This window comes from Neopsephotus bourkii, unplaced genomic scaffold (assembly GCF_033783945.1).
Source record: "Neopsephotus bourkii isolate Nb327-2 ecotype Australia unplaced genomic scaffold, CSIRO-AGI_Nbou_v1 NB_1306, whole genome shotgun sequence".
Classification (NCBI taxonomy): domain Eukaryota; kingdom Metazoa; phylum Chordata; class Aves; order Psittaciformes; family Psittacidae; genus Neopsephotus; species Neopsephotus bourkii.
In genome coordinates, this window is record NW_026901788.1 from 1 (window position 1) to 120,367 (window position 120,367).

The following is a 120,367-nucleotide window of genomic DNA, read 5'->3' on the forward strand; positions in this document are numbered from 1 at the left end:
TTAATAAATATACAGAAGAACTAACTATTGCAATACCCTGCCTTTATGGAGCAAATAAACAAGTCAATGACAGATGTTCAACTAATTCATACAAACAAAAATATTTTCCTTATTGAATGCAAATAAGGAAGTATTGGTAGCTAGACAAGTGATTATTAAGATTTACCAAAGATGTATATTTTTTTGTTATTCTAATTTATTAACACATTATTTTCAAGTTTGGGAAGTCCAAGACTAATTCTTTTGCATAATTTTCATAGATTTAATCCCGCACTGAGGAAAAAACAACAAATACATTCATTTCTAAGGGTACAAGTACCTTCTCTCCTAAGACAGTCAAAAATAAGTGGTGCTTTGCAAGACCAAGCCCAATTTAAAATGTGTTTTAAACTCATTTAAAATAGAAAATATGAAAGTTATATAATTTCTCTATTTTATGAAAAGCTACACGACTCTGTGTTTCTTCCCAATAGCTTCTTTTCATTGCTGCTGTCATAACAGAGTCCATCTGAACTGAGTGATCTGAGACCTTAGGGTTCTTTCCCCCCCCTTTCACTGCCACAGCAACTTCCTGCACACCACAGTATTTTGGCATGCAACTGTAATTTTACAAGAAAAAAATCCCAAAGTAGGTACAATTCACAGAGCCACATTAGAGTTGGAGAGAGAAGCACATCACACGTTACATTTCCGCTCAGCACTACAGATGATTTAGAAACATTCTGCTCCCCTCAGTGGAGCTCCCTGCAAGTGTGCACAGCCTCAGACTTGCCCAAGAGCTGAGAGCATGCAGCAAACTGAAAACTTAAATTCCTAAAATGCTATGCAACCTTGTGTCAGCAAGGTTATAAAATGCATTCTGATTAATTAACGACTTCTTAATTAGTCAGCTGTATTCAGTGTGAGCTTTATTCTTTCCACAGATAATGTACTATCTAGAGAATTATCAAGTTGTATGTAAAATACATGGGTATTCATACCGACAGTGGAATCTATCAGAGGAAAATTGCAAATAGTACAAACAGCTAGATCATAATATTTGCAGTGTTACCATGAATGAACTGAATAGTTGCAATGTTACAGGATACAACTACTAAGAGGGAAGTACTATACAATCAATCAACTAATTATACAGACAAGCTTTAATCCTATTTTCTATGATTCTTGGTTTGGCAATTTCAGTAATCACAACAGTTTGCAATACTTAATATTGACACTGATATGCGGATTGACTCCACAACTTGTTAAAGTTGTAAAGTAGGTATGCTTTTATTCAGCTCTGAGGCTCCCGGGGATAATTCCTCCAAAGGCATGCACGTCTCAGTGCTGTTTCCCTCTACATTTATTCTCTGAAGTTATACATATTCATAAGGTTACATGATACGCCTATACATATTCATGTCCTATCCCCGCTTCGTATTATAATGAGCTAGAAGGTCTTTCACACCTGCGCAGTGCCCCCCCTAGTCATACGCAAGGGCCTCAAGATGAAGTAAATGAGTTTTCCTCTTGTGAGTGCGGGTCTTAAAGATGAAGTAAATGAGTCTTCCTTGAGCGTGAACTTTTTATCTCTAGCTGTCACGCATGCTCTCTAGGAGTCTGGTCAAACTGAAAAGCTGGTTTTAATCATTCATAAGTCTGGTCAAAGTTCAAACCGCGCAGCTGGTTTTAATCCGTAAGAATGACAGGTGTTTGTTGAGCAAGCAAAACTTCTCTTAAGCAAGCAGAATTCTTTTAACCCCCCTGTACAAGCCCCCTGTATATTAACTAAACCTCTGTATCATTACTATGATTCTCCTTGGTAGATTTCAGAACAGCTGTAATCTGAGTACCCTCTGAATCCTTTCATAAGAAATCAAAGTTGTGACCAACAAGTCCTTTGAGATCCCATTACTCTGAACGTGGGCAAGAACAACACTGAAGTGGTACAAATGCTGGCTTTGTTCTCCAAGCACAGATAAATATTAAGCATTTCCCAATTACAAAACATTTGGTTCATCAAAATGCGGCTACACGTTAACCTCTTTTGGTTTCAGGAAGGCCACATTCTGGCTGTAATTATAGGGCTTAAACCTTGCAACTATTCATGACAAAGTCTGACAAAATGGAAATATGTAACAGCAGCTGTTACACTCTTTATCAATTTTTTTTCTCCAACTCTATCTACCTTTCTATGCATTTATGCACTTGCTGTTATTCTGTATCTCCAACTCCTCGCTATTAACATGAAATCCATTACTTTAGCTTCCTATGACTTCAAGAAAACCATCCTAGGTCTTTATGACCTTTAGGTGGAACGCAACACAGGGATCAAGGAACTGCCTGCCCTTGGTAAGCAGGACTTGCTACCTTTGTCTTCTTTGTCTGAAGCTTGTGTTCATATGATTTGTACAGGATACGTAAACTACCTGTTGATCAGGCCAATAGATTGTGGCATATCAAAGAGGGACTCCAGTTCTGGTGAAATCTGAAGACCTTTATTTCGCCTCTCCCATCCTTTTTATAATCTACTAAGTGCTAAGCAGTAACTTTCCAATCTTTTGCTTCCTTATCATCCCAATTTAGCAAAACTACTAAGGGTTACAAATATCTCTGGAGACATTCAAAACCCGCCTGGACATGTTCCTGTGTAACCTCATCTAGGTGTTCCTGCTCCGGCAGGGGGATTGGACTAGATGATCTTTTGAGGTCCCTTCCAATCTCTAACATACTGTGATACTGTGATACTGTGATATTCACATTGTTTGGTCTGTCTCTGAGATGCACATCCTGTTTTATCTTGCAAACTGCCTTCTTTGTTTTGCTAACTGATCTTTACCCTTCGTTGTTCTCTTTGGGGTTCCCAAGTTAAGCCCGAACAGGGAAATAGCACCTGGTGTCTTCTTTACCATTCCCAGGGTTTAAGCTGAACCAGGGCAATAAAGCCTGAATCTATTTTGTTAACTATTTCTATCCCATCACCCACAATAGATCACCACAGGCCAACATGCATAACCAAACATCTCATGAGCCTGCAATCATGTGTGCTTCCTGCAGCTCAAATCCGAGGACTGGGAAGGAGGGATAAAGGAAGATTTCTGTCAGTACGTACAAAAAGATACTTCATCCTTGTCCTGGGTTCAGCAGTAGCAGTCATTTTTTCTCCTTCTTAGTAGCTGGTGCAGCGCTGTGTTTTTGAAGTTTGGCCAGGGAACAGCGCTGATCATCATCATCATGGCTTGACTTCGCAAACGAAGATTTGGGAAGGGCTTTACCCACGCTTACTACAAGCGCGCTGATGACTAAGAAGGCCAATGTGGGATAGGCAATTCCGGCTACAAAAAGCACAGCAGAAGGTCTTCTTGGGTGGAACAGGTGGGGCGCGATTCTTCCTGCGTTGTCTTTTCTCCTTGAGACTAGTTCTTCGTGAGCTCTCAAAGGAGTCAGCGGCATTATGTATGGTGTGCCTCCAAGTCTCCCGATTGGAGGACAAGGTGGACCACTGATGGTAGTCAATATGGCCAAGGCTAAGGTATTGTTTCAGGGAGTCCTTATATCTCTTCTTTGGGGCACCTCTCTTGCGGCTACCGGTGGCAAGTTCACCGTAAAACACGATCTTGGGGAGGCGGTGATCCTTCATCCTAGAGACGTGCCCTGCCCAGCGCAGCTGCAATTTCAGCAATATGGCCTCGATGCTGGTGACCCCTGCCTGTTCGAGGACAGTGACATTAGACACATAGTCAGTCCAATGGATGTTTAGAATTGTACGGAGGCAGCGCTGATGAAAGCGTTCCAGGAGTCACAGGTGATGACGGTAGATGACCCATGATTCAGACCCATATAAAAGAGTAGACAATACAATGGCTCTATAGACACTGATCTTTGTACTTTTCTTCAGGTGTTTATTACACCAGACTCTTTTATGGAGTTTTCCAAAGGCTCTATATGCCTTTGCTATTCTGTTGTCTATCTCTTTGTCGATCGTGGCATCCGAGGAAATGATGCTTCCCAGATAGCTGAACTGCTGAACTGTCTTAAGCTCTGACTCGCCGATGGTAATATGGGGATGGCGATAATCTTCTTGCGGTGCAGGTTGGTAGAGGACTACTGTCTTCTTCAAGCTGACTTCCAGCCCAAAAACCTCAGCCGCCTCCACAAAGCAAGATGTTAAACGCTGCAGAGCTGCTTCTGTGTGGGCAACAAGGGCGGCATCATCAGCAAAGAGCAGTTCACGGACAAGATGGTTTAGGGTCTTAGTGTGGGCCTTCAGTCGCCTTAGATTGAATAGGCTACCATCGGTACGATATCGAATATAAACGCCGTCTTGTTCGTCGAGGTCTGCTGTAGCCCTTTGGAGCATCATGCTGAAGAAGATTGTGAATAAGGTCGGTGCGAGAACGCAACCTTGTTTCACACCACTGGTTATTGGGAAAGGCTTGGAAAGTGCATCGCCATACCTGACTTGGACTTGCTGATTCTCATGTAACAGAATAATCATTTTGAGGAACTGGGGGGACAACCTAATCGTTCTAAGATCAGCCACAGGCCTTTTATGCTCACAGTGTCAAAAGCTTTGGTGAGGTCAACGAAAGTTGTCCATGGTCAGGATGGGCTCACTAGCCTTCGGGCAACCATCCTAGGAGAAGGACATCTCCAACTTCAAACCCGGGCAGATGGAGCTCGTATAGCCCTGTAAGGCCATCCATCTAAGAGAAGGATACTCTAATCAAACCTACGACCTGAGGACTTTGCTGTCACCGTCCAAGCTCACTAGGCCCTGGCAGATAAACCTCAGGTGTAAAGGGTGAGGCCAGTTCTGTGCACGTTGTGCCTCACCTGAAATAAATCCACTGCGCAGGCCCGAAGGGTTTACCCACACTTGCAAAGCCCTGTAGCGACAGGCGAGGGACGAAACGGCAGGTGATAAGGTGAACTGGAAGTCGCAGTCCCAACCCTGCATGCAGGCGGTTCAGGACATTGGTCGCTCAAGTCTGACCCATGAGATGACAGTCTTGTTCGGCAGCATCCTGAATGACCAAGCAGCCTTTTTCAAGGACAGCACTGCTTGCTCCATATGGAGAGAGGCCTAGAAAAGGTGGCCTAACCAAAGCTCATCGCCCCCTTCACCTGGTTGGCTAGCCACGGCCAACGGGCATCTTCTATTGCGGCCAATTAAAGACAAAGAGACAAAGGCATACACCTGCCTCCAAAGGTGTGTCCAGATTGACACTCGCATGTTGGAACATCAGAACCATGCTTGATACAGTGAACAGTGGATGTCCTGAGCGCCATTCTGCGCTAATTGCCCATGAATTGTCACGACTTAACATCGATATCGCTGCTCTCAGTGAAGTTCGCCTTCATGAGGAAGGTAGCCTCAAAGAACATGGTGCTGGCTATACACTCTACTGGTCAGGCAAACCCAAAACTGAAAGTCATCTTTCTGGAGTCGTCTTCATGATTAAAAACTCCATCATCTCTAAACTTGAAAATTTGCCGATAGGTCATTCCGACCGTATTATCTCCTTACAGTGCTGATAACACTGATGGTTTTAGTTACTGCTCAAATGTTTAGTCTGACCAAGGACTTTCTGAGCCTCATGCTCTGCCAGGGAGGAGGGGAAGCCAGGAGGAAGCAGAGACAGGACACCTGTCCCAAACTGACCAAAGAAGTATTCCATACCACAGCACGCCATGCCCAGGATGTAACTGAGAGTTACCCAGAAGGGCTAGTTCACTGTGGGATTGGACTAGGTATCGGTTGGTGCTCGGTCGGGCTGGATATCATCGGTCGGCGGGTGGTACTGTATTGCCTTCCCTTGTTATTTCCTTTATCATTATTAGTATTGGTGGTTGCAGTAGTGATTTGTGTTATACCTTAGTTACTGGACTGTTCTTATCTCAACCCATGGGAGTTACATTCTTTCGATTCTCCTCCCCTTCCCTCCGGGAGCAGGGGGAGGAAGGAAGAAAGGTGGGGGGGAGTGAGCGTGAGGGCTGCGTGGTTCTAATTTACAGCCTGGCCTTAAACCAGGACAATCCTTAACATGTAATTGCACAAGATTGTTACAAACATCCATTAACTAATTTTACAGCTCATGAGGTAAGTTCTCTCCTCCTATGATAGGTAGATATGCCAAGTCACAGTAAGTCCAAGTGGCATGCTCAAAACCTCAGTCACTCTGACGTTAAAGTACTGACTCCTGAAATCATCAGGATCTTAGGTGCTAACTTCAAAAAGCAGGAAGATAGGCACAACTTTGCCTCAGCATTGCAAGCTCATCATACACCATTTGCTTTCCTGAAGGTATCTGCATTACAGTAATATTTGGGGATGCATTTATCATAATTAAAGCAACAGATACACCCTCTATGACACAAACACTACTTCATATTACATTGAACATGGAAGGGCTTTCTTTCACCCTATATATTTCCTCTGTGTGTTTCTAAACTTAGGAAATTAATCAGACTGTTGATTTTCAAGTTCACATATATTCATCAGATTTTTTACTAAAAACACGTGCTTTAGCTTGTGCAATGCACATTTTATGATCGTTAATTTGTTAGCCTTGTTCCACTGCTGCTGTGCTACATTATTTGCTAACAAGCAACATTGCAGCATTGGCAAACAAGGTCTGAGGTCTTGCTTGGGTTGTCAGCTGGAGGCAGTCTATACCTCTGATTCCTGGGGATCAGAGATACTGTGGCAGTGCTGGCTGGAAACTTTCTGCTATGCCAGGTGTTCCTGGGGGACAGATTGGGGGGTGGAACAGCAGTGCTTGGACCAAGAGCAAAGGTTCATTTGTGTTCTCACCCCAGCAAAATTTGTGGTTCCAAAGTCATTAGACTTTGATTTTTAATTGGCTAGGTAGCATTTCAACCTTGCTTCTAGTGAACCTTGACCACGCTCAAATCAAGATGTCTGGGAGGTGTACTTGTATACACTGAATGTAAACACTAGAATTTAAAATAAATTGCACATTTCAGGTGACCTGATTAAAGCTTACTGCAAAACCAGTTCTGTTTTTGTGGTGAATATGACCTTGAAGCACGGAATCAGACTCTACAACTCAAAGAGTTATAAAGCAGGTATGTTTATTATGGGCCCGGGTGCCTTATATCAACCTTGGCAAGTCTTACCAAATCTTTGCTTCTGAACTGCATTATATCAAACTTGGAAAAACAGCACCATGACACTGCTTGTTAATTATCAGTCAGAAAGCCAGATTCAGGTAACACCCAGTTTTCCAGATACATGACTGGTGGTAACTTTAAGGGAAAAGTGTCAAAATATGCAGGCTCTGGAAGCTGACATTTACAAAGTTAAAAAGGTTTAAAATATGGGGGGGAAAAATCAGTCTGAAGGAGATGCAGACTGCAGTGTCCTGTCTCCGAATTGGAGATGCATGGATTTGACAGATGGACCACTCAGTGGATAAGGAATTAGCTAATGGTTGCACTAAAAAGTGTTGTGGTCAACAGCTCAGTGTCCAAGTGGAGATCGATGACAAGTGGTATCCCTCAGGGGTTGGTATTAGGACTGGCGCTGTTTGCTCAACATCTTTGTGGGTGGCATGGACAGGGGGATTGAGTGCACCCTCAGCATGTTTGCCAACAACACCAAAATGCGTGGTGCAGTCAACATGCTGGACGGAAGGGATGGAATTCAAAGGGACCCTGACAAGCTTGAGAACCTCATGAAGTTCAACAGACCAAGTGAAAGGTCCTGAACCTTAAGTCAGGGAAATCCCAAGCAGAAATACAGGCTGGGGAAGACTTGATGCAACCCTGAGGAGAAGGACTTGGGGGTGATGGTTAACAAAAAGCTCAATATAACCTGTCAGTGTGCACTTGCAGCCCAGAAACTAAATGTCCTGGGCTGCATCAAAAGGGGCATGGCCAGCAGGTTGAGGGAGGGGATTCTCCCCCTCTACTCTGCTCTGGTGAGTTCCCCCCTGCAGTCCTGCGTCAAGCTCTGGGGCAACAATACAAGAGGGACGTGGAGCTGTTGAATCAAGTCCAGAGGAGGTGCAAGACAGGCTGAGAGAGCTGGGCTTGTTCAGCCTGGAGAAAAGATGGCTCCAGGGAGACGTTAGAGCAGCTTCCAGTGCCTAAAAGGATTACAAGGAACGTGGAAAGGGGCTTTGGACAAGATCATGTAGAGACAGGAACACCCCGAACTCACTCCCTCCGCGGCTCCTCCAGCGCCGGAAGAACGCAGGCACGCAAACGGGAGTGCTGCGACGGCGGCCGTTCTCCGCCCATCACCTGACGCTGTGGGCAGGCGCAGCGCAGGACCGCCGGAACTACAAAGCCCGCCGGGCAATACAGGGCTAAGTAGCCTGTGCTTAAGTGTGTTCATGGAGTAGAGTGTAATGTGGAACTTTGCTGTAGTTTGGGAGCCAGGGTCTGCAGCATTGGGCTGATGCAATAGCGGCATCCGTGGTTACCGTGGCAGCACCGCAGCGCTGCGAGATTAGCTGTCTCTACTGTGACCAAGTTTGCGGGGTCTGGACATGGGGGGATCGAGCGTGTTGGCGTGACTGTGCCGGTTCCTTGCATTACATCTGACCGCGTCCCTCGCTCGCCCTTGTTACAGGCCGCACCGATCCGCGGTACCGGAGTTCTCAACAGTGTGTGAGGAGCTATCCGAAGGACTATGCACCGGTTCGTGTTGGCTGCCAAGCAAGCCGCAGCAAGCCTAGGCTGCCGAGGCCCGGGGGACGGCGGGAAGAATGTGCTTCTGCGATGCGCCGGTTCTCTGGCGGCGGGTTGGCCCTCACGGGGTCCTCGGCTCCCGCGGCCAGCACGGGACTGGTCGGTGCGCTGGAGCACCGCTGCTAAGGCCTCCGTGGTGAAGATCAGCGAGAAGGCGAGCAGGGAGAAGATCCTGACGCTGGAGTCCATGAACCCGCTGGTGAAGGCGTTGGAGTATGCGGTGAGAGGGCCTATCGTCCTTAAAGCCGGCGAGATCGAGAAGGAGCTGAGGAAGGTGAGGTAGAACTGGGCAGGGCTCCCCCACCCGTTCTCGCGGCGATTGCGCCGCCGCCCGCGCTGGCACCGCCCCCGGCATTCCGCTGCTGATCCTCATTGGGGCGCTGGGTGGCTCAGCGGGGCCATCGATACCCCGCGGGGGCAGTAGAGCCCTCGGGAAAGGGGGTGGGGTGGTGCAGGGGGGCGGTTGTGTTGCCGGTGAGATGCTTCGTACTGAGTTAACAACTCGCAGACCACCCACATCACCCGTCCTATTCCCGCAGCTGCCCGGAGCCGTATCTGGGGCACACCGGCCGTTCCTTTACTTTCCTCGTGCCGGCACCGCTCCCTCCCCTGCGAGGCACTTGGTGTAGGGGTGGAGGGGAGAGAAACCCAAAGGAAAGAAACCCGCCCTCCGGCTGCTGTTGATCCGGTGTCGTGGATTGCGTCAGGGAAGCACACCCACAACACAATGCTTAAATTTCTACAGCCACTCTGACCATTTGCTGCAATTCCATGTCCACCGGTTATACAAGAAGGTGACTGGCTAGCTTCTGTCCATGGAGGTGTTCAAAACCGTGTAGATGAGGCCCTCAGTGACGTTGTTTAATGGTGGCCTTGGCAGTCCCGGGGAATCAGTTGGATTTGATCTTAAAGATCTTTTCCAACCTGGTTAATTCTGTGATTCTATGACAGATCATTTAAAACGTTCATGAGCATGTTGGAGATGCTGCCTTTGCTGGGGTAGTACTGGTGGGCTTGGAAGGTGTGAGGTGGGCCCAACTCTTCCCAGGCTCCTCTGGCACATCCAGCACTCCTCTGGGTTTTCTAGACAGGGGGAGGCTAATGCTTCCTGTGAGCCCATCAATACCGTGTTGGTGTTTTCTTCACTGCAGGAGTTGAGGTGTTTTGGGGACAAGCCCTTAGAGCACAAATGCTGCCCAAAGTTGTAGGTGGTTAGTGTGTTAGGGGGTCAGGCAACAAAGCCTGATACAAGATACTCCTGAGGGTCTGGGCCAAAAAGCACTAAATAAAGCAAGTCAGTGCTCACATTTTGTTCTTCAGATTTGTTTTCTTATTCCTTACATTAGCATTGGAAAACCCCAATCCTTAGCAATGCAGACATGGCTTTGGGCTTGTGCTGTCCACACTACAGCCTCCCCATGCATCATGAGAACTTGCTGGGTTTTGGTTTGAACAAAGCTTCTGGCAAGCTATTTTTCTATGATTGCAAATATTATTCCCTGCCTTTGCTGGTTCAGAAAGCCTTGCTAATATGTTATTACAGGTACTGCAAGACCATTTTTATTAGCGTATATAAAGCACTTTGAGCAAAAGCAGTGCCATAGCAATGCTAATGAGATTATTTTAAATCTTTGGTCTTTGTGCTACTTGGTTCCTCTTGGTCTAGAAGGTGAAGAGTGTGTTTTTCAGCTCACTGTGTATTAAATACATCAATTACTTATGTCTTAGTAATTATTGAAAACAGCTCCTTTTTTAGAACTCTACTTAAAAACTTCAGATTGGTGGAGACTTCAATTCAGAACATCTGATTTTTTGCTGTAAAACTTGTTTATAAAGGTGTCATTGGCTTTATGCAACTAGATTCCCTAGTGAGTACATTTTCCAGAGTATAAAATCTTAATGTGTTTTCACTGAGTATATTTGGTTTCAAGTTAACCTCACAGGGCAAGAAGTATTACTTGACAAAACAAATATAATACAATCTCCAATAACTCCTCTCAACTCCTGTTTACTTCAGTTACCATCTGAGTCACTGCAAAGACAATAGATAGGCACTTTTACCAATTGCAAGAGCAACTCATTGCCAGTTGCTTTACTAAAAGACTGTTATGGCAGTTTTGTGCTTGCAGCCTGGCGTTTTTCATTTTAAAATTGTTTAGATTTTTTTCTGTAAGCCATTCTCATGGGATAATGGTACCCATTATCAATCAGACACATGACTATGCTCTGCTGTGACTAACCTGACCAAAACACTCCTGGTTGTCAGGGAAGGAGTACAGTATTGCTGTAAAAGTTGAGATGATGGATCTGCAGAGACCACTAATCACCTTAATGAAGCAGCTGGAAGACTATTTCTTCCACACTGCTCAAGTTAGTCATTCCCCTTTGCCTTTCTGATAATACTGTTACTCCTACTGTTTAATCAAACTGCCTGGTAAAGTATACAGCCTTGAGGAGTACCTGGGGTCTTTATAACTGAAATGCTGTAGGTTATCTAAATGTCCATTTTTTATTTTTTTATTTTTTGGTCTAAAATTGACTTCTGTGTGATCACAGGTTAGTGGCACTTCTTTGATTACTTTTAACTGAAACTGGACAACTACTTTTTTATTATTATTTTTATTTTTTCCTTTCATCCTTCTCAACCTTAAGCTCACAGTTAGGTCAACCACTGCCAGCAGAACTAACACCGCCTGATAAAGAGGCTGAAGCGGTTATCAGAGGAAGGTGATGCCCCACAGCATCTCTAGATCCATGATTACTCTTCACTGACAGCAAAAGGGATTCCACATAGCATCTACATATGATGGGGAAGGAGATATGCACAGGCATGAGAGCATGAACTCCACAGCCATGGAAGTGCTGCACTGGCTGCTGATAGCAAAGGCTGTCAAAGATGAAACAAGGATAGTAAACCTGCATTTGTCCTGTTCTGCCAAGGTGCCTTTGGGTCATTTATTCCCAAACTAAAGGCATTTGAAATGCAGACACTGTCTAATCAGATACAGTAGAGGCTCTCCCTGTTTAAACTTGGTTCACTTCAGTTGTCTAACTTGTGTAACTTAGCTTTTCATGCAGACTATAACATAGTTAATCAAAGCTGTTTGCACAGTGTAAGCTTTCATCTTTGAGTTGTGTTCTGCTGTTTCAGATTCTAAATATTCCTCTGTTATTCTATCTGGTACTTGCTTCTTTTCTATATTACCTGCAAATGATTACAAAAGGAGCTGTAACTCCACAGTGCACAGAGAATAAGGACTAAAATGTTACTTGAGAAGTTGCTGTCAAGGTAATTGAAGGAATAGTTCTTTAAAAAAAGAACAAAAAATAAATAAAACTGAAGCATTGATTTTTACTAATGAGCTCAGGATTAAGCTAATGTAGGTGACAAGTTAGAATAATCTATATTAAAGCAGAATAAGATTAATTGCTCAGGAGTACAGATGAGGCATGCTGTACTTGGACCTCATGAGTTTTCTTGGCCTGTGACCTGTATTCATCTAGGTGGAAAATGAAGGTTCTGATCTACATTGTCTTCAGCTGAAAATATTCATGCAAAATCACTTGCTTGAATCACTTCTCTGAATATATTTTTTACAATTTCGAAATTGCATTAGTCTTTCAAATGTGAAAACTTGATTTCTCTTCCCCTTTGCTAATGGCAATAATCAGCTGATTCTGGCATACTAATGTGATGGAGGAGAAAGTACTGACTTCAGCCATTTTCCTTGGTGTTTCTGGGAACTTCTTAAAGGAAGCTAGAGCATACACATATTTTAATAAATATATTTTCAAACGATTTTTTTTTAACCCTTTGTTTTAGACTTGCTAACAGATGGCCACCGTATCAAGTATTGACTTTACTTATATTTCAGACTAGAAGTCTTAGCCTAAACATGAATTCAATGTGAGAATGTAGTCACTGGACAGATCACTTTTTACTTAATCAGTGATAACAAGCTTGCTTTGTCTTTACATGGGCAGCACACATACCTGATTTGTTACTTTGCATTCATGCAAATTTTAACTGACTTTGCTATGTGAAGTGACTTCATATCTGTTACTCTGATATCTCTGTTCACTTAAACTCTCCTTTTGTCCCCATTTCCTGCTTAGCTTTTACATAATGTCAAGTTCTATGTCAGGTTGTGTTGGCTTACAAATACGTGCAAGGCATGTGCATATGAAACAGCATTTTAGGATCCACAAGTCAACTTACAGAATCATAGAAATGTTAGGGTTGGAAAGGACCTTAAGATCATCTAGTTCCAACCCCCCTGCCATGGGCAGGGACACCTCACACTAAACCTTACAACCCAATGCTCTGTCCAACCTGGCCTTGAACACTGCCAGGGATGGAGCATTCACAGCCTCCTTGGGCAACCCATTCCAGTGCCTCCCCACACTCGCAGTAAAGAGCTTCTTCCTTATATCCAATCTAAACTTCCCCTGTTTAAGTTTGAACCCATTACCCCTTGTCCTATCACTACAGTCCCTAATGAACAGTCCCTCCCCAGTATCCTTATAGGCCCCCTTCAGATACTGGAAGGCTGCTATGAGGTCTTCACTCAGCCTTCTCTTCTCCAGGCTGAACAGCCCCAACTTTCTCAGCTTATCTTCATACGGGAGGTGCTCCAGTCCCCTGATCATCCTTGTAGCCTTCCTCAGGACTTGTTCCAACAGTTCCATGTTCTTCTTATGTTGAGGACACAAGAAGTGTGAACAATACTCCAAGTGAGGTCTCATGAGAGCACAGTAGAGGGGCAGGATCACCTTCGACCTGCCGGTCATGGTACTTTTGATGCAGCCCAGGATACAGTTGGCTTTCTGGGCTGTGAGCACACACAGCTGGCTCATGTTCAGCTTCTCATCGAACAACATCCCCAAGTCCTTCTCCACAGGGCTGCTCTGAATTTCTTCTCTGCCCAACCTGTAGCTGTGCCTGGGATTGCCCTGACCCCGGTTGTCGTGGTTTAAACCCAGCCAGACAGCTCGTGCACTCACTCCCAGTGAGTGGTGCCGGGCTGGAAGCAGTCAAGGCCTGTGTTCCCCCCCAGGGGCTCTCCCCTTCCCCACTCCCGGAGGGATGTGGAGGAGAATCGAAAGAATGCAACTCCCATGGGTTGAGATAAGAACAGTCCAGCAACCAATGTACAACACAAATCAACACTGCTACCACCACTGACAACAATGATAAGAGAAAATAACAAGGAAGAGAATACAATACCACCCGCCGAAAAACACGTCCGACCCAGAAGACCCCGTGTCCTTCCGGGACACTCCCAGTTACATCCTGGGCATGACGTGCTGTGGTATGGAATACTTCTTTGGTCAGTTTGGGTCAGGTGTCCTGTCTCTACTTTCTCCCGGCTTCCCCTCCTCCCTGGCAGAGCATGAGGCTCACAAAGTCCTTGGCCAAACCAAAACATCATTGTTATCAGCTCTGTTCCCAGACCTAAAGTCAAAAACACAGCACTGCACCCGCTACCAAGAAGGAGAAAAATGACTGCTACTGCTAAACCCAGGGCACCGGTGTTGGACTTGGTGGCACTTGGCTTGGTTGAACTTCATACAGCTGACACTGGCCCACCTCACAAGTGTGTCAAGGTCCCTGTGGATGGCATTCTTTCCCTCCAGCATATCAACCAAACCACACAGCTTGGTGTCATCAGCAAACTTGCTGAGGGTGCACTCAATCCCACTGTCCATGTCACCAACAAAGATCAATGAGGGACATCACTCGTTGCTGGTCTCCAGCTGGACATTGAGCCATTGACCACAACTCTTCGCATGTGGCCATCTACCCAGTTCTTTACCCACTGAGTGGTCTATCTATCAAATTGATGTCTCTCCAATTTAGAGACAAGGATGTCATGCAGGACAGTGTTGAATGCTATGAACAAGTCCAGGTAGATGACATCAACTGCTTTACCCTGTCCATCAGTTCCGTAGCCACATCACAGAAGGCCACCAAATTGGTCAGACATGATTTCCTCTTAGTGAAGCCATGCTGGCTGTCACCAAGCACCTTGTTGTTTTTCATGTGTCTTAGCATGTTTTCCAGGAGAATCTGCTCCAAGATTTTGCCAGGCATGGAGGTGAGACTGACTGGTCTGTAGTTCCCTGGGTCTTCCATTTTCCCCTTCCTGAAAATGAGGATTATATTTCCCTTTTCCAGTCATTGGGTACTTAACCTGACTGCCATGATTTTTCAAGTATGATGGACAGTGGCTTAGAAACTTCATTCGCCAGCTCCTTCAGGACCTGAGGATGGATTTCATCAGGTCCCATGGACTTGTGCATGGTCAGGTTCTCAAGCCAGATCCTCTCCTACAGTGGGCCTAAGGTCTTCATTCTCACAGTCCCTGCATCTGGGTGACTTGGGTGGTGGTGTCAGAGCCTTTGCCATTGAAGACCGAGGCAAAGAAGTCATTAAGAACCTCAGCCTTCTCCAAATCCAGGGTAGCCAGTTCTCTTGACAGCTTCTGGAGAGGGCCCACCTTTTCCCTAATCTGTCTTTTTCTTTGCAATGTACCTATAGAATCTTTTCTTGTTATCTTTCACATCCCTAGCCAAGTTTCATTCTAACTGGGCCTTAGCTTTCCTAACCTGGTCTCTAGCTTCCCAGACAATAACCCTGTACTCTTCCCAGGCTGCCTGTCCTTGCTTCCACCTTTTATAAGCCTCTTTTTTCCTTTGAAGTTTCCTCAGCAGCTTCTTATCCATCCAAGGAGGTCTCCTGGCCCTCCTGCTGCACTTCTAGTTGGGATGCAACACTCCTGAGCTTTTAGCAGGTGACCCTTGAATATCAACCAAGAGTCTTGAGCCCCCTTGCCCTCTAGGGCTGTATCCCATGGAGCCTTACTAAGCAGGTTCCTGAAGAGGCCGAAGTCTGCCCTCTTGAAGTCCAGGGCAGTGAGCTTGCCACACGCTCTTCTCACTGTCCTGAGGATCTCGAACTTGACCACCTCATGATCGTGTCAACAAAGGCTGCCCTGGAGCATCGCATTTCCAACCAGCCCTTCCCTGTTGGTGAGCATGAGGTCAAGCATGGCACCTCTCCTTGTTGGCTCCTCTATTACTTGCAGAAGGAAGTTGTCTTCCACACAATCGAGGAACCTCCTGGACTGCTTGTGTTGGACCGTACTGTCCCTCCAACAGGTATCAGTATGGTTGAAGTCCCCCATGAGGAAAAGGGCCTGCAAGAGTGAGGCTGTTCCTATCTGTCTATAGAGCACTTCATCCACAGAGTCCTCTTGATCAGGCTGTCTGTAACAGATCCCCAAAGTAATGTTTCCCATTGCTGTTCTCCCTTTAACCCTTACCCAGAAACTCTCTGTTGACTGCTTACCTGTCCCCAGACAGAGTTCCATACTCTCCGGCCTATCCCTAACATAAATGGCAACTCCCCCTCCCCATCTACCAGGCCTTTTTTTTCTCAAGAACCTGTAACCTTCCATTCCAACACTCCAGTCATAGGAGCCATCCCACCATGTTTCTGCGATGCCTGTTATACCCCTGTAGACATGCACACATCTCTAATTCCTCGTTTTTTCCCCATGCTATGGGCGTTTGTATAGCAGAATATGAGCCAAGCTCCAAATGAAGCCAGCTCATTGGCTAGAGCGGCTGGAACATCTCTACATTGCTCCTAGCATTTATTATAGGTGCTGGCACCTGACTGGGAGTGCTGAGAGGGAATGATTTCCCTCTCCCTCAGCACATCTAGTTTAAAACTTTCTTGACTACCCTGGCAAGCCTCCTACCAAAACTGCTCTTCCCCTTTAGTGTCAGACCAGCTCCACCACCCCCAGTAGACCTGGCCTTCAAAATCAAGTCCCATGTTCTCAATACCACTGTTCTAACCATTTATTAACCTGGCAAATCTGCTTAAGCCTTTTTAAGGTCCTCCCCTTTATCCTGGAGAATTGATGAAAAGGCTATCTGAGCTCCAGAGCCCCTAACCACTTCTCCCAAGGCTCTGTAGTCCTTCTTAATGTTCTCTGGGCTACTGCTGTCTATATCACTAGCACCCACATGGATGACTAGAAGGATAAGTCAGTGGGACTCTGCAACATCCCTGATCCGAGCCCCTGGTAGGCAACACACTTCCCTTGAGACTGGGTCAGGCTGACAGATGGGTGCCTCTGTGCCTTTCAAAATAGAGTCCCCTACTACTATGACCTGCTGCTTTTTCCTGGCAGCACCACTAGTGATCTTTACCAGTGCATCAGCCAGTTGTTCATATTGCGAGTGTGTTTCCTCGTTAGTCCCCTCCAGATCTGGGAAGCAGTTCTGAGTGGGGACACCAGATTTAGGAGGAAGCCCCTTGGTTTTAATTGTCCTCTTCCTCCTTTTTTTTTTTGTTACCAGTTCCCAGCTTCCTGGGTTAACAGCCTCCTTCTTTCCTCCATGAGCTACAATGGAGGCTTGAGGCCCCTGCACAGTTTGGGCCTGGAGCAAGCAGTCCTGTGAAGAATGGAGTTGACTGAAGAATAGGGTTGATTGAAGAATAGGGTTGTAAATAAGTAACTTAAAGTACCTTAGGCTTCATTAGCAACTATAGAGAAAAGGAAATTACTAAGATAAGCTTTGTCAGAATGGCCTGGGCATTACTGATATGATAAGGATACTAAAACAAAGTGATGAAGAAATAACCACCAGGGGCCCCAAAGCCCAGTACCACACTTTAGTGTGCATGCAGGAAGCATTCTCTAAAAGTATGATGTAATGTATGTAATCTAATGACTACGTTGTGAGACAGGTTAGTTTTACCCTACTGATGATGTGTTGTTGCAATAGTAATCCTGCTCAGTACGAGAGGAACCGCAGGTTCAGACCCCTGGTGCGTGTGCTTGGCTGAGGAGCCACTGGTGCGAGGCTACCATCTGCGGGCTTATGACTGAATGCCTCTAAGTCAGAATCCCGCCTAGACTCTTGATGTTGTGCTATTGCATCATCGGTCGCTTGTGATTGACCCAGGAAATGACAGTCTTGTTCAGAATGCGTGGGTGAAGGTCTTCCTGAATCTTCGGTAGTGAAGACAGGCCTTCCTCATAGGAGAAGGAAAACTCCTATTTTCAAACCCGGGCTGATGGAGCTCGTCTAGCCTTGTATGGTCTTCCGTCAAAGAGGACACTCTTACAAAACCTACGACCTGTGGACTTTGCTGTCACCGTCCTAGCTAGCTAGGCTGTGGCAGATAAACCTCAGGTGTAAAGGGTGGGGCCAGTTCTGCGCAAGCTGCCCCTCCCCTAAAAAAAATCCACTGTGCAGGCTGGAAGGGCTTACTCTCACTTGTCTGTATGGACAGGCAAGGGTCGAAACAGTAGGTGACAAGGTGCATGGGAAGCTGCAGATACAGCCTTGCATGGGGGCGGACCAGCACATGGGTAGCTCGAGATTGCTCAGGAGATGACAGTCCTGGTCAGACACTTCCTGATTGCCTAAGCACCCTTTTTTTTTTCCAACCAGATTTGCATATCCCACATGCCCTTGGTCATCGTGCTTGTAGTAAGCATGGTTAAAGCCCTTCCCAAATCTTCGCTCACTAGGCCAAGCCATCAATCAGTCAATGAATATGTGTGTTTAAGGACAATATAATCACAGCCTGAATGATGCTTGGATGAGACACGCTAGGAGGAGTAATCCCCCATGTCTCCCGGCGCCGTAATAAAGAATACCTGCTTGTCAACTTAAACTTTGTTGGTGAGTTCCTGGAGATTTCTCCAAATCACCTGCTTCCTCTCAGCTTCTCTGACATCTTTCAGCCTATTGACAACATCCCCGCAGCTCAGCCTCCTGTTGCAAGAGAACCTCCACCAGGGCACACCGAGTGCAGCCCTGCCCATTGTGCACCCTCGCCTTAAGAGGCTAGTGCAGGCACCCTCTACACAATGAGCCCTGCACTGCAGCCTCCCCTCTCATAGGTTTTGTCTGGGTGCCTATGCTGATCACCGCCAGGGCAGTCAAGCAGAACTCCCGGACCCGGCCCTGGTCATAAGTGCTCACCATCCCGCTCACCTGCCCACACAAACTGCCACACCGCACTCCTAATCAGTCGCGCTCCCTGGGGCGAGTTTTTAACCAGTCAGGGCTGGTGCTGTCCCTCCTGGCACTGCCCCCTGTGAGTCAGCTGCTCGCATCAGCTGAGCTGCCAGCTCCTGGGCAAGTCCAAGTCCTGTTGAGGACTTGAGGCTCCTTTGGTGGATCTTGCCATTCTGAATTGAGGCTCCTGGACGCTGAGCTTCCCCCCGCTCAGATGTTGAAGGCATCCTCTCTTGAGTTACTCACCTCAGCAACTGACTGGAACTCATGTAATTTTGGAAACCATGCCTGGCTTAGTGTAAGCCACACAGCATTAGGTCCCTGTTCAAAACTTTAAAGTTACTGAAGCAAAGATGTAGGGTAGAAAGGAGTAGAAGGGTGGTATGTGTGCAGAGATATATTGGTAGCATCTAGAAAGTTCCTTTCAGATCAGCACAGATGGTTACCATATTCTACCACAGAGTGTGAACTAGGTGCCTTTAATACCCAGTTAACGTGCCTCTACACATTGAAGGTTGGATATTACTTCCTGAACAGCCACTGTAGTATGAGTTATTTTTACAGTAAAAGGGCTGTACCCTCACCTCCTGTGCTCATGTTTTTCATTTGTGTAACTATTGCAAATAGTTTCCTATTACATGTTTATTCTTCAGGTCACTTATGTAGCTCTGGCAGCTTCTGCTAGAGTATTTTGGTTAAACAACTGTAGAGCATTTTTTATTGTTATTGTTTATTTTTTAAAATTTTACTAATTCTTTAGGTTTTAAAATTGAATAGAAAAAAATCTGACTTAGAATACAGACTTCATTGTAAATATGAGTTGACAGTGTCCCTGAGGGTTGTGGAAAGATAAAACACAGTTTAGAGCTTGACATGCAGAAATATAATTTGACATGCCAAGAAAAAGATACAAGGTTGACTGGTACACCCAGTAATGAAAGATGTTAAGTTTAAATTACCATCCTATAATTTCTTGCCTTGAATGCATGCCTGTGTGCACACTTAGAAAGTATCTTCTAAGCAAGAGCATTTGACTTCATTAAGACCTGTTGTTCCTCAGTTGCCTGTACATGTTGCATGTGGAAGAGAATCTGTAGTAAACCCCACATTTTTTAGCAGGGTGAAACTACTGCAGATGAATATGAACGAAAATAAGTTTTAAGAGTACAATTGCCAAAATCATACATTCAAAAATGCACAGTCCACAAGATCCAGATATTTAATCTTTTCTTGTTCAATACAGTAATAGAATCTATTACAAAATAGCCCTTTGCCAATAGGTCTTCAAGTTAAGAGGGTCCTAATGTCTAATCTCCTTCTAATGAGGATTATTTTAATGCTGTCATTTACAGTCATGTTAAAATTGAGGGCTCTATTCATAGCGGCAAAATTTTAAATGCAAATGCACTGTGATCACTGTAGAAGGCAAAAGGAACTTGAGGACAAGCCCTGTTCCAAAATCCCTGAATCAGATGTGCCAATTAATGGTTAGCCCTACCAATTTTTCTTATTTGATATTAGGGGGCATGCAAGTCATCACTGCCATTTCAAGTCAAAATCCAGAACCCCACTTGTTCCCCATTCCTGAATTACACATGTGTAGCACAAACTCAAAGCCTTACTTTGTGAGAAGCAGGTCAGGTTTATTTTTCTGTTGTGAGCTGTTTTAATAAAAAGATTGGAATGCTAATTTAGGCCTTCAAGTCCCTATTAGTTAAGATCCTCTGGGTAGCGCTTTCTTGGCCCTTTGAGAAGGTGGGGGAGGCAAGCAAGTTGCCTACTGCAGTGTAGATCTCAACTATGTTTGGTTTTGCCAGCTCTCTTATACAGCTTGTTTGTGCAAGTCACAGCATAATAGACTCAGCTTGTGCTAAGGAAATAGCACAGTGTTTCATAGTGTGATGTTACTGCCTGATAATCATCACAGGGAGGCAGAAAACAATGGCAATGAAAATGAAGCAGCCAAGAGTAGACAAATTCAGAAATTTAGAAATAGCTGAAATGCCATGTTGCTTTTCTGGGATTGAAAGAGCCTCACACTTTTATGGCCTCTTCAGGGGAACCCTTTTCAATTCTTTCCTGTTACCAAATCACACAAGCCTTTCTACTGACTGAGGATTTTCCTTTGAAATTCACTGAAAACTTCAGCAAAGACAGCTTTAGGTTAGTTTGCACCCTTTACACTTTCTGGGCACAGTGTTAGTTTGCAATTTGTCAGCATTCTTAAATGGTACCATCATAAAGGGAACCTCCAGATATACTAAAACTCCAAAGAGACAAACCAGCTCTTGGCAATGCACTGCCTTCATGGTAGTTATTTGGGAAAGTGTATGTTCTGGCATCATATAGTTGTGGTTTTTTAGTTTGGGTTTTTTGGTTTTTTTTTTGGATAATTCTCCCAACAGTTCTTGCTTGGTGACATCATTTCATACTGTACTCCAGACCTGCTGGGTTTCTTGAGGCTGTGGGGGTGTCTAGGGGAAGTTTCCCCAAACCCGGTTATTTACATAAAGATTTGTGTGGACTTTGCACCAATGAATTCTGGTTCACATGTGAAATTCCCTTCTCCCAGCTTTCTGTGATAGTCAGAACACTGACACAGTCACAATAATCCTGTCTGACCTGTTTCAGGTTTCAGAGGCTTTTCATCTGGTCTCTTAAAAGGCTGCATTTCCTCTGAAGAGAGTGACAGAACTCACTGCTGAAGGAACTGATCTCCAAAGAACTTATTCCAAATCTGGGAAGAGTCCTTTATTCAGTTAATATAAACCTTTTCTTACTTTCATTATCAAGAAGATGGCAATTGGAAAAAAAAAAAAGGCATTTTTGTATTTTCTACTTTACAATTGAATTTAGAAGTGCAAGAAGGCTTCTTCAGCTGTTAAAATGGCTACTACAATTAGTTCCTTTGCTAACAATTTCAAAAGAATGGCAGCAGATTGGTTTTGTTCCCAAGATGAGGCTGAATCAGGTTGTTAGGACAGTGTGAGGTGTCACAAAAGGCAGAAAGTTGTAGCAGTGGTTGTTTTGAAGGGCTGGGGATTGTTTTTCTTCCTTCATGTGATTCATACCCTCTTCAGTAGACATGAGTATCAATCTGGTACTTAATGCTCCCAGGTTTGTTATTAGAGCTCTTGTTCTGAAAGCTTCACTTTTCCAAATCTCTGCCTGCTGGCAGAGAGTAGTTACAATCCAGTCAGACTGCCTCAACAACACACCTTGAAAGCCTGATTGTACTCAGAGAGAGAGAGCGGATGTAAGAGACAGAAAATATGAGAGCGCATGAACGGGGAAGAATATGGGGGCAGCTCTCTATCACTTGAAGAAAGCAAAACAATTTAATGGCCTAGTTTCTGCACACACACCCCCCCCCAACCCCCCCCCCCCCCCCATATGTTCCTTGGCTTGTCAGGGGCATAAATTGTCTTAGCACAAGCATGTTGCTGACATAGTCAAAGACTGCTTAGACTTCTGCAGTGAAATAAATCTTGCCCTAACAAACTATGTCCTGTTGCAGCATGTTTCTGACTGTTCTACAACCTGATGTTGAAGTTATCAACATCACATTCACACTTCCTTCTTTCATACAGATCTTTTCACAGACTTTCCAAAATGTATTTGATGTTAATCTTCCCTTGGATACTCATGCACACTAGTGCCTGTGACACAAGTAACCAGTGACTAATGCTACTCTGTCTTAAGGATTTGAGTGAATCCCACCTTGAACTCATCTGCAGAGTCATAGGCACTGTCTAAACTTCCCTTGATGTAGCTTCTGATTTGCTTTGAAACTTTGACTTATTAACATTTGACACTTGTTCCTGCCTTTTATTTTTTCCTGTTCTTTCTTTCTGAAATGCTAAGATGGGATTTTTTTGTTATGGAGGAATCAAACATAAATCTATACAACTTATGATATTCTTTTCCATAGAAACACTGGGAATCAATAGAAGAAGATGAGAAAAAAACCAAGTAGTCAGAACCATTTTTTCCTAGGTTTCACTAAGAGGGGATATAGTGAATCTTGTGAAGACAGTTCTAAACAATTGCTGATATTAATAATGCATGTTAGGGAAGGTGAAGGCCCCAGTTATTTAAAAACATATCTCTCTTTTGAAAGACAAAAAAGGCAACATCTCTTGTAGCTGAGACCAAGAAATACAAGTTAGTTAAGAGGACCACATCCCTTTAAGCAGGTATGTAGGAGCAGTGTTTACAGCACAGAAAACCTCATTGTTCTTTCTCTACTAAGACTTTACAGTAAGATAACTGTTATGTATGTTTTTCTGTTTTCTTCAGATCAATCATTTTAGTAGCAAAGGTAGTATGGGGTTTATGGAATAAGTGCTGCAGTTGGCGCCCAAAGGCAGTGATGGCATAAACACCAAGTTGGGCACTAGCAGAGATCTGGTATCCATGCTAATAAGCTATGAAATAATTCGCAATAAACTTGACATGGACACCAAAAAGGTCTGTTACCTTGTTGTAAAGGCTGTACCACTATAAAAATTCCACAGGTGCATTATGAAATGCAGAGTGCCTTTCAGCATTTCAATAACCAATGAAGCAGCTATTTTTTATTGCAGATCACAATAGTATATCTGTGCAAAACCCATCTAATTTGTCTAACATAATGTATTTATGTTATTAGAGGTTTGTTCTGGTTTTAATCTGGTAAAACAAGGTATTTTCATTTCATTTATTACTGAGAACTGCTGTGTTTTTTTAGACTCCCTAATGTAAGGCAAAGAATGTATCCCTTATTCTTTACCAAATTTGATTTGCTGTGCGAATCTAGTGAGACTGATTCTATTTGCTGTAAGAAGGACCAAATGTAAACACAATCTGTGGGACCTTTTCTTACTTTCAGGCACACTGAATTCGTTCTTCTACATGTAGCTTCTTTGCTTCTTTTCCCGCTTATTTTCAAATTAGAATGAAATAATGTTGAGCTATCAGTGGACCCCAGATAGTTTGAAAAGAACCTATTTCTAGATGCTTGCTTTACTCGCAAATTGCTAAACTTCAGCCTCAGATACCTGTAATTTTTATCTGGCATCCCTATTCTTATTTCCTTATTTAAGGTTGAAATGCAACTCTTACTTAAGCACTCACTTAGATCAGAAAACATAAAAGCAAATTATATGATAGAGTTTGTGTGTCACTTTCAGTTATTTTAAGTGAAGGTTTGGTTGTTTTTTGGGCTCTTTTTTAAATCCTGCTAAATTTAAGTCCCTATAAAAATAACACATTTGAGTCAGGATCATGAAAGTCCAACTCTCTTGTCTTAATGCCGTTTCTAACTACCTATTTCTATTGCAAAAGAAAAACCTAAATGCTATCAGTTAAATGATGGACTGGATCTGTATTGAGGATTTGAATCACATTATCACATAACCTCTCAGCCACATTACACAGCTGTACATGTCCAAATCTTGGTATATCTGGGAATTTGCATCTTGGTGACTACTAATATTTTGGTGATTGTCACCTTTGCACATCTGGTTTCTGGTCTGTCTTTGAAGTCTTAACACAAAGCAAAAATTAGTTAAGGCTTGTCAGCCACATGTTCTATATCCAAATCCAATAACTTGCTGTAAATATACGGGACAGGAAGAGGCTTTGTGAATTCAGTCCGCAGCCAGAGCAGTATGTTATAGGTAATTGTGTATAGAAAATGAATCGGTCTAATTTTGCATTTCATTAGTCCACATTAAATTTCTGTTGCTGTTAGAAAGTCTCTCTACTGTCTCTCATACTTAAATATACATTAGAAAATTTTAAAAGCTATAAATTTGGGTTTGCCTACCTTATTTATTCTTGTAATGTTGGCCTTTCCTTTAAGTTAATCTTTTTTATTTAAATCAATGGCGTTTTTTTTTTTTTCTACCAATCAGTTCCTTGTCTTTTTTCCCCTTTATTTCACTTTTTAAAGAGCTGTGATTGCTAATCAGCATTCATCAACTGTTTTCTCTCTGTTCTCATGATGTATCCAGTCCCTCATAGGAAAAACAGCTCTCTGTTCAGATTTCCAAGATTAGGAAGCTTTTAAGTATTCATGGCTATTATTTAGCACTTCTGCTGTTTTTCATATAGGGCCTTACTATGATATATTTTGTAAAACATATGTATGGAAAAATGGGGTAATCACACAATGAATATTTAATCTAAAGAGAAAATAAATAAGCAAGCAGTATCTTTACTGTTTTTACTCTAGAAAGTACTAAAGGTCAGCATCTTTTATGTAAAGCATTTAAGATTTACTGGCAGTATTATATAAGAAATGTTTTAAGCTTTACATTAAATACTCTTTGTTCTGAGATTAGGCATTCTTTAGGTACAGCCATATGACAGATACCAAAAAAGAGGAATTCCTTATCATCTACTTCATCCCTAACAATGCATTGTGAATAATCTCTTTTTAGGGAATCAAAAAACCTTTTACTGAAGTAATTAAAGCCAACATTGGAGATGCGCATGCAATGGGACAGAGGCCAATCACCTTCCTCCGTCAGGTAAGAATATTATAAAATATTATTCTTAATTTTTTATTAGATTATCAAGAATGCCTTAAAATCTGTCTGGTGTGTGTAGTAGCATAAATGCTTCCCTAGATGCACTTAGACTTAACATAGTTCTTTTGTAAAGAATTACAGATTTTGATTTCTGAGCTGAAGTCCTATACCTTGCTTGCTGAGTGTCCTCTTTCAACACGGTAGCTTTCCTTATGTTTCATATATTCCCCACCCATACATTCTCCTGACAATTCTCCTATATTATCAGTCGGCACATTCATTATCAATAATGCACTTCAAAAAAGGAAGTGGTTGTCTTCAAAGAAAAAAGCAAATGCCTTTCTTCATCTGACGGTTTAAGATCTTCATACAGTTGGGTGCAACTAGTTGTAATGTTGCTGATCTTGCACATTTTGCATCTGTTTGGTTAACTTTTAGGAAAGACTACAACGGAATTCACTTTTGTGTATTATTCCTAAAACACAAGCAAATTTTAAAACTAGTATTACACTATTTACTGAGCATCCCTTACACACACATGTAATATCCACAGTCTATAATAATGTAAATTCAGAGTTCCAAGACAAACTGAAGCCCTATCAAACTGGGGGTCCAGGTGATGAGATTATAAAATTGAGCTATACAGCAAACTGTTAGCAAACTAGGAAGACCAGAGCTTCTTACAAATTATTCAGAACCAATGTTATTAAATAATATACTGGGTAAATGGGAAATTCTTCCTCCCCATGACTATGTGCACACATGGATTAATTCTTCAGTCACTGTCCCAGAAGATGACAACAGCCTATCCATATTACACCATGTAAGCATAAAAATGAGACACTGGAACAAATTAATCTGATCTCATATTAATCATAGAATAGTTAGGGTTGGAAAGGACCTTAAGATCATCTAGTTCCAACCCCCCTGCCATCTAGATTATTTGTGTCTTACATTCCTTCATAAACTTAATTCTGCTAGGTCATGTTTCTACTTTTGCTATGTTCTATATCACCACTTTTTTTTTAATTAATTATTTCATACAAATTCAAATTAGTAATAGCTATAAGTTATTTCTGGGAAGGATTATTAGAACATATAACTGGGGCTTCAAAATTTGATCATATTTCTCAGTTCTGCTCCATTTTAACCTCTTGGTTTCTTGTCAATAAAGTGCGATAGTAATACACAAAGAGTGAGGATAGAGCTGTTTAAAGATAGCATGAATAATTAACTGTGTTTTAGTGTGTTTGTACTATGCATAGATCACCTGGACTCCAGTCTTCACTGTTTGTAATACTCATAGTTAATAATTCTGTAACTGTTTTTATGAGCAGAACTTGGAACCCAATAAGATTTCTTTACTTCTGTAAGCACTACCCTTAACAAAACAACTGCAAACTCTTCATAACAGTATCACAGTATTGCAGTATGTTAGAGATTGGAAGGGACCTCAAAAGATCATCTAGTCCAATCCCCCTGCCGGAGCAGGAACACCTAGATAAGGTTACACAGGAACGTGTCCAGGCGGGTTTTGAATGTCTCCAAAGAAGGAGATTCCACAACCTCCCTGGGCAGCCTGTTCCAGTGTTCCGTCACCCTCACTGAGAAGTTTCTTCTCAAGTTTAAGTGGAACCTCTTGTGTTCCAGTTTGTACCCATTTCCCCTTGTCCTATCATTGTTTGCCACTGAGAAGAGCCTGGCTCCATCCTCGTGACACTCCCCCTTTATATATTTATATACACTAATAAGGTCACCCCTCAGTCTCCTCTTCTCCAAACTATAGAGACCCAGCTCCCTCAGTCTTTCCTCATAAGGGAGATGCTCCACTCCCTTAATCATCTTAGTTGCCCTGCGCTGGACTCTCTCCAGCAGGTCCCTGTCCTTCTTAAACTGAGGGGCCCAGAACTGGACACAATATTCCAGATGAGGTCTCACCAGGGCAGAGTAGAGGGGAAGGAGGACCTCTCTCGACCTACTAACCACCCCCCTTCTAATACACCCCAGGATGCCATTGGCCTTCTTGGCCACAAGGGCACAGTGTCGGCTCATGGTCACCCTGTCGTCCACCAGGACCCCCAGGTCCCTCTCCCCTACACTGCTCTCTAACAGGTCGTTCCCCAGCCTATACTGGAACCTGGGGTTTTTCCTGCCCAGATGCAGGACTCTACACTTTCCCTTGTTATATTTCATCAAGTTATTCCCCACCCAACTCTCCAGCCTTTCCAGGTCTCGCTGAATGGCAGCACAGCCTTCTGGCGTGTCGGCCACTCCTCCCAGCTTAGTGTCATCAGCAAACCTGCTGATAGTACACTAAATTCCCTCATCTAAATCATTGATGAATATATTAAATAATACGGATCCCAGTACCGACCCTTGAGGCACTCCACTAGATACAGGCCTCCAACTAGACTCCACCCCATAGACTACAACCCTCTGGCTTCTCTCCTTCAGCCAGTTCACAGTCCACCTCACTACCCGATCATCCAGACCACACTTCCTCAATTTAGCTGCGAGGATGCTGTGGGAGACTGTGTCAAATGCTTTGCTGAAGTCAAGGTAGACCACATCCACCGCTCTGCCATCATCCATCCACCGTGTTATTTCCTCATAAAAGGCTACGAGATTGGTCAAGCATGACTTCCCCTTGGTGAAGCCATGTTGACTGCCCCTCATAACCCTCTTATCCTTGATATGCCTTAAGATGGCACCAAGGATAAGGTGTTCCATCACTTTCCCAGGAATGGAGGTGAGGCTGACCGGTCTATAGTTACCCGGGTCCTCCTTCTTGCCCTTTTTGAAGACAGGAGTGACATTTGCTTTCCTCCAGTCCTCAGGCACCTCTCCCGTTTCCCAAGACTTGGTAAAGATGATGGAGAGCGGTCTAGCAATGACCTCTGCCAGTTCCCTCAGCACCCACGGGTGCATCCCATCTGGACCCATGGATTTATGGATGTCCAGATTGCTCAAATGGTCTCTAACCCATTCCTCATCGACTAAGGCAAACCGCTCCATTGACCTATCTTCATCTGAGCACTCAGCGGTACAGGGCTCTTCAGGACTGCCTCCAGCAGAGTAGACAGAGACAAAGAAGGCATTCAGTAACTCTGCCATCTCTGTATCTTGTGTCACCAGGGCACCCGTCCCGTTCATCAGCGGGCCTACATTGCCTCTGGTGTTAGTTTTATCTGCCATGTATTTGAAAAAGCTCTTTCTGCTGTCCTTGACCCCTCTCGCCAGCTTTAATTTCAAGGAGGCCTTAGTCATCCTAGCTGCTTTCCTACATCCTCTAGCAGCAGCCTTATATTCCTCCCAAGTGGCCAGCCCTTCCTTCCATGACCTGTAAACTCTCCTCTTCCACTTTAGCATACCCAGCAATTCCCTATTTAGCCACGCAGGTCTCCTGACCCTCTTCCTTGACTTCCTACGTGTCGGGATGCTCTGATCTTGAGCTCGGAAAAAGCAGTCCTTGAACGTCAACCAACTATCTTGGGCCCCTTTACCTTCAAGCAGCCTAGTCCATGGAATTTCCCCTAGCAATTGCTTGAAGAGGCCAAAGTTTGCCCTGCTAAAGTCCAGGGTTGCAATTCTACTTGCTATTCTACTGACCCTACCACACAAGATCCTGAATTCCACCATCTCGTGGTCGCTGCAACCAAGGCAGCCCTCAACCTTCACTCCTTCGACCAGACCCTCCTTGTTAGTGAGGATGAGATCCAGCAGCGCTCCTCTCCTGGTTGGCTCATCCACCATTTGCATGAGGAAGTTATCACCCATACACTGGAGGAACCTCCTGGACTGCGGCTGGGTTGCCGAGTAGTCCTTCCAGCAAACATCAGGGAAGTTAAAATCCCCCACGACGACCACGGCCTGTGACTGTGAGGCCGCTCTCAGCTGCCTGTAGAAGGCCTCGTCAACTTCCTCACCCTGATCCGGTGGCCTGTAACAGACCCCCACAACAGTATCGCCCCTGCCAGCCTGCCCCTTAATTCAATAGCCTTTGTTTTAAATTACCTAGTATTTGTTATTTTAATTTCCAAAGAATGTTAAGAGTAATATTTTCAACTTAAAATAACCATTGAGAAGTGGCCAATTTACATTTTCTTGGCACTTTAGGTAGTGGCACTGTGTACATACCCAAACCTGTTGGACAGCCCAAATTTTCCAGAAGATGCCAAAAAGCGAGCCAGACGGATCTTGCAGGGTTGCGGAGGAAACAGCTTAGGTAAGCGTCTAAGTTTTAGTTGTTCCTGTTTGTACTAGAATCAGCAAAGGTAGTTTCAATATCTGCTGTGCTGAAATTTCCTAATCATGTTTTATATGATTACAAGTCAAATGGGAGTAGCCTAGGGCAAAATGATAGGGGGAGAGTTCATGGTGTGGCCTACTGATAAGTAGTGACTAGCCATGCAAATTTTTGAAAACTAAAACCACTGTAGACCTTACTGATCTGCTGTACTGGTTTATGCCTTCTCTCCACCCTCCCTGTCTCTAGCATCACGTATCAGCCCCTTCTCTTGGTCTCAGTTGCTCATCAGCCTCTGTACAGCATTCCATAAGCACGTCATCTGAGGCAAGTGGATGTGCAGCTGAATGGAGGTGACTCCTATCACTTAATTGTTAGCCTGACATCTTACTGCTGTTCTCTTCATGGCTGGGAAGGAGAAATTTGCTTTCATGGGAAAAAGCAAAGGTTAAAACCTGATCCCTTCATGTAGCTTGAAGTGATGTGTTCTAATAAAAGCTTATTTTCAAAAGCTGTCCATCCAACAGAAAAGTGGCTTCACTAGATATGGTAAAGCCATTTGAAGTGTTGTTCCCACATCTATACTGGCCTCTTTAAATGTATTAACTGCAAAGTTAATATGAATGTCTTGACCTCTGGATATTAACTAAATAACCTCACTTACAGTGAACTTTCATTTGTCAAAACCCTACTCATAATATTGAGTCTTGCTACTCCCAGACTATATATGAAGGCTTAGGTATGTCCTCAACTTCTGTTGTGTTCAAATCAAATACTCTGGGATTCCTTTGACAATAGTTACTTTGTATGTGGGGTAACTGTCATGTCTTTCCAGGCAGTTGACAAATTTACCCCGTCCTACATATAAAAACGTCTAATATGTGTACATGCAGTTTTCTGGGTTGGGTTTATTTGTTTGCATCCTACATTGCAAACAGATGGGTTCTGATCTAAGCTATCAGTTGAGTACAATTAAGAGTAGAAGACCTGAAAACTGAGTTCAGGTCTTCTGAATATCCTCACTGAATCATGGGAGTCAATGCTTAATGGAGCACAAGACAGAATGACAGCTTAGGTTTGTTCTACTTTAACAAAGTCATGGGTCAGAGACCCATGTACAGACCCAGTATAACTTTTAGTCCTGTAAAAATAAATGTTTAGGACATCAGGGAACTTTGTGCTCTGAATTACCATTTTGTCCCATGGTTCTTTGTCTTGATAAATTATGCTTTAACAGACGTATTATCAGGCAGACTACTAGCATATAACTGAGTGATAGGAGTTAATTCACTCCATCCAACAAGCACAGAAGATTCTACAGTTTCATGAGTGTTCTAAAGAATCATAGAATCAAAGAATAGTTAGGGTTGGAAAGGACCTTAAGATCATCAAGTTCCAACCCCCCTGCCATGGGCAGGGACACCTCACACTAAAACATACAACCCAAGGTATGTCCAACCTTTGTTCGACCTGGCCTTGAACACTGCCAGGGATGGAGCATTCACAACCTCCTTGGGCAACCCATTCCAGTGCCTCCCCACACTCACAGTAAAGAGCTTCTTCCTTATATCCAGTCTAAACTTCCCCTGTTTAAGTTTGAACCCCTTACCCCTTGTACTACCACTACAGTCCCTAATGAAGAGTCCCTCCCCAGCATCCCTATAGGCCCCCTTCAGATACTGGAAGGCTGCTATGAGGTCTTCACTCAGCCTTCTCTTCTCCAGGCTGAACAGCCCCAACTTTCTCAGCCTATCTTCATATGGGAGGTGCTTCAGTCCCCTGATCCTCCTCTGGACTTGTTCCAACAGTTCCATGTTCTTCTTATGTTGAGGACACCGGAACTGTACACAGTACTCCAAGTGAGGTCTCACAAGAGCAGAGTAGAGGGGCAAGATCACCTCCTTCAACCTGCTGGTCATGCTCCTTTTCATGCAACCCAGGATACGGTTGGCTTTCTGGCCTGCGAGTGCACACTGTTGGCTCATGTTCATTTTCTCATCAACCAACGTCCCCAAGTCCTTCTCCACAGGGCTGCTCTGAATTTCTTCTCTGCCCAGCCTGTAGCTGTGCCTGCGATTGCCCTGACCCCGGTGTAGGACTTTGCTCTTAGCTTGGTTGAACTTCATACAGCTGGCATCAGCCCACCTCACAAGCGTATCAAGGTCCCTGTGGATGGCATTCCTTCCCTCCAGCATATCAACCAAACCACACAGCTTGGTATCATCAGCAAACTTGCTGAGGGTGCACTCAATCCCACTGTCCATGTGGCCGTCAAAGATGTTGTACAAGACAGGTCCCAACACCGATCCCTAAGGGACACCACTTGTTACTGTTTTCCAGCTGGGCATTGAGCCACCTTCCACAACTCTTTGCATGTGGCCATCCACCCAGTTCTTTATCCACTGAGTGGTCCATCTATCAAATTGATGTCTCTCCAATTTAGAGATGAGGATGTCGTGTGGGACAGTGTCGAACGCTTTGCACAAGTCCAGGTAGATGACATCAACTGCTCTACCCCTGTCTATCAGTTCCGTAGCCCCATCGTAAAAGGCCACCAAATTGGTCAGATATGATTTCCCCTTAGTGAAACCATATTGTCTGTCAGCAACTACCTTGTTGTTTTTCATGTCCTTTAGCATTCTTTCCAGGAGAATCTGCTCCAAGATTTTGCCAGGCACAGAGATGAGACTGACTGGTCTGTAGTTCCCTGGATCTTCCATTTTCCCCTTCTTGAAAGTGGGGGTTATATTTTCCTTTTCCAGTCCTCGGTATCTTTACTTGACTGCCATGGTTTTTCATATATGATGGACAACTTGTCACTTTGTTGTCCATCAGTCTTAGCTTCATAATTTGAATCCTTTCTTCACCTTGACTTAGTCTTATTTTTACTCTTTATTTGTTGCACATGCTCAGCAATGATGTACACAAGCATCTGACATTTTACTTTATTTAAGATTATTAGTTGTGCTCTGTAAACTGCACGAGGCCATAGATTAGGCTGATCTTAAATGCTTCTGCTACAAGTAACTGAAAAGCAGTTGTGGGAGAGGCTGTGGGGGGAGAGAGAAGCAGTTTAAGATTTTTAGGGTTTCAGACTGTGGGAGAAAATGGTATTGTATTATCTTCATATTGCAAATAGAAATCTTATTTTTGTCATGGATTTAAAGAAGTTATTTCCCTTTCTCTTGCACATGCTACCTCTTTGCCTTGTTCCCATTAGTTAAATAGGTGTTGGTTGACATTCTGCAGTGGTTTTCAATATAAAGCAAACAACTTGGAGTTAGTAAAAATGGGATTGCTGTCCCAGTTTGCAGAGTAGCCTTTAAATACTACTTTTTACCAGTCTAGTTTATTATGTTTATATTTTAGTGATACTTATATCTGTCTAATTTCAAATGAACTCTTGTTTTGTGAACAAACCAACACCTTTTCCTACTCTTAAAAAACAACCCCAAACTAAAAAAACAACCCCAAACTCCCAGAAACCATCCTGGGGGTCCAAAGCCTTCATACATACGAACAACTTCATAAAATATTAGCTCAGGAGTTTTGCTAGCAAACAGAAAATCTGATTATTCATTGTAATCAATTCTCTTCTCATTTTTCACAGGATCTTACACTGCCAGTCCAGGTATAAATTGTATCCGTGAAGATGTAGCTTCATATATTGAAAGAAGAGATGGAGGGGTTCCTGCAGATCCAGATAACATATATCTTACCACTGGTGCAAGTGATGGTATTACTGTAAGTGTTAAAATTAAATCTTGGTGTAGTTTTTTGGAAATACAGATCTCTGTTTGGAAATACAAATCTCTGTTGAACATTTGGTCTCACAACTCCTGTGAGTTTGATCTAACAGGTACTGCAGTCACGTTAAGTGGATTTGCGATACATCCAATTATGTGGATTTAAGATGCCAGCTAAGAAGCAGGCACATGGAAACAAAGTCTGTTAATATACATTAACTTGTACCTTTTGAAAAGGTAGTATAAACTACATAGGGGCCTAAATATAAATTTAGGAGATTCAGACCATTCAGACTAAATAACGGTGTCCTCACTGGTTAAGATACATAAGCACTGAAGATTAGAAGGTATGAGTCTGTAGCAGAGAGAAGAGGGAATGAAGAGAGGAGTGGAGAGAATGAAGTGAGAAGTCCAGCAGCTCTTCTTCCTAGTAAACTCTCTGCTAGTGCAGATTAATGCCAGTGAAATTCCCCAAAATCTCTTCAGTAGCCAGCTTGTTTGGGGAAAAAAACCCATAAGGTTTTGGCTTCAAGCAAGGTTCAGAGTTGGTCCTCAGTTAAGACAGGGATAACTGTCTCTTTTACATTTTTCCTTTACACAGACACATTCACTGGTATTACAACAACCAGAAGTTATTTGCTTTTATTAAGGCAGCTCCCTTATAGCTTGCTTGTAAAAGTTTGGGTTTTGTTGTTTTATTGAAAATGACATCTAGTGGCAGAGTTCAGAATGACAGTGTTCTAATACAAGCAGTTCTCCAAAGGTCTTTAGTGAATTGGCTTTCCAGAGTTTATGATGCCAAGTCTTAACCTGGCAGCTTGTCAGGAATGGCAGCATAGCATATCAAGTCTGTACCATGCTTGTTTGATTTTACTAGTGATGAAAAGTCAGCAGTACAATGAGTCTCATTATTTGGCACTTCCAAGGATAAAACAATTTGGGGGACAGAGAGTGTTAAAGGGTTTTTAAATTTGCACTTTGTCCTGATTATATATTTTGGATACTTGGTATTTTTAAACTAGTGGTGGGTGCAAAATTCTGTTGATTATAAATCATTAGGTTAGCAGCTGAGTTAGTATATGACAAAAGGCACAGAAAGGCAGATTTTGTCCTAGAACCAGCAAGAAACTTCAAGTATACTGCTGTTATATCTGAAGAGATATTTTTGGTTTTACACTATCAGTTACATAATGATAAGGATGTCTGTTTTGATTGAATCTGTACTTCAGAGTTCTCCCTTGATTATAAAGGCAAGAAATCTCTCCATTCCTGCACCAAATGAACTCTATTTAATTCACATGTAAAGAACCTACACAGACACACACAGACATACAGTTGCTGGTCACAGGCAAATACTCTGTAGTGACCTTAGCACAAGCATTTCTAGCTGTATCTTCTGAATGTAAAGTACATATGATACATTAGGTTTCCATCCCAAGACATGCAGACTTTTGGTCTCTTCAGTTACTTGAAAATGAAACCATAATGTGAGTCTCTAGCTTTATTCTCATCTGGACACAATTGCTCCTTATCTCTGTGTCTCTGTTCCAAAGGAGAACCTCCACAGGCCCTAGTTCTAATTTCTGGGGTTATTTACTGGCCTCATGTGGTTAGTAGATGAGTGGAAGGCAGCAAGCAAGAGCTAGCTGATTTTGTTGTTGGTTGCTTACAACTGGGGACAGTAGAAAAATCATGATCTTGATATTCCTGTTTCCAATTTTCCCTCTGGCTTATGCTCAGAATGTTTTTCCTAAATTTTGTAGTTGATCAGACATGGTCTTTAGAAGCCACAACATTCAGAAGAATTCCATTAAGCTGAGTTAGACCATCCTCCCTCAGTCAGTAGCTTAACTTTAAATAAATAAATGCCCTTTGGTATGAGAAGATGACTGTATGCTTCTAGATACCTTAACTCTAGATTTTTGAAGAAGTAAGATCAGTAACTTATTCTAGAGTATACTATTAATTCTGGTGTGTGACTTTTTTTCTTCTTTATTCCTACCTTTTCCCCAGACCATTTTAAAGATCCTGGTCTCAGGAGGTGGAAAATCCCGAACAGGAGTGATGATCCCTATACCACAGTATCCCTTATATTCAGCAGCCATATCTGACCTAGATGCTATCCAGGTGAACTACTATTTGGATGAAGAAAATTGCTGGGCTCTAGATGTGAATGAACTTCGCCGTTCCTTGAAGGAAGCTAAGGCATACTGCAATCCAAAAGTCCTCTGCATCATCAACCCTGGAAATCCCACAGGTCTGTAGCAATTCTGGTTAATGGATGGGTTTTATCACCATTTTGTTTTTTATTTCCTTCTTCCTCCTTTGACATCACAGGCAAATTCTAAATACCTATGAAATACGTAAAGCTGAATTGTAGAGATCAGTGCTTTAAGTAGGACACCATGTCTTACTTTTAGAAACGTATTTTCAGTGTTATGGAACTCCAGGGATTTGGGAAGACAGGAGGGAGCAAGTTCACTTCACTGGATCCCATTTGAAGCCACTGCTTCCAGTGAACTTCTGCAGACTTGTGGAATCACTTGGTCACTTCTGGTCTTTATAAAAGATTTTGTCTCTGACATGGCCTGTAGCCTCTTGCCACCGAAAGTCAACGACTAAACACTCTGAACTCAGTGGCAGCCACTGCTTCCCTCAGAATAATTTAGGTTTTTGAATAGATGAGGTTGATTAGTGAGAAACTAGCTCCCACTTAACCATCGTATGTGTGTTTCAAATGATCAGTTATACACAGAGTACTCTTAATAAGTTAAATTACTGTATCTCACACTTCCTTTGCCAGATGGACTGTTACCTTGAACCGTAATTCCTCTAAAAATGTTCTTTAATTTCACACTTAGTAAATTGAATTATAAAATTCAGTAGCAATTTTCTGAGAAAGAAGGATATCTTACTGAAAAGCTAATAGTCTAACTAGGTCTGGGTGAAAAGATTTGTATATATATAAATGCTCCACTGACTTTCTTCTTGCTTTAAAAATCAAACCATAGGACAGGTGCAAAGCAGAAAGTGCACTGAAAATGTGATACACTTTGCTTGGGAGGAGAAACTTTTTCTTCTGGCTGATGAGGTAATGGAATATTCTTTTCTCCCTAAAGCACAGATAAGAGTACACATACAAGGTGTAAATTTTTTCCATGTGTGGTACTGGTGGTTTTTAAGTGCAGGAAACAGATTATCTGTTAGCATTTTAAGCCATGAACAAACATGCAATATTCTTAATATCAGAGGATTAATATGAGAGGTGTCTTAATCTGGATTTGAACTAGAAAGATGAGCAAGGAGACACGAGAAGTAACTTTGCTGGAACTGACCTAGAAACATATGTGATACTCAGACTACTTCAAATGAAAGAAACAGAAGAAAAATCAATTAAAAAATACAAGTAAAGGTTAAGTTATACAAAGACACTCACTGTTATTCAAAAGGTTAAATTATTAAGTATGGCCGTATTAGATAAAATGCATCATTACAGTAACTATTATTTAACAAAGAACCTTGTGTCTTTTAATGGCTTTAAGTTTTGAGTGTTACCACTGTTTCTTCAGACCTGGCTCTCTAAAAAGTCATCTTTTATCTTTAGTTGGGGGAACAGAGCATATTAATGTCTTCTGACTGTTCAGGTTTACCAGGACAATGTGTACTCTGAAGGATGCCAGTTTCATTCTTTCAAAAAGATTCTGTATGAGATGGGACCCAAGTACTATAACAATGTTGAGCTGGCCTCTTTTCACTCCACCTCTAAGGGATACATGGGCGAGTAAGTCTGTTTTTTTTTGGTTTTTTTTATATATTTCATCTTCCTCATTAATCTGGTTGGATGGCTGTTCATGTTAGTGACTTGAAGGTAATCCACCGTCTTTTATAATTTTAACTGAAAACAATTAAGAAAAGGTAAACAAGCATTTAAAGCACAGAGTAATGGATTACCTCAGTGGTTTTCAAAGTACCAAATAAAAAAATATATTTATCTCAGACACCTAATGCCTCAGTTCCACAAAGGTGAAATCCTACAGTCCTAAACTGGACCTGTGATAAAGGAAAATATGGTCTCCAGCAGTCAAGGGAACAGCTCAAGAATCACTGGGATGTTTAATATTACAGATGTTTGGGTTTGGTTGTTCTGGGGAGGAAGAGATGAAAGAAAAATAATTTTCTGATTAAATGAATACTGCTACAGCCATGTGCTCTTGTTCTTAAGAGTGAATAGTCCACGTTAGTCGTTAACTTGCCTAATGGGGAAGCTGCATGTATACCTTCTTCTGTGGATGGGATACCAGGGCTTAATGACATATAATTTAATTCCATCTTAAAACATCAGTATAGCAGCTGTTTCAACAATCTGTGTGTTACATATTGTAAGATCCTCATGTCTTTCCACTTCTGCAGTCACTTTCATTGCTTTTCCAGTACTTTAACACTTGAGGTTAACTGATCTGTTCACTTTAATCACAGATGTGGCTACAGAGGAGGTTATATGGAGGTCCTTAACTTGCACCCAGAAATTAAAGGACAGCTTGTTAAGTTGCTTTCTGTTCGCCTTTGTCCTCCAGTCTCAGGACAAGCAGCAATGGATGTTGTAGTGAATCCTCCAATACCTGGAGAAGAATCATATTCACAGTTCATAAAGGTCAGCAATAACATTCTTGTTCTTTTGTGCGTTTCCTAAACCTAAGTACTGTGAACTCAAAATATGCACAGAGACCAGACTCCTTTCTTCTCCAACAATCATGTAATAACATCAGTTTACAGAACTCTGCAGGGTATTTTAAATTAACTCAATATGACTACCTTTCAGAGTACTTTTTATTGCTTTTGCAGTTCCTTTGTTTAGAAGCCAAAAAAAAACCCCAAAACTAAGAAGGCATTATCATATAAGCTTTCTTGCTGAACTTCTCTCCTGTGTTTAGCAAGACATAGGAATTACTAAGATTTGCTTTTACTAAAATCTAAACAGGAATGTAAGTTCAAATAAACTTGTAAAATCAGCCTTGTTCTTAGGTATCCACTGCCTCTATAAACTGAACAACATGGCATTCTGTATTAAATTATACATAGAATTTCTCACTTGTAAAAATGAAACTGAATCTGCCTTAAGAAATTACAGTATTGAGTCAGATCAAAGGTTAAACTAATGTGATTTCAAAAAATAGCCAAGAGTGGATGCTCAGAAGGAAGAATGTAAGAAGAGGGCTTGCAAATAGAGACTTCTGCAGGTTATTGGCTATCTACAATGCTTTGTAGTTGTATCCTGCTAATGCATTTTTGCACTGATGTCTTGAAGAGTATGACTGGAATTAGGAACATCATTTGCTCTAATAGCTCTGCAAAGCCCTGAAAGTGCTTAATTTGAGGGGGCTTCTTGAAGCATCATAGGTTTTTCTGGTGTTTTTATTGCCACTTCAAATACATCCAACTGAACACCTTCCTTTTAAACAGGAGAAGGAGTCTGTTTTGAACAGTCTTGCCAAAAAAGCCAAACTAACAGAAGACATGTTTAACAAGATACCAGGAATGCACTGCAATCCACTTCAAGGAGCTATGTATGCTTTCCCACAGATCTTTATTCCTTCCAAAGCCATTGAGGAAGCAAAGGTCAGTCAGTCATTTTTACCCCAGTCCATTTTAACCTTCACACACTTGTGCCTGCCTTTCTAATGATGAATTTTTATTCCAGAGATAGAGTAAGCTCATATAGTTACAAAAGCAGTACTTCATTGACTATGTATGATCTTAAATATAACATGACCTTTATTTTAAGAGAGGAAAACAAACCTGATCATTTCATCACAATGGTAAGGCTTCCAGGTTGAGAATGTTGCCCAAGGATGTTAGTGTTAAATAAAGTCATACAGTGGGCAGGTAGCTGGACCTGTGCAAATTCCAAGCTGCTGCCTGTGCCTGGATTAGGTAGTCCAGGACATGTGATGGGCATTGTGAATGGCAGTGTACTACTGACCCTGCAAAAGAAGCCCCATTCTGGAAGTGTAGGAAAGAGGGAGGGAAACTTTCTTACAAATTTTACCTTTATGTATTTGGGCCAGTAAGCTATGTTACTGAATTACAAGTCTTTTTGATCCTAACTAGAGCTGTATTCCCTAACATCTAATATTTTTTAAAGGGAAATTTATCAGCTTAGCTGAGGATAAATAGGGCTAGTTTTCAGCTGATTATTTGATTAGGCATATAACCTGCATCTATTTAAGAACTTACATAGTTATTAATCAGGGGACTTTTAGTCAGTAGATAATTCGTGGGAAAAAATAGTAAGTGGAATACAGCTCTCAAATTAATTTCATCTTGTCAAATGTCAGTTGCTTAGATTTATATAAGTTCAATTTTGAGACATTTGACAAAAAGCTACAAGCAAGTTAAGGGGAAAACCAAGAACATCTAAAACCTTTCTTTTGAAGAGAGTGTTTTGTTTAGGTTCTTCAGTCTTGTTCCTCCATGAGATATTCTTATTTAATTCACAGTGTGAGCTGTCCTACTAGCAACTGCTCTTCATTCACTTTAGTAAGCAGAATAAGAAAGTAATATTGTAAGATAAGGATTCAGGAAGAAAAACAGTAATAAAATTCTATGTATTTGGAATATTTTGACTTCAATAGTTCAAAAGCATTCATTCCCTTAGGTTCATAAAATGGCACCTGATATGTTCTATTGCATGAAACTTCTGGAAGAGACTGGAATATGTGTTGTACCTGGAAGTGGATTTGGCCAAAAAGGAGGAAGCTACCATTTCAGGTACAGTTTCTGGTTCTTTAAAATCAAACAAACAGTAATAAGCTCAGTACCATGGCAATATTTTCTCTTCTGTTCAAATATAAGCATTTTTGTTTCAGTTTGTTGTCTGTCTTTCTACTGGACATTTTCTGTGCACTGACAACTAGGTCAAAGACTTGTACTGCTAGATGAGCTATTCATGCTTTTACGGTGTTTTCACAGATTGCTGACATAGTTTTATTCTGTTTTTATACACTGACATTTTAAATGCCTTCTCCATTAATACAAACAATAATAATAGCTAATACTCTAATCTTAAAGTTGCCTAAGGCATTACAAAAATTGCCCTGCTTTCTTTTGGGGGGGTGTGTGGGTGTGTATTTAAACAGTGTTTCCATACAGGGAAACTTCATGAAAAATACACTATCGTCCCTATAAATCTGCTCCTTAAACATGCTGAATAATTGTCGTGGTTTATGTCCAGCCGGTAACTCAGAACCACGCAGCTGCTTGCTCACTCCCAACCCTCTTCCTTCCCCTGCCACTCCTGGAGGGATGGGGAGAAGAATCGAAAGAATGTAACTCCCACAGGTTGAGATAAGAACAGTCCAGTAACTAAGGTATAATACAAACCCACTACTCCTACTACTAATAATGATACTGATAAGGGAAATAACGAGTCCCATCGTCTGATTGAATTCTCTCCGGGGTGCCATGTCACCACAAGACTTGTTTCTCAAGGCCCAGGATAATGTTCTGGGCAGTGGGGTGGGGCACAGCATATGTTTTCAGCCATCTGGTGGTTGCTTCCACAATGGTAAGCATATGGCGCTTGCCTTGGCAGGTTGGTGGGAGTGTGATATAGTCAGTCTGCCAGGCCTCCCTCTATTTGTACTTCAGCCATCGTCCTGGACAATAGGGTCCATTGTTAAGTCCACCCCTCCATCACGAGCCCATCTATATGTTGCATCTCTGCCTTGATGGCCTGAGGTGTCATGGACCCATGGGGCTAAAAATAATTCTCCCTGTTGCTGCCAATCTAAATCCATCTGAGACACTTCAATCTTAGCAGCCTGATCCTCCTGTTGGTTATTCTGGTGTTCCTTAATGGCCCGACTCTTGGGTATATGAGCACTTATGTGGCTTACCTTCACCACCAGATTCTGCACCCAGGCAGCAATATCGTTCCACAGTGCAGCAGCCCAGACGGGTTTACCTCTTTGTTGCCAGCATTCTGCTTCTGTTGCTGCAACCACCCCCACAGGGCATTTGCCACCATCCATGAGTCAGTATAGAGATAAAGTAGTGGCCATTTTTCAGCAATGTCCAAGGCCAACTGGATGGCTTTCACCTCTGCACACTGACTCGATTCCTCCTCTCCTTCAGCAGTTTCTGCAACTTGTCATAGGGTACTCCATACAGCTGCCTTCCCTCTCCGATGCTTTACCACAATGAGGCAGGACCCATCAGTGAACAATGCATATTGCTTTTCACTTTCTGACAGTTTATTATATGGTGGGGCCTCTTCAGCATGCATCACCTCATCCTCTGGTGACATTCCAACATCTCTGCCCTCTGGCCAGTCCATAATGACTTCTAGAATTCCTGGATGACTGGGATTTCCTATTCCAGCTTGTTGTGTAATTAGTGCGACCCACTTACTCCATGAAGCATCAGTTGCATGATGTGTAGAGGAGACCCTGCATTTGAACATCCAGCTCAGCATGGGCAACCAGGGTGCCAAGGAGGAGCTCTGCTTCAGTGCCAACATTTCTGAAGCAGCTCAGTCCCCTTCATAGGCTGCCAGTATCTCTTTTTCAGTTGGGGTATAGCTGGCCTCGGATCCTCTGTATTCTCTACTCCAAAAGCCGAGTGGTTGACCTTGAGTGTCCCCTGGAGTTTTCTGCCAAAGGCTCCAGGTAGGATCATTCTCCTCGGCTGCAGTGTAAAGCACTTTTTTTCATATCTTGCCTGGTCTCGATTGGTCGAAGGGCTACTGTATGAACTATTTCTCATTTTATTTGTTCAAAGGTTTGGTTTTGCTCAGGGCCCCATTATATCCCTCCCAAAATATAGAAGTGATGACCACACTGAGAACCCATACCAGATCAATTTCATGATCAATGATTCTACTGTATTACAAGTCATTACCATCAAATACAGCGAAATGAGAACTTTAGCTCAGGCCCCAAAACTGATAAGCACTGAAACAACAAACACTGGCTGCATGTAAGGTGTGACATGCTTAAACTCTGAGACCAAGCACATCAACTCTGAGATCAAATAAATCAACAGTGTGATAAGTGACTATTGATCCAAAACACTGAATGCTTATCAGAAATATGTTTTAACACAATCTGGCCAGATCTGTTGTTATCTTAACCCTTTGTGCCCCACGCTGCATGCCACAAAGGACTGTCATGGTTTAAGCTCAGCTGGTAACTCAGAACCATGCAGCTGCTCACTCACTCCACCCCTTCTTCAGCTCCTGAGGGATGGGGAGTAGCATCAAAAGAATGTAAATCCCACAAGTTAAGAGCAGTCCAATAACTAAGGTACCATACGAAACTACTACTGCTGCCACTAATAATAATAAAAATAAAAATAATGAGGGAAATAACAAGGGAAGAGAATATAAAAATAAAAGGGGAAAAGGAAAAGAAAACAATAAACACAAGTGATGCGCAATACAATTGCTCACCACCCGCTGACCGATACACAGCCCCACCCAAGGAGCGATCTGGGCCTTTCGGTGACTGTCCCCAGTTTATATACTGGGCGTGATGTGCTGTGGTATGGAATATTCCTTTGGCTAATTTGGATCAGGTGTCCTGTTTCTGCTTCCTCCTGGCTTCTTATGCCCCTCCTCACTGGCAGAGCATGAGAGACTGAAAAGTCCTTGACTGGGGTAAGCATTAGTTATCAACAACTAAAACATTGATGTGTCAGCATTGTTCTCAAACTCGAGTCATAAACACAGCACTGCACCAGCTACTAAGAAGAAGAAAAATATTTTTTACAGGTGGACCCAGGACAATAATTCTTCGCTTTAGCAAAACAAGATGTTGGACTAAAACTTCTAATTCCAAAACTGTGAACATAAACTTTATTACTTCTGCTTCCAACAAACAGGAATTTATGTAAGCTGAGCCACTGATAGATAGAATTTATAATGGATTTTAATCTTGTTTGGTCTTGACTGGGAGAAAACTCCAGGAACAAACATGCCAACAAAGTTTTCAAGCTGACAAGCAGGTATTCTTTATTGCGGCGCCGGGAGACACGGGGGATAGCTCCTCCTAACGTGTGTCCCCCAATTGCCACACAAGCCATCCTTTTATAGTCCCTGGACATACATACATATTCATGAGGCTATGTATGGATTACATAATTTTCCCGAAAGTTCCCCATATGCATACAGAATTGTGGTGGTGGTGGTCTCTGAGGCTCGTTTACTTCTTCCAACAATCTTCATCACTTCTGGCAGCCTTTGAAGCACGTGCAGTAGATGCTCATACCAGTTTAATTGGTTCGTTTGCACCAGAGACATAATAATCCTCCTACTTATCAGTTAGTTTAACTGTAGCCCATCCTAGACACCTGCCATTCCCAGATACTCCTTATCCCTGTGTCCTGTTCTTCTAGACTTTTTCTTAAAACTTTGTCAACTATAGTGATTTATCTTGTCAGAATTCTCAGTATGTTTTCTATCTGTATTTTTTTCCCTATGTATCATGCACCTCAGTAATTTTCCATTGCTACTGTTACAAAGCCATCAAACTTAACATTACTTAAAACTACTTATAAAGGTTTCTATATTCCATTTTGTGATTTTGTGGCCCTTTGTCTCAAATTACCCCCTTTTTCTGTCCGTTTGCAAATTCTTCTACAACATTTTATATATTACCATTAACATCAAAAGTCTTTTTGAAATAATTTCCCATTTCTACTTGGTGCTTAATTTCATTCCTTTTCCAATCTTCATAATTTATCGTAGACCGTTTACAGCAACAGAGGGAACATTGTATCATACCACAAGTAATCTATATTAAAATAATTAGCATCAATATTCCTGCAAACAGTTGCCTCAACCAGGAGAAATCTGTCCATGAGACAGTGTTAGGAATTGGAACTCCAATTCATGGGAGATCCAGGCTTTCTCCTGATTTAGGCAACTGTGCACGCACCCAACAGTCACTACGATTAAAAACAGTAACATTCTGCACTAATTTCAGGTATAAATTCTGGCCCCAACCTTGTGCGCCAGTTATCATATGAGTCCAAATAATGACTGATGCAATTTCATACGTAGGTGTCTTGAAGGTTCGATCCACCATGTCTTCTCTGGCTCTGGTGCTTTCTTTATTCTTGAATAATGTATCCAAACAGGTTGTTCCTTTATCTTCACTGCCGTAAAGGTGGTCAATAATATCTGGTACGGTCCTCTCCACTTCTGTAGAGGATCTCCTGAAAAATTCTTAACATAAACCCAGTCTCCAGATCTGAAAGGATAATCCAAAGATAATCCAGACCTCTTGCTCTTGTCCCTACTATTCTCTTATTTATCTCCTCCAATAGTTTTCCCGGATGGATCTGAAACTGTCAGAGATAGCCTTCTCCCTCTTCCTGAAGACTTTCTCCTTTAAACTGGGACTAATATGATCTTCCATACAAAATTTCAAATGGGCTAACCTTTTCTTTCGACCGAGGTTTAGTTCAAATTTTTAATAGAGCCAGTGGTAAACCTTGGTACCAATATAAATTCATTTCCTGACATATTTTACTAATTTGTTGTTTAATCAGATGGGTCATCTTTTCTACTTGCCCACTGGCCTGAGGCCTGTATGGAACATGTAGTTGCCAATCAATTTCTAATTTTTGCTAATTTCTTGTCAGAATTTTGCACTAAAGTGTGAGCCTCGGTCGGAAGAAATTGCCTCTGGTACACCAAAGCGAGGTATTATCTCGTTAAATAATGTTTTAATAACTTGTCTTGCATTATTTATTGTACAAGGGAATGCTTCTGGCCAGCCTGAAAAAGTATCTGTTAACATCAGCAAATATTGATAACCCCCTTTTCTTGGTAATTCAGAAAAATCTATTTTCCACTGCTGTCCCAGATAAGCTCCTCTCCCAATTGTCCCAATTTGATTTCTATTTTCAGTTTTAGGATTATTCTTAAGACATGGCTGACATTGTTTTGTCACTAATTGAACTGTGGTGTATAGATTCCTTCCTACAATTTGTTTAAATATTTATATAAAGAATTGCTACCCCAATGAGTTTTATTATGTTCTTCCTGAACTAACTTCCAGAGCTGGTAATAGGGAATTACAATTCGACCATCAGGTATTTGAGCCCAACCCTCTTTATTTTCCTGTCCCTCTAGATCCTCAATCAATTTTCTATCCTCTTTTGAGTACCTAGGTTTAGATTTTTCAATTGTTAGTTTGCCATCAGGGATTAAGGACATGATTTGAGATTGTTCAGCTGCTCGTTTGGCTTCAAAATCAGCCAAATTATTTCCAGTTTCCTGATCAGAGTCACCTTGTTGATGTCCTTTACAGTACATAATAGCTACTTCTTCAGGTAGCTGAACAGCTTTCAGTAACTGTAAAATTTCTGTAGCATGTTTAATCTGTTTCCCTTGTGTATTCAAAAGTCCTCGTTCTTTCCAGATAGCACCATGTGCATGCACCACACCAAATGCATATTTAGAATCAGTCCAGATATTTATCCTTTTACCTTTAGCCAATTCCAGGGCTCTTGTTAATGCTATTATTTCTGCCTTCTGTGCAGAGGTGTTTGCAGGTAAAGGTTTAGCTTCTATTACCTGTGAAGTGGTGGTGACAGCATATCCTGCCTTTCGTTTGCCATTTTTCATAAAGCTGCTACCATCAGTAAACCAAGAATCAGCATCTTCCAGAGGGTTTTCTTTCAAGTCTGGTCGGCTCGAATATACAGTCTCTATGGTGGTCAAGCAGTCGTGTGTCAGTGGTTCTGTCGATTGTTCCTGCAAAAGGATGCTGGATTCACAACGTTAGTGACCACAATTTCTGTATCTTCCTGTTTTACAATGGTGGCCTGGTATTTAAAAAAAAAACATCAAAGAGATAACCAGTGGGCTCATTTCTGCTCCAGGACTGCAGATACCACATGGGACACTAGTACAGTAATCTTTTGTCCCAAAGTGAATTTGCAAGCCTCTTCAATATTCGTGATGACTGCTGCCATAGCTTTTAGGCATCTAGGCCATCCCTTGCTCGCTTCATCCAGCTGTTTTGAAAAATAGGCCACTGCCCTTCTGTAGGGTCCTAGTTTCTGACCAAGGACCCCCAAAGCTATTTTCTGTTCTTCACAGGAATATAGCCAAAAGGATTTAGTCACATCCAGGAGTCACAGAGCTGCAGTACTCATTAGCTCTGTTTTTTAAATTTCTAAAAACCCCCTCTGCTGTATCAGTCCATTCTAAAGAGGGAGAGTTTCCTTTCAACAGTTCATATAGTGGTCTTACCAGAACACCATAATCATGGATCCAAAGTCTGCACCATCCAGTCATTCCCAGGGATGTCCGGAGCTCCTTGACGGTCGATGGTCATGGAGTCTTGCAAATGGCTTCTTTTCTAGCAGTTCCAAGTTCTTTCTGTCCTCCTGTTATTTCATATCCTAGGTAGGAAACTTGGGTTTGGGTTAGTTGGGCCTTTTGTCTGGATACCCGATAACCATTCAGTCCCAGAAAATTTAATAATTCCACTGTCCACTGGATACATTCTTCCTTTGTTTCTGTAGCAATTAACAGGTCATCCACATATTGTAACAAGAGTCCCCTGTTTGAATAGGTGGCTTCCATGATTCTAGTTCTCATGCTAGCTGATTTCCAAAAATTGCTGGACTGTTTTGTTGTTTTTTTTGTGTTTGTTTTTTTTTTAACCCTTTAGGTAATACTGTCCAAGTTAATTGAGTTTCCCTTCCTGTGTCAGGATTTTCCCATTCGAAAGCAAATAATTGTGGCTTTCTTTGGCCAACGGTAAGCAAAAGAAAGGGTCCTTTAAATCCAGGATGGCAAACCCTTTCTGATTATTATTCAGTTTAGTCAATCAGTCATATGAATTAACTACTACTGGACGAATATCTTCTGCAATTTTGTTGATTGCCCTGAGATTGTGAATCAATCTGCAACTTATCCCATCATATTTCTTTACAGTCCAGATAGGAGTATTATATTCTGATTCACATTCAATTCATAATCTATATTTTAAAATTTATCATTTTTTTTTATTCCCTTTGATCTTCTAATTTTAAGGGATACTGTTTTATTCTAATTGGGTAGGCCCCCCTTTTTATTTCCACTTTAACAGGCAAAGCATTTTTCGCCTTACCTGGAACTTCAGATGCCCATACTCCCACATATACCTGATTAACGATTTCTTCTATTTCAGGGAGGTCCTCCTTTTTGCTTTTCTGTTGAATTAAAGATAAACTCAAAACTGCAATTAATTGATTGTTTTTAACTCTGAATTCCATTTTGCCTTCCTTAAATGTTGCTTCTCGCCCTAATAAAGATTTTAGGGAATTTGGCATGCAGAAAAATTTATGCATTCCTATTTGTTTTCCCAATTTGTACTTTAAAGGTTTCAGAAAGAATGCCTCTTTTTTTTTTTTTTTCTCTTGGTGGCCAGTAGCTCCCACATCTGTACCGAATTCTTTTCTCTCCGATTTAACACCAAATAAGTTGCTCCTGTATCCACTAACATTCCACTTTATTTCTCTTAGTCCCTAGTTTTAATGTAACCAGTGGATCTGCTAGGGTAGATTCCCCAGGTCCCCATCAGTTTAGTTCCAGTTCAGTCACCGGAGCCACCCCATGGCACTGCCCCCCCCCCCAGGGCAGTCTCACTTCCAGCGTCCAAACTCCCCATAGCACGCACACCGATCCGGTCCCACAGAAGAGGAGCCCACTCCCCCACCTCCTCCCGACATCCCTCCTCCCACGCTCAAACACTGGAGCTGCTCGAGCTCCCCTCCTTTCCCCCTTGGTTTTCCCTTTTTTTTTTTCCTCACAGCTGCTCACCCTGCTCTGCAGGGGCTGCAGATGCCTGCCTCTGCAACAGCACTTCTGGTTTAACCCCTTCTTAACTCTGAATGTGGATGTGCCGCTTGTTGCCAGTGACAGAAATCTCTTCCTCCTTATCAATATCAGATAGGACAGATGCTCCTCTGGGAGGTACCTGTGGTACATGATTTTCCAACCTATCTTCCTGATTACTGTTTTTTAACTTTAAGCATCTTTCCCCAATATCACAGGCTGAGCATCTCCAGCTTAGCTTTCAGTTTTTCCCTGTCCTTTTCCAAACCCAAAATGAAGGGATCTGGCGGAGCTATATTAATTCTGCATTCAGTCTGTTATTCCATGTGATTTCTTAAAGTGAAAAACTTATCTGCCTACATTACTTCATCCCATTTTCCTTGCCCCCTCAAAACAACATTAACTGTAGCACTGTATTATAGTTCAGAGTTCCATTTTTAGGCCATTTTTCCTGATCTTCCAAAGTATACAAAAGCCACCATTGGTTACAATATTTTACCAGTGTTTTCTTATTTACAGAGCCCCCAGGAGACCCTCCAAGTTCTTTCCAGTGTGCAAAAATGCACCCAAAAGGACTCTTTTTCAAGGTCTCTTCACTCTGCTGATTTTCCATTATCAATCTCACATTCACACACACACAAACGGGATCCCCCAGACACACTCCAAATAAGACGAATACCAGTAGAATCAAAAGCAATCCTTCCTAACCCCTATGGCTCAGACCATATTGTAACATTAATAGGGGGATTTCCTTGAACCCTTTATAGTTGACCATCCTGTCAGTGTCCCAAGAAGGATGAGACTCTTGTGTCCGGCCAGCCTGTCTGCATCCCACTGTGGGAAGCATACTGAACAGCCCACTGTATCGGAGGATGATTCTACTAACCTATTCAGGGACCCACGCTGACAGCATCACTGAATCAAATCCTTTATGGGCTGTTGATAGCACACTGGACCCAAAACCATTTCCACAAGGCACCCCCAGTGCCTTGTAGGACCCAAACCACAAGATGCCCCCTGCTTAGTTATAACAGTCTGTCACTGATACCACACTGAGACCAAAACCCTTAATGTAACAAGCCACAAAATCAAATGCCAGCAAGATCCAAAACCATTTTCACAAGACACCCCCTGCGTCTTGCAGGACCCAAACCACAGGAAGCCCCCTGCTTCTTGTGGGTGTATACCAGACGGATGCTAGTAGCTTGGTATATTCCTTTACCTACGAGATTTCCTATCTTGTTTTAAGGAAGGCCTCCAAACCTTGCGTATGCTTACCAAACCAGCCCAATTACCAATTTAGTCTTTATGCAAGATGCCCCCTGCACCTTACAGACTATACAAAAGAAAAGAATACCTTTTATGAAGATGGGCCTTGTCTGCTCCCGCAGTGATCCAAATGAGTCGAGGGGTCCCTCCGGGAAAAATTCCCGAGGGCCCTAGGGAGCCCTGTCCTCAGCGGGTCCTGCAGCTGAGCAGAGCCGGTCCCATCTGGGTTGCCAAATTGATTTGGAGAAAGCTCCAGGAACAAATTTGCCAACAGTTTTCAAGCTGACAAGCAGGTATTCTTTATTACGGCCCGGGAGCAGGGGGATAATCCTAGCTGCTCACCCAATTGCCACACAAGCTGTCCTTTTATTGCCCCGGGCATACATACATATTCACGAGGCTACAAAACGCATCAAATCATTTTGAGAAAGTTCCCCGCATGCATACAGAATTGTGGTGGTGGTCTCTGAGGGTCGTTTACTTCTTCCAACAATCTTCATCACTTCTGGCAGCCTTTGAAGCACGCGCAGTAGATGCTCATACCAGTTTAATTGTTTCGTTAGCACCAGAGACATAATAATCCTCCCATCCTCCTGCTTATCAGTTAGTTTAACTGTAGCCCAGCCTGGACACCTGCGGTTCCCAGATACTCCTTATCCCTGTGTCCTGTTATTCTAGACTGTTTTTCTTAAAACTGTGTCAACTATAACGATTTATCTTGTGAGAATTCTCAGTATGTTCTCTAGCTGTACTCTTTTTTTTCTCTATGTATCATGCACCTCAGTAATTTTCCATTGCTACTGTTACAAAGCCATCAAACTTAACATTACTTAAAACTAATTCTAAAGGTTTCTATATTCTATTTTGTGATTTTGTGCCCCTTTGTCTCAGTCTGAAGCAAAGTAGCAGAGGGTAACTTTAGCTTGAAAGCTCTGCAATGCAGATACTTGTATTGGATATCTGGGTGCATGCAGCTCCAGGAACAAGGTAGTGCAAGTCCATGCCTCTACCAAGTGTGGGAAAAATATTTTTTTCTGCAGGTCTTACATACATATTCAATATTCAGAAAAAAAAACCTGAAACCAAAACCAGACTAGAAACTGCAGTGTGGGATGTTGCATTGTTTTAATGCTTCTGAATTATATTTTCAGTTCAGAAAGAAATGTGTATTTACTCATAACTGCCTGCCTCTAAAGCTCAAACAATATATGTTATTGGCAGAACTACCGCAAAAATGGAAACTGAGTTGCTGTAATTTCTTATAACCTTCTTTATCACTCCACAGAAAATAGCATTTCTTGAATTCCTGTATATTAACCAATTGAAACAAATTGTTCTAGCTTAATAGTATAGTTCAATTAGAGCATAAATGTAGGAAATAAGGTAATCGCATCAAAACAGATATTAAGCTTAACACATTACTAGCTGTGTCCCAAGATTAATCAAGATCTGTGCAAAGATCACATTTTAGTTTGTTTTAAAGATAACGTGGGTTGCTTTGTTTTTTTCTTTAAATATTATTTTTCAGAATGACCATTCTTCCTCCAGCAGAGAAGCTGAAGGTCCTACTGGAGAAAATGAAAGACTTCCACATAAAGTTTCTTGAAAAATATGCATGAAACTACTGTGGCTTTTTCTCCTCATCCCCTCCACTTCAAGGTGAATGCAGAAAATGAACAAAAATATGCTGAGAATGTGCTTTTCATCTAATTTAACTAAATTCAAAATAGGTAGAACCAATTTCCAATACTGCTACAACTTATTGGACTATTAAATTTAATGTCTGGTATAGAATATGTTGTTACACCAGCTTTTTTTTTTTTTTTTTAAGGGAAAGGGAAGAACATGAACAAAAAGTGGTGAGAAGACAGATTCAGTAAAGGATTTTGTGCCTTGACTGGAAGCTATAGTCACGAACTTTTGACTCAATAGGCTGGGGAAAGGAGTTGCTCATTGAAGATGCTACTGTTGTGTGAGTTTTTTTGACAAAACAAATGCCAAGAGCAATTGTTTAGCTAGGAACGTGTTTCCCATCTTAAAATTCTACTAAACAAAAATTCAAAAACCTACATTATAGGTATTGTTTGTGGTTTTTTTTTTTTTTTGGTGATGTTAAATATGAAGTGAAGAATGTAGGTACAGTTTGCTTATTAAAAAAAATAAATAAAAATCTTTGACAGATATGTACAGATCCCTTTGAAATTCTGTTAAAAGAAATCCTGCCATCACAGAATAATATGACTGGAACATACAGTTCTGATCAGAGAAGTGAACATGGTGTCTCCTTGAACCCTATTTTTACGAAACCAAAACATGATGAGAAATATTAGCTTCTTGTTCATGCTGTTCAACACGCTATCCCAGCATAAGAGCACTGAACACTTCCTTTCATAACAACTCCATGAGTCTCCTTTTAGCTCATATCTTATATATACATTGAACACCATTTGTTTGGAACCACAAGAGACCCATTAGCTGGCCAAAATCCTGCTTGAATGGCAAGGACTAACAAATGTTCTTTAGCAGGAGAAAGGCTGGGGGTGCTTTCTAATGAAGGAAAAGGTATTTAAAGGAAAATATCTTTATGCTTGTGCAAGACAGCAGTACAGCTCACTTAAATCTTCCACAGTCATACTGCTGGCTGATGACCCTGAGTGCTTATTAAAACCCAGTATTAAAAAAAAGGTCACCATCTAGGAGTACAGCTATATTACTCTACTAATCTATGCCAGTTTCCCTGAACAACAAAAGAAAGCTTCTGTTTCTCTAGAGCTGGAAGATTAACACCTTCTTCTAGCACTGATGAAGGACTGAAAGAAGATAGCTTCCAGTATTCAGCCATGAAAGGATTAGAATTTGTCAGGCCTTAGGCTCAACATTTACAATGTTTAATCATTAAGAATATCTCATTTCATCTTGTCATTATTTTTAAGTTATTTAGAAGTAAACCCATTTTTATGTCTACTAGCACTTTGTTAGGCTGCCTTTGTAGCTGGTTCAACTTCCTGTGCTGATCCAGGTTACTAAAGCCAAGGGCTAGAGAATCACCATAGGGATAAAGCCTGTGCCAATCTATTATGTGCGAAAGATGAGATGTTGACCATAACTGTCCTTGCAACAGCAGCCACTGGTCTATGACATAGCTTTAGCAGTTGATGTACTTCTCACAATTCTTTACTGAAGTCTGTGAGAAGAATTTGGTACTTCTCAGTCACCTACCAGTGGTTCCAGGTTCATAAATTAAAATGGCACACTGATAGACAAAGCTACTATGAAGGCTTAGAGAAAAAAAATAATAAAAAAATTCTTTTATCCATGTAGAAATGGACTTTTTGGAGGTCAGCAGACTGAGAACACTTATGTTACTACTATCTGTTGATAAATACAACCTTTTATCTGTTAGCACTCTCTACATCCTTAATATGCACTAATAAAAAAAATTCAGAAAGCAAAACCATACTAAGAGGTCAGAATCATAGAATCATAGAATCATAGAATCATAAAATAGGGTTGGAAAAGACCTTAAGATCATCTAGTTCCAACCCCACCTCACACTAAACCATGCCACCCAAGGCTTCATCCAACCTGGCCTTGAACACTGCCAGGGATGGAGCATTCACAGCCTCCCTGGGCAACCCATTCCAGTGCTTCACCACCATAAGAGGAAAGAATTTCTTCCTTATATCTAATCTAAACTTCCTCCATTTAAGTTTCAATCCCCTACCCCTTGTCCTGTCACTACAGTCTCTAATGAAGGGTCCCTCCACAGCATCCCTATAGTCCCCCTTCAGATACTGGAGAGAAGTCTGGGTTGAGGACACCAGAATTCTTCCACTTTTAAATCAAAATATATCATCAACTGTGTTTTTTCTAAACATTCTATTATAGTGCCTTTTATGTTTCTGGCATTATAAGGGATAACTATTTTTCCTGATGCATCTTATATGGAAGGGTGATGATTTCTATTATCCATCCACAATATTTGTATGTATTCAGATAAGGTTAATGTACATTTTTGTGGTACAATCCTGTAAACATAAGAAAAGATGCTTATTTTCAACGTCTTTGAAATATTTCATTAGTAACAGACAATCCTTACTTTCAAATGCATGCTTCTGAGTTTGATTCTCCTACACGTACTTCAGATGTATGAGACTTCCAAATAATAAAGCACATGTTAAAAAAAAAAAAAAAGTAATAGTTCTCCAATTCCTATGTCACTGAAGCCGCACTTGCTGGATTGCACTGTTGTCGTGGTTTAAGCTCAGCTGGCACCCCAGAACCATGCAGCCACTCACCCACTTCCCCTCCCTTCTTCCCCCTGCTCCCAGAGGGATGGGGAGGAGAATCGAAAGAATGTAACTCCCATGGGTTGAGATAAGAACAGTCCAGTAACTAAGGTATAACACAAAACCACTACTCCTACCACCAATAATAATAATAATGATAAGGGAAATAACAAGAGAAGAGAATACAACCACTCGCCACCCGCCAACCGATACCCAGCCTGACCAGAGCAGTGATCTAGCCCTTCTGGGTAACTCCCCCCTGTTTATATACTGGGCATGATGTGCTGTGGTATGGAATACCCCTTTGGCTACTTTAGTTCAGGTGTCCTGTATCTGTTTTCTTCTGACTTCCCCTCCTCCCTGGTAGAGCATGAGACTCAGAAAGTCCTTGGTCAGAGTAAACATTACTGAGCAACTACTAAAACCATTGGTGTTATCAGCGTTGTTCCCAGGCTGAAAGTAAAAAACACAGCACTATACCAGCTACTAAGAAGGAGAAAAATAACTGCTACTGCTGAACCCAGGACAACTATGAAGCATTAAACTTCATGTTCAAATAGTATTTACATACCCATCTACTTGATCATTAATTTCTGCATTACTCCAATTTATGGACTTGAAATTTGTCAAACTTGTTACCACAAAACTATTCTCTGTACACAGAGATGGTCTTAGGCATGTTTTATGCTCATAATTAATTATATCTTTTTATGTAAGGAGTTGTAACCAGGAGCTAAGCAAGCCAGACTTCTCTCTTCATAGAGGGGAGCAATCGGTCAGGTAAGGCTGATCAGTTGTGGCCCGAAAGCTTTGGTGAGGGGTTTGTTTGGTATTATCAGTTGTTTCCTTCTAAAAGAAGTCTTACATGGCTTGTTTGAGATTAAACTTGCAGAGCAACATAATGTTGTCTTTTTGCAGTGATACCTCAGGTGACTTTAGCGGTGTTTGTTTGGTAATTCAAAAGGAAATTAAGTTTAGGGAAAGGGACACTAGTCCTGCTTCCCTATGCACACATGCATATGCCAGCACCACTAAACAAAAAAGAAAACAAAGCAGGCTATTCTCTTATTTGTACTGAGTATTTGAGTGTTTTCTGGAGCAGAAACATTTTCCTGTTTTTTGAGGGAGTAGGTTGATTGTTTTACAAACAAGAGCATCATGGTCTGATTTTAATTCATAATGTATATTATGAATTGTCAGTCAGATTTTGTTGCAGCTTTTTTTTGAGTGACGTAGGATGTCCCTTGGTTGAAGGAACTGGGGGGGGGAGGAGAGTTAGTCTGGAGAAGGCTCATGGGACCTTATCACTCTCTACAGCTATCTGAAAGGAGGTTGTAGTGATGTGGGGGTTAGTCTCTTCTCGATCAGGATGAAGGAGTTGATGAGGCTTTCTACAGGCAACTGGAAGTAGCCTCGCGACTACATGCCTTAGTCCTCACGGGAGATTTTAACTATCCTGATATTTTCTTGAAGACTAACACAGCCTTCAAGAATTCAGTCTAGGAGGTTCCTCCAGTGCACTGATGATAACTTCTTAATGCAAATGGTGGACAAACCAACTAGGAGAGGAGCAATGCTAGATTTAGTACTCACCAGCAAGGAGGGTTTGGTTGAAGGGGTGGTGATCAATGGCAGCCTTGGCTGCAGTGACCATGAGATGCTGGAGTTTAGGATCCTGTGTGGGAGGAATAGAATACCTAGCAAGGCCACAGTTCCAGATTTCCAAAGGGCCAACTTTGGCCTGTTCAATCAACTGCTAAGAGAAGTCTCATGGGAAGGGGTACTAGGCGGTAAAGGGACTCAAGATAGTTGGTCAGCATTCAAGGACCACTTCTTCCAAGCTCAGGATCTGAGCATCCCAATGGTCAGGAAATCAAGTAAGGGAGCTAGGAGACCAGCGTGGTTAAACAAGGAGCTGCTGGGCAAACTCAAGTGGAAAAGGAGAATCTATGGATTATGGAAAGAGGGGCTGGCCACTTGGGAGGAATATAGAACAGTTGTTAGAGGATGTAGGGAGGCAATTAGGACAGCTAAGGCCTCCTTGGAACTTAATCTTGCTAGTCAGGTTAAGGACAATAGAAAGGGCTTCTTCAAATACATAGCAAATAAAACTAACACAAGAGGCAATATAGGCCCACTGCTGAACGAGGTGGGTGCCCTGGAGACAGAGGATATAAAGAAGGCAAAGGTGCTGAATGCCTTCTTTGCCTCTGTCTTTACTCCTGCAGACTCTCCCCAGGGGCCCCAGATTCCTATTGCCCCAGAAGGAGTCAGGACAAAGGAGGAGTTTGCTTTGGTAGATGAGGATTGGGTTAGGGATCAGCTATGCAATCTGGACATCTATAAATCGATGGGTCCGGATGGAATGCACCCACGGGTGCTGAGGGAGCTGGCGGAGGTCATTGCTAGGCCACTCTCCATCATCTTTGGTAAGTCGTGGGAAACGGGAGAGGTGCCTGAGGATTGGAGGATGGCAAATGTCACACCAGTCTATAAGAAGGGCAAGAAGGAGGACCCGGGTAATTATAGACCAGTCAGCCTTACCTCCATCCCTGGAAAGGTGATGGAACAACTTATTCTTGACACCATCTCTAGACATATCAAGGATGAGGGGGTCATTAAGAGCAGCCAACATGGTTTTACCAAGGGGAAGTCATGTTTGACCAACCTTATAGCCTTCTATGAGGAAGTGACTAGGTGGAGGGATGATGGTAGAGCAGTAGATGTGGTTTTTCTTGATTTCAGTAAGGCATTTGATACTGTCTCCCACAGCATTCTCATAGATAAGCTAAGGAAGTGTGGGCTTGATGATCAGGTAGTGAGGTGGATCAAGAACTGGTTGGAAGGAAGAAGGCAGAGAGTTGTGGTCAGTGGTGCAGAATCTCGCTGGAGGTCTGTGACTAGTGGAGTCCCTCAGGGGTTGGTGCTGGGACCAGTGCTGTTTAATATTTTCATCAACGACCTGGATGAGGGAACCGAGTGTACTCTCAGCAAGTTCGCTGATGACACTAAACTGGGAGGAGTGGCTGACACACCAAAAGGCTGTGTTGCCATTCAGCGAGACCTGGACAGGCTGGAGAGTTGGGCGGGGAGAAATTTGATGAAATTCAACAAGGGCAAGTGTAGAGTCTTGCATCTGGGGAAGAACAACCCCATGTACCAGTACAGGCTGGGGACTGACCTGCTGGAAAGTAGCGAAGGGGAAAGGGACCTGGGGGTCCTGGTGGATAGGAGGATGACCATGAGCCAGCAATGTGCCCTTGTGGCCAAGAAGGCAAATGGCATCCTGGGGTGCATTAGAAAGGGTGTGGTTAGTAGGTCAAGAGAGGTTCTCCTCCCCCTCTATTCTGCCTTGGTTAGGCCGCATCTGGAATATTGCATCCAGTTCTGGGCCCCTCAGTTCAAGAAGGACAGGGAACTGCTTGAAAGAGTCCAGTGCAGAGCCACAAAGATGATTAAGGGAGTGGAACACCTCCCTTATGAGGAGAGGCTGAAGGAGCTGGGTCTCTTCAGCTTGGAGAAGAGGAGACTGAGGGGTGACCTCATCAGTGTTTACAAATATGTAACAGGTGGGTGTCAGGATGATGGAGCTAGGCTTTTTTCAGTGATATCCAGTGATAGGACAAGGGGCAATGGGTGTAAACTGGAGCATAGAAGGTTCCACGTTAACATCAGGAAGAACTTCTTTACTGTGAGAGTGACAGAGCACTGGAACAGGTTGCCCAGGGGGGTTGTGGAGTCTCCCACATTGGAGATATTCAAGGCCCGCCTGGACAAGTTCCTGTGTGATGTACTCTAGGTTACCCTGCTCTTGCAGGGGGGTTGGACCAGATGATCTCTTGAGGTCCCTTCCAGCCTTTGGGATTCTGTGATATGAAGTAACAAGCAATAGGACAAGAAGTAATGGCCTCAAGCTGTGCTAGGGGAGGTTTAGACTGGATATTAGGAAAAAATTCTTCACAAAGAGGGTAATCAGGCATTGGAACAGGCTGCCCACGGAAGTGGTGGAATAAATGTCCTTGGAAGTGTTCAAAAAAAGTGTAGACAAGGCCCTCAGTGTTATAGTTTAGTGGTAGCCTTAGCAGTGCTGGGGGAATAGTTGGACTTGATGATCTTAAAGGTCTTTTCCAACCTACTTGATTTTATGATTCGATGAATCAGCGCATCGCACTCTTCCTCAGCAACTTCGACCAGTAGGGTAGGATCAGGAATGGTGCTAAGGTCCTCGGGGCTGCCCCTGGTCTCTGAAGGACGTCGGCCCTGATAGGTGATGAAGTGGGCACTGTGGCGGTACCGGTGGCGTCAGCATGTCTGCCCTTGCCTGGCCGATGGGGGGAAAACGTTGGGTCCCTGCGAGGTGAGCCTCCGGGCTGGAGCCGGGCCAAGGCCGGCGGCGAGGAGCGGGAAACGGCCCGCCTCTCCCTGAGGGGCTCCGCTCGGCTCCCGGGCCCGCTCTCGGGCCGGCGAGGGGGGAACCTGGGGGCCGGCGGGGCTTGAGGAATGCGCGGGCGTCAGCTCGGTGACGGGCGGGCTGAGGCGCTGCCCTCGCGGAGCGCTCCGTGCTCCTGTCAGCCTCGGGAGGGCTCCCGCGTCAGACTATCCGCGTAAATCGTTGTTATTTTACTTTTGAATGCGGTCTAGCAGTCCTGGTACTTGGAAACATGTAACACATATGGCGGTAAGGGCCTGTTTTGTTTTAAAACCAAGAAAAATATCTAGGAAATTAAGAAAGAACTTGATTCGCTCTTGCAAACAGCTGAGAAGGCGTTTATGGTGGAGCTGCTGAAGATGCCAGTTGCCATCAGGAAAATTAAAAGTCTTGCTTGGTAAGTGCGTGTCCTGGTTTCAGCAGGGATACAGTTAATGTTCTTCCCAGTAGCTGATACAGTGAAACGTTTTGGCTTTAGCCAGAGAACAGTGTTGATGACCCAGGGGTGGTTTGGTTACCACTGAGCAGTGCTCACGGAGCCAAGGCCTTTTCTGCCTCTCACCCACCAGCAAGGAGGCTGGGGGGCCCAGGAAGGAGGAGGGGACTCTGGGAGGAATGACATTTCACAGTATCACAGTATGTTAGAGATTGGAAGGGACCTCAGAAGGTCATCTAGTCCAATCCACCTGCCGGAGCAGGAACACCTAGATAAGGTTACACAGGAACGTGTCCAGGCGGGTTTTGAATGTCTCCAGAGAAGGAGACTCCACAACCTCCCTGGGCAGCCTGTTCCAGTGTTCCGTCACCCTCACTGAGAAGAAGTTTCTTCTCAAGTTTAAGTGGAACCTCTTGTGTTCCAGTTTGTACCCATTTCCCCTTGTCCTATCATTGTTTGCCACTGAGAAGAGCCTGGCTCCATCCTCGTGACACTCCCCCTTTATATATTTATATACAGTAATAAGGTCACCCCTCAATCTCCTCTTCTCCAAACTATAGAGACCCAGCTCCCTCAGTTTTTCCTCATAAGGGAGATGCTCCACTCCCTTAATCATCTTAGTTGCCCTGCGCTGGACTCTCTCCAGCAGGTCCCTGTCCTTCTTAAACTGAGGGGCCCAGAACTGGACACAATATTCCAGATGCGGTCTCACCAGGGCAGAGTAGAGGGGAAGGAGGACCTCTCTCGACCTACTAACCACCCCCCTTCTAATACAACCCAGGATGCCATTGGCCTTCTTGGCCACAAGGGCACAGTGTCGGCTCATGGTCACCCTGTCATCCACTAGGACCCCCAGGTCCCTCTCCCCTACACTGCTCTCTAACAGGTCGTTCCCCAACCTATACTGGAACCTGGGGTTGTTCCTGCCCAGATGCAGGACTCTACACTTTCCCTTGTTATATTTCATCAAGTTATTCCCCACCCAACTCTCCAGCCTGTCCAGGTCTTGCTGAATGGCAGCACAGCCTTCTGGCGTGTCGGCCACCCCTCCCAGCTTAGTGTCATCAGCAAACTTGCTGATAGTACACTCAATTCCCTCATCTAAATCATCGATGAATATATTAAATAATACTGGTCCTGAAACTGATGTGGCCTCCCAACCCTCCAGCCTGTCCAGGTCTCGCTGGATGGCAGCACAGCCTTCTGGCGTGTCAGCCACCCCTCCCAGCTTAGTGTCATCAGCAAACTTGCTGATAGTACACTCAATTCCCTCATCTAAATCGTTGATGAATATATTAAATAATACTGGTCCCAGTACCGACCCTTGAGGCACTCCACTAGATACAGGCCTCCAACTAGACTCCGCCCCATAGACTACATCTCTCTGGCTTCTCTCCTTCAGCCAGTTCACAGTCCACCTCACTACCCTATCATCCAGACCACACTTCCTCAATTTAGCCGCAAGGATGCTGTGGGAGACCGTGTCAAACGCTTTGCTGAAGTCAAGGTAGACCACATCCACCGCTCTACCATCATCCATCCACCGTGTTATTTCCTCATAAAAGGCTACGAGATTGGTCAAGCACGACTTCCCCTTGGTGAAGCCATGTTGACTGCCCCTCATAATCCTCTTATCCTTGATATGCCTTAAGATGGCACCAAGGACAAGGTGTTCCATCACTTTCCCAGGAACGGAGGTGAGGCTAACCGGTCTATAGTTACCCGGGTCCTCCTTCTTGCCCTTTTTGAAGACAGGAGTGACATTTGCTTTCCTCCAGTCCTCAGGCACCTCTCCCGTTTCCCAAGACTTGGTAAAGATGATGGAGAGCGGTCTAGCAATGACCTCAGCCAGTTCCCTCAGCACCCGCGGGTGCATCCCATCTGGACCCATGGATTTATGGATATCCAGATTGCTCAACTGGTCTTTAACCCATTCCTCATCGACTAAGGCAGACCGCTCCGTTGACCTATCTTCATCCGAGGTCTCAGCGGTACAGGGCTCTTCAGGACTGCCTCCGGCAGAGTAGACAGAGACAAAGAAGTCATTCAGTAACTCTGCCATCTCTGTATCTTCTGTCACCAGGGCACCCGTCCCGTTCATCAGCGGGCCTACATTGCCTCTGGTGTTAGTTTTACCTGCCATGTATTTGAAAAAGCTCTTTCTGCTGTCCTTGACCTCTCTTGCCAGCTTTAATTCCAAGGAGGCCTTAGCCATCCTAGCAGCTTTCCTACATCCTCTAGCAGCAGCCTTATATTCTTCCCAAGTGGCCAGCCCTTCTTTCCATGACCTGTAAACTCTCCTCTTCCACTTGAGCATACCGAGCAATTCCCTATTTAGCCACGCAGGTCTCCTGACCCTCTTCCTTGACTTCCTACGTGTCGGGATGCTCCGATCTTGAGCTCGGAAAAAGCAGTCCTTGAACGTCAACCAACTATCTTGGGCCCCTTTCCCTTCAAGCAGCCTAGCCCACGGCATTTCCCCTAGCAATTGCTTGAAGAGGCCAAAGTTTGCCCTGCTAAAGTCCAGGGTTGCGATTCTACTTGCTATTCTACTGACCCTACCACACAAGATCCTGAATTCCACCATCTCGTGGTCGCTGCAACCAAGGCAGCCCTCAACCTTCACACCTTCAACCAGACCCTCCTTGTTAGTGAGGATGAGATCCAGCAGCACACCTCTTCTGGTTGGCTCATCCACCATTTGCATGAGGAAGTTATCATCCACACACTGGAGGAACCTCCTGGACTGCAGCTGGGTTGCCGAGTAGTCCTTCCAGCAAACATCAGGGAAGTTAAAATCCCCCACGACGACCATGGCCTGTGACTGTGAGGCCGCTCTCAGCTGCCTGTAGAAGGCCTCGTCAACTTCCTCACCCTGATCCGGTGGCCTATAACAGACCCCCACAACAGTATCGCCCCTGCCAGCCTGCCCCTTAATTCTCACCCACAGACTCTCGACTCGCTCATCATCTGTCCCCGGACAGGACTCAACGCATTGTAGCTGCTCTCGCACATAAAGAGCAACCCCACCACCCCGCCTGGCTGGCCTGTCTTTCCTGAAAAGGACATAGCCCTCCATGACTATATTCCAGTCATGTGAGCTGTCCCACCACGTCTCTGTAATTGCCCACCAGGTCATAATCTCCTGACTTAACACAGGTTTCTAGCTCCTCCTGCTTATTTCCCATGCTGTGCGCATTGGTGTACAGACATTTCAGGGAGCAAGCTAAGCTTACAGGAGGCCTCTCAGTCATCATCAATTCTGGAGCGCTGTCCCACTGAGGCAAGCCCAGCTACAACCCCATCCCCCTTCGAATCTAGTTTAAAGCTCTCCAAATGAGCCCTGCTAATTCGTGCCCCAGCATCCTTTTGCCTCTGTGAGATAAACCTTTCCCACATGCCAATGTCCAGACTGGTGCCCTATAAAACCAGCCGTTATCAAAGAATCCAAAGCCCTGCCTACAGCACCAGCCTCGAAGCCAATAGTTTATGGACTGAATTTTCCCATTCAGTCCCACATCATCAATGGAAGATGGAAGGAGTGAGGAAAAGATCACTTGAGCCCCAGAGTCTCTCACCATCCGCCCCAAGGCCCTAGTCTTTCTTCATCCCCCTCAGACTGCGGGAAGCAGCTTCCCCCTCACCTGTCTGGAAGACCAGCAGCGGGTAGTAGTCTGTCGGGTGCACCAGGTTGGGGAGCGCCCTGGTGATATCCCTGATCCGGGCTCCAGGCAGACTACACACTTCCCTATGATGAGGGTCAACTCTGCATATCGGGCCCTCTGTTCCTTTCAGAATGGAATCACCTACTACAATGACCCTTCTTTCTTTCTTACCAGAGGCAGTCTTGAGGTGTGAAGTCGACCGCTTTTTCCTATGTGGCCTTGTAGGTGGGCCTTGCACCACATCCTCACCTACCTCTCCTTCAAGATCCAGGGCCTCAAACCTATTATGGAGGGACACCTGGGGAAGCGGGGCAGGAAGGGAGGAGGGCTGCCCACGATGCCAAACTAGAACTCGCTTCCAACCCTCATCATCTTTTTGGTCCCCTACCTCTGGGCGACAGCTACAGGGCGGGGGCTGTCTCAGGCCACCCCCCTCTGTCTGTGAGGGCAGGGGGTCCATCCCCTTTTGGGGGGTACCTCCCTGGAGCCGTTCCAACTGGCCAGCCAGGGAGTTACTCCACCAGTTGATCTCCCTTTCACACTCCCTGATGATCCTCAGCGTCTCAACCTCCTCCTTAAGTTTAGCCACCAAGCTAAGCAGATCTTCTACCTGCTCATACCTGACACAGGTGGAATGCTGCCCTTCCTCCCCCAGCAGTAGCAGGCTCTGGCACTCCCTGCATCTAGAGACCTGAACAGCCATGGTTAGGGTCAGGGTCTCTGTCTGAGTTGCTACAGTCCTCTTACTGCTAGCTCTCTTCCTGGAGACGACCATATTGGTCAGCAAAATGACATCCCTGTTCTTCCCTGGACCATATTGGTCAGCAAAACGACCTCCCTGTTCTTCCCTGGGCCTGCTGGGCAGCGACGTGTCGCTGCCCTCTCAAAGGCTCTTTCAAGTCAAGGGGCAGGGGGGTGGTCGCCGTCACGGTGGGAACGCCCCCCGCCACGTCAGCCGCTCTCTCGCAAGGGCTGCTGGGACTTCGGGAATCAGGAAATGTCGAGAAATGTCGGGAATCGCGATGGCTCTGCACTATCCCCTCTGATTTTCCTAATCTCGGTAGAAGCTCGATATCGCTGTAGCGTGCCGGCTGCGGCTCTCGCTGGGCTAGCTCCAATCCGCTGACTGAATTCCCATTTTTTTCATTCCTTCATCTTGAGCCTGAAGCCCATCAGGATTTTCTGATCCATCACTTTGTCTTGCATTCCGTCCCTGCTCTTTTCTCTCTTTCTTTTAGTTCTGCTGCCTTTCTCTTCTTTCCCTTCTTTCTCTGCCTCTGCCCTGCTCCGTCCCTCTCATTTTCTCTGTTTCCCTCCTGCTCCCTGTCTTTGCCCTGTCCCCCCCATTTTTCTGTCATACTTCCTCTTAGGGCTCCCCACCACCACGACTCTGTCCTGCTCTCTGTCGCTGGTATTTCTCAGTCAGCAGCACAGTGTGTTGTTTGTCCTTCCATCTCTCTGTCCTGCTGCCCAGCCCTGGCTTTCTTACCTCCAACTCTGTCCTGCTCCCCATCTCTTATTTTTGCCTGTCTTTGCCTTTGTCCTGCCTTCCTGTCCCTTTTCCCCTCTCTCTCACCTGTCCTGCTGCCTGTGCTTTTCTTGGAGAATCTGTGTCCTGCTGTTGCCTGGCACCTGTTGTGAATCCTAGTCAATGTGAAATTGAACTTACTTGAGCTTGAATGAAATCAGACCGATTGCATCTGGTTTCCTTCCTGTCTCCAGTTCCAGCTGACTTTGCTGGCACTAATTCATGATCATAAGACCCTGAGCTGCAAGTATACTGATGGCATCACTCACTTTGGTAATAGGGTGGGTGGTCTGTGATAAGGCATGTGTACTTGGGTGCCGGTGCTGCTTTCATGAACATTCTCTGGTCTTGCCACTTCAAAGCTCTTCCTTTTTTTTCCAGACACTTGAAGACTGCATTTCTTATTCTGGGGTTCACACTGGAGTTGGACTGAACACGTGGTATAATGGGCTCTGTCAACGGGAGAGAGAGCCCTGCTTTTTCATTGTTGTTTTCTAATGCTCTGTGAACTTTGGTAAGCACAGGGAAGAGCGCTTGAAAGAGTCTCTTGAGAGTAACTTGTTCCTATAGCGTGCCTGTCTTCACCTTATGGTGAAGGTTTCTTACAGGAAGCATGATTTTGCTGAGCTATGAGGTTGCCTTGGCTTGGTAAATGTAACAAGCGTTGTCTTCAAAGGCAGTGAAGCTGTAGCAAAGCTAGCGGGAAAAGCTAGTTTCTTCCCAGAACGCTGCCTGATAAAATAGTAGCAGGTAAAGGCACTTGCAGTTGGCTTTTCTGTGCAGTCTTTGTGCAGAGCTTTTGGTACTTTTGGTAGGGATTGATTTCTGTGAAGGAAGGAGGAATGAGGGAAAAAATAGTGCAGCTTGTCTGAACGGCTGCTTCATTGCCGGCAGGGTTTGAGTCTTCATGCTAGAGCAGGTCTTTACTATAGTTTATAAACAAAGAAGATGAGCTGTCTGTAAGGAAAGCTTCATCAGAAGTAAGGCTAATTTTGCTAAATTTGGTACTCTGCTGCAACTGAGAGATGATTTGGCAGTATTTACATCCCAGCTGCGTGCCAGTGTGTTAACGCAGGCCATCACGGTCTTTTCAGCTGTACTGCTGGACTGCAGGTGATGTGCCTGGGTGGTACCGAGACCCTGGGTGAACCAGCTCTGCCAGCTGTTGAAGCTCAGAGGATGTGACAGAATGGAAACCATCTTTGTAGTGGACCCCGACCATCAAAGGTGTGATGTGCTGCTGATACAAAGTGTCCTTTTCATGCCAGTGCAACTACCTGGAGCAGCCCAGTGAGCAGCGAATGTCTTAACCAGGGTGTTAGCACATCCCACTTGCCCTGTGTGTGCTTTTCTGTGGCTCAGGGTGTAAGTGGAGGAGGTTTGTAGTTGTGCAGCTTTCTAAAACCTGGATCAGGGTAGTGAGCTGCCTGAGAGCATTTGCAACATGCACTGAAAATAGGTGGTCAGGAGCACAAGTCGTAAGTTCTTGGGCTTGTTGCTGAAGCCTCAGTTTGCTTCATCTAAGGATGCGGTTGATTTTGGGGGGAGAAGCCGGAGGGTTCCCTTGTGCACGTGGATGCTTTTTTAACTGTGTTTTTCTGCTTTAGGCCTCATCACGCGGGCAGATGTTTTGCTGCACGTAGCCTTCTGACCAGCAGTGGCATCTCAAGAAACCCTGATGTCTGTCAGCAGCACTGGTGAGCAGCTGGGAATTTCCGTGTGTCCTGCAGCCTGCTGAGCCCCAGTACTGGCAGCTGGGTACCCTGGACTTTCTGCCACTGTCTCCAGTTCACCACAGAATGGCTTGGCCATTCCCCATAGCCAACCTGACCTGCATCACACAGCATCCCTATTCAAGTTACGTTTTCAGTGAGACTCCTTGCAGAGTGATCATTTCCTGGGAGGACAGTGCGATGATGGAGGTAAAGTGTCCCCCCATGAACAGAAGGCTTCTGGGCCTCCACAGGGGCAGTGCCTTGGAGGACACCTTTCAGACCGGGGAGAGGAGTAGCGTCTAAAATTCTCCCACTGGCATGTGCTATCCAGGGAGAGAGGCTAGGACACAAAATACAGAATTTCAAGAGTAATTCTCTGTTCATGGCCATGAGGTGTACCAGTCAAACTGTGGGGCATCCTGAGCGTGGTTTTACAGAATCATAGAATTGTTAGGGTGGGAAGCGAGCTCTGGAGATCTTCCAGTCCAACCCCTTGCCAAGGCAGGGCCACACAGAGCAAGTTCCACAGGAATGTGTCTGGCTGGTTTTGGAATGTCTCCGGAGAGGGGGACTCCACAGCCCCCCTGGGCACCCTGTTCCAGTGCTCTGACACCCTCACTGGAAAGAAGTTCTTCCTCGTGTTGAGATGAAACTTGTTGTGCTTTAGTTTATGGCCATTGCTCCTCATCCCGTCGCCGGGTAGCACTGAAAGGAGTCTGGCACCATCCTCTTGGCACCTGCCTTTCAGATATTTATATGCATTGATGACAATCCCTTCTCAGTCGCCTCATCTCTAGGCTAAACAGGCTGTGGTTCTTACACATGGTTCTTACACCTTTCAAGCGCTCAGTGGTTTGACCAGTGCCTGCTCAACACACACATATACTCCTGTTTTGCAAAGCAGCTCTAATTGTGTGGCGTTGTCCTCCATCTGCTGCTTTCTTGACCAAGACATCCCTGCAGCTGGTCTTGCTGCCGTACCTTCTCTGTGCTGCGAGGTGAGGGAAGGGTTAAACTGAGATGTCAGAGGGGCTGGGCTGCTGCTCTGTTCTGGGTAGTGCAGAGGTATCCTTTCTTCTTCAGAGTTGGGGCTGTTCTTCTCCCCCTTGCAGTGAGCTGGGGTTCTTCAGTTGTGCTGACTGAACCACAGCTATACAGCTTACAGTGTCAACTATATCTACCTGAAGAAAGTTCATCCAGCTTCATAGTCTGAAGACCAATTGCTATAATAGTTAGGGAAAGAGATTTTCCCGACAGTCCCTCCTTTTCTTGTGACCTTTAGGGTCACACTGTCCTATTCACTGTTCAAGGCGTAAGTTGTGTCCATAAGGTCACACAACACTGAGGACATACATCGTTACAAAGCAAAATGAGAGACATCAATTCAGCTCCTTTTAGTTCACAGTCCTCTATCTTTGTTGGGAGGCAGGAAGTTAGCCACCCAAATGGGTTTAGTGGAAATCCCTGCCTTACTTCATGTAATATTTTTAAATGAGGCTTTATCTTGTTCCTGTCAGTTTTGGTGTTCTGGTACTGATTCACATAAAACCCCAGTGGCTATTAGTCAATACTGCACATGCTCTGTCATGCACATTCTCTGTTCTGTACTTCTAAAAGGTGGTCTAGAGCTGATTGATTCCGTATTACCATTTGTGATAAGGATTTGGTTTCTTCCTGTAGGGCTATAATGCTGTTTGCGCTTTCAGGAATGGCTTTTTCTAATTGCCTTGACGTGTTTGCTATATAGCTTGTTCTAGTTTTGCAGCCCCTCACTGTGATACAAGAGCTGTTACAGAGAGGGGGAATTTAGAGCTACATTCTGCCAGAGGGCTGCAACACTTTTTCCTGTAGCTATCAGTAGTTAAGAGTGAGGGGATCAGAAGAGATACTGATTCTATCCTGGGCCTCTCCCAGTGCTGGTGGTTCATTTGCTACTTTTTAGTCCTTTCCTGCAGAGTTCAAGCAACTCTGGATGTGTGACACTGGGGAAGTCCATTGGTTGATGGCAATAAACATAAATGGTCATTGGCTGCTTTGACTGATGTCTGTGATTCTTTAAGATGCACTCAAGCACCTCGTTATGTCCCCTGCCTTTGCTGGCTCCGTGGCACGGAGAGCTGAGCACCACAGAGGGGCTGCATCCAGCCCAGGATGTTTCACCCTGGCTGGATGTTGACGGGAGGGTCACTGTAGTGACAGCGTGGGGATGACAGGGTGGTCGCTGTGTGAGGTCAGGCTGGGGTGACAGCAGGGACAGAAGCAGCTCCCGTCACACCTGGGCGGGTCCCCCTGCTTGGGTGGGGGAGCTTGGACCTGCCCTTGACACGAGCCTTTTGTCACAGTGCGCTGGGTCGCCTGGGTGCGCTGTGTTGTGGCAACTGGGGCAGAGGTGCTTGAGTCGCCGTAGAGGTTGGTCAGGCCTCGGAGTGCTGCATGCGGGAGAGGACACTGAGGCCAGCTAGGGCTTTGGGGAACTCTCCCCCCCTGGGCTTTGAGTAGGACTGGGGCAGGTGCCAACACACAGCACAGCTCATGTGCTGAGGGCCATAGCCTGGAGCTGTTTAGGTGGCAAAGCCAGAGCCTCACTACCCCACGATGGAGGCCTGAGGCTCTGTCAGCCGAGGCTGCCTGATGTGTCAGGGCCTGGCTGTGGCAGAGTGCTGCAGCCTCTGAACATTTGCCGAGCTAGACACGGTAGTGGAGCAGGCGCTGCCTGGCCCCGACCATGTCTTGCATCCACTACAAGTTCTTCTCCAAGCTGAACTATGATACGGTCACCTTCAGTGGCCTCAACATCTCCCTCTGCGACCTTAAGTGCAAGATCATGCGCAAGGAGAAGCTGAAGGCAGCCAACTGTGACCTGCAGATCAGCAATGCCCAGACCAAAGAAGGTACGTGTGCGCAGCATGCGCTGGGCTTTGGGGATGTCCTGGCTGGCGACGTTGCAGAGCACCCCATGATGGCCGCAGCCAGCAGAAGCTGCATTCTGCCTTTTATGGCTCATCCGCACATAGCACGAGTGAGCCTGGGGCCCATCCTGCCAGCTGGCAGGAGCACCAAGAGGGTAAGCAGTGCCAGGGATTAAGTGGGGTGGAGTCATGAAATCTGACTGAGCATCCTGCTGGCTACACCAGTTTGTCAAATGTGCACACTGAGCCACAATGTCCAGAAGAGAGCCCCGAGCTTTCTAAACCCCTGAGGGGAGACTAGGTGAAGCTAGATCTAGCCTTAGTCTCAGGCTTGGTCAATGGTTCATGTCTAATGGAATGTCAAAAAAGAAAATCAAGGTAGAATCCAGCTAAAATGATTTGCATGGAAACCAAAGATGAAAAAAGGAAGCCCTCCCACTGAGACACAATGTTCAGAGTGGACCCCCTGGCTTTCTAAACTCCTGATGGAGCCTAGGTGTGGCTGGATCTAGTCTTAGTGTCAGACTTGATCAAGCAAATGTAAAGCACTGAGCAGATGAGAAGTGTGGCTTTGGATGGATTAAGCTCCAAGAAACAGAGAAAGGTGGCAGGCTCTCTTCTGCATTCTTTCACTCTGGAGCACCAGCAGCAGAAGTGACTCAGTTAACAGTGGTGAAAGCAGTGGACCTGAGTTTTCATGCTTTCACTAATGCCTGGCTTGTTTCTGAGCAAGCTAGTCAGACTTTAGAACCTGCTTTATGCAGGTGAGACTTTGTGGTGGTTTGTTTTTCTCCAGAGATCTATTGGTTTTGTAGCCTAATAGAAGCAAAAGCAACCTCAGTTAGTTCAGGAAAGCCCCCCCTGTATTAGCAGGCTGTCCCGTAGTGACCTCTGAGACCCTTTTGCTGCTGGCATTCAAACTGTTTTTAAAAAAAGGTTTAGCTGCTGGTGTTTGGTTATCAAACCTGAAAATGTCTTGATAGGTACTGTTAGTGTGTTCAGACAATGAAAGCACGATGTTACATACGAAATTTGGCTTCTGTATCTGTAGAGGCCTTCTCTGGAGCACTGTGTAGTTAATTATGTATTAATACGTGTCCTTTTGAATGTCTTTTTCTGTACTTCTGTTGGTTTCAGAATACACAGAAGATGCCCTGATTCCTAAAAACTCATCGGTAATTGTCAAAAGAACCCCTGCTGGAGGAGTTAAAGCTACCGGCAAAACAGATGTTCCGTAAGTGTCCACACAGCATTGCATTCTTGGCTGTTGGTTTCAGTGCGTGAACTGTTGTGATGCATTTGAGGCCTTCAGATTGTATCTTTCTTGTTAAAGCTTCCGTTAGATTTTGTTGTCACTGAGTAGATTTTCATGTATCGGTCCCAAAGCAGACTTATGTTTTTAGGCCTGCTGGGATACGGGGTTCAAACTCCAACAATGGAAACTTTTAAAATGTTTCTATAGGGTTTGTTCTTGGGGTTAATTTTTATGAGAACCAAGTTGTAGATCCTGTTTTGTCTGCGTGGAGAGATTCCTTGTTATATGTGTTCGCTTTTATGGCTTTTATAGCGAAGAGAGTTCTGCAGTGCAGTGCAATTAAGACTTTTTTTTTGGTCACAGGGCTCCTCAGTCACACAAAACCCCTGGAGCAGCTTCTTTCAGGTGACATTCCTACTCCTATTCTTAGTCAATAAAGCGTATGTAACATGTCTAGTACTTTGGCACTTTCACAGCTAAGCATGGTAGATACCTGAACACAGTGCTTGGGCTTCCACAAAGAAACACTCTTCTAAAGACTAAGCTGCTGACAGTTTTGTTATTTCTTTGTCAGATGACTGATTTTTTTTTTTCACTGAAGTAAACTTGCCCTTTGAAGTGTTGGGACTATCACTGTTCCGCCATAGAAACTAAAGTACTGTATGTGACAGCTGTTTGTAATACTAGGGATGTACAGATTGCCTGAAGCTACGTTCATAGTGTGAGGGTTGATTATTTAAGAACACAAAGCTGTACTAGAGACTTGATATATTTGATACTGATGTGGCAGAGAAAATACCTGAGGACTTTCTCTTGCACTGTTGTGTTCTGTATCTGTAAGTCTGACTTTGTGACAAAGTAGAAATGGGATTTTGGAGGTTTTTTAGTTGCACTGAATGACCAAGAGATAAGAGTTTGTGTACACAAATAAATTTCCATATTCCCTAGACTATGGGAACATAATGTTTTGATGTTCAGGATTTATAATTGATTTTTGGTGCTTTCTGTTGGGTACAAGTGCTTTATTTTAAGTTCTGATCACCTTTCTGTCTCCTCCTAGAAGTCGAACGGAGCCAGCGAGCAGAACATCAGAAGCAGTATGTAAAGACCCGATCTAACCCGTTTTTCTACGCACTGCACTGAATTCTAAACAATGTAGCCTTGTATTAATTTTCCAAACATTAACTTCATCTGTCTTCCAGTAAAACACAGTCCAGAGTGTAATTCCAATGCACTGATTCATCATAGTGAAAACTGAGTCACGCCATCAATTTGCAGAGTTCTGATGTGAATGTTGGGATTTATGCCTAGTAATGCATGGTATTTCCTATTGCATATGCTAGGATATGTCCTGTGTGACTTTGTGTTGTGCAGACAGTGCCTGATCATCTTTAGTTCACGCAGGTTCCAGGTGTGCACAATTGAACTTGGTGCCACGTTCGAGATCTGTCTGCCTATAGTTAATAATGTTGTGAGTTTGTACAGCCTTTTCTGTGCTTTTTGTACAAACTGCACTTCAGCAGTAGTTCTCTGCAAACACTGCGGCCCATTCCTAACCAGCGGCCTGAGGACTTCACTGGGGCAAGCTACAGGCGTAGGCAGCTGGGAGGGAGGAGTATGTTTGCAATGGAGGAAGAAATGCCATGACTGTGCTTTGAATCCATGCTTTCATCGTCAGGAAAGATTGGGTTTGGTCTGATAGAAAGAAGAACAAAAATTCTCACACTTCCCAAACTGATTTGGAGAGTGTGTCCTGTGGTCTATTAAAATACAAGAAATATTTTTTCTCCATTTTTATAGGCTATTCTGTCATAGTAAACACCTTTTTTTTTTTTGTTTTTCCCAGTAATTTGAGCAGTTTCTTTTTTTCCTAGACAAATTGGCAGGTTACTTTTATGGCTGGTGGTTCAGATTGGTGTTTGGGTTTGGTGGGGTATGGTGAGTTTGGCATCTTTGCAGTTATTTGTCAAAGCATAACTGTATAAATGCATGTTTAAATGATGAGACATTAGCTGACCAATTTACAGACTACACTGCAAGTAAGTTTCCTGTAGTGATGCTTCCTTCTCAAATAAACTTCAGCATTTTTCACAAAGGCCCCTCTCTGAGGTACTCTGGAGCAGTAAGTCTATCTCCAGTGAGTTGGTTAGTTTAGTTTCGTCTCATTAGCCACATAGGCACTTTTCAGCTGTCACAGGTTTGGACTTTATTCTGAACAAATACAAATTACAGTAGGCTGGCAATGCCTCTTTCAGTGACACGCAGAGGATAGAGTGCAGATTTTCAGACTGCAGTAGAGGTTAACTCTTGCTATGTTTTGATTATAGAACTTGAATATGCGTTTATTTTTTTTGCTGAACAGGTGAATGATGAGCCTTCTGCATCTCTTTCTCTGGCCCAGCTTTTAAAGGTGTGTATATTTGTATTGTTGTAAAATACTTAAAAATAAGTGTTTCCTTCATATTTTTAAGCCTCACTTGCAGTCTATAGATGGATAAGTGTTGTAATGTGAACAAAACTTTAATTTTTAATAAAGTATTTAGTTTAACAGGTATGTCTAATTTGATACTGTGCTGTAAAGAGTACTTGCCAGTTTGGGAAGACAGAAGGGGAGTACCTTCTCAGCCTCAACATAACGTTGGAGCGTAACTCATCTTCAGGACATAAAGCAGCAGTACCTCAAAAGCTGTTTACTGTTTTTCCTATGTTTCATTAAGTTTGTGTTGGAATCTAACAGCATTTTTACAAAAGGATTTAATTGGCTGTGTGGTATGGACATTTCAGGGCAGTTTGCAACAGCTGAAGTAGAAGTGTTTCTGGACCTTGGACAAAGGCATGGCTGGTTTTGAATTTCTGGTCATTAGAGGCATAGAAACATTCTTTGAACACGGCACAGTCCCCTGAATTCCAGCCTCTGGACAGTGGAGAACGCAATCAAATTTGTTTGCGTGCAGACTGTGCCAACTCTGTAAATTGTGTACTTGATTGTTCAGAGGAATGTACCAGTGTGTATCTGCGGTGTGTTAGCAGATGTGACCAGCTGAAAATGTTGCAATGGCCTGTTTTGGGATGGAATTGCTTGCTCTTTTGGCTCAACACTGTGTAACTTTGGCAGGACACTAATGACTGCCCTTTGTGAAAAAGCGTAGCGCTAGCCAATTAAATGGAAAAGATGGGAGTTAGTTCTTTCTCCTAAGAAGAGAGGCAGGAGTTCATTTCTAAGAACGAGAGGTCTTCCCACCGGCAGCATCTTCCCTCTCTCGCTGAAGAAATGAAATCTGGGGCCTTCGGCTGTCCCTGCGTGTCTTGGTTCTGTAAACCCATGGGAAGTTTTACTCTCAAATGTGGAAAACTGTGGTGTGCACATTGAATCTTTTGAGAAACGCACAAACAACACATAAGGCAGCTCAAAACTGTTACTTGCTCGAAACACGTTATTCAGGCTGGCTTAGCACAGGGGCAGTGTGCTGTGAACTAGTTTCTATTTTATTATTACAGTGCAGTAAATGCCATAATTGAATTTTGGTCTATTGCTAGTAATGTTTTGTGGGGTTTGGATATGTTTTGTAAACTGTTTGGGTTTGAACAAATCAGTCAAACGTCTGCAAAGTTTCCTGTAAACGTTAATGGAAATGATTTCATAGATGTCCATCTGGATCGTATAACTGGTAAGAAAAAACTGTGTATGTGAACAAGCCACTTAATAAAATGCAGAAACTGGTTGATTGCTCTTGTGAACGAATGCGTGTAGAAGTGAAGATGTACGTGGTTGATCTGAAAGATGGGTGGTTGGAGGTCCGAATCATTTACAGGCACTCCCTTAGACCTTTCTTGTGTATGGACTAGTGTGTAATAAAAGCACCAGAAAAATCAGCTGGCTTCAAGATCTAGTTCTGCACGTGGGTGGTATTACAATACGTCCATTAAAAGGACACAGTCCCCTGGAAAAGCCTGCAGGTTGTGCTCTCTGTAGTTAAATTCCTTAGTAGGAAGAAGTTAGTAGGGGGTAAATGCAGTTTGGATTGCCCACAGGACACGGTGGTCACATTTCTACTGAAAAGAACCTTGTGTCTTGCTGAGGGATCAGAAAGATTCCTTTCAGTGCTTTTGTGTCTGATGCTGAGTTTCAGCAAGCAAAAACTACAGCCCTGCCACTAACACTGTGTGTTCTTTTTAGTGCTGCAGAATGTAAATACTATAACTTGCAGAAATCTTTCTCAGTTAAATGCACAGTAGCTATCTTCTCCTTCAAATGGGCTGGAGCTTCAAAACCCGTTGAAAACTACTGCTAGGTCATTTCTTTTACTGATCACTTCAGTCCACCTGGAAGAAAAGTGGATCGGTTACACAAGTCTATGTCAAGCCTAAGGTTTTGAGTGCCCAAGAATGCTCTTTTCAAGTAGGCTAGCGGGCACATAAGCATCCTGTAGAAGCACAAAGTCTCCCCAGCGCACGCTCAGGACAACTGTGTTTTATAGAAGCATCTGTTTTCAGGCAACATCAGCTAGCATTGTGGTGCCCTTTACAGGACCTGGCCACTATAGAAAGGGCTGCCCAAGAAACGGGGTAAGGTTTTGGGGACTTCCGGTGTTACTTTCTGACCTTGTTTAATTTCTGACCATGGCAGTCAAGTACCAAATACAGGAATAATCGTATTGAGAACTCTTGAGGGGAAATACAGAGGTTACATGGCAATGCTGAAAAGCCCTTCAAAGTTCAAGGGAAAGCCGGGATTATAAATGTATTTTTTTCTTTTTTCTAAGCCACAGGCCTGAACTAAGTCCATAGATCTTTTCACCTGTGAGTTTACATGCATATTTTTATGTATTTCAATATTACTGGAAATGTTTCTGGTTTAGCTCTTTTTAATGACAGTTCACGTTTTCAGGATTTTGCACGAAATCAAGATGCTTCTGTTGACCCCATCTACTGAATATTTGTGTGTTTTACTGACACAAGTCCCTGGTTGAGTATTCATGCCCTTTAACATTAGTCCCTGAATGTATACTCATGAGGTATGAATTCAAGCTTCATCTATAGCTGGTGAATAGATGTTTCTCCAGTGGCTGACCCAGAGCCCTGACTTAAGCTTTCCCTCTGAATTGTGCTTCTGGGGGGGAGGAGCGGGGGAGCAGGTTTGTATCTCTTCTCCCAGTGCATCATGAGGCAAGGGATGTTTCACCCTTAAGAAACCTGTTGTTAAGCCAAAGAATGTCGACTCAGATCAAAACTCTGCTGAAGCCTTTCACAGGCTCAGAGAACCAACTAGGTTGGAAGAGATGCATCAAGTCCAACTGATACTTCAGGACTGACAAATCCATCACGAACCATGTCACTAAGGGCCTCATCTATGTGTTCTTTTGAACACTTCAGGGACAGTGATTCCACCAGTTCCCTGAGAAGCTGACTTAGGAGCAATAGCTGTCTTAGGAACATCCTGGCCATGTTCATTTAGGAAAAGAAGTATTTCAGTTGAACAACCTTCACGCTGGGTAAAAGGAGAGGATTTAAAGGGTTTTGCTTCTTACAGTCATCACTGAACTGTCATTTTAAGTGTAGGTCTTAAGATGAGGTATGTCTGCATTTCTTTTCCTAACAGGACAAAAATGTCCAGTCTGTTCCCAGACTGAAAAGGAGCACAGGAATTCCAAGTAGTTTCATGATAGAGGCGAAAGATCCCAACACGAAGGGTGCGATGCTGACAAACACCGGCAAATATGCAATACCGGTTATTAATGCGTAAGTATGGAATTAATTGGACTGACCAAAAAGCGAATGAGAGAAAGCAGGCATAAACATCTGAGTGGCCATGCCACCAAGTTGGACTGCATCTGTAATTAAGGGAGAGGAAGCGCAGTCCTTGCATTTTAACCTTAAGACCTGTGACACTTACCCTCTAAAAAAGAGAGTGGTCATTCATACTTGTCATGCCCCTGGAAGCTGGTTCAGGTTGTGGTGCACCAGGGATCTGTATTTCTGCAAAACATTTTGGTAGTGTTGGCAGGGGACTCGTTCTCTTTGAGAGCTCATTTTGCTTCTGGTTTATGTTTCAAACGCTTCTTACAAAACTGTAACCAATAGCTGTTGGGTTGAGATTTCCTCCCCCTCCGAGTTTTTATTTTACAGAGTTATGGCTGTAGAAAAGTAGTTTCAGCTCAGTGCCTACACTTCAGAAGGCTAACGTGGAGTGAGAAGAATTCTGTCCAGTATCTTCCTTTGATAAAATGCAAAACTCGGAAAAGTATTCCTTTACCCATCTTTAAATTTGTTCTTTTTTCTTCCCCACACGCCCTCCAGGGAAGCTTATGCTAGAGGAAAGAGGGAAAGGCCTCCATTTTTACCAGAGGAGCCATCCTCCTCCTCTTCTGATGGTCCTATTCCGGATGAGCTGTTATGTCTCATTTGTAAAGATATAATGACTGATGCAGCTATTCTTCCCTGCTGTAGAAGCAGTTATTGTGACGAATGTAAGTGTTATTCCCATATTGTTAATTCAAAACATCACATCTCATCTTCTGAAAGCAAACATAGCAGATAACAAGATTACTTTGTTACCTGTTCTAATTAAAACCTAAGTATACCTTGACTAGGAAAGGACTCGTCTCGTATAAAGTAAAAAAAAACGAAAACACCAAAAAAGAAAAGGCAGAAAACCTGGTTCTCTTTCTACAGATCCAGTTACATCCTCTTTACATGCAGAGGAGTGCCTAACTGTGCAGGTGGTTACAGTATTAGGTATCAAATGTTTGTCCACAGCCCTTTCTCTCACACAAAATTATACAGCCATCTCTGGTGACTGACTGTGGTCTACAGCAAACGGATAGTAAGGCATTTAATCCACATTCTTCTCCACGGGAGAGCTGGTTCAAACCTTCAGAACTCAGAGCTACCAATGCTTGTTTTTGAGATGTGCTTTGTTCATTAACTTTGGGGTCCATGACTTCTTGCTGTAGTGGACAGTGGAGAAAGGATGAGTTGAATCATGAAGACACAGCCCACACTCCATCTTCAAATACTACAACAGTGAAATGTCAAAACTGTGGAACTATTTGCTGCATGCTAGTAATTTTTTACACTCTTGAATATTTGTAGCTTCATGCTGTACCCTCAAGACCACATTCACCAATGAATCATACACGTGTTTTGGTTAGAACCCAACAACTTTCCTTAGTTTGGCTAAAAACTATTGTATTGTGATTACACTAATTATGCACAGGTATTAGAACAGCATTGCTGGAGTCTGAGGAATTTACATGCCCAGCGTGTCATCAGACAGATGTTTCTCCTGATGCTTTAGTTGCCAACCAGAGCCTACGCCAGGTAGTGTGATGAGTTTTACATCAGTTGTACAAAGAGCTTGTAAGGAGCTGAGAGAGAAGACAATATTACTGTAACATTAATTTAGCCTTAAGCAAGGCTAAATTGAATAAGGCTAAATTTACTTTTCAAACACATTATCTCTGACAGCTCTTTAGAGACAATCTGACAAATTCAGGTCACGCTTCCGTTTAACACAACCACCTCACTTTCAAATTTGGTGTTAACACTGAAGTATTTTAAATACAGATACCCTGAGTTAACCCTCATTGACATCAGTGTTGAATGCGGTGTGTTTATATAGCTGTGGTCGAATGCTGTTAGGATTGATAGCATTTCCAGGAGTACACGAGTCATTTTACTCCGTGGAGGTTTTGTTGGTGTATCTGCTGAAGTTTCAGATTACCTTTATAAAATGTTCCTCTGCCTCTAGGCTGTGAACAACTTCAGAAATGGAGCTGGCTACACAAAAAGGCTCCGTAAGCAGATTCAGCAGCAGCAGCAGCCGCCGCCACCACCTGCAGCACCACTCACGACTGTTATCCCTCCTGCTGCTTTGGTGACTGCCGCTGAACTGCCTCCATCTTCCTCTCTGTCAATCCGCAGCTTGTTGGAAGAGAAGGTAAGCTTTATTTCCACATATGCGGTGACTCCAGGATTTCAGTAGAGCTTATTTTGCAGCTGTTTGCCTTTATTCACAAGGGCTCTCAAGTTCCTGTACGAAGACAGCTAGCGCTACCAAGTCTTCTGGGCTCCCAAGGGCAATCGGTACCCACAGCTGGTAAGTAATGATAGCTTTAGAACTTGTGTAAAAAAATTACCTTCAGATAAGCTGAATGGGTCTTTTTTCTTTTGCTTCTCCCCTCTCCAAAAGGTCATCCGAGGGCAGACAGTACCATCCACTCACCAGGTGCCAGAACAAGCTGTGAACTGTAAGTATGCTATAGAAATTCAATATGTAACTACTGGTAACCTAGGCTGTAACGTATGACTTAGACAACAGCTGATCCATAATCAAATAAGTGTGCACAGAGAGCTGCGGGGAATACAACTGGTAACTGATTTTTGAATGGCTCAGTAATAATTCCACATCCTCTTTTTCCTACCTCCATCTAACACACCTCTTATCAATACTACACGCAGAACATCAGCTCTTGAGCAGTTTGTTATTAACAAAAAACACTCTCTAAGGCTCAATGTGGAGTTTCAGAAAGCAGCTTTCTTTATTGCAGCGCTGGGCGCACACGCAAACAGTTCCGCAAAGGTGAGCGTGCCCGTTCCTTGCTGTCAGCAGCTCTGTATTCAGCATACTCATGCATATTTACAGTCTTTCCAGGAGAGCATTTCCATACTCACGAGATTCCCAGGAGCTAATTATAATATCTGCATCTCAATTACACATGCGCTTTCTTGCGGAGTGGGGGTCTCTGATGGTCGCCCACAGTCTGCCTTACTGTGTTTACTGAGTGACATTTTTGCTTGCGCATGCTCGCAAGGTCCTAGTGCTGAGTTAGCAGAGGTACGGCTTTGCTTTCTTTGCGTTCCGGTCTCTGTTATCCTGAAGGTCTGCATCCTTGGTCTTACTTACTGCCTCCTTAGTTGTTACCATTCCCTTGATGTTCCTTCCCCCATCAGCTGGACATTCCTTATTCCCTGCGTGTCAGTAAGAACAGTTTGCTCTATTTTACTGTGTTAGTTTAAAGTCATACACTTTATTGTTAGTTTAAACCTATAATTGAAACCTACATAATGGCTTGAGTAATACTGCTGGAGGCTATGTTTAGCTCTTCAATTTGCAGTAGCATTAAGTTAGCAGCTAAAAGAGAAGAAAGCCCAAAACCAAGTTTGGGAGGAAAAAAATTAGCAAGAATGACTGTTTTGAATTAACTTCCATTTGTGTGTGTGTGTTGTGGGTTTTTTAAGATCCCAGCCTCACTGTCGTACTTCATTTTACTTTAGGAGTTCGCATACCTACTCCAAGCCAAGATCAGGTCCTTCCTGCACTGGCTGCTACTCTGGCTCACGCAGTTGTTCCCATTCACATTCCAACTTGCCATCACCACAGTATCCAAGAAGAAGCAGGAGGAAGAGTCGTGACTATTCCAGGAGAAGGTCACATGGTCGTCACTGTTCAAGGTCAAGGTCCCCCCAGCAAAGAAGACACCACTGATGGTCAAGGACCTGCCCCAGCCCTCTCCCCATCCCTGTTTCTTGTTCCATTCATTAAAAGGTCTGGGTGTTTGCTTCACAGCACCTCTCTGCCTGCAGTCATTTGCACAGCGGGAAGTGGGTAGGGGCTTAATGCAGCCCCTGGCACCCTGCAGGTGACTGAGCTGGGATGGGGATGGCCGCTGAGAGGATGGGTAGTTGGGGCATTGCTCCGGGTGCTGTGAAGCCATGGGGGAAGCCATATTGATTAGTATCAATGCCAGGAGGATAGAGACCTCCATCGCTGCCCCAGGACCAGCATCACTGCAGCGGGCTGGATCCAGCCCTGGGAAGGAACCATGGCTGCCCCAGGCGCTAGGCTGAGACTGGCTGAGCATGGGAAACTCAGCTCACACCTGGCTGGTGAGTGGGAATTGCTGGCTGGGGCTCACACAGCGATTTTCCAGAGCTGGCGCTGCAGTGGCTGCCCAGCTTGCTCCATCCTTCTGTGGCCTCATCCAACGCTGCCTTGGCGTCCGCCAGCAAAAGCCCCGGCCCACAGGTGAGCCCCAAGCCTGTGTCACAAAAAAATCAAGCTGACCCATGAAGACCAAGGCAAGAGGCTAAAATGCAAAGGGTAGAATTAGAAGAACAAATATTTTTTCATGTGCATGTCATGCCCCTGCTCCATTGGAGCACACAAATGTGCCTCTACAGAGGGTCCTTATGCCCTTCAATCATTCAGGTACAAGACGACTTGCCTAATCACCAGCACCCACACTGCAAATTACTAATCCCTGTAAACCTTGCAAAGCAACTCCAGGTTTTCAGCATTCTCACTGCTTGCCTACTGATCCCTGGAGTCAGTCTTTCCTGAATTATTGACCTGTGATGCCAAAAAATGTTGGGAGGGGTTCCAAGATGTGTCTCAGGGGCTAGGATCAGACTTGTTCGTAAGGAAATCTTAAACTGGTGAAGATCTTTGTGAAGAGGAAAGGTGCTAATGAGCATGTGCAAAATAATGTGAAATAGGAAGTAACTCTCTTCCAGCCAATACCAGTACATCCAGTTCCAACCCCCTGCCACGGGTAAAGACACATTCTACTAGGCCACATACAGGGGAAGCTCCATTAGGAAATGGAAATGTTGGAGCGAGGATGGAGGAGGCCACGGAGCTGCTGCGAGGGCTGGAGCAGCTCTGCTCTGGAGCCAGGCTGAGAGAGCTGGGCTGGGGCAGCCTGGAGAAGAGAAGGCTCCTGAAGGGGAGACCTTAGAGCAGCTCCAGTGCCTAAAGGGGCTGCAGGAAACCTGGAGAGGGGCTTGGGACAAGGGATGTAGGGACAGGACAAGGGGAATGGCTTGAACCTGCCCGAGGGGAGACTGAGCTGAGCTCTTAGGCAGAAGCTCTTCCCTGTGAGGGTGCTGAGGCGCTGGCACAGGGTGCCCAGAGAAGCTGTGGCTGCCCCATCCCTGGCAGTGCTCAAGGCCAGGTTGGACACAGGGGCTTGGAACAAGCTGCTCCAGTGGAAGGGCTCCCTGCCCGTGGCAGGGGTTGGAGCTGGATGAGCTTTAAGGTCCCTTCTCAGCAAACCGATCCTGCGATCAGCACAGAACAGGTCTCCACGTAAGCTGTGTTTGCAGCTGGGCTCTGCTGTGCTCTTGTTTGAAAGCAGCCATGGCAAGTCTGCCGCTGCTGGGGGTGCCTGTTCAAGCCTGTGCTTCTTACTGGGGTTGCTGTCCCCAGGCCTTTTGAGGGTGGGAAAACAGAACAGGGCTATATGCATGTCACTTCAGGTTGCGGCTTATGTTGGATGTAGAGTAAAAAAAATCCTTGCTGAGAAACTTGTTAATAAACCTGTGATCCTGGGAAATGAGGAAGTTTGGAAGCCCAGCTCATTTTTACTTTCTGCAAGCTTAGGCCCGTGGCAAATCCATGCAGTAATTTTCATTTCTGTTTCTCAGTGCTGTAATGTTTGCTTTGGGAAGAGGGCTGGGACCACTGGGCTGAAAACCCGGCTTCAGCAGCTCCTATGTGGTTACTTTAAGAGAAATCATCATAAACCCATCCCCTGTTTGGGCTTTAGCAGGCTGGGCCATTCTTGCCCTGGGTGACTTTACAAAACTAAGCCCAGAATTGCATTTTCTTCCTGGAGCTGACAGGACCTGGGAGCCCTGAGCAGGCCGGCTCTGCTGGAGAAGAAGTTGATGTGTGAGACCAGACCAGATGTTTGGAAGCTGCCCCTAAACTAAAGGGTTGAGTCTGGGCAGCATTAACTGCTGCTCTGATGCTGTAAACACGGGCAGCACCCAGTGTCCTGTGTTGAGAAACACTTCTTGAGAAAGATTGAGGGGCAGAAAAATACCAAGGAAAATGAGCAAGTCCGATCAGAGTTAATGAGTAAAAGGACAATTAGCTTGTAATGGGAAATGGAGCTGGTGGTGGTGGTGGTACCGGCCCAGCCTGGCTGGCCTGGGGCTCTGGAATAATAGGCACCACAAGGTGGCGAAAGCCCCACTCGCTTCATTTTCCTCTTTAATTTGGCTTTAAACAAAGGACACGGATGAAAGAATCCCAGGACCCTCTGCCACTTGGGAGAGGAACCCCCTCCCAGTGCCCTGCCTTGCTGAGAAGCTGCAGAAACCCTGGGTTGCTGTTTTATTTTACACTTGATTTGTTTTTGTTCCCTTGCATTCCTCCAAGAGAGGCGTTGCCTTGTCTGAATCCAGACATGGAAAAGGATTGATTTTATTTATTCATTTTTAATCAGAGTTGAAAGGGGAACAACAGCCCTGGAGCTCCTGGGTCATGGCAGTGCCCCGGCTGCTGGCAAGGATGTTGATTCCAGCTGGGACAAGCCTTAGAAAAACTGGGGACAACAAAAATACCTGGGAAATGAGAAAAAGAGAGGACCCGCAGGGTTTTTTATTGACAGGCTTCCTTCAGGATGGGTGCCTGATGGGGCAGGATGGTGCTGAGTGTCAGTGGCCGGCAGCGGGAGCTGCTGTGGTTCTTGGAGGGATTTCACAGCCTTTTTATCTTGTTTTCACAGCAAATTCTGCTGCAGCAGGGGACAAACAACAGGTTGCTCCAGGCGGCTTCTTGGCACAGCACCCATGAGCAGGAGAGCTTCCCCTGTGCGCAGCTGCAGAGCAATGCAGATGGTGAATAAATGCTTTTTCCTACTCTGGGTATTTCCTATAACTAAAAAGAAATAAGAAACAGGAAATCAGAGAGAGGCAGCTGCAGTGATGTACCCTCAAAACCAGCTCTGGTAGAGCGGGTGCTGGGCCTGCTCCTGTGAAAGGGCTGTGCTGGCCAGGTGCACGGTGAGCACTGATTCTGCGCAGCTCAGGCTTGCCCCATTGACCTTGCAGATGGGCAGTACTGCCATTGATTAGGTACTAAGTGAATTGCAGAGCATAGAGGCACAGAAATGATCAGAGGGCTGGAAAACCTCTCTTGTGAGGAAAGGCTGAGAGAGTTGGGGTTGTTCAGCCTGAAGAAGACTCCAGGGAGACCTTATTAATCATAGAATAGTTATTGCAGCCTTTCCGTTCTTAAAGTGGGGCCGTAGGAAAGATGGTGAGAGACTTTCCAGCAGGGCCTGTTGTGATAGGACGAGGGGTGATGGTCTGACATTCCCATTTGTCTCAAGCCAACATCCCATCACCCGCAAAACCATCTGGTGATTTATGGACAAAAAGAACAAGTTTTCAGACGACAGTGAACAGCCAGGGCCAGGTTGGCTGCCCCATAACCGAGTGCCACCATGGGGGTGAAAACTGGGTACGATATAGCAGCCAAACTTTTAAACCTCACCGCTAAACCGAACCCAAACCTGTAATCCTAAACCTAACTCTACACCTAACCCTAAAACTCAACCTAAATGAAAACCTAATCCCTAAGTCTAACTTTATCCCAAACCCCTAAAACTATCCCTAACTCCTAAACTTAATCCTAACCAGAACTCTAAACATAACCCTAAGCCCTAAACCTAAACCTAACGCTAACCCAATCCCTGCCCTTAACCCAAACACTAAACATTGCACCTAAGCCTAACGCTAAAGCTACCCCTAACCAAAGCCCTACCCCCTAACCCAAACCCTAAGCCTAAACCTAACTCTAAACCCCCTAACCTTAACTCTAACACTAACCCTAAACTTAACCCCTAACCCTAATGCTAACCCTAACCCAAAATCGCTCATGTACTGGGACGAGCAGTTTGTAACCCACCTCTATCAGCTGCTGCAGGGGAGGAGTGGCCACTCAGCCAAGTCCCATGGAAACTCTTCCTTTATGCATTGGGACCTGCCTGAAACGTCAGGAGCCCATACACTACCCCTGGAGAACATCGTGGCCTCACCATCCTTGGTCACCCAGCCTCAGCTCTTCACAGTCCTCTGCCCTCACCCGTTTTCAGCGTGCACCTCTTCTGCCTGGGACATGAGTGCTCCTCAGCCCCCACCAAGCGCTGCTCCTCCCTTGCAGGACTCCTGCTGCTGCTCCCCGCCTGCAGCACATTTGGAAGCACAGCTCACATCGGCTGCGAGGGGACACTGAGGAGGAGGCATGGAGGTGTCTTGGCACTCCCAGAGACCCCTGCACCCCCGTGGGGCACCCAACCCTCTGGCTCCAGGCCCATGGCCTCCCCATCAGCTGAGCGAGCCCAGCAGGAGGCTGGGAGAGAGAAAAAGGATCTTTGGGAATCTCCAGACAAAGTTGCTGCTCGTCCCAAAAGGAAGATCCCAGGAGTGGCCAAGGGCACAGCCCTGCCTCTGTGCCTTGAGCACCTGCTCAGCTGCAACCTAGGGCAAGCTGGGCTCAGCTCCAGGGAGCTGCAGTGAGGGCAGGGCAAGCACAGGAGCTCAGAGCTGTGTCCCAAAAGTACCCTGGGCCTGTGCCCAGCAGGAGCGAGGGCCCTGCAGGCAGAGCAGCGTGCCATCAGCCTGGCTTTCCCTCGCTGGCACTTTCTGTGCTAACTGCTGCACTCCCAGCCTCTCCTGTGTGCTCAGCTCGGTGCTAACATGACCCATCTCTGAAGGAGAGCCCAGGCACTAAGTCCTGGGGAAAAAAGACATCTCCAGGGCCGTGAGAGCCTTCTACCGCCTTCACCTCCTTGTGAGCACTGAGCCTGGGGCAGCTGCTGTTGTACACCAAAGAGGGGGTGCGTGTGTCCTCTGGGCTAGCCCTGTGCCAAACTGGGGGCAGAGCATGGCAAAGGCTCTGCTATTTCTGAGAGCACCTGGTTGGGAAAGAGGGAAGCGCTCTGGTCAGCGGAAATAGGAGGAGAAATAGGTTTGAGAAGGTGGGATGCAAACATCCTACCCTACAGCTTCATCCTACACACACTTCATCCTTCCTGAGGGTGCTTCAGCACAGGGCCTTCCCTTGGAATACAGCTTTAACAAATTAACAAGTGCCCAGTATAGGTCTGGATTCATAAACAGAGGCTCCTAAGTGTGCTGCTGCTGGCTGGGGGAAGGATGCCAGGGAGTGTGGAAATGTCATGGAATTCTTGGCAAACACAGCCGGCAATCACTCCAGAAGTTCCCAAGCTGGGGCACTGCATTTAGGAAACCCCATTCCCAGCTTCATTATAGACAGAGCCATGGAAGGAAAGGCAATCTCGTCACACGGGCGTTATAGCTGCCACTGTAACTGTTGCCTGACACTGGGAATCCTGTTCCTCGTAGCCATCTGTAGTGGGAGCAGAGCTGGAAAACAGGGCAAGGGCCCTGTGCCTCCGTCGCCTCCCAACAGAAAAGCCTTGTCTGTATGGACCATTCCTCTCTGTATCCCCTAGCCATAACCTCTGCCTTCCTCAGAACCCTGTGCTGGTCAGGAATGTCCAGGATGTCTGCATCCATGGCACCAGCTGGGCTCTGCAGAGCCAGGACTGCTGTGACTCTGTGCAAACCCACATCATCCCCTGCATCCCAGTGGGATGTATGGCATGGCTGGTGCTTCCCTGACACCTTCAGTGCCTGCGTTTATGCTCTGAGAAACCAAATCCTGGTGGTACCCACGCTCCTTACACCACCCCAAGGTGCACAGGGCAGCGCGTACAGGATACACAGCCGAGGGTGTCTCATTGCAGCAAGGGTGGAAATCCTGGAGCTCCATCCCTGACTGTTGCAGAGCTGAAGACTGATGTTTCAGTGCTTTCTGGATCCAGCCCTTGGGGAGCAGGACTGGCCTGCAGCTGTGGGAGTCCTGGCCTAGTGATTAACAATAAACCCCTATGTCCGGCTCTGAAAGGTCGCCCCGTGTGTAACATTTAGAAGAACCTCAGAACATTATTTCAAGGAGTATTTTTATTTTTTTCCCCACAGGAAAAGCAAATATCTAAGCTGCCATGAGAAAAAAGCCCCGTTCCTGACTCTCCCCTGTGCATGGGGATTCATGAACTGTGGGGATGCGGTGGGAGGAAGCATGAGAGCAGAAAGGCAATGGCACTGTCGCCTTTAATTCAGTAATGTCCCAGAGCCAGGGAGGACGCTGGAGCCACACGTGGGGCAGCTGCACATAACCCTGGGGTGCTTTATGAAGGTGAGAGCTGTTGACAGAAGAGATTCACACCTCCTGGTGTGGCATTACCCTCTCCATTTAGGACGGTTAACCCTGAATTCTCTCTCCTTAGGCTCACGGCTCCTCTCTTGGGAGCAACCCAAGGGGCACAGAGTGTGCAGCTGCAGGTGAGCTCAAGGGCTGCAATAAGATTCCCAAAATAGTGTTCAACGCACATGCCAAGGGCTGGCTCCTGCACCCGTCCCCACTCATAACTCCCTTCTGAGATAAGAGGTGCTTGACCTGAGGGACGATGGAACAGTTGACTGGAAGCCCTACACATTTTCCTCCATCCTTCAAGCTATAATTGCTCCTGACAATGCTTACACCCGTGGTTAGCCTGCCCTCGGGCTCCACCAGCATGCATCATCCATCACCAGAGCTGGAGCCTCTGGGCCGCTCACCAGCACGCAGGCTGCTCTCTCCGTCTTTCCAGCAAAGAGAGTTTTTCCCCCAACTCTAAAGAGCAAAGTGGAGACAAAAGAAATGGGTAACTCCTGCTTCTTTGTTAATACTCCTGCTTCCCTTCTCTTACATCTCCTTCTCGACAGGCTGGAGAAATAGGCTGACAAGAACTGCAAAGGTTTAACAAGAGCAAGTGCAAGGGGCTGTACCTGGGAATGAAAAGCTCCATGAACCAGGAAATGTTGGGGAATAACTGTTTGGAAAGCAGCTTTGCAGAATAGGATGCGAGGGTCCTGGCGAACACAAAATTGAAAGGAAGATGGCAATATGCCCTTGCTACCAAGAAGTTAAATGGTCTACTGGGTTGAATACACCAAAGCCAGTGCCCTCACAAGAGGAAGACCAGCAGCTCCAAGAACTCCTCTGCACCCGCAAAGACATCACACCACCAGTAATGCTCGAAGGCAACACCAGCAGTGGCCAAAGGAGCCGGGCCAGCAGCAGGGGCACTCGCTGACCCTGCGGGACCAGGAGGCTCCATTTATCACCCAGAAACCTTCCTCTCTCTGTTATTAAACACTTGAACATCCCAGAAAGCGTCTGGCCTTGTTGTCCAAGTTTCCAGCTGCGGATGAAGCATCATCCTACCCTACAGCCCCCCCTTCACACACACTTCATCCTTCCTGAGGGTGCTTCAACACAGGGCCTTTCCTTGGAAGGTGCCTCTGTTGGTACCTCAGTTCGAGACACAGCAGCTGGAACAACTTTTGTGTCCTTTCAGAGAGGAAAAAAGAAAGAAAATGAAACGAAGCTGCTCCTCTCACAGGGGAGAGGAAGCTGTGACTTGTGCAGTTGCAATCCATGTCCCAGGAAGGTTTTTCCTTTCTCTGTGACTTTCCCGACCTGCAATCGGTTTAACCAGCCTGGGCAGGGTGTGGGTGCCCCAGAGCCAGCAGTTTCGGGCTTCCTTCCCTCCCTCCTCCTGCACAGCCCGCTCTCAGGCCCCCAGTGGCAGGCATTATGTTCCCCCCCCATGTCTGGGGAGGACTTTCAGACGTGTCCCCATGTCCCCTCAGCTCCCCGCTGCCGTTCTAACCAGCAAGTGTCGAACAAAAGCCTCCAGAACCAGAGCAGAGCTTTGGCAGAGCCAAGCTACCCAACCGAAAAGCTGCCCCCCATGGCTTCCCTCTGCCCAGGCACCCTTCCTGCCTAGGGTTTCATTGTCCCTGGGGCACTGCTCAGTGCACCTCTGACACAGCTGGCCTCCACGTACAGGGCCCTGGCTCTACAAGCCCCTGGGTGCTGCTCTGTTGCCCTGGGTGCCCAGCACTGTGCTTCCTTCTCCTCTTCCATCCTCTCCTCTCCACCCTCCCCAGCAGAGCTGTGCAGCCATGGCAGGGCACGCTGCCAGAGACCAGAAGGTGCAGGGACCACCAAGAGCAGGGCTGCAGCCGAGCTGCTCTAGCAAAGCCCTGGGAGAGTGCTGCCCTTCAGTAGGACTGAAACTCCTCTGTCCTGCAGTGTTCTTGCCCTGCCCCACCAGAGCTCTTCCCCCGCTGAGTGTGTATTTCACAGCCACCAAGGAAAGACCCTCAGTGTCAGACACCGTGCTTTGCACACGGGTCTTTCCTGATCAGATGGAAGCACTGCTGGTAACAGCCTGGCTGCCCGGCACTGCTGCTTGTGATCCTGGAGAAGGCTTTTGCTGGACATCAATCTTGGGAGCCTCTGGGCCTCAGAGGCTTTCCTGGATCCCGCCGCTGCGCACCGGGTCTGCTCCCCAGAGCTGAGGAACTGAACAGAAAGCTCCGTAGCCTCGTGCAGAGGGAGGTGCAGAGCAGCACTACAGGTCTAGTCAGGACACATGGGGTGAGATCTGCTGCTGGCTGGCTGGAGAGATCAGATCCATGGTGCCTGGGATGCGATCCCAGCCTGCAGCGCCATCAGCTGGGCCATCAGCGGCAAAATGGCAGCGGCTGTGCCGTTTGTTGAAGATGTCATTGCTCTGTGTGTGCTCTTCACTTGTTTTAATATTCTTGTTCTACTGCTGCTCTTTGGTTGTTAAACTGTAGTTCCCCAGGCAAAGGGAACTGCTGCCCCTGCCTTGGAGGAGACAGATGTTCACCCTGGAGAGCACTCAGGGGGATCTTGTCCCTCTTGTGCCAGAACGCAATCAGCCCAGTCCAGAGAGGGAGGGTTTGCCTTCAACAGTTCATACAGTGGTCTTACCAGAACACCATAATCATGGATCCAAGTCTGCACCATCCTGTCATTCCCAGGAATGTCTGGAGCTCCTTGATGGTCGACAGTCGTGGAGTCTGGCAAATGGCTTCTTTTCTAGCAGCTCCAAGTTCTCTCTGTCCTCCTGTTATTTCATATCCTAGGTAGGAAACTCGGGGTCGGATTAGTTGGGCCTTGTTTGGATACCCGATAACCATTCAGTCCCAAAAAATTTAATAACTCCATTGTCCACTGGATACCTTCTTCCTTTGTTTCTGTAGCAGTTAACAGGTCACGCACATGTTGTAACAGAGTCCCCGTCTGAGCAGGTGGCTGCCATGATTCTAGTTCTCATGCGAGCTGATTTCCAAAAATTGATGGAGTGTTTTTAAACCCTTTAGATAATACTGTCCAAGTTAATTGAGTTTCCCTTCCTGTGACAGGATTTTCCCATTCTAAAGCAAATAGATTTTGGCTTTCTTTGGCCAATGGTAAGCAAAAGAAAGCGTCCTTTAAATCCAGGACGGCAAACCATTTCTGATTATTATTCAATCTAGTCAATCAGTCATATGAATTAGCTACTACTGGACGAATATCCTCTGCCATTTTGTTGATTACTCTGAGATCTTGAACCAAGCTGCAACTTTTCCCATCATATTTCTTTACTGCCCAGACAGGAGTATTACATTCCAATTCACATTCAATTAATAATCTATATTGTAAAATTTATCAATGATTTTTGATTCCCTTTGATCTTCTAATTTTAAGGGATACTGTTTTATTCTGATTGGTCAGGCCCCCCTTTTTATTTCCACTTTAACAGGCAAAGCATTTTTCGCCTTACCTGGAACTTCAGATGCCCATACTCCCACATATACCTGATTAAGGATTTCTTCTATTTCAGGGAGGTCCTCCTTCTTGCTTTTCTGTTGAATTAAAGATAAACTCAAAACTGCAATTAATTGATTGTTTTTAACTCTAAATTCCATTTTGCCTTCTTTAAATGTTGCTTCTCGCCCTAATAAAGATTTTAGAGAATTTGGCATGCATAAAAATTTATGCATTATTATTTGCATTCCCAATTTGTATTTTAATGGTTTCAGAATAATGCCTCTCTTTTTTTCTTTTCTTTCTTTTTTTCCCTTGGTGGCCAGTAGCTCCCACATCTCTGACGAATTCTTTTCTCTCTGATTTAACACCAAATAAGTTGCTCCTGTATCCACAAAAATTCCACATTATTTCCCCTAGTTCATAGTCTTAATGTAACCAGTGGATCTGCTAGGGTAGATTACCCAGGTCCCCGTCAGTTTAGTTCCAGTTCAGTCACCGGAGCCACCCCATGGCACTGCCCCCCCCCCCAGGCAGTCTCACTTCCAGCGTCCAAAACTCCCCATAGCACCGACACCGATCCGGTCCCACAGAAGAGAAGAGCCCACTCCCTACCTCCTCCCGACATCCCTCCTCCCACACACAAACACTGGAGCTGCTCGAGCTCCCCCCCTTTCCCCCCTTGAATTTAAGAGACTTAAATTCAACCAGTTAATAACACAGTTATAACATCCTGTCACCAGTACCAAAATCACAAGACCAAAATCATTACTGTAACAAGCCACAAAATAAGATGAATAACATTAATAGGGGAGTTTCCTTGAACCCTCTATAGTTGACCAGCCTGTCAGTGTCCCAGGAAGGACGAGACCCTTGTGTCAGACCAGCCTGTCTGCGTCCCGCTGTGGGAACCATACTGGACAGCCCGCTGTATTGGAGGGTGATTCGACTAACCTATTCAGGGACCCACACTGACGGCATCACTGAATCAAATCCCTTATGGGCTATTGATAGCACACTGGACCCAAAACCATTTCCACAAGACACCCCCTGCATCTTGTAGGACCCAAACCACAAGATGCCCCCTGTTTAGTTATAAGAGTCTGTCACTGATACCAAAATCACAAGACCAACATCCTTAACGTAACAAGCCACAAAATACCAGCAAGATCCAAAACCATTTCCACAGGACACCCCCTGCATCTTGCAGGACCCAAACCACAAGAAGCCCCCTGCTCCTTGTGGGTGTATACCAAACGGATGCCAGCAGCTGGTATATACCTTTACCTACGAGATTTCCTATCTCGATTTACAGAAGGCTTCCAAACCATGCGTACGCTTACCAAACCAGTTTATCAAACCGAGATGCCGCCTGCATCTTACAGACTATACAAAAGAAAAGAATACCCTTTATGAGATGGTCCTTGTCTGCTCCCGCAGCGATCTGAATGAGTTGAGGGGTCCCTCCGGGAAAGATTCCCGAGGTCCCTCGGGAGCCCTGTCCTCAGCGGGTCCTGCAGCCGAGCAGAGAGGGTCCCATCTGCGGTGCCAAACTGATTCGGAGAAAACTCCAGGAACAAACTTGCCAACAAAGCTTTCAAGCTGACAAGCAGGTATTCTTTATTGTGGCGCCAGGAGACACGGGGATAACTCCTCCTAACGTGTGTCCCCGTATTGCTATACAAGCCATCCTTTTATAGTCCCTGGGCATACATACATATTCATGAGGCTACGTATGGATTACATCACTTTCCAGAGAGTTCCCCGCATGTGTACAGAATTGTGGTGCTGGTCTCTGAGGGTCCTTTACTTCTTCCAACAATCTTCATCACTTCTGGCAGCCTTTGAAGCACGCGCAGTAGATGCTCATACCAGTTTAATTGGTTCGTTAGAACCAGAGACATAATAATCCTCCTATCCTCCTACTTATCAGTTAGTTTAACTGTAGCCCATCCTGGACACCTGCAGTTCCCAGATACTCCTTATCCCTGTGTCCTGTTCTTCTAGACTGTTTTTCCTAAAACTATGCCAACTGTAATGATTCATCTTGTGAGAATTCTCACTATGTTCTCTAGCTGTACTCTATTTTTTTTCTATGTATCATGCACCTCAATAATTTTCCATTGCTACTGTTACAAAGCCATCAAACTTAACATTACTTAAAACTGATTCTAAATGTTTTTATATATTCCATTTTGTGATTTTGTGCCCCCTTGTCTCACCAACCCCCTCCCCAATGGCTGTTATGTCGTTGCTGTTATGTCCCTGCTGTCATTTCAGTGATGCCAGATCCCAGTCAAGCTTTTCCATAAGGGCACATCATTTTGGGACAAGCCGATTTCCCTTGCCTTCAGAGAGCGCTGAGCCCCGGCCCCATGGTCCCTCTCCACGAAGTAGGATGCTGCAGGCCCCTCACTGCTCATGACACCCAATGGCAAACATCATGGAGTTCAACAAGACCAAATGCTCCAGCCTGGAGAAGAGAAGGCTCCAGAGAGACCTTAGGGCCACTCCCAACGCCTGAAGAGATCTGGAGAGGGACTTTATACAGGGGCCTCTAGTGATAGGATAAGGGGGAGTAGTTTAAACATGACTCATTCCTTTTAACCTGAGTTTAGATTTGACATTAGGTTTAGATTCAACTTTAGGTTTAGATTAGACACAAAGAAGAGTCGAAAAGGGAAAGGATGTTTTCTTTCCCCTAGTGCTACTGCCTGTTCAGCTGGAACCCACTGGGGAGGATGTATCTGGCCTCCTGTGTACCTGGGATGTGCTGGGATTCACACATCCCTCTACCTTAGGAGAATCACAGTCTTTATAAGCTCGCCAGTGCTTGCTGTTGCTTCTAAAAAGCTGGTGGCACTGTCTGGCTTCAAGTGGCTTTTACATGATACAGACTGTCAGGCCAGATGAGCATCATGGTCCCCTCTGGCCCTCAAATCTGTGAATCTAAAAATTAGAGGGCACCAGCACCTCATTGCTTCTGGCTGATTGAATCCGAGGAACCACGTGTTCTCTTTATCCTCTCCTTTTCTCTCTCCCCTCCCTGCATCATCTTTAACTGAAGGTGAATTCTCCTTCCCCTAGTGCCCAGGCCTGGCAAATAACATCGGAAGGAGCAGACATCTCCAGCCTCGCGCTGGGATATTCTCCTCCCCGTTCGCAGTGCTTCAGTGGTGGAATCAGGGGTGCTCGGGCTTGGAGCTGGCTGGAAAACAGGGCTGAGCTCTCCTGGTTGCTTTTCAAAAAGCAGCGGAAGTTCTCCAGGCTCCAGAGTGAGCTCTTTGGGGTTTGTGAATGTGTATGTGTATCTAGAGAAACACATGCTGAGGAGGGGAAGGAAGGTGATGACTCCCCAGATGGCTTCTGCAGTGTTGGGGACGTGCAGGAGGAGAGGAAGGAGCAGGGCAGGGAGGAAGCGGTGGGGATGGCCAGGGATGAGGGTTCCCCAAGCCAGAGATCTGCAACAGGCAGATGGGAGATGTGCAACAGGAGCTGGGAACACCAGGATGCTCTGCCCTCCCAGTGCCTGTATCTCAGTGCTATCAGCAGCCCCAGGCAGATGTGCTGACAGCTCCTAAAGTAAGGGCAGAGAGTGGGACTCCTGGGAGCTGCTATGGATGGGATGCCAGGAGTGCTTGAGGGGTTAAGAAGTGCTGCATTCACACTGGGAGGAGAAGTGGAACCAGTTCAAAAGGCCAGTCCAGAGGAGCTGGCTCAGGTCGAGGTGGCTGGGAAGGGGCAGAGGGCAGCCTCTGTAGGAGAAGCTTCCTGGCAGAGGTGAGCACCTCCAGAGAGGATGCTTCACCCCATAGCATGTGGACATCGCAGAGTCCAGGAGCCTCATTCATCATGGCTTGACTTCGCGAACGAAGATTTGGGAAGGGCATTTACCCACGCTTACTACAAGCGCGCTGATGACTAAGAAGGCCAATGGGGGATAGGCAAATCCGGCTACAAAAAGCACAGCAGAAGGTCTCCTTGGGTGAAACAGGTGGGGCGTGATTCTTCCTGTGTTGTCTTTTCTCCTCGAGACTAGTTCTTCGTGAACTCTCAAAGGAGTCAGCAGCATTATGTATGGTGTGCCTCCAAGTCTCCCGATTGGAGGCCAAGGTGGACCACTGATGGTAGTCAATATGGCCAAGGCTAAGGTATTGTTTCAGGGAGTCCTTATATCTCTTCTTTGGGGCACCTCTCTTGCGGCTACCGGTGGCAAGTTCACCATAAAACACGATCTTGGGGAGGCGGTGATCCTTCATTCTAGAGACGTGCCCTGCCCAGCGCAGCTGCAATTTCAGCAATGTGGCCTCGATGCTGGTGACCCCTGCCTGTTCGAGGACAGTGACATTAGACACATAGTCAGTCCAATGGATGTTTAGAATTGTACGGAGGCAGCGCTGATGAAAGCGTTCCAGGAGTCGCAGGTGATGACGGTAGATGACCCATGATTCAGACCCATATAAAAGAGTAGACAATACAATGGCTCTGTAGACACTGACCTTTGTACTTTTCTTCAGGTGTTTATTACACCAGACTCTTTTATGGAGTTTTCCAAAGGCTCTGTATGCCTTTGCTATTCTGTTGTCTATCTCTTTGTCGATCGCGGCATCCGAGGAAATGATGCTTCCCAGATAGCTGAACTGCTGAACTGTCTTAAGCTCTGACTCGCCAATGGTAATATGGGGATGGCGATAATCTTCTTGCGGTGCAGGTTGGTAGAGGACTACTGTCTTCTTCAAGCTGACTTCCAGCCCAAAAACCTCATCCGCCTCCGCAAAGCAAGATGTTAAACGCTGCAGAGCTGCTTCTGTGTGGGCAACAAGGGCGGCATCATCAGCAAAGAGCAGTTCACGGACAAGATGGTTTAGGGTCTTAGTGTGGGCCTTCAGTCGCCTTAGATTGAATAGGCTACCATCGGTACGGTATCGAATATAAATGCCGTCTTGTTCGTCGAGGTCTGCTGTAGCCCTTTGGAGCATCATGCTGAAGAAGATTGTGAATAAGGTCGGTGCAAGAACGCAACCTTGTTTCACACCATTGGTTATTGGGAAAGGCTCAGAGAGTGCATCGCCATACCTGACTTGGCCTTGCTGATCCTCATGTAACAGAATAATCATTTTGAGGAACTTGGGGGGACAACCTAATCGTTCTAAGATCAGCCACAAGCCTTTCCTGCTCACAGTGTCAAAAGCTTTGGTGAGGTCAACGAAAGTTACGTATAACCCCTTATTCTGTTCTCTACACTTTTCCTGCAATTGTCTGAGAACAAATACCATGTCTGTGGTACTTCTATTAGCCCTGAAACCACACTGACTTTCAGGTAGAAGTTCTTCTGCGATAGCAGGTACTAGTCTGTTCAATAGTATTCTTGCAAGAATTTTACCAGCAATGGAGAGCAGAGTTATACCACGGTAGCTTGAGCAGTCTGACTTGACACCTTTTATCTTATACAGAGTCACGATGATTGTGTCACGAAAGTCTGACGGTATTTTGCCTTGTTCCCAACAGCACACAACTAGCTCATGAAATTTAGCGTGAAGTGCTTGGCCTCCATGCTTCCATATTTCAGGTGGGACTCCGTCAACCCCAGCTGCCTTTCCAGTTTTCACCTGCTGTATGGCCTTAAGAGTCTCTCCCATGGTAGGGGGCTAGATCCAATTCGTTTTTCACCGGATGTTGCAGAATGTGCTGGATTCCTTAGCCTTGGACTACACGATTAGCACTAAAGAGGGTTTGAAAATGTTCAGACCAACGATTCAGGATGGAGATTTTATCTGTAAGAAGCGTTTGGCCATCTGCACCAAGTAAGGGGCTTTGAACCTGGAATGTGGGTCCATACACTGCCTTCAGAGCCTCATAGAATCCTCTGTGGTCACCCAAATCTGCACATAGTTGAGTCTTTTCTGCTAGGTTGACCCACCACTTGTTCTGGATGTCTCTAAGTTTCTGTTGGAGTTTGCTACATGCAAGACGAAAGGCTGCTTTTCTTACATGGCAGAGTGGCTGAGTGAGGCGTGCTTGATGAGCAGATCTCTTTTTTGTCAGCAATTCCTGGACCTCCTGGTTGCTATCTTCGAACCAGTCTTTGTTTTTCTTTGAGGAGAACCCAATGGATTCTACGGAGGACTGCAGGATGCTGTTTTTGATATGTTGCCAAAGTGCTTCAGGAGAAGAATCTATAAGTTGGTCTTCAAGCCTAGTTTGAAGGTTAGCCTGAAAGCTGTCCCTCACTGCAGCTATTTGAAGATTATCAACATTGAGCCTCCTCCTTGGAATGCCGCCCCTCTTAGGTTTGGGCTTGAAGTGGAAATTAAGTTTGCAACGCACAAGGCAGTGGTCTGTTTGGCATTCTGCACTAGGCATCACTCTGGTCTGGCAGACATCACGAATATTTCTCTGGCGTACTAAAACATAATCAATAAGGTGCCAATGTTTAGATCGAGGATGCATCCAGGTTGTCTTCCAGCTGTCTTTCTGCTGGAAGATAGTGTTGGTGATGGTAAGCTGTTGCTCTGCACAGAACTCTAGTAAGAGACGACCGTTATCATTGCAGTTGCCGACACCGTGCTTGCCTAGTACTCCTTTCCAGGCTTCAAAGTTCTTTCCTACTCGGGCGTTGAAGTCACCAAGGATTATGATCTTATCTTCTATAGGAACTTTCTGAGTGAGGTGACGCAGGTCGGAGTAGAATTTTTCTTTTTCTGCAGGGTCAGCTTGCAGAGTCGGAGCATATATGCTGAAAAGAACAACGTGTTGCTTATTGTGTAGTGGAAGACGTAAGGAGATAATACGGTCGGAATGACCTATCGGCAAATTTTCAAGTTTAGAGGCTATGGAGCTTTTAATCATGAAGCCGACTCCAGAAAGATGACTTTCAGTTTTGGGTTTGCCTGACCAGTAGAGTGTATAGCCAGCACCATGTTCTTTGAGGCTACCTTCCTCATGAAGGCGAACTTCACCGAGTGCAGCGATATCGATGTTAAGACGTGACAATTCATGGGCAATTAGCGCAGAACGGCGCTCAGGACGCCCACTGTTCACTGCATCAAGCATGGTTCTGATGTTCCAACATGCGAGTGTCAATCTGGACACACCTTTGGAGGCAGGTGTATGCCTTTGTCTCTTTGTTTTTAATTGACCGCAATAGAAGATGCCCGTTGGCCGTGGCTAGCCAACCAGGTGGAGGGGGAGATGAGCTTTGGTTAGGCCACCTTTTCTAGGTCTCTCTCCATATGGAGCAAGCAGTGCTGTCCTTGAAAAAGGCTGCTTGGTCATTCAGGATGCTGCCGAACAAGACTGTCATCTCCTGGGTCAGACTTGAGTGACCAATGTCCTGAACCACCTGCATGCAGGGTTGGGTCTGCAACTTCCAGTGCACCTTATCACCTGCCGTTTCGTCCCTCGCCTGTCGCTGCAGGGCTTTGTAAGTGTGAGTAAACCCTTCGGGCCTGCACAGTGGATTTATTATAGGTGAGGCACAGCGTGCGCAGAACTGGCCTCACCCTTTACACCTGAGGTTTATCTGCCAGGGCCTAACGAGCTTGGACAGTGACAGCAAAGTCCTCAGGTCGTAGGTTTAATTAGAGTATCCTTCTCTTAGATGGATGGCCTTACAGGGCTACACGAGCTCCATATGCCCGGGTTTGAAGTTGGAGTTGTCCTTCTCCTAGGATGGTTGCCTGAAGGCTAGTGAGCCCATCCTGCCCATGGACACACTTTGTCTGACCCTTCATTTGAGAGCTGACTGGCATGGGAGACCCTACCGGGAGCATAAGCCACCACCAGCATAACTCCCAACTTCACAAGGGCATGCAAGCTCTTTCCCCACGACAAGGGGGTGTCCGTGAAAGAGAGGAGCCTCATTGCTATATGGCCAAATGCACCAGAACAGAGGAACAACCCATTCCCTCCCCAGTGAACAGGAAAACTGCCAGTGCAACCAAGAAACAGTGGCAGTGGATAGCAGCAGCAGATTCTGCTTTGAAAGGTAGAAACACTGCAACAGGTTGCCCAAAGAAGTGGTAAAGGCTCTGTCCCTTCCTGTGAAAGAGACCAGGGATGGAAGGGACCTTAAAGCTTCTCCTGTTGCTACCCTCTGCCATGGGCAGGGACCCCTTCTGCTAGAGCAGCTTGCTCCAAGCCCCTGTGTCCAACCTGGCCTTGAACACTGCCAGGGATGGGGCAGCCACAGCTTCTCTGGGCACCCTGTGCCAGCGCCTCAGCACCCTCACAGGGAAGAGCTTCTGCCCAAGAGCTCATCTCAGTCTCCCTCCAAAGCCCTTCTGTGCGCGTTCAGCTGAGATAACACCCGAGGTCCCTACATAAACACAAGCTTTAACGGAACAAATATTCTACAAATGTTCACCTTCTCACAGTTAGACTCCACCTGAGCTCTGTGGCTTCATGAGAGGTCAAGGTGGGCCCCGTGTTACTTAGCAACTTTCAGAGAAGAGAGAGAGAGAGAGAGAGAGAGAGACAAAGGGGGTGTTGGGGAGGCAGAGAAATTGAGGCATCACCAGTCTGCCAATGGGGGTGCTTGGTGTGGAGAGAGTGCCCCAGGGGCTCACACGTGTCCCTGTTTATTGGCCCTGGTTCCTGGACTCCTGGAAGCTTCTCTCGCCCAGTTGCAGGAGTGCCTGACACAGCAGTCAGTCAAGAGAAGCTGCTCCAGGCCCCTGCCTATGATTTCCCTTTCTGACCTCTGGGACCTTCTGTTGATGCATTCTGTCTGTGCCTGCACAGCCACAGGCCCCGAATGAGGAAATAGCTGGGCACATGAGGTCAAGGAGGGAAGCGAAGGCCATGCACGAGCTCATGTGTCGTGGTTTAACCCCAGCCAGACAGCTTGTGCACTCACTCCCCACCCCTTCTTCCCCTCCCCCTACTCCTGGAGGGACGGAGAGGAGAATCAGAAAGAATGCAACTCCCACGGGTTGAGATAAGAACAGTTTAGTAACTAAGGTATAACACAAATCACTGCTGCTGCCACCAATAATAGTAATGATAAAGGAAATAACAAGGAAAGAGAATACAACACCTCATCACCAAGCGACCGATAACTCGCCCCCCCAGCCCGACCAAGCACCGACCGATACCTCCTCCAACCCTGCAGTCCACTCTAGCCGTTCCGGGTAACTCCCCCCTTACCTCCTGGGCATGACGTGCTGTGCTATGGAATACCTCTTTGGTCAGTTTGGGTCAGGTGTCCTGTCTCTGCTTCCTCCTGGCTTCCCCTCCTCCCTGGCAGAGCAGGAGGCTCACCAAGTCCTTGGCCAAACCAAAACATCAGTGTTATCAGCTCTGTTCCCAGCCCGAAAGTCAAAACACAGCACTGCACCAGCTACCAAGAAAGAGAAAAATGACTGCCACTGCTAAACCCAGGACATCATGCTACACTGCAGCTTCCCAGACACAGTCTTCAGAGCTGGTTTCCAGCAAGATCAAGTTGTTCTCCGCTTGCTTCAGTTGCACTGTGGAGCTTCATGTGCCAGCTGCACACAGGGTGGCCAGGAGTACAAGGTGGTTTCCCAACCCCAAACACAAACCAAGAACCGTGTGCACATTCCTGCACAAGTACATCTGCAGCCTCAGGGTCACCTCCCTGTCCTTCTGCAGCAGTCGCGGGGACACAAGGCCATGGCTCGGGGCAGCTGCAAGAGCCCCTGCGCTGGGTTGGTCGGAAGCTCTAGGATGCGGAAGGGAGGGATTGAGCGGGGTCACCCATCTGCTGCCCATTTACAGTTCTGCTCTGGAAACACTGCCAGCTTCTTACTGCATTGCTCCAGTGCTTGCACGTGCAGGAGGAGCAGGACTATCACAGTCTCTTGTCCCTTATCTGTGGCCGTAGCAACTCCAAGCCTCGCTCCTTATTCCTCCCATCCCTTCTACACCCCTCTCATTGCGGGCACCGGGCTGCAGCACGCACCGCGCTTCAAAAGCCGGCTGCCGTGGGAGCCACTGCATCACACACTGCTTCATCCCGTCGGGAGGCGCTTTTCCTCCATGGGCAGCAGGCGCTGCCAAGAGCCAGCAGGCGTGCAAGGTCAGCAGCCGGGAAGGGCTGCAAGGAAAGAGGTCGCTCTGCAGGCGTCTCTGCTACTGAAACAAGGGAAAAGCTGGAGAAGGCAGAGGCAAGCACTGGGGAGAAAGGGATGTGGTTTATTGGCCCGAGAAAGTGTCCACGGCAAGTTCAGGCTGCAGCACGATGTCCTCAGCGCAGCTCCCTTGGGTCTGGAGCTGGCAGTGGGGCTCTACTCCTCCACTCTGGGGCTGACGCAGCAGCAGCAGAGAGCCCTGCGCAGAGCCTTCAGCGCCCTTCTGAAGCGGGATGGTCGTCGCTGTTGGACTGCTCCTGTGTACGGGAGGGTGGCGATGCCTGTGGGGAAAGGAGAGCTGTAGGCACGGGGCTGGGCGGGCACCGGGCAAGCTCCTGCTGCCACCCGCCACCGAGGGCTTCCCTCGGGGGCTTTCCACAAACGGCTTTCAGCCCTCGCCCAGGGAGGGGAAGCCAAGGCATGGCCGAACTTGTGCACACGCTGCTGCCGACCTTGTCTGGGTGCCGCTTGACTCAGAGACATACCTGGCTCGGCCTTGGTGTCCTCAATGGCTGCAGGAGATGCTGCCAGTTCCTCCTTGTGTAGTGGTGGGGAGGCAACAGCTGTGTTGGCCTTTCCCTGATGCTTTCCAGGTGCTCTCCTCACCTTGCGCCCAAAGGAGACCTGCACAACTCTCTCGATAAGTGTGCGTCGCCTCTGAGCAGGTTGCACAGGAGTCTCAGTGTCCTCATCTGCTGCAGGGCTCCTTGCTCCCTTGCACACACCCACATGGCTTTCATCAATGTCCTGTTCTTCCACAGGCTGCTCGTCTCTGTCCTGGACCACAGCCAAAGCCTTGTGTAGGACATCACTCATGAGGAGCCTGGCTGTTTCTGCCTCCTGCTTGACAAAGCCAGGGGAAGCTGGTACCGCTGCTTCTTCCTCCTCTTGTTCCACAGCAGCGAGAGGTGTGGTGTCCTGGCTCTTCCTCAGCATCTGAGAAGACATCTACTGTCATGGCCTCTTCCTGCTCCTGAGGTTTTAAAGCCAACACCATGTCTTCTCCAGCCTCGCCTGCAGCTGGGATGAGAGGGGCTGTGCTGGGCTCTACCCGAAGCTCTGCATCCAAGGGAGGCTCCATGTCCTGAACAGTTGCCGGTGTCATTCCTGCCATGGACACATCCCCACAGCTTTGGGCCACGGATGTGGCCTGGATCGCATCCAATGACATGTGCAGGAAATCACTCATGAGGAGCCTTTCTGTTTCCTGATGTACCCGCTCTATCGCTGCATGCAACCACAGCAACTTGCTGTTGAGGCTGCCCTTGCTGGTTTGCTCCTTCGCTGTGGGGCTGAGCAGGGCAAAGGCATTCCTCTGTGCCTCTGCTTCTGCCTCTGCTTCTGCCTCTCCTTCTGCCTCTGCTTCTGCCTCCTGCTCGGCAAAGCCAGGGGAAGCTGGTAGCACTGCTTCTTCCTCGTCTTGTTCCACGGCAGCGAGAGGTGTGTGGTGCTGCTCTTCCTCAGCATCCGAGAAGACATCTACTGTCATGGCCTCTTCCTGCTCCTCTAGAGACATGGGAGACACCATGTCTTCTCCAGCCTCGCCTGCTGCTGCGATGAGAGGGGCTGTGCTGGGCTCTACCCGAAGCTCTGCATCCAAGGAGGGCTCCACAGCCTGAACATCTACAGGTGTCAGTGCTGCTGTGGACACATCCACGTGTCTTTGGGCCATGGATGTGGCCTGGATCATAGCCAATGACTTGTGCAGGACATCACTCGTGAGGAGACTGGCTGTTTCCTGATAAACCAGCTCCTTCGCTGTGGGGCTGAGCAGGGCAAAGGCATTCCTCTGTGCCTCTGCTTCTGCCTCTGCTTCTGCCTCCTGCTCGACAAAGCCAGGGGAAGCTGGTGCCGGTGTTTCCCCATCCACTTCTGCCACAGCAGTGAGAGGTGTGTTCTGCTGCTCTTCCTCAGTATCCGAGAAGACATCTACTGTCATGGCCTCTTCCTGCTCCTCTAGAGACACAGGAGACACCATGTCTTCTCCAGCCTCGCCTGCTGCTGGGATGAGAGGGGCTGTGCTGGGCTCTACCCGAAGCTCTGCATCCAAGGGAGGCTCCATGTCCTGAACAGTTGCCGGTGTCATTCCTGCCATGGACACATCCCCACAGCTTTGGGCCACGGATGTGGCCTGGATCACATCCAATGACATGTGCAGGAAATCACTCATGAGGAGCCTTTCTGTTTCCTGATGTACCCGCTCTATCGCTGCATGCAACCGCAGCAACTTGCTGTTGAGGCTGCCCTTGCTGGTTTGCTCCTTCGCTGTGGGGCTGAGCAGGGCAAAGGCATTCCTCTGTGCCTCTCCTTCTGCCTCTGCTTCTGCCTCCTGCTCGACAAAGCCAGGGGAAGCTGGTAGCACTGCTTCTTCCTCCTCTTGTTCCACGGCAGCGAGAGGTGTGTGATGCTGCTCTTCCTCAGTATCCGAGAAGACATCTACTGTCATGGCCTCTTCCTGCTCCTCTAGAGACATGGGAGACACCATGTCTTCTCCAGCCTCGCCTGCTGCACTGCATTTTGACTCCAAGCTCTTCTCTACCCGAAGCTCTGCATCCAAGGAAGGCTCCACACCCTGAACATCTGCAGGTGTCAGTGCTGCTGTGGACACATCCACGTGTCTTTGGGCCATGGATGTGGCCTGGATCACATCCAATGACATGTGCAGGAAATCACTCATGAGGAGCCTTTCTGTTTCCTGATGTGCCCGCTCTATCGCTGCATGCAACCGCAGCAACTTGCTGTTGAGGCTGCCCTTGCTGCCCGCTGCCAAAATTGGTGGCAGGGGCTCTGCTGCTTGCACAGTTTTCCTCAGTGTTTGCTGAGTTGCTGGGGCCTTGCTGCTGTTGGCTGCCAGGAAGGTGTCTCCTCTCACGTGTGTTCCTGCAGCTGGTGACTGCTGGCAGGGTCCGTGGCTCCTAGTGGTGTGCCTGCGCAGCAGTGTGCTCATGCTCCCTGAGTTCTTTGTTGTGGGAGCAGAGCCTGTGGACCTGCATAGAGCAGGCTGACAGGTCTCCAGCCATGTATCTCTGCTGCCGTAATTGGGGACACGGCGCAGCTGGGCAGGAGCTGTTAGAAGCTGCTGTGGCTTGCTGCTTAAGGTGGTGATGGCCGAGCTGCTCACACTGCCAGAAGCTGCAGAGGGTGCTGGTGTTACAGGTGCCAGCCTGCAGCAGCTGCTGACTGCTCTCGCTGAGCGAGGTGGTGGCCGGGGTGCCATTGTCACCAACGGTGGCTGACGGAGTGTCTGCTCCTGTCTCGACCCCCTGGTGCTGGGCAGCACCGCTCGGTGCACCAGGCTGCCCATCTGCAAAAGAAGCCGAGGAGAGAGGCTGTGTGACTGTGTCCATTGTGCCCACGTCCCAGCAGGCTGAGCTCAGGCAGTTGGGATCCCCTGCCAGCCCCAGGGCAGGGCTCAGTCCCGCAGGCGGCTGCCTCCTGCTCCTAGAGCCGGCTGGGGAGAGGGCTGGGCACCCGCAGCCCAGAGGCACTTCCCAGAGCACCCCCGGCATGCCCGGGCAGCTGGGGAGGGGGCACGGCATGGGGGCTCAGCTGCTCCCTCCTGCACCTCCTGCCTGCCCGTCAGCATCTCCTGGGGTTGGGAAGACGTTTGGCCTTGTCTCCCTGGGGCTGCCTACCTGTGCCTGTTGGATGGCGACAGCCTGAAACTTCTCTGGGTAGCGCAGCCGTAGCAGCGTGATCCCATGGTGGGACGACGCCTGCCTCAGGCTGCCCTGAGGCACTTCTTTGGGCTGCCTGTGTGCCACCTGTATGCAGGAGGAGGAGGAAAACGTGTGTGATGGAGGTGGCTGCCTTGGCACAGCAGCCCATGCAGTGTGGGCAAGCCTGGCGCTGTCACCGAGGCGGCTCCCAGTGGCCCCGTCCCACCACCGGCCTCTCCCTCCTGCCCCGGCCCTCACCTGGCATCTTCTCTGCTCCCTGGGCCTGCCCTCAGCGGGCTGGCAACGGGCTTTCTCCTCTTTACCCGCGGACATCTTCCACGTCCTGGGACGCTGAACTGCCGTGGGCTTCCAGGGGAATTGCTGCCTCCTGCGGGAGGCTGCTCCTCTGGACTGAGGTACTGCGGGGCTCTGGCTCCTTATGTACCCCACGGTCAGTGCGGTGTCACCCGCTGTCACAATGGCCTCTGGGCACAAGGACTCCCCTCTACATCACAAAGCCCTGGCAGCTGCCGTGGAGCTGCCCAGTCCCATCACTGTTCCCACCAGCTCCCAACCAGAGATGGGCACCTCCATAGTGACCACCAAGGCTTTGTGATGTTGGAGCCATTGTGCCCTTGCCTACTGAGCACACTAGGGCCTCAGACTTAGGAGCTGATACACTCTCCTGCGTTCAGCACTAGCAGTCATTTTTTCTCTTTCTTAGTAGCCGGTGCAGTGCTGTGGTTTTGACTTTCGGCCTGGGAACAGCGCTGATAACACCGATGGTTTTAGTTGTTGCTCAGTAATGCTTACTCTGACCAAGGCCTTTGAGTTTCATGCTCTGCCAGGGAGGAGGGAAGCCGGGGGGAAGCAGAGACAGGACCCCTGACCCAAACTAGCCAAAGAGGTATTCCGTACCACAGCACGTCATGCCCAGGATGCAAATGGAGAGTTACCCAGAAGGGCTACTTCACTGGTCCATCAGGCTGGGTATCAGCAGGTGGTACTGTATTCTCTCTTCCCTTGTTATTTCCCTTACTATTACTGGTGGCAGCGGCAGTGCTTTGTGTCATACCTTAGTTACTGGACTGTTCTTATCTCAACCCGTGGGAATTACATTCTTTCAATTCTCCTCTCTGTCCCTTTGGTAGCGGGGTGTGGGGGTGAAGAAACGTGGGGAGATTGAAAGAGTAAGACTGTGTGGCTGACAGGTTTTAAACCATGACGTACTCTCAGGCTCAGACTCTGTGATTGAGACTGTGGGGCTGATACTGTACGGCCGAGACTTTGTGGATGAGACTGTGGGGCTGAGACTCTGTAGCTCTGATGGTTGCAGAGACTTTGGGCCTCAGACTTTGGAGCTGATAGTCTCAGGGTCAGACTGTGACTGAGACTGTGGGGCTGAGACTGGGGCTAAGAGTGTGGGGCTAAGACTGTGGGGCTGAGACTGTGGGGCTGAGACTGGGGCTAAGACTGTGGGGCTGAGACTGTGGGGCTGAGACTGGTGCTCAGATTTTGGCACTGATACTCTGGGTGAGACTCTCAGACACAGACTCTGTGGCTGAGTCTGTGGCTGAGACTCTGGTGCTCAGCTTTTGGACCTGATTCTCTGGGTGAGACTCTCAAATACAGACTGGGGGGCTAAGACGCTGGTGCTGAGAGTCTGGGGCTGAGACTGTTGCTGCGACTATGACTAAGACTCTGGGATTCAGACTTTGGGGCTGAGACTGTAGCTGAGACTCTGCGGCGCAGGCTCTGTGGCTAAGACTGCAGGGCTCATACTCTGAGATGAGACTGGGGCTGAGACTCTGGGGCTGAGACTCTGTGCCTGGGAATTTAAGGTGGGAAAGCAAGGAGCAAGAGCAGTGCTGGTGGCATAGTTGCGGACCTCACAGTCTGCAGAAGAGGCCCGGCTGCAGTTTTCTGTCCTGCCTCTTCAGCTGTGTTAGCAGAGGCCAAACATTTCCTGCTCTGCTCACTGTGCTGCAGGACGGCCGGGAGCAGACGCCGCAACATGTATAGGCGTGTTGTGTAACCTGATGAATATGTATAATTGTAGAGAATAATGAGGGGAGAGGTGAGGTTGGGCCTGCCTTTGGAGGAGCTATCCCCCATGCGCCTCAGCCGAATAAAGCATACCTACTTTACAACTGGAACGAGTTGTGGTGTCTCTCTGCTTATCAGATCTAAGTTAAGCTAAAGGTACTTAGAAGGATGGTGTGAAACAATTTAATCACGTTTAGCGAGGCCACAGACTTGAACACTGTTATCTTTGACCTAAGTTAGGCTAAAAGTACTTTAACCCTATGTTTTCCAGGCACCAGCATTTCTTTATCAAGCCGGCCCTGCCCCACACCCCGCCTTTTGTTTTACCTTGACAAATTCTTTTGCTATGCGACTCCGTTTTGCTCAAGAGTTCTGCCCATTTTCAGCTAGTTGTCTAATCTTGTGTCTTTAGCGAGCTTTGTGAGCTCATACAGTTATATCCACATAGCAACACCTCTGATTTGCGAAAGCCAATACATTCATGTGTTTATCACATTTGTGAGGGAAAAGTGAGGGAATACCCGCTTTTGCCAGAAGGGAGCTGAGCGGAGCCAAAGCCTCCCAGAGGGGACAGAGCTGACCAAAGGGACCCGAGCAGAGCGGAGTGAAGCCGATGCCACCTGAAGAGAGCGGAGCCGAAGGGAGCCGAGCAGCCACGCTCCCCCACGCGCACACACAGGTGCTGCACGTGTTCTCTCACATGCAGGCACATACGTGTGCAAGCACACCCACTTGGCAGCAGAGCTTCAACCGCTCCCAGTGCTACACCACCTGTGAGCACACACACAGAGGCTCAGACACGTGCATGAGTGCGACCATCAACTCACGGGACACGGGGAGAACGAAGAACCCAACACTTTTATTGGTGACTTCAAAGAACTTCTGTCCTGCTCCATGGATAAGGACCATCACGATGGGGCTGGGGCGCTTCTGGGACAAGCAAAACGCAAGGGCCGTTGGTGGGTGGCCAGGGGCAGGCGGGGCAGGGCAGCGCTGCTGCAGTCCAGCCGGCACCCGCGGCAGTGGCAGGGCCCCGGGCAGGGCCTCAGGGACTGGGCCAGGCCCAACGGCAGCAGCAGCAGCAGCGGTGCCATAGTGACACAGGGCCTGAGCGCCTTTGGTACCACACGAGGCTCAAGGCTGGGGATCCAAACCAGGAGCTCTCGTCTGCGACCAGCAGCGGATCTGGGGCTGTGCTGGCCCTGCTGGGCAGATATGGCCTGGGACACCTCACACCTCACAATGGGGCCTGGCCGCAAGAGCTGCACCGGGCCGGGCCTGTGAGCGTGCGTCCCCATTGTGACATGGGACAATCCCTGCCACTGGAGCTGGTCGCTCTGCCCCACCTGGGGTGTGTTACAGACCAGCACCTCTACGTGTGCAGCACATGTGTGTTCAGTGCATGTTTGTGCGGTCTGTGTGCGTCTGCCACACGTGTGTGCATGCATGTGTGCGTCTGCCTGAGGGCTGCCCTGTGTGGGTACGCATGTGTACATGTGTGTACACTTTTGTACGTGTGTACCTGTGTGTACCTGTGTGTACCTGTGTGCGGAAAGCTTCAGGCCTGATGTGTTGGCTTGGAAACAGAAGTGTCACTTCCAAGGGACACTTGGCAGTGTCGATGTCACACCCAAACCCTGCGGTGAGCTGGCGGCCAATCTCCTTCTCCATTTGGATGGCAAAGGCTTCCAAGTCAAGGGAGTAAACTCCTTCTCCAACCTCTCACACCCTCAGAAAGCTGCAGGGTGCCAGAGCACCTCTTGGACCCTATTCAGCACCAGAACACGCTGTATTTGAGCCGGGATGCAGCCATGCCCCCAGCATCTCACTGAAACCCCCGTGCTTTGCTCATAGGGCCTCCAGGCACGGCTTGGTTTTGCTCTGAAGAGCAGGGCAAGACTCCAAAAGGCACAAGTCCAATCAACTCACAGGACACAGGGCGAATGAACAACACAACAGTTTTATTGGCTTATAATGTCTAAGCTAAACATAATGTCTAATCTAAACCTCAAGTCGAATCTTTTGTGTCTAAACTAACCTAAAATTGGATCTAAACCTAATGTCTAATCCAAACCTAAAGATGAGTCTTTTTCATGTCTAATGTAAACCTGAAGTCAAATCTTGTCTAATCTGAACCTAATGTCTAATCTAAATCTGATGTCGAATCTTTGTGTCTAATCTAAACCTAATGTTGAATCTTCTTCTTGTCTTCTTGTCTAATCTGAAGCCTGTGTCCAATCTAAACGTAATGTCGACTCTTCTTTGTGTCTAATCTAAACCTAAAGTTGAATCTAAACCTAATGTCAAATCTAAACTCAGGTTAAAAGGAATGAGTCATGTTTAAACTACTCCCCCTTATCCTATCACTAGAGGCCCCTGTATAAAGTCCCTCTCCAGATCTCTTCAGGCGTTGGGAGTGGCCCTAAGGTCTCTCTGGAGCCTTCTCTTCTCCAGGCTGGAGCATTTGGTCTTGTTGAACTCCATGATGTTTGCCATTGGGTGTCATGAGCAGTGAGGGGCCTGCAGCATCCTACTTCGTGGAGAGGGACCATGGGGCCGGGGCTCAGCGCTCTCTGAAGGCAAGGGAAATCGGCTTGTCCCAAAATGATGTGCCCTTATGGAAAAGCTTGACTGGGATCTGGCATCACTGAAATGACAGCAGGGACATAACAGCAACGACATTACAGCCATTGGGGAGGGGGTTGGTGAGACAAGGGGGCAGAAAATCCCAAAACGGAATATATAAAAACATTTAGAATCAGTTTTAAGTAATGTTAAGTTTGATGGCTTTGTAAGAGTAGCAATGGAAAATTATTGAGGTGCATGATACATAGAAAAAAAATAGAGTACAGCTAGAGAACATAGTGAGAATTCTCACAAGATGAATCATTACAGTTGGCATAGTTTTAGGAAAAACAGTCTAGAAGAACAGGACACAGGGATAAGGAGTATCTGGGAACTGCAGGTGTCCAGGATGGGCTACAGTTAAACTAACTGCTAAGTAGGAGGATAGGAGGATTATTATGTCTCTGGTTCTAACGAACCAATTAAACTGGTATGAGCATCTACTGCGCGTGCTTCAAAGGCTGCCAGAAGTGATGAAGATTGTTGGAAGAAGTAAACGACCCTCAGAGACCAGCACCACAATTGTGTACGCATGCGGGGAACTCTCTGGAAAATGATGTAATCCATACGTAGCCTCATGAATATGTATGTATGCCCAAGGACTATATAAGGGTGGCTTGTATAGCAATACGGGGACACACGTTAGGAGGAGTTATCCCCGTGTCTCCTGGCGCCACAATAAAGAATACCTGCTTGTCAGCTTGAAAGCTTTGTTGGCATGTTTGTTCCTGGAGTTTTCTCCGAATCAGTTTGGCACCGCAGATGGGACCCTCTCTGCTCGGCTGCAGGACCCGCTGAGGACAGGGCTCCCGAGGGACCTCGGGAATCTTTCCCGGAGGGACCCCTCAACTCATTCAGATTGCTGCGGGAGCAGACAAGGACCATCTCATAAAGGGTATTCTTTTCTTTTGTATAGTCTGTAAGATGCAGGCGGCATCTCGGTTTGATAAACTGGTTTGGTAAGCGTACGCATGGTTTGGAAGCCTTCTGTAAATCGAGATAGGAAATCTCGTAGGTAAAGGTATATACCAGCTGCTGGCATCCGTTTGGTATACACCCACAAGGAGCAGGGGGCTTCTTGTGGTTTGGGTCCTGCAAGATGCAGGGGGTGTCCTGTGGAAATGGTTTTGGATCTTGCAGGTATTTGATTTATTTTGTGGCTTGTTACGTTAAGGATGTTGGTCTTGTGATTTTGGTATCAGTGACAGACTCTTATAACTAAACAGGGGGCATCTTGTGGTTTGGGTCCTACAAGATGCAGGGGGTGTCTTGTGGAAATGGTTTTGGGTCCAGTGTGCTATCAATAGCCCATAAAGGATTTGATTCAGTGATGCTGTCAGCGTGGGTGCCTGCATAGGTTAGTCGAATTACCCTCCGATACAGCGGGCTGTCCAGTATGGTTCCCACAGCGGGACGCAGACAGGCTGGTCGGACACAAGGGTCTCGTCCTTCCTGGGACACTGACAGGCTGGTCAACTATAGAGCGTTCAAGGAAACTCCCCTATTAATGTTATTCATCTTATTTTGTGGCTTGTTACAGTAATGATTTTGGTCTTGTGATTTTGGTACTGGTGACAGGATGTTATAACTGTGTTATTGACTGGTTGAATTTAAGTCTCTGTCTCAAGTGTTGTAACTGTGTGGAGTGTGTCTGGGGGATCCCGTTTGTGTGTGTGTTTGTGAATGTGAGATTGATAATGGAAAATCAGCAGAGTGAAGAGATCTTGAAAAAGAATCCTTTTGGGTACATTTTGGCACACTGGAAAGAACTTGGAGGGTCTCCTGGGGGCTCGGTAAATAAGAAAATATTGGTAAAATATTGTAACCAACGGTGGCGTTTGTATACTTTGGGAGATGTTCACCTTCTCACAGTTAGACTCCACCTGAGCTCTGTGGCTTCATGAGAGGTCAAGGTGGGCCCCGTGTTACTTAGCAACTTTCAGAGAAGAGAGAGAGAGAGAGAGAGAGAGAGAGAAAGGGGGGTGTTGGGGAGGCAGAGAAATTGAGGCATCACCAGTCTGCCAATGGGGGTGCTTGGTGTGGAGAGAGTGCCCCGGGGCTCACACGTGTCCCTGTTTATTGGCCCTGGTTCCTGGACTCCTGGAAGCTTCTCTCGCCCAGTTGCAGGAGTGCCTGACACAGCAGACAGTCAAGAGAAGCTGCTCCAGGCCCCTGCCTGCTCTCACCAAGCTTTGCTGTCACCAGACGTCAGAGTAAATGTGATAAAGGAAATAACAAGGGAAGAGAATACAACACCCCATCACCAGGCGACCCATAACTTGCCCCCCCAGCCCGACCAAGCACCGACCAATACCTCCTCCAACCCTGCAGTTTCCTCGCCCTTCCGGGTCCCTCTCCCAGTTACCTCCTGGGCATGACGTGCTGTGGTATGGAATACCTCTTTGGTCAGTTTGGGTCAGGTGTCCTGTCTCTGCTTCCTCCCGGCTTCCCCTCCTCCCTGGCAGAGCATGAGGCTCACAAAGTCCTTGGCCAAACCAAAACATCAGTGTTATCAGCTCTGTTCCCAGCCCAAAAGTCAAAACACAGCACTGCACCAGCTACCAAGAAAGAGAAAAAATGACTGCCACTGCTAAACCCAGGACATCATGCTACACTGCAGCTTCCCAGACACAGTCTTCAGAGCTGGTTTCCAGCAAGATCAAGTTGTTCTCCGCTTGCTTCAGTTGCACTGTGGAGCTTCATGTGCCAGCTGCACACAGGGTGGCCAGGAGTACAAGGTGGTTTCCCAACCCCAAACACAAACCAAGAACCGTGTGCACAGTCCTGCACAAGTACATCTGCAGCCTCAGGGTCACCTCCCTGTCCTTCTGCAGCAGTCGCGGGGACACAAGGCATGGTTCGGGGCAGCTGCAAGAGCCCCTGCGCTGGGTTGGTCGGAAGCTCTAGGATGGGGAAGGGAGGGATTGAACGGGGTCACCCATCTGCTGCCCATTTACATTTCTGCTCTGGAAACACTGCCAGCTTCTTACTGCAAGCTCCAGTGCTTGCACGTGCAGGAGGAGCAGGACTATCACAGTCTCTTGTCCCTTATCTCTGGCCTTAGCAACTCCAAGCCTTGCTCCTTATTCCTCCCATCCCTTCTACACCCCTCTCATTGCGGGCACCGCTCAAAAGCCGGCTGCCGTGGGAGCCACTGCATCACACACTGCTTCATCCTGTCGGGAGGCGCTTTTCCTCCATGGGCAGCAGGCGCTGCCAAGAGCCAGCAGGTGTGCAAGGTCAGCAGCCGGGAAGGGCTGCAAGGAAAGAGGTCGCTCTGCAGGCGTCTCTGCTACTGAAACAAGGGAAAAGCTGGAGAAGGCAGAGGCAAGCACTGGGGAGAAAGGGATGTGGTTTATTGGCCCGAGAAAGTGTCCACGGCAAGCTCAGGCTGCAGCACGATGTCCTCAGCGCAGCTCCCTCGGGTCTGGAGCTGGCAGTGGGGCTCTACTCCTCCACTCTGGGGCTGACGCAGCAGCAGCAGAGAGCCCTGCGCAGAGCCTTCAGCGCCCTTCTGAAGCGGGATGGTCGTCGCTGTTGGACTGCTCCTGTGTACGGGAGGGTGGCGATGCCTGTGGGGAAAGGAGAGCTGTAGGCACGGGGCTGGGCAGGCACCGGGCAAGCTCCTGCTGCCACCCGCCACCGAGGGCTTCCCTCGGGGGCTTTCCACAAACGGCTTTCAGCCCTCGCCCAGGGAGGGGAAGCCAAGGCATGGCCGAACTTGTGCACACGCTGCTGCCGACCTTGTCTGGGTGCCGCTTGACTCAGAGACATACCTGGCTCGGCCTTGGTGTCCTCAATGGCTGCAGGAGATGCTGCCGTTTCCTCCTTGTGTAGTGGTGGGGAGGGCAGCTGTGTTGGCCTTTCCCTGATGCTTTCCAGGTGCTCTCCTCACCTTGCGCCCAAAGGAGACCTGCACAACTCTCTCGATAAGTGTGCGTCGCCTCTGAGCAGGTTGCACAGGAGTCTCAGTGTCCTCATCTGCTGCAGGGCTCCTTGCTCCCATGCACACACCCACATGGCTTTCATCAATGTCCTGCTCTTCCACAGGCTGCTCGTCTCTGTCCTGGACCACAGCCAAAGCCTTGTGTAGGACATCACTCATGAGGAGCCTGGCTGTTTCTGCCTCCTGCTTGACAAAGCCAGGGGAAGCTGGTACCGCTGCTTCTTCCTCCTCTTGTTCCACGGCAGCGAGAGGTGTCTGGTGCTGCTCTTCCTCAGCATCCGAGAAGACATCTACTGTCATGGCCTCTCCTGCTCCTCTAGAGACATGGGAGACACCATGTCTTCTCCAGCCTCGCCTGCAGCTGGGATGAGAGGGGCTGTGCTGGGCTCTACCCGAAGCTCTGCATCCAAGGGAGGCTCCATGTCCTGAACAGTTGCCGGTGTCATTCCTGCCATGGACACATCCCCACAGCTTTGGACCACGGATGTGGCCTGGATCGCATCCAATGACATGTGCAGGAAATCACTCATGAGGAGCCTTTCTGTTTCCTGATGTACCCGCTCTATCGCTGCATGCAACCGCAGCAACTTGCTGTTGAGGCTGCCCTTGCTGGTTTGCTCCTTCGCTGTGGGGCTGAGCAGGGCAAAGGCATTACTCTGTGCCTCTCCTTCTGCCTCTGCTTCTGCCTCCTGCTCGGCAAAGCCAGGGGAAGCTGGTAGCACTGCTTCTTCCTTCTCTTGTACCACGGCAGCGAGAGGTGTGTGGTGCTGCTCTTCCTCAGTATCCGAGAAGACATCTACTGTCATGGCCTCTTCCTGCTCCTCTAGAGACATGGGAGACACCATGTCTTCTCCAGCCTCGCCTGCTGCTGCGATGAGAGGGGCTGTGCTGGGCTCTACCCGAAGCTCTGCATCCAAGGAAGGCTCCACACCCTGAACATCTGCAGGTGTCAGTGCTGCTGTGGACATATCCACATGTCTTTGGGCCATGGATGTGGCCTGGATCATAGCCAATGACTTGTGCAGGACATCACTCGTGAGGAGACTGGCTGTTTCCTGATAAACCAGCTCCTTCGCTGTGGGGCTGAGCAGGGCAAAGGCATTCCTCTGTGCCTCTGCTTCTGCCTCTGCTTCTGCCTCCTGCTCTACAAAGCCAGGGAAGCTGGTGCGGGGCTTCCCCATCCACTTCTGCCACAGCAGTGAGAGGTGTGTTCTGCTGCTCTTCCTCAGTATCCGAGAAGACATCTACTGTCATGGCCTCTTCCTGCTCCTCTAGAGACACAGGAGACACCATGTCTTCTCCAGGCTAGTCTGAAATATGGATGAGAGGGGCTGTGTGGCTCTACCCGAAGCTCTGCTTCCAAGGGAGGCTCCATGTCCTGAACAGTTGCCGGTTACATTCCTGCCATGGACACATCCCCACAGCTTTGGGCCACGGATGTGGCCTGGATCGCATCCAATGACATGTGCAGGAAATCACTCATGAGGAGCCTTTCTGTTTCCGGACGTACCCGCTCTATCGCTGCATGCAACAGCAGCAACTTGCTGTTGAGGCTGCCCTTGCTGGTTTGCTCCTTCGCTGTGGGGCTGAGCAGGGCAAAGGCATTCCTTTGTGCCTCTCCTTCTGCCTCTGCTTCTGCCTCCTGCTCGACAAAGCCAGGGGAAGCTGGTAGCACTGCTTCTTCCTCGTCTCGTTCCACGGCAGCGAGAGGTGTGTGGTGCTGCTCTTCCTCAGTATCCGAGAAGACATCTACTGTCATGGCCTCTTCCTGCTCCTCTAGAGACATGGGAGACACCATGTCTTCTCCCGCCTCGCCTGCTGCTGCGATGAGAGGGGCTGTGCTGGGCTCTACCCGAAGCTCTGCATCCAAGGAAGGCTCCACACCCTGAACATCTGCAGGTGTCAGTGCTGCTGTGGACATATCCACGTGTCTTTGGGCCATGGATGTGGCCTGGATCATAGCCAATGACTTGTGCAGGACATCACTCGTGAGGAGACTGGCTGTTTCCTGATAAACCAGCTCCTTCGCTGTGGGGCTGAGCAGGGCAAAGGCATTCCTCTGTGCCTCTGCTTCTGCCTCTGCTTCTGCCTCCTGCTCTACAAAGCCAGGGGAAGCTGGTGCCGGTGTTTCCCCATCCACTTCTGCCACAGCAGTGAGAGGTGTGTTCTGCTGCTCTTCCTCAGTATCCGAGAAGACATCTACTGTCATGGCCTCTTCCTGCTCCTCTAGAGACACAGGAGACACCATGTCTTCTCCAGCCTCGCCTGCTGCTGGGATGAGAGGGGCTGTGCTGGGCTCTACCCGAAGCTCTGCATCCAAGGGAGGCTCCATGTCCTGAACAGTTGCCGGTGTCATTCCTGCCATGGACACATCCCCACAGCTTTGGGCCACCGATGTGGCCTGGATCGAATCCAATGACATGTGCAGGAAATCACTCATGAGGAGCCTTTCTGTTTCCTGATGTACCCGCTCTATCGCTGCATGCAACAGCAGCAACTTGCTGTTGAGGCTGCCCTTGCTGGTTTGCTCCTTCGCTGTGGGGCTGAGCAGGGCAAAGGCATTCCTTTGTGCCTCTCCTTCTGCCTCTGCTTCTGCCTCCTGCTCGACAAAGCCAGGGGAAGCTGGTAGCACTGCTTCTTCCTCGTCTTGTTCCACGGCAGCGAGAGGTGTGTGGTGCTGCTCTTCCTCAGTATCCGAGAAGACATCTACTGTCATGGCCTCTTCCTGCTCCTCTAGAGACATGGGAGACACCATGTCTTCTCCCGCCTCGCCTGCTGCTGCGATGAGAGGGGCTGTGCTGGGCTCTACCCGAAGCTCTGCATCCAAGGAAGGCTCCACACCCTGAACATCTGCAGGTGTCAGTGCTGCTGTGGACATATCCACGTGTCTTTGGGCCATGGATGTGGCCTGGATCACATCCAATGACATGTGCAGGAAACCACTCATGAGGAGCCTTTCTGTTTCCTGATGTGCCCGCTCTATCGCTGCACGCAACCTCAGCAACTTGCTGTTGAGGCTGCCCTTGCTGCCCGCTGCCAAAATTGGTGGCAGGGGCTCTGCTGCTTGCACAGTTTTCCTCAGTGTTTGCTGAGTTGCTGGGGCCTTGCTGCTGTTGGCTGCCAGGAAGGTGTCTCCTCTCATGTGTGTTCCTGCAGCTGGTGACTGCTGGCAGGGTCCGTGGCTCCTAGTGGTGTGCCTGCGCAGCACTGTGCTCATGCTCCCTGAGTTCTTTGTTGTGGGAGCAGAGCCTGTGGACCTGCGTAGAGCAGGCTGACAGGTCTCCAGCCATGTATCTCTGCTGCCGTAATTGGGGACACGGCGCAGCTGGGCAGGAGCTGTTAGAAGCTGCTGTGGCTTGCTGCTTAAGGTGGTGATGGCCGAGCTGCTCACACTGCCAGAAGCTGCAGAGGGTGCTGGTGTTACAGGTGCCAGCCTGCAGCAGCTGCTGACTGCTCTCGCTGAGCGAGGTGGTGGCCGGGGTGCCATTGTCACCAACGGTGGCTGACGGAGTGTCTGCTCCTGTCTCGACCCCCTGGTGCTGGGCAGCACCGCTCGGTGCACCAGGCTGCCCATCTGCAAAAGAAGCCGAGGAGAGAGGCTGTGTGACTGTGTCCATTGTGCCCACGTCCCAGCAGGCTGAGCTCAGGCAGTTGGGATCCCCTGCCAGCCCCAGGGCAGGGCTCAGTCCCGCAGGCGGCTGCCTCCTGCTCCTAGAGCCGGCTGGGGAGAGGGCTGGGCACCCGCAGCCCAGAGGCACTTCCCAGAGCACCCCCGGCATGCCCGGGCAGCCTGCAGGGGGCACGGCATGGGGGGCTCAGCTTGCTCCCTCCTGCACCTCCTGCCTGCCCGTCAGCATCTCCTGGGGTTGGGAAGACGTTTGGCCTTGTCTCCCTGGGGCTGCCTACCTGTGCCTGTTGGATGGCGACAGCCTGAAACTTCTCTGGGTAGTGCAGCCGTAGCAGCGTGATCCCATGGTGGGACGACGCCTGCCTCAGGCTGCCCTGAGGCACTTCTTTGGGCTGCCTGTGTGCCACCTGTATGCAGGAGGAGGAGGAAAACGTGTGTGATGGAGGTGGCTGCCTTGGCACAGCAGCCCATGCAGTGTGGGCAAGCCTGGCGCTGTCACCGAGGCGGCTCCCAGTGGCCCCGTCCCACCACCAGCCTCTCCCTCCTGCCCCGGCCCTCACCTGGCATCTTCTCTGCTCCCTGGGCCTGCCCTCAGCGGGCTGGCAACGGGCTTTCTCCTCTTTACCCGCGGACATCTTCCACGTCCTGGGACGCTGAACTGCCGTGGGCTTCCAGGGGAATTGCTGCCTCCTGCGGGAGGCTGCTCCTCTGGACTGAGGTACTGCGGGGCTCTGGCTCCTTATGTACCCCACGGTCAGTGCGGTGTCACCCGCTGTCAGAATGGCCTCTGGGCACAAGGACTCCCCTCTACATCACAAAGCCCTGGCAGTTGCCGTGGAGCTGCCCAGTCCCATCACTGTTCCCACCAGCTCCCAACCAGAGATGGGCACCTCCATAGTGACCACCAAGGCTTTGTGATGTTGGAGCCATTGTGCCCTTGCCTACTGAGCACACTAGGGCCTCAGACTTAGGAGCTGATACACTCTCCTGCGTTCAGCACTAGCAGTCATTTTTTCTCTTTCTTAGTAGCCGGTGCAGTGCTGTGGTTTTGACTTTCGGCCTGGGAACAGCGCTGATAACACCGATGGTTTTAGTTGTTGCTCAGTAATGCTTACTCTGAGCAAGGCCTTTGAGTTTCATGCTCTGCCAGGGAGGAGGGAAGCCGGGGGGAAGCAGAGACAGGACCCCTGACCCAAACTAGCCAAAGAGGTATTCCGTACCACAGCACGTCATGCCCAGGATGCAAACGGAGAGTTACCCAGAAGGGCTACTTCACTGGTCCATCAGGCTGGGTATCAGCAGGTGGTACTGTATTCTCTCTTCCCTTGTTATTTCCCTTACTATTACTGGTGGCAGCGGCAGTGCTTTGTGTCATACCTTAGTTACTGGACTGTTCTTATCTCAACCCGTGGGAATTACATTCTTTCAATTCTCCTCTCTGTCCCTTTGGTAGCGGGGTGTGGGGGTGAAGAAACGTGGGGAGATTGAAAGAGTAAGACTGTGTGGCTGACAGGTTTTAAACCATGACGTACTCTCAGGCTCAGACTCTGTGATTGAGACTGTGGGGCTGATACTGTACGGCCGAGACTTTGTGGATGAGACTGTGGGGCTGAGACTCTGTAGCTCTGATGGTTGCAGAGACTTTGGGCCTCAGCCTTTGGAGCTGATACTCTCAGGGTCAGACTGTGACTGAGACTGTGGGGCTGAGACTGTGGGGCTGAGACTGTGGGGCTGAGACTGGTGCTCAGATTTTGGCACTGATACTCTGGGTGAGACTCTCAGACACAGACTCTGTGGCTGAGTCTGTGGCTGAGACTCTGGTGCTCAGCTTTTGGACCTGATTCTCTGGGTGAGACTCTCAAATACAGACTGGGGGGCTAAGACGCTGGTGCTGAGAGTCTGGGGCTGAGACTGTTGCTGCGACTATGACTAAGACTCTGGGATTCAGACTTTGGGGCTGAGACTGTAGCTGAGACTCTGCGGCGCAGGCTCTGTGGCTAAGACTGCAGGGCTCATACTCTGAGATGAGACTGGGGCTGAGACTCTGGGGCTGAGACTCTGTGCCTGGGAATTTAAGGTGGGAAAGCAAGGAGCAAGAGCAGTGCTGGTGGCATAGTTGCGGACCTCACAGTCTGCAGAAGAGGCCCGGCCGCAGTTTTCTGTCCTGCCTCTTCAGCTGTGTTAGCAGAGGCCAAACATCTCCTGCTCTGCTCACTGTGCTGCAGGACGGCCGGGAGCAGACGCCGCAATATGTATAGGCGTGTTGTGTAACCTGATGAATATGTATAATTGTAGAGAATAATGAGGGGAGAGGTGAGGTTGGGCCTGCCTTTGGAGGAGCTATCCCCCATGCGCCTCAGCCGAATAAAGCATACCTACTTTACAACTGGAACGAGTTGTGGAGTCTCTCTGCTTATCAGATCTAAGTTAAGCTAAAGGTACTTAGAAGGATGGTGTGAAACAATTTAATCACGTTTAGCGAGGCCACAGACTTGAACACTGTTATCTTTGACCTAAGTTAGGCTAAAAGTACTTTAACCCTATGTTTTCCAGGCACCAGCATTTCTTTATCAAGCCGGTCCTGCCCCACACCCCGCCTTTTGTTTTACCTTGACAAATTCTTTTGCTATGCGACTCCGTTTTGCTCAAGAGTTCTGCCCATTTTCAGCTAGTTGTCTAATCTTGTGTCTTTAGCGAGCTTTGTGAGCTCATACAGTTATATCCACATAGCAACACCTCTGATTTGCGAAAGCCAATACATTCATGTGTTTATCACATTTGTGAGGAAAAAGTGAGGGAATACCCGCTTTTGCCAGAAGGGAGCTGAGCGGAGCCAAAGCCTTCCAGAGGGGACAGAGCTGACCAAAGGGACCCGAGCAGAGCGGAGTGAAGCCGATGCCACCTGAAGAGAGCGGAGCCGAAGTGAGCCGAGCAGCAGATCTTGTCTAATCTGAACCTAATGTCTAATCTAAATCTGATGTTGAATCTTCTTTGTGTCTAATCTAAACCTAATGTTGAATCTTCTTCTTGTCTTCTTGTCTAATCTGAAGCCTGTGTCCAATCTAAACGTAATGTCGACTCTTCTTTGTGTCTAATCTAAACCTAAAGTTGAATCTAAACCTAATGTCAAATCTAAACTCAGGTTAAAAGGAATGAGTCATGTTTAAACTACTCCCCCTTATCCTATCACTAGAGGCCCCTGTATAAAGTCCCTCTCCAGATCTCTTCAGGCGTTGGGAGTGGCCCTAAGGTCTCTCTGGAGCCTTCTCTTCTCCAGGCTGGAGCATTTGGTCTTGTTGAACTCCATGATGTTTGCCATTGGGTGTCATGAGCAGTGAGGGGCCTGCAGCATCCTACTTCGTGGAGAGGGACCATGGGGCCGGGGCTCAGCGCTCTCTGAAGGCAAGGGAAATCGGCTTGTCCCAAAATGATGTGCCCTTATGGAAAAGCTTGACTGGGATCTGGCATCACTGAAATGACAGCAGGGACATAACAGCAACGACATAACAGCCACTGGGGAGGGGGTTGGTGAGACAAGGGGGCACAAAATCACAAAATGGAATATATAAAAACATTTAGAATCAGTTTTAAGTAATGTTAAGTTTGATGGCTTTGTAACAGTAGCAATGGAAAATTATTGAGGTGCATGATACATAGAAAAAAAATAGAGTACAGCTAGAGAACATAGTGAGAATTCTCACAAGATGAATCATTACAGTTGGCATAGTTTTAGGAAAAACAGTCTAGAAGAACAGGACACAGGGATAAGGAGTATCTGGGAACTGCAGGTGTCCAGGATGGGCTAGAGTTAAACTAACTGATAAGTAGGAGGATAGGAGGATTATTATGTCTCTGGTTCTAACGAACCAATTAAACTGGTATGAGCATCTACTGCGCCTGCTTCAAAGGCTGCCAGAAGTGATGAAGATTGTTGGAAGAAGTAAAGGACCCTCAGAGACCAGCACCACAATTCTGTACACATGCGGGGAACTCTCTGGAAAGTGATGTAATGCATACGTAGCCTCATGAATATGTATGTATGCCCAGGGACTATAAAAGGATGGCTTGTATAGCAATACGGGGACACACGTTAGGAGGAGTTATCCCCGTGTCTCCTGGCGCCACAATAAAGAATACCTGCTTGTCAGCTTGAAAGCTTTGTTGGCATGTTTGTTCCTGGAGTTTTCTCCGAATCAGTTTGGCACCGCAGATGGGACCCTCTCTGCTCGGCTGCAGGACCCGCTGAGGACAGGGCTCCCGAGGGACCTCGGGAATCTTTCCCGGAGGGACCCCTCAACTCATTCAGATCGCTGCGGGAGCAGACAAGGACCATCTCATAAAGGGTATTCTTTTCTTTTGTATAGTCTGCAAGATGCAGGGGGCATCTCGGTTTGATAAACTGGTTTGGTAAGCGTACACATGGTTTGGAAGCCTTCTGTAAATCGAGATAGGAAATCTCGTAGGTAAAGGTATATACCAGCTGCTGGCATCCGTTTGGTATACACCCACAAGGAGCAGGGGGCTTCTTGTGGTTTGGGTCCTGCAAGATGCAGGGGGTGTCCTGTGGAAATGGTTTTGGATCTTGCTGGTATCTGATTTATTTTGTGGCTTGTTACGTTAAGGATTTTGGTCTTGTGATTTTGGTATCAGTGACAGACTCTTATAACTAAACAGGGGGCATCTTGTGGTTTGGGTCCTACAAGATGCAGGGGGTGTCTTGTGGAAATGGTTTTGGGTCCAGTGTGCTATCAATAGCCCATAAGGGATTTGATTCAGTGATGCTGTCAGAGTGGGTGCCTGCATAGGTTAGTCGAATTACCCTCCGATACAGCGGGCTGTCCAGTATGGTTCCCACAGTGGGACGCAGACAGGCTGGTCGGACACAAGGGTCTCGTCCTTCCTGGGACACTGACAGGCTGGTCAACTATAGAGCGTTCAAGGAAACTCCCCTATTAATGTTATTCATCTTATTTTGTGGCTTGTTACAGTAATGATTTTGGTCTTGTGATTTTGGTACTGGTGACAGGATGTTATAACTGTGTTATTGACTGGTTGAATTTAAGTCTCTGTCTCAAGTGTTGTAACTGTGTGGAGTGTGTCTGGGGGATCCCGTCTGTGTGTGTGTGTGTGAATGTGAGATTGATAATGGAAAATCAGCAGAGTGAAGAGATCTTGGGTGCATTTTGTGAGAGTGAATGCATCTTTTAGGGTGCATTTTGGCACACTGGAAAGAACTTGGAGGGTCTCCTGGGGGCTCGGTAAATAAGAAAATATTGGTAAAATATTGTAACCAACGGTGGC

At 46.7% G+C, this 120,367-nt stretch overlaps 3 protein-coding genes across 6 annotated transcripts; all 3 read left to right on the forward strand.

The window, feature by feature from the left end:
- The first annotated feature begins 5,546 nt into the window (after nt 1-5,546).
- LOC133219081 (E3 ubiquitin-protein ligase RBBP6-like) lies at nt 5,547-71,151 on the forward strand. 4 transcript variants are annotated; one of them, XM_061366129.1, is made up of 3 exons: nt 68,099-68,309; nt 69,465-69,561; nt 70,643-71,151. In XM_061366129.1, exons 1-3 carry the CDS (start codon nt 68,144-68,146, stop codon nt 70,698-70,700), a joined length of 321 nt encoding a protein of 106 aa, XP_061222113.1. In that variant the 5' UTR covers nt 68,099-68,143; the 3' UTR covers nt 70,701-71,151. The 4 variants fall into 4 exon arrangements, 1 of the variants encoding a protein (XP_061222113.1); XR_009727347.1 differs by lacking the exons at nt 68,099-68,309; nt 70,643-71,151 and adding an exon at nt 5,547-5,651 and having other exon boundaries at nt 69,465-69,915; XR_009727349.1 differs by lacking the exons at nt 68,099-68,309; nt 69,465-69,561; nt 70,643-71,151 and adding exons at nt 5,547-5,651; nt 65,311-65,484.
- Nucleotides 8,266-51,150, forward strand: LOC133219080 (alanine aminotransferase 2-like). Its single transcript, XM_061366127.1, has 11 exons — nt 8,266-8,974; nt 25,173-25,262; nt 29,379-29,487; nt 33,119-33,252; nt 35,268-35,511; nt 36,266-36,345; nt 36,899-37,035; nt 37,731-37,905; nt 38,715-38,870; nt 39,910-40,022; nt 50,885-51,150. Exons 1-11 carry the CDS (start codon nt 8,642-8,644, stop codon nt 50,973-50,975), a joined length of 1,662 nt encoding a protein of 553 aa, XP_061222111.1. The 5' UTR covers nt 8,266-8,641; the 3' UTR covers nt 50,976-51,150.
- A 4,107-nt stretch (nt 71,152-75,258) lies between the features above and the next one.
- Nucleotides 75,259-79,147, forward strand: LOC133219079 (E3 ubiquitin-protein ligase RBBP6-like). Its single transcript, XM_061366126.1, has 7 exons — nt 75,259-75,321; nt 75,880-76,049; nt 76,799-76,902; nt 77,333-77,521; nt 77,602-77,680; nt 77,774-77,831; nt 78,859-79,147. The coding sequence occupies exons 1-7, from the start codon at nt 75,278-75,280 to the stop codon at nt 79,067-79,069; spliced, it is 855 nt and encodes a 284-aa protein (XP_061222110.1). The 5' UTR covers nt 75,259-75,277; the 3' UTR covers nt 79,070-79,147.
- The last annotated feature ends 41,220 nt before the right edge of the window (nt 79,148-120,367 follow it).

What these genes read in the sequence shown, in the direction of transcription:
- LOC133219081 (XM_061366129.1), top strand. Translation starts at nt 68,144, where the DNA reads ATGTCTTGCATCCACTACAAGTTCTTCTCCAAGCTGAACTATGATACG. An exon ending in CAATGCCCAGACCAAAGAAG is followed by an intron (nt 68,310 to 69,464) that starts GTACGTGTGCGC and finishes TGTTGGTTTCAG; the next exon opens with AATACACAGAAGATGCCCTG. An exon ending in ACCGGCAAAACAGATGTTCC is followed by an intron (nt 69,562 to 70,642) that starts GTAAGTGTCCAC and finishes GTCTCCTCCTAG; the next exon opens with AAGTCGAACGGAGCCAGCGA.
- LOC133219079 (XM_061366126.1), top strand. Translation starts at nt 75,278, where the DNA reads ATGCTGACAAACACCGGCAAATATGCAATACCGGTTATTAATGC. An exon ending in CCAACCAGAGCCTACGCCAG is followed by an intron (nt 76,903 to 77,332) that starts GTAGTGTGATGA and finishes CTCTGCCTCTAG; the next exon opens with GCTGTGAACAACTTCAGAAA. An exon ending in GCCAGAACAAGCTGTGAACT is followed by an intron (nt 77,832 to 78,858) that starts GTAAGTATGCTA and finishes ATTTTACTTTAG; the next exon opens with GAGTTCGCATACCTACTCCA.
- LOC133219080 (XM_061366127.1), top strand. Translation starts at nt 8,642, where the DNA reads ATGCACCGGTTCGTGTTGGCTGCCAAGCAAGCCGCAGCAAGCCTAGGC. An exon ending in CAACCCTGGAAATCCCACAG is followed by an intron (nt 35,512 to 36,265) that starts GTCTGTAGCAAT and finishes ATCAAACCATAG; the next exon opens with GACAGGTGCAAAGCAGAAAG. An exon ending in TCTAAGGGATACATGGGCGA is followed by an intron (nt 37,036 to 37,730) that starts GTAAGTCTGTTT and finishes CTTTAATCACAG; the next exon opens with ATGTGGCTACAGAGGAGGTT.